Source organism: Mya arenaria, chromosome 5, assembly GCF_026914265.1.
Source record: "Mya arenaria isolate MELC-2E11 chromosome 5, ASM2691426v1".
In the NCBI taxonomy this organism is placed as follows: Eukaryota; Metazoa; Mollusca; class Bivalvia; order Myida; family Myidae; genus Mya; species Mya arenaria.
The window spans coordinates 79384391-79506286 of NC_069126.1; the positions used below are offsets into that span (position 1 = coordinate 79384391).

Genomic DNA, 121896 nt, shown 5'->3' on the forward strand with positions numbered 1-121896 from the left:
TTTCAATTTAACGTTTAAAATTGATTTCAAGTGGTTGATCTTTCCCACGTCCTTGTGACGTCATTTGACAAAATGAATCCGGTTACAGTCAGGTCGTTCCATTTACAGAATGTGTAAGAAAAGATTACTGAAAGCTTTTCTTATATATTGTTTTAACAATTCTTAAATGAAATAATGAACTATTGGTTTAAATATCCTTTGGACTCCACACACTTTGGGCACCCCAATTGCGCTCATTTATCTTGATAATGACATCAACCCCGCATTTCATTCCTTAAATAATACTAGACACAATATGTAGGCATATCAACACTATTATATACTGGACCCAACATATAGGTCTATGAACTCGTTTACATAAAATACAGTACACTCAATGAATTAGACCCACTTTCCTCCCTCACTTCGAGGGATAAAGTTGATGATTGCAGATTTCCTCCTAGGGTAAAACTGTTGCCCTCATTAAATCCCCCCGAGTTCTGAGTGGCTGGCTTACCGCCGAGTTTTATATGAACGAAAGCATTGAGAATCGACCGATTTTATGATCCTGCGGCGGAACGCCCGAGTCTAATCAGATAAGCAAGAAATCATTCTTGTTTAGAAGCTATTTATTTTTATGCTTTTGCACATTGTAAAGCGTAAAAGATTCTTACATGTACCAACGTTTAATTTGCCGTTGTATCCATAAACACCAATTGAATATTGCCTTGAATAACAAACTTCATTTAAGTATTGCCACTAATTTTATTGCATCATAATGCAGCCAAATATTTACAAAATTCTGAACCATGACCTCTGATATCAAGCGCGTGTTCAATACAGTGTAAAATATAATATTTTTATTATTGGTGGTTAAAAATAGCTGTGACGTTTAATGCAATTTTCCACAGAAAAAGAGGCAAAAAGACTTCAAAACCATGCACTGTGAACTTTTAACGCGTGTTGACCTCCTGATTTTCCGAAAATATGTAACCTAGTCTTTCTTGGATGAAATGTGTTTATCAATGTATTCAGTCATTAGCAAAAACACGTTTATAAGATGCATGTGCAACAAGTGAAATATGACTGCATTGTTGTGGTAAGCTAACTTCATGCAAAACGGGCAGAGGAAAAAAAAAATACTGGAGCCGTCGTAATCGGTTGAAACATTTTTTTTTAGCGTAGATTCTTATCAAGTGTCGCGGAATTAACCCCTCGGAGGAACGCCGTGTTCGTTATTCTTTGGTCGATTGATCACCCACCAAGGGCCTTAAATTCGAACTCTGAGGAACGCCGGACAGTGGATAAAATCATTGTGTTGGCCGCGATAGCTAAAATCCGCGGAGGGAAACGGAAAGTGGGTCTACATCGTTGAGTGTACTGTACTATACTCAATATGTAGGTGTTTGAACAGCATTATATACTGGACCCAACATGTAGGTCTATGAACTTGTTTATATATAACACTAGACCCAATATGTAGGCATATCAACACCATTATATACTGGACCCAACATGTAGGTCTATGAACATGTTTATATATAATACTAGACCCAATATGTAGGCGTATCAACACCATTATATACTGGACCCAACATGTAGGTCTATGAACTTGTTTATATAAAAAACTAGACTCAATATGTAGGTGTATGAACAATTGAACATCATTATATACTTGACCCAACATGTAGGTCTATGAACATGTTTATATTAGGGATGGCAACGAGTACCCGAGTACTCGATCAATCATCCGAGTACCTGAGTACCAAATCACTGCTCGAGTACTCGATTTTTTTGATTTTTTATGAATTTCACCAAATACATGATTTACAGATGTAAGTATCAGAAACGGCGCGTTCCCAAAAAGACAATTTACGATCCCTCTAAAACCGACTGTGTACACAATTGACCCGAATAAATTTATTGACAGTTGTTGTGATAGTTGCAAACTGTCAACAAAGGGCCCAAATTTGCAAATAGCACTGATGTCAATTTGCGAAGTTTTGATAGCGGTACTTTGCCTACACAATTGTATTGTTTACCAATTAGTGAGTTTTCACAAAACAATGGACGTTGACGAGCGAATAAGGAATAAGTAACGACCGTTACGAGCAATGATTCTTGAATGGGCGTATTGTTTGCAATGATTATCACAATTGATTGGTGGATATCTAAAACTAGGAATTATGCATATTTATGAGGTAATCAACAATATTTCAGTATGGAAAAAGATCAGTTTAAATATTATTTCATAGAGTAAACAACTAAACAAATAAATAAATAATTTTCGTTCATTGTTATTCTAAATTGAGTTCATTATTGAGTGAAGTCTCGATCATCTAGACGCTTGAAATGATCCTAGTTTTACTTTCCATTTATATTTTAGTACATATGCATGTATAAAATGCAATGAAAAGGCCAAATTAAAGTCATGAAACAACATTTGTTTTCTTTTTCTTGATTTTTTTCTGTTAAGGTACATAATGACAGTCTTATTTAAAGATAAAAATGACCAATATAACGACAAATGCACAAAGTACATGATACATGTTAAACGAACTTGTCTTTCCCGAAAACCAATAAGGTTTCAATTTATCCGAGTAATCGAGTAACCGAGTACTCAATCGGAAGATTGTCCGAGTACTCGACTACCAATTTTACTACTCGTTGCCATCCCTGGTTTATATATATATAATACTCAGAACCCAATATGTAGGTGTATAAACACCTTTATACACTGGACCCAATATAAAGGTATATGAACATTTTTATATACTGGACCCAATATGTAGGTGTATGAACTCCATTATATGCTGGACCCAATAGGAAGGTTAATGAACACCACCATATACTGTGCAATATTTTACTTGTTCATTAAACGATGCAATGCTGTGTGCGCTAACATTTTTGCGTTTTATTAAAAATGGAGTACATCCATCAATAGACACACAGTTCAATTCGAAATCGAAGACAAATAATTTTCCCCTTGCGAAAAATGCCCATTTTCCCCCCAAAATAATATTTTATTTCAGGCAATGAATTTCTTCAAAAATAAACAAAATCTTGACAAGACTAACCCTTCACAGCATAATGTATGCATATAAAGATGAAAACATGTGTATTTGCTATTATATTTGCTTTTTTGCGATCAGCTTACAATGATAACAGCTATGCAGGCAATTGTACAGCCAACATGCCTTCCAGTATCCCTGCACTTTACCGGTATATAAAAGTGCCAATCTTCACTGAAACACTGACATATTTTTTGTCTAATTTAAAACCAGAACTTTCAAGACCAATTTTTTATCATGTTGCATGACAGTACCAATTTTACCTTAAATACTTTCCAGGAGATGTGGTAAATCATTACACAAGCTCAAAACAGGCAATGTTTCAAATTTCAGGAGCCAAAACTCTAGTTGTTGGTCCAACACAAACACATGCAAAAGCCACTAAACCTAGCCTACATGCATATAGGAATTTTCATAATTAAAATGATTTTGGAACTACGAACAACACAAATTTAATAGGGAGAGATGGATGCAAATCTATTTTTACACAAAATGGAGATAGAAAATAGTGCTAGCTAAAAGTTTGGATATATATGAATAAGAAGGTGGAAAATGAGCAGCTTGACCTACCTCCCTATTCCCATATCAGTTGATTCCAAAGGAAAGATAGCTTATTCCTCATCTTTCGTAGTGACCACCACTGACCCCCATACCTTGCCTGAAAAACATCAAATAACTTTTCAGAGTTTAAGATGAACCCTTATCAGTATTTCTTTTTTAATAAATCTATCTTCATTGACATACAAGAACAACTGAAATGGGACAATAGAAAGTATTGGCCTAGCACTGAATGAAAATGGGGAACGGAACCTAAAATCATGTAGGAACACCTGCTTCTAAAGTGGCTATTATAAAAAAAAATGTTTTAGATCAATATAGGTGCTCATGTTAACAACATACACAGTGTGCGAATTTACCGGTCGCCCGATCGCCATGGCGATGAAAATGGGGACCAGGCTATGAAAAAATTAAATCTGATAGCCTAATTGGCTATGAAAAGCTGACCTTTGTAAATATTAAGTAATCATTTCAATCATACCGTATCCCCGAAGAATGCTTATTTTTATTACGTTCAGTAAATCATTAGGTAAGGTGCATGAAACGTTCGGGTAAGTATTTACACAAACACTGTCTAGAAAATGTGTAAAACGCGGCTCAACAGTGCTTTCAATTGAACCGAGCTCCCGGGTTTTGACGAACAGAAATCGTAAATGACCCAAAATTGACGCATCATAAATTTGTAGTATGCGTCAGTTTTGACCCGGGAGAATTTCAGTGTGAGAGTCGGTATCTTCTGAAAGGAGCCTCAATGCATGATCTAAATGTTTGTTTAATCCGAAAGAGCAATTAACACCCGAAGTGACAAGTGATTATCCATCTGGAATCTCATCGGTAACTGTGTCAATTAGCAGCGCTCAAACTCAATGACGTAATATTAACTCCTCAAATTCACGGATACCTTCAGCTTCTTCGCTAAGTACGATGGTTTTGTAAAACAACAATGCTAAGATATATTTTGTTCATTTATCTTAAGTTGCTTTATTATATTTCGGGTTTATTTTAAAAATACTCATATAAGTTAATGTTAATGTGTAACAGAAAAATAACATTTTTCGTAGCACACATGGTCTAAAAAGCGCAGGAAACAGGTGCATGCTAACTTCCTGTTTATGTTAATGAAAGTGAAAGGAGAACTGCGTAAATCGTTGTCAGTGTTACAGTTAAGTCCTCTTACAAAACAACATTGCATAACAGTTATGCCATTTATGAAAAGTACAATTTGCAATATTGGCAATTTTTAAGGAACGTTGAATCTTTCTGTTTACTTCTGGAAAAAAAGAAAAACCTGAAAGTGAAACTGAAAGTTAAAGTAAGAAAGATGTCGTTGCAACTAAACAAACGCTGGTGCATATTGGAATTTGACAAGTGTTGCTGCTGATGCCAATATGCTTTTTTAAGAAATCATTATGTAATTTATTTACTTAGGTTATGTTTCTTAGTTATTTGTGAGTTAGATTATTTCTTGCTTTTGATATGGTACCATAAAAAGCTTTTGTAGATGCCTTAATAAATAATATTTAAATGCATGTGATTTTGTTTTTCTCATGAAAACATGTTTTGTTTTTTATTTATTGATAATGGTGTGATGTTTGCAAATAAATATGTATTTAAGATAGATTTGTTATGTTAACCTTTAAATTGCATTTATGATTAAGGAACAATCATCCACATGACTGAAGTACCAAATATAGACAGATGGGTTAACTTAAGGCACAGAATTGGTGACTTGGAATGATGTTTAAGTTTCTAAGCTTTAAGATTCCAAGTTTATTAAATATAACTCATGTCACAATTCATGACAAAAAGAGTTTTGATATAATACATATTACACAATAGGAAACATTTGTTTTAGACTCTTGAAATGGTTGAATAAAAACATTTTGAATTGTGCATCAAATGCGCTACTTTACCTACAAATTCTATGAAATTTCCTGAAAGTCAGACATGGAATTTAAAAAAATCCTGATTTTTGGTCTTATTGAAACCCCTGATCCTTACTATATGTCAAAGGAAAGTAAAAGCTACATAGCAACATGTTTTTTTGTTAGTTATTTTTCATGTTAAAATTGTTTGGCTTTTGACATTGGCTATGAAAAAATTCAAAGTCGTAGCCCCACTGTCTATGGTTCTAAAAATTTAGATTCACACACTGCATACATGACGTTTAGTAGGAAGCAAGCCAGTATTTATCTATTTTTGGCAAATGACATTGGGAAAAACTCAAAATCGCTTATGGGGATCAACGTTACCAAGCATGTGCAATATGCAGGGGCCACTTTTTCAAAAAGCAATTGCATATACATTAAGTCTTCAAAATATGTGCTGTAGATCTACATTTGAAGCATTGAAGTAATAGGTGTATAAAAGCCATTACCTTCGCTTCTCCCTGACTCAGACACCTTGGACTGACGAGCTAGGCCCTTTTAGATGTCACTGCTGTTCATGCTTGATGCTGGGTTGCCATCTGGGGAGAATATATGTTTATTTCTGGACACTAACAAGTTAGTCAGGCTGTACACAAAATCCTGTGACTTCAGGTTTGTTTGGGCAATCGCGTCCTGATGGAACTTTAGGCACAGTTGCGTTGACAGTATTGTTGTCATCTAGGAACCAGTCACGTTATTTATTTATGATAACCAGTCTAATAGAAGCTGATGTTGGGAACCAGCTAGCAGGAAACAGACAGACTTTGACTGACCACGACTGAGACCTGACGGACTTATTATTACTTCTTGACGATCACCTTATATCCATCATCATCCGATACGTAGATTCGACGCTAGTGCTCATCTTTATCAGGTATGTTTGTATGGATATTAGTTATTATGTCGGGATCACAATAATGGCGCTGCGACTTAAACTGGTACATTTTACCTGCGTTTAAACTGTTGCCAAAAAGTCTCAATTTTGTGGTTGGCAGCCATCTTGAAAATTTGTGTTTCAAGATTTTCAAATCATTATATTGCAATTATTTCTCAATGACATGTTGAGAATACATTGGATGTATGTTATATTTATGAATTGCAATTGATTTGGACCAACTGTTGATATATTGGTCCGTTATTTCAGGATTTAATATTCTGATACTTTTCACTTTGAAATTTATCGGAACAGGCTTCCGTTGTATTTTCAAATTGTAATATTGCAATAACTGCTCAGTGTAATGTTGAAAATACATTGGATTAATAAATTGTGTATAACATGCAATTGAAATAGACCAATTATTGGCCTTTTTATATCATAATTTATAATTTGATATTTGGAAATTTGCCGGGAGATTTTCCGTTGAATATTTCTATTTCATCTTATTTGTTTGCACTAAAAATTGTTTACTGACATATTTTTGATGCATGTCTTGTAGAATTAGTGCGTATTTCATGCATATTACATTCCGACGTTAACCGGAAGTGACGTTTCGTTGACCGGAAGTGGCTTGTTCATCGCCATAAGTTGGGGAATATTCAGCTCTCCTATACCTGAGGGCGCCAGTTGCTGACTTTTGACGGTGAAGTAAGTTAAAGTTTAAACTAAACATCACATCCAAATTGTTGGATATTGGATGTCTGACAAATAACAAACAATTGTCAGTGAATACTACTCGGTGTCAAATAAAATAACTGTCACTAAATACTACTTGGTGTCAAAAAGGATTCAAGTTGGGACATAATCATTGTCAATAACTACTTATCTGTGTAAACAAACAAACAGGTGTCCAATACAATTATTGTTTAAGTAAATTTCCTGTGTTGGAATAGATATTCTAAATTATTGATAATTCTATATAATTAAAATTTTAAAATATTGAATTACCAATTACTTGGTCATTGCATTGTGCTTGTTATATCTACCAATTATTTGGTAATTATGACCGTTTGAGACGAAACATAACAGTCTAGCAGTACAAGAATATTTTTCAAGGAGAAGTGGACTGTTCCTAAGTTCTTAGGAAACACGTAGGTATTTTGAAATTGTGACATAACTATAATAGATATTTTGAGATCAACTGAATTATATTGTAATTATTAAGAAATTAAAACTATAAAAAGTGTTCAGTTGTACAATCCATTAATTATTTCCAAAATATTGGAACTGGATTAATAAAAAGTTACTGAGGTATTGATCTTCTTCTGGGAATAAAAACTTATTCCAAGAACTTGGATTTGATCCTTAAAATCAGCATCTGATTTAAGTTTGTAAAACCGGTACAAGTTTATAGTTAAAATAAATTCCAATACAATTTGGAGGGGAAAATAAGTAAAATGGCAGAAAGCATAGAAAAAGTTGACTTAAATAATGCGGATTCGGATGAATTGCGTATGTTGCCAGGCATTGGCCCAAAAATAGCATTAAAGATATTAGCAATAAGAGGGGAATGCGGAGTGGTAACAAAAGATGACATTAAGGCAATATCTAGTTTGAGGGTAACCCAAGAATTTTGGGATAAAGTGTATTTTGGAGAGACAGGAAAGGGCTTGTGTAATCAAGCGATAGAGAGTGATGAGGAGGAAGAAGTAGAGGAAAAGGCAGGGGAGGGTGCTTTGCAAGCGCAACGCGTAGCGATGGAGAGAATTACCAATGCTATTGGTACCGCAAATTTACAGGGCCCTCCAGAGCAAAGTAGGGTCATTGAAAAAGATATAACAGATACCTTCCCAAAAGCTCAATTAAATGAACATTCAGGAAATATGGGGGCCACATTACCTCAGACATTTGATCATTATTCCATGGCAAACCAGAACTTGTTACCACCTATGCAACTACCGAACCAATCCCATATGTCAATGCAGCCACCTACTACATACCAATCTCAGCCACCAATGCAAATACCGAACCAATCCCATATGTCAATGCAGCCACCTAATACATACCAATCTCAGCCACCAATGCAAACATCGAATCCCTATCAATCTTATCCACCAATGCAATCAACCCTTCCATATCAAATGGGTGCATTCCCAAACATGCAACCACCTTGGATGTATCAATATCCTATGCACCCATACATGATGCACCCCCAATTGCAACAGGGTGGGGGAATGAACGGCATATTTCGAGCAAATTACTCCTACTCATACTCCAAGTAACTTTCAGGGAAGGGGGTTACCATTTGGAAAAATGGCAAATAAATATCCAAACCCGATTCCGGGTAGGTTCAAAGAGGATAATGGGGGAAGTGTTCCAAAATTTACTCTTGGACGGGAGTTGTCCCAATTTGATGATTTTGGGGGGCTAGGAGCGAAACAAAAAGGGCCCGGTGCCACAAAGACTATTTTCAGGGAGGAGGAGGTAGAGAAAAAATCTCTAGGGCGGGAGTCCCAGTTTGATGATTTGGGTGGGTATGGATTTAGACAAAGGGGACCTAGACCCACAAAAAGAAAGGAAGAAAGTGATAAGGGGTTCCAACATTTGCCCAAGAACATATCCTTTGATGGAAATAGCAGTTGGCAAGCATTTTATACAAAATTCACAAAGTATATGATAAGGGGAAAATGGACAGATGAAGAGAAGTTGGATTATCTCTGTCTGAGTCTCACGGGCAAAGCAAGTGAGTTCTACACTATTCATACCAAGAATGGTGAGTTACCATTTCAGATGATGGTAGAGAAATTATCAAGTAGGTTCGGTTATAAAGAATTAACTGACACAGCTATGGTAACTTTCTCTAGTGCAGAACAGATGGAAGAAGAACCATTATATGATTGGGCAGATAGAGTCCTGACACTGGCGGGTATGGCATTTCGGGAACTTCCCGAACAATACATGACAAAACAGTCCATACTGCTTTTTTGTTTAGGCGCCCAAGATCAAATATCTGGGGAAAGCGTAATAAGGGATAGGCCAGTGACTATTGCACAAGCATTAGACAAAATGAAGTGGGCAATGCACACTCGTAGCCTAATGTATCGAAAACCTAAAACAGTTAAAAAAGTATCAGAAGAGAAAAAAAATAGCGGAAATTTCTCGTACATCCCGAAGCGAAATGCTTGAGAATCGGGTGTCCAGATTGGAAGAAAAAATGGACAAGCTCATAGGTAAGATTGATCAAATTTTAGAGACAAAACAATCTACCAGGCGATCTGATTCAATGTCACCAAACAGAAGTCCAGTGCGATGTTATCATTGCAATCAAAAAGGACATATAAGGCCTGATTGTCCGCAGAAAAGGAGGGAAAGATCTCCCTCACCATCATTCCGCTCGACGTCTACTGGTAAGAAATGTTTTGAATGCGGAAAATCAGGACATTTTCAATCTGATTGTCCTGAAAAGCAACAGGTTAAGGTAAAAACAAAAAATGAAAAGAAAGTAAACTTTGTCGAGAGTGATTTAAACGACAGCGGGTCGGAGTAGAAGGCCAAACTACGACCCATGAGATTCATAGTGGCCAAAAGCCTGTACCAACTATTTTTATTGGACAAGTTCGTTCTGATTCCATGTTCAGAATTCCAATTTCAGTTCAGGGAGTAAACATTGAGGCAGTAATAGATTCTGCTGCTGAGGTCACTTTGCTTTCTGATCATATGTTTAAAAAATTAACTGGTAATATTCCGATTTTGCGGAAGGTCACTATGAACACGGCGGGTAGAGATCTGAAAATGCAGGGAGCAGTTATAGGTCCAGTTAAGATAGGGTTAGGTGATAATGAATTTGATGAAAAAATTTATGTAGCACCAATAGAAGATGATATGTTGCTGAGTTTAGATTTCATGAAAAAACATCAAGTCTTGATAAATATTCCATTGTCCTACATTTTAGTAAGTGGTCAAAAGATCCAAATGAAGGAGCATTTTGAAAAAGAGGTTGCTATAGTTAAAGTAACAGTTAAAAAGAATACTGTCATACCACCACAAACAATCGTCAATGCTAAGTGTAATGTAAAGGGATCTTTAAATACATTTAATATCGAACCAAAAAATCATGAAAGATTACTTATTCCTGAGACCATTTATTCAAATGTCAAACAGGTAAAATTGGCGGTGGTAAATCTTACAGATAGTCATGTGAAATTGAAGAAAAGTTTTCATATAGGTAATGCTGAGGAAGTTCAGGTGCTGCCAAAAATACCTGAAGAAATTTCGGGTCAGCATATATTCCAAGTTAATTTGGATTCAATTAAAGATCTAAGTAAAAAACACTTGCCTGAACATTTGCAGGATTTATTTAATAGATCAAAAGTAGAATTAAAAGAGGGGGAGCAACAACAATTACTCAAATTACGTATTGAGTTTCAAGATGTGTTTGCGCAATCAGAGTATGATCTTGGTAATTTTACGGAAATTGAACAATTCTATTAATACAGGAAATGCACCCGCGGTAAGACAAAAAATGAGGCGAACACCGGTCTCATTTGCTAATGAGGAGGAAGAACATTTAAGGAAAATGGAAAACATAGGGGTTATACAACCCTCAATTTCCGAGTGGTGTTCAGCACCAGTTCTGATTCGGAAAAGAGATGGTAATGTCAGATGGTGCATCGATTATAGGGGCCTGAATGCTGTCACAGTTAAGGATGTCTATCCATTACCGCTGTTGGAAGACTGTATAGACATGCTTGCTGGACAGAAATTCTTTAGTAAACTGGATGCAAATTCGGCTTATTGGCAAATAAGGGTTAAGGAAGAAGATAGGAAAAAGACAGCTTTCATTACCAAATTTGGTACCTATGAATTCTTACGAATGCCATTTGGGTTATGTAATGCGCCATCAACATTTTCTAGAGCGCTGAATCTGGTTCTGCGGGGCCTGAACTGGAAAACACTCTTGTCATTTTTGGATGACATCATGCCAATGGGGGAAACCTTTTCCAAACATTTGGAGGTCTTGCGCGAAGTATTTGTAAGGTTCCATACTTACCAGTTAAAACTGAAACCTAACAAATGTGTACTTTGTCAACCAAAGGTAGAATTTCTGGGTAGGTGGGTTGGACCTGAAGGATTACAGGTAACGGAAGAAAATATCAGGGTTTTACTTGAATGGCCTGATTTAAAGAACACGAAAGATGTGGAAAGATTTCTAGGGTTAGTAAATTATCATCGAATGTTCATAAAGGAATTTGCACACAAAGCAAAACCATTATATGAGCTTACAGGAAAAAATGTATTTTGTTGGGAGAAAAAACATCAAGATGCGTTTGATAATTTGAAAACCGCTTTGACGGTTGCTCCAGTTTTGGGTTTACCCAATCAATCTGACTCATTTGTGTTAGATACTGATGCTAGTTGCCAAGCCATTGGTGGAGTCCTTAACCAAATACAACAGGGGGAAGAACGTGTAATTGCGTTTGCCTCTTTTGCTATGACTAAGGAACAGCAGCGTTATTGTACAACTAGACAAGAACTGTTGGCTGTTATACGAATGACAAGACATTTCAGACACTATCTGTTAGGGCGGAGATTCACTCTAAGAACAGATCATAATAGTCTTACTTGGCTTTTGCGATTCAATAAATCTCAAGGGCAAATTGCCCGTTGGTTAGAGGAATTGAGTTACTATGATATTGAAATTGTTCATAGACCAGGAAACAAAACACGGAAATGCGGATGCATTGTCAAGAATGCCAAGGGAGGAAATGTGTGACAATTACAGGTTAGGATCCAAGCTTGGGGAACTACCCTGTAATGGTTGTCCCTATTGTCAAAAACTAGAAAAGACCTGGGGAACTTTTGTTGAAGAGGTTGATGAAGCTGTACCGTTATCTAAAGTACAAGAGATCAAATTGACCCCAACCAAATTGTGGGATCTGAAAGCTGAAGTTGTTAAACAAGAACAAATAAAAGATAACGATTTCAGTAACGGAAGAAAATATCAGGGTTTTACTTGAATGGCCTGATTTAAAGAACACGAAAGATGTGGAAAGATTTCTAGGGTTAGTAAATTATCATCGAATGTTCATAAAGGAATTTGCACACAAAGCAAAACCATTATATGAGCTTACAGGAAAAAATGTATTTTGTTGGGAGAAAAAACATCAAGATGCGTTTGATAATTTGAAAACCGCTTTGACGGTTGCTCCAGTTTTGGGTTTACCCAATCAATCTGACTCATTTGTGTTAGATACTGATGCTAGTTGCCAAGCCATTGGTGGAGTCCTTAACCAAATACAACAGGGGGGAGAACGTGTAATTGCGTATGCCTCTTTTGCTATGACTAAGGAACAGCAGCGTTATTGTACAACTAGACAAGAACTGTTGGCTGTTATACGAATGACAAGACATTTCAGACACTATCTGTTAGGGCGGAGATTCACTCTAAGAACAGATCATAATAGTCTTACTTGGCTTTTGCGATTCAAAGAATCTCAAGGGCAAATTGCCCGTTGGTTAGAGGAATTGAGTTACTATGATATGGAAATTGTTCATAGACCAGGAAACAAAACACGGAAATGCGGATGCATTGTCAAGAATGCCAAGGGAGGAAATGTGTGACCATTACAGGTTAGGATCCAAGCTTGGGGAACTACCCTGTAATGGTTGTCCCTATTGTCAAAAACTAGAAAAGACCTGGGGAACTTTTGTTGAAGAGGTTGATGAAGCTGTACCGTTCTCTAAAGTACAAGAGATCAAATTGACCCCAACCAAATTGTGGGATCTGAAAGCTGAAGTTGTTAAACAAGAACAAATAAAAGATAACGATTTAAAAGTTCTGAGATTATGGTTGGTGGAAAAATCAGCACCAATAGAGGGTGCTATTTTCTTAATGAACTGCCAATCCAAGTACTTTTGGATTAATCGGGACACATTTATTTTATCTGACGAAATCATATGGCGCGTTAACCCCAAAACTGGGGATAGACAGTTGGTTATCCCAGATACTTTAAAAACTGAAGTAATGCAGCTCAATCATGACATACCATTGGCAGGCCATCAAGGTGAAACTCGAACCCTAGAGAAAATTAAATTGAAATATTTCTGGTTTCACTTAAAAATAGATGTACTAGAGTATGTGAAAACTTGTCCAGAATGTAGTCAATGCAAAAAAACAAACACAAAAGCTAAGTGTGAATTAACACGCTTCCACTCAGGAAGCCCAATGGAACGAGTACATGTTGATTTTTTGGGGCCTCTTACAAAAACCAAAGAGGGAAACCAACATGTCTTAATGGTTGTAGACCAATTCACAAAATGGGTAGAATGCGTACCTGTCAAATCACAATCAGCAGAAGACACAGCCAATGCGTTGGTAAATATTTTCAGTAGGTTGGGATTACCTTTGGAGTTTTTCACTGATCGGGGAACAAACTTTGAAAGTCAATTGTTCATTGAGTTATGTAAATTACTCAAAATACACAAAACAAGAACAACTGCCTATAGGCCCTCGGGTAATGGACAGGTGGAACGTTATAACAGAACCTTGATGGATGCTGTGAGATGTTTTGATTCCAATCGACAAAATGACTGGGATCAGTTCTTACCTCAGATTGCGGGAGCACTAAGGGCTTCCATCTGTAGAAGTATAGGATACACTCCCAATAAGATGATGTTTGGAAGAGAAGTGTTTATGCCAGCATATCTGATATATCCATGCCCAGGTGAGGTATACAAATCTGCAGATGGATATGTTTCATCTTTGGCACTCAATTTACAGAATGCTCATAGCATAGCTAGGAAGGTACTGCAGTCTTCCCAAATGACAATGAAAAAAGATTATGATCTCAGGTTAAGCAGCAAAGAATATCAGATTGGGGATGCAATTTATATTCTGAAAAAATCAATGAAAAAAGGCATGTCGAAGAAACTTGAAAAACAATGGGAAGGCCCGGGTCTGGTCATAAAAAGAATTTCACCTTATCTGTATAAGGTGAAGCTGCGGAAAATAGAAACGGTGGTAAATCATGATAGAATGAAATCCTGTAAAGTAACAGAATTGCCAGCTTGGATTTAGGAAGAAAGGGAAATTCTGAAGGACAATTTCCACCGGGGTACAAGGGAAAAAGAGAAGGATGAGAGGCAAGAACTGTATTGTATATGTAGAAAAACAGATGATGGTAGTTTCATGATACAATGCAATGAATGCAAGGAATGGTTTCATGGTAGATGTGTGAATGTGACAGAAATAGATGCCGCTAGCATCAAAGTGTATGAATGTCCGGCTTGTAAAAGGGGGGATTAAGGGTATCATAGGTGGTATAACTGTATTTATTTTTTCAGGATGACAGATTCCGAGTCTTTGGAAGGGAGTCCAAAGAGATCATGGAAGGGACCAGAAAGGATAATTCCAGTTAATTCCGATGATATTTTACGGGAAATGGAAACTCTTTGTTCACGGAAAGTCCAAATGCCATCTGCCAAATTATTGATCTTTCAATTAGGTTTGGTCAAGGACCAAGAAAAGATTAATAGGATTGTTACAGAACAATGCCAAATTGCACAGAGTCGTAGGAATTTTAAGTTCATCCGTGAGGCCAAAAGTTATGCAGATAATATTCTAACGACCGAATGTTTAAAATCATTGGAATCAATTTGGGGAAAGAGTAACCAACCTATTAAAAAGGGAAACTCCTGTTTATCAACAGACACTGGTAATGACGTTTTTTCTAGTAGGGATATTCGCTTTTTGGGAAATACTGTTAAAAGTGAACCGGTGGACGCTTTCAGTGTTGACTCTATTGTTACCCCAGATGAAGTTATCCCAAATCTTTTGGGGGATGAAGATGATATGGCAAATGACTCACTATTGGAGTTAGAACCCAAAGACTTGGGTGGAAATCATACAACTGAATCAATTTCAAATGACTCACTTTTGGATTCAGAACCCAAAGATCTGGGTGGAATACATACAACTGAATCAAATTTAGATTTGGAACCCAATCTGTTGGGCGGTGACGAAAGAGTGGAAACTGAAATTAATACATCTGTTCCCATTTTGGATCTGGAACCCCAATTTTTTGGGTGAAGAGGAGATGGTGGAAACTGAAATTAAAGACTCTATTGACATCTCTTCTAGTCAAATTAATGAGACAATACTACCTGTGAAATTAGAATCCACTATATTGGATGAAGCTATGGAGGTTGACATGAATAACAATATAAACTCAAACTCAAATGTAATAGTAATCTCAGATGATGAAACCAGTCAAGATCCACAACTTCTAAGAGATAGGACATTAAGACAGAGAGGACCCAATACTTCAGTTCCAAACAAAGGGTCAAAGGTGCGTATCAATGACCAATCGTGTCCACTGTCTTGTGTGGCTTTCAGAAATCTTCGTCAACACGTTGAATATCAAAACCTTCCAAAACAATTTCATCAAAAGAACATGAACAATTCCCAAATGCATAATTTTAGGCTTGAAAGTTTGTTTTGGCTCGCGGAGAAAATTGTTAGCAAACGTAGTATTGTCAAACTTTATCATTATTGTCAAAAAACAATTTGGATTTCTAGGAATGTTCCTATTACAGATGAAGTGAAGGAGTGGTTGGAATTATGGAAAGAACCTGAAAATTGGGATTGTCCCAAACATTTCCAGTTTAACCCAATTAATTCTTGGGCACTGGTTGGACATTGGAGGATCCTTTTAGAACTTATCCAAACTCTGTCAGTTGAAGATAGGCATCATTTTCGTAGAAACATGCCCGACACTCTGGAAGTTACTCTAACTGAAGGAAAAAGAACAGTGCATTCTACAAACACAGACGACGCTGCAGTCCAACTTTCTAATCGTTCGTCTACAGTACAACCAATTTCTATAAACACTTCAACGGCACCGGTTCAACAAGTCAGTTCAGTGCCAACAAATTCTGAAGCCATGGACAACAATTTTTCTGTTCAACAAGAGATTCCAGTGCCAACCAAACCTAAAGCCATGGATAGTCATTTTCATTTAGATCGCTCACTGTTCAAACTAAATTAAAACAAGTTCAGCTCTACCCAAGATTTGATAAATGTGTCTGTGGGTTCAATTCCAAGAAATGAAGTGGAAGTAGTAGGTGGAATAGCCAATTTTTGCGATCCCAAACACTTTTTGGGAGATTATACACATCTTGGGCATGGTTTTTCAGCCTCTGTAGGAATACATCCACGGAACGTTTCATCCATTGACAGTTTACCGTCAATTCTTTGTAAGTTAGATCAACAATTAAAACTTGCCAATGTTGTGGCTTTGGGTGAAGTAGGATTGGATCATACGGAACCAGAGGAGAAGTGGGAGAACCAAGAGAAGGTGTTGGTAGAAGTTTTAAGTTTGGTCTCAATCCGGACTCCCGTGATTCTACATATAAGAGATCAAAGGGACAAAGAACCTGGAGAATTATACCGAAGATGTTTGAATCTCATCAAAACTAGTGGGAACACTGCCAGAAATCAACCTTTTCATTTACACTGCTTTACTGGTACAACTGAGACCATGAGAAGTTGGCTGTCGGAATTTCCCAATACTTATTTTGGGTTTACTGGAATGGTCTGGTTCTTTGACAATTATCAGCAAGCAGCACTGCAAAAAGGACCACAGAATCGGTTATTAATTGAAACGGATTCTCCATATCTGAAAATGTCAAAAGCTGCTAGTATGAACAATCCCAAATTCATTGGGGATGTAGCTGCTGAAATAGCCAAATGTCGGAACTCGACCGTAAAAGACATATGTAGCATGACTATGGAAAATACCAGATGTTTATACAAATTATAAACGACAAGGAGATTGGAAGACAGATAATAAGCCATAACTCAGATTCGTTAAATAACATTCAATTTCTTTGTACTATAACCCAATGGTTGGGTCAAACGTTTACATTTTATTTGCATATAGCTCCATAAGTGTATGGGCAGTTATGCATGGTAATTAGTAATCAATTTTATGTGATAACCCAATGGCTGGGTAATTTTCAAGTGAGTAATACTCAGTTGACATTCATTTATATATATATATATATATATATATATATATATATATATATAGTTTTAAAACCTCTAAAATATTGGGGCCCTGTTTATATTTACACCCGAATTATTGGGTCCACGGTGTATTTATTGGGGCATACCTCAATATTGGGTCAAAGACCCAACATATAAGGACCCAACATAATTGTTTGTTTTAAATGTATCTGCAGGGTCAAATACGTGATTGCAACCTGTATTCCTAAACACATTTATTGGGTCGCAATTTCACTGTTGGGTCGCCAAATATACACGCACCGTGTTTCGTGTATATTTGTATATTATATTATATATTTTGACCCAATATTGCAATATATTGGGACATCACAATAAAGTGGAAAAGCTATCGTTATTGGTATATGTTATACTTATTTTTTTCCATACACAGTAACAACAAACCTTAACGTAGCAATATAACACCTTAACCGTTTAGTTGATGTACTATTATATAGATGATGACATCATTTTCTATAAATAATTCAATTTTTTTTTTTTGCTTGTGAATAGCTTTGAAAATATGATGTAAAATGGAGAATTTGCTCCTTAGGAGCAAAGTTTCCATGTTTCATCGTGTTTTTAAATATCACATTCTACATTCTCTAGATGCGTTAGAATGTGTCTCTATCAGTTATTGGGTAGATGTGAACATTAACATGTAACTCAAAATAATTTAATTCATAGAATAACTCCTATGTCAGCCAGTATAGATCCCAGGAAAAAAAATCAGGCATTCTAGTGCAAGAAAACTTTCTAAATATTACTTTCTATGAAGTTTAATGCTCCTTCCCTAAAAATCTGTTTCTTAAATGCTAAATAATGGTTTATTTTTTTATTTCTTTCCTGTACATCATCGTATAACTTCATAAGCATACAACTTGAATCCAAATGAGACGCCGAGTAATTGGACGTCCCATTCGGATCCAAGCTGGTTGACATTCTGATATGAGTTAACAATCAACATACAATAGGGGAGTGGGTACACTGACGAGCAATGAAAATGCAACAAGTATTTTTGAGTGTAACTACAAAACGTGCATTTTCGTAGACAACAGACCAAGACATATTTCATATTCGTTACCTATGCTACTCCCTGAAATGGGTTTTGTTTTCTGAAATCAACCATGACTGACTACGGCCGGACTTCTGGCGTATTCAACGTCCGCGACGCGCACGCTTTCTTAGCGACGTTTTTAAAATTCGTTTTTACTTTTATTGCACGTGTGCGTTGATTTACTTTATGAAAATCACCTGAAATAGCAAATCTCTAAGAAATAGGCAATGACACGATAAAACAATCGAAAAGTCAGTCTTCAAATTGAACGGTATAACGTCACGGGCTCCGTTTCAGACTGTCCATGACAAGGTACACAGCGTGCAACGCCGTCAAGACAGAATGTCTACCAACGTTAACGTAATCGATTCCTTGCAGCCCAATCGACGACAGAAGACTTGGTCAGGACACGGTGGTAAACCAAAACATTGGAAACTGTGTCAAGAAGACTTAGGGACTACGGTGGAAGTTGTCATCGGCTTTGCAAATTGTCGTGTTGCGCCGTAGCCATCGTATTGAAGTTACAGTCAGCTTGACACAGGCGTGGTAACTGTGTTGCTCTGGGTACCACATCTTGCACACCCGTCTCTCAGGCAATGCCTTGTTTAAATTTTCTTTTTCTGCAGGCATTAAATCTTAACACTTTGCTAGATGAAATGACGACCTTAAGAGATGTGTATATGTTTGCATTCAAAAGATATTGAAGCATATATTCTTTGTTGCGTTTTCATTGCTCGTCAGTGTATAATCCGAAAGCAGACGAAGACAACCAAAAATAACACATAGGCAAAGCAAGTTTGTCGTCACTAAGTATTATCTAACAACTGTCAACAAGTGTGTATGTGTTTAAATTTTCCAAACACTGCTGTCTGGTTGTGAAAGATGTTTGTAAAGCACTGACAAATCCTGACGAGTCCTGACTAGCAATTGTGTATAATTAATCAGAGCTTAAGATAAGGTGTGTATTGCATGTTCTAAAATATCCATTTCTCAATCTATTCCTATGTTTGACCACTTATTAGAATCGCAACCGGATGTTTGGATTCCTAGAACAGGGGGAATGTCTAATATATGGGCATCGCAGATACGGCCACAGTACCACTTCCGGGTTTAATCAGCGTGTTTCCTGGTAGTATCGTGTCAGTGTTACGAAAGCTTTCCATTTTATTAAATCATATTTTAAAGTATTTCAAAACTGGATAAAAATATCTCGAGAACATTTCAAGGATACACCCACTCTTATCCAGAAGCAGTTTTAGCCACTTGTGCCTATTTTATAACAACATGCTGTCGCATTTATAATTCCACAAAGATGTAACGCCCTCGCATTTTTGAAGGAGTAACATTTTTGTGGACTTAAGGTGACGATGTGACATGATGTGAAAATTTCATTAGCACCTTTCTCAACCATTTACCTGTTTATCACGTGTTTTCACGCCCTTGCAAACAGAGTAGACCCAGATCAGGCAGCTCCTAAAGATCTGGGTCTGCTCTGCTTGTTTCACTCAGGGGTGACAAAATTCCAGAATTCCGGATTTTGGGCAAGTGTCCAAAAAAAATAAAAAAAATGTTTTGGACACTTGCCCACTCATTCTCAATATGTTTCTAAAACACATTAAGAATTAGTGGGCAAGTGTCAAAAACAAATTATGTTTTTTTCTCAGCTCAAATACAGTTTTCACATAAGCTTGAGTCGGATATTGTTTATGAAATTTGGACCAGGTCTCTTATTCTTGCATGCTCAGACTTTACCCTTCCTCCACACAAGCACAGTGCACCTATTGAAACCTTTGAAACTTAAAGTGGTTGAAAATTTAAATGAAATTAGAGTATGTGCTCCTATAGAGCAAAATGCTCCATTTCCCATGATATTTTTAAAGGTATTCAGACCATCATTTTTTTCAAGTTCATTTTGTGCTCTTTTTTTTTAACTTCATTTTCTATAAATTTGTAAACAATACAAATTTATAGAAAATGAAGTGATGATCTAAAATTAATGTATGAAGTAAATAGGACTGCAACGGTTCACCGAAGTTCGGTTATTTTCGATTCTTTTTTCTCGGTTCGATTTTCGGTTTGGCGCCGCAAAATTTCGGTTCGGTGCGTCAATTTACGGCCATGACGGCCCATTAGACTATACCGCTTATTTGGACCAATCAGCTTGCCGATAATATTCTGCCTACCGTTGTTAGGTAAAAATGTCTGAATTGTGCGATCCACTGGCTGCTTTAAAATCGGCACTTTGGAAGCATTTCGGCTTCTTCAAGAAGGCTTGCAGCATAACTTGATAGTTGATACAGTTGACAGATGTATATATTAGTCTTATTAGATGAATATTGGCAAGTAAATGAGTTGTTTTAAAGTGTTTCTATAATTATCTTGTGTTCCCTATTTCCGAACCGAATAATCGATAACCGAGAGGGTAATAATCGAAACTGAACCGAACCGAGAAGTACCTGTATTGTTGCAGGCCTAGGAGTAAAGTGTTAAGACTTTGGAATAGTCTTGTGTGAATGGAGAAAACGTTCGAACAGAAGCTGATAATCATTATCAGCTTCTACCAAAATGGTTATTTCATTCATTTGATTGAAAAGTCCCAACTGTGAACTGAATACATAACACTTGTAAACAATGTAGTTTGAACTTCAGACCAAGGCTTGTAAGACAATTAACTCTCAAACCAGGACTGGTGGGACATTTTAATCTTAGACCTGGACTAATGAGGCAGCAGGCAGTGCAGTGCTGACCAGATGGAAACAGTTGACCCAACAATGTTATATATATTACTTGCAAAACCCTTAGAATTGTTGGGTCATAAATTTTCTCGCAAAACCTGGTGAAAGTGATGATATATAGTAGACAAAATTGGCTAGGGGCCCAAAAAGAGTCCCTTTAAGCCAAAACAAAAGTGACAGTTAATATGGTTCCGAATTAACCAACAATGTTGCCTAGATGCCCCTTAAGGTTACCTTTAGAGCTAAGAAAGCTACAAGCTGTAATGGAGATCAGTGATCCAACAACATATTATACATGAATACCTGTTGGGTCATAAATTGTTTTCATACAAGTCCTGTTCCCATAGAGACCATGACCATTGAGACAGTTTACTCACAGGCCAAGACTAGTGAGACAGTTTAATCTCAGACCAAGACTAGTGAAGTATCAGGCAGTGCTAACCAAATGGAATTGACACAACAATGTAATATATACTACTTACAAAACCCTAAGAACTGTTGGGTCATTAATTTTTTTGCAAAACCTGATGAAAATGATCATATATAGTAGACAAAATTGGATAGGAACTCTTTTGAATCCCTTTAAGCCAAAACAAAAGTGACAGTTTTGGTCAGACCTCGGGCCAAAAACTTGCTCAGGATGTTTTTCTTGATGATGTCTTGATCGAGTTCAGTCATGGATGGGGCAAGGTCAAAAAATAGGTCAGTAGGTCAAATCTTCGAAAAATCCTGTTTACCCTGTAGGAGCCCCATTTTTTGCCCAATCTTCCTGAAATTCAGTCAGAATATTTGTTTGATGATATCTCAATCGAGTTTGACCATGGGTTGGGCCAGGTCAAAAAGTAGGTCAGTAGGTCAAATCTTTGAAAAATCCTATTTAGGCTTTAAGGGCCACATTTTTACCCAATCTTCCTGAAACTAGCTCAGGATTATTTCTTGATAATATCTTGATCAAGTTCAATCAAGGGTGGGGCCAGGTCATAAAGTAGGTCAGTAAGTTAAATCTTAAAAAATCACAAACCTTCACCTTTGACATTAGTGCGTAAATGGGCACTCCCAACCCCTATTGCATGCACAATTGTGAAAAAGTGCCTTCATGCTAGACCCAGTCCTTTTGGGGCATGTGTCATGTGACTGTGACAGCTCTTGTTAATCATTTCTTTTTATATGCCCAAAGAAACTTTGGTTGTATTTTGTTATGGCGCATCTTCCGCTTGTCCATCCCTCTGTCTGTTTGTCTGTCAGCCATTCTTGTCCGCTCAATAACTTTAATACTATTCAGCTTAGGGCAACCATGGATTAAAAATTTATGACCCAACAATTCTTAGGGTTTTGCAAGTTATATATATATTACATTGTTGGGTTAATTTTTTTATGACCCAACAATTATTCAGAGTTCTCATTGAATATATAAAAAAATGTATAATACATTGTCTTTTTGTCTGTTAGCCATTCTTGTCCGCTCAATAACTTTAATACTATTCAGCTTAGGGCAACCATGGATTAAAAAATTATGACCCAACAATTCTTGGAGTTTTGCAAGTTATATATATATTACATTGTTGGGTCAATTGTTTTATGACCCAACAATTATTCAGAGTTCTCATGGAATATATAAAAAAATGTATAATACATTGTTGGGTCACCAATCTCAAATACTACCAGTAGCTATCTTTAATTTGAAGGTTATGTTATCGGGCACCAAGGCAACACTTAATTAGGGACCAAATCAATGTCAATGTCACAGTTATCTGATATATAGAATGCCTGTGCACTCAAACATTTCTGCTCAATACCGTAACTTGAATAACTCGATCAATAGGTCATCGCCACCGTGATCTTTAATCTAGTCAGTACCATTAATTGAAACGCATTCAGCTAAGGACTACCTTATGTGGTGTTATAGATGATCATGGTCTGTAGTTGATGCTTATTTTTATACCCCCAGAAACCAAGTTCGAGAAGGGGTATATAGGAGTTGGCATTGTCGTTGTTGTCGTCATTGTCATGGTTGGTGTAGGCATGAAAAACTTTAACCTTGGCTATAACTTCTTTGTTCTTGAAGCTACTGCAATGAAACTTCACACAGCTGTTTACAATCACAAGGGCTTTAATCTGACCAAGAGCCATAACTCTGTGATGCTTTGTTGTCAGAATTATGTTTATGGTCTTGGGAAATAATAGACGAGAGTTGACCTCCATGCACGGGACTTATAGTTTTGAATTGTCTCTTCAAGACGATTATTGAGTAATAGCCCATAATAACAAAACCTTGTTGTGTCAGGAGCTGGGGCAGAAGTACTGATGGTTCTAGGGTTTTTGTGTCACCTGCTGTAGGCAGAAGGTGACACTAAACGATCACTTCTCTGGCGTCTGTCTTAGTCCGTCTGTCCAGCCGTCTGTCCGTCCATCTGTCTGTCCGTCACACTTTTCATGTCACGCGTTTTAGCTCACCTGAGCAAAGCTCAGGATGAGCTACTGTGATCGCTCGAGGCATCCAATAAATCGACTATTATTCTTTTGATATAATTAGAAATAATATAAATGATAATATAAATATAAGAAATGAACGCCTACTCGCTACATTTCAACGGGTATATGAATACAACAGGTCGCATGCATAGTTAATGTAAACCCCTTCGGGGTTTACGAACTCTGCACGCGACCTGTTGTATTCATATACCCGAGAACAGACGCGAGAAGGCGTTCATTTCTTAATTGAAATTAAGTTTTAAATTTTATTCATAATTACACCTGTAATAGCCTATAGGACTTATTCTTTTTGGCTGAAATCTGTTAAGGTTTTGGGGTTAGTGTTGTAATGCACTGTTGCTCCATGAAATAATATTTGCCCTAGGAAGCTTATATGTGACGTCGTTTGAAAAAATGGGACCAATTGCGGGACAAAAAATGCAAACTTAGATCAGACGCCGCTCATTCTGCGCGACGTCTGATCAAAGTCTGCACTTTTTGTCACCCATAGACGTGTAGAGAAAACATTTTCTCTCTCTGTGTGTGAAGATTAAACTAAAAAATAACGACACATGTGTGAAAACAGCTGATATATAATGTCACCATGTTTTCCGCAATTGGTCCCATTTTCTCAGACGACGTCACATATTTGAAATGGAAGTGCCCTGTATGCTGAACATAGATTCTGCATAGATACTGTTTCAAACAATTGATAATTTTAGTCAAATTTCACAGGATTTGAACTGAGTCATTTTTAGTTTAAATCTGATTGATAGTTGAAATATTTGCTGTAGGGAGCTTATATTTGAAATGGAGATGCAATGGAAGGCTGAATATAGATACTTCATAATTAAAGATGATGAAAATATGTTTTATCCAAATTTTAACCCTTTACCTGTTTAATGTTCATGTAAAAAAAACTCTGCCTACTATGCATATATTATTAGATCATTTTCATAGTTTGTGAATTATACTTGTAATTTGTAGAACAATATCCAGACTACAATATTTTATGTTGCAAACAGAGCAGTGTAGTGGACATGATATTTATTATCATATGTTAATATAATAAACACCATGTCCACTACAGACCATAGTTATCTCCCCTTGATGTGTTAAAGTAGGCAAAATAAGCCCTGTCCGGGATTCTTCTTTGTTATTATTCAACAAATCTTTATCAAACTTTCAGAAATTAATGGCCATGTTGTAAACTTTCGCCTCTGTGAATTTGGTACGGGTCACATGACCCTGACCAGAGTTATCTCCCCTTGATGTGTTAAAGTAGGCAAAATTAGCTTTGTCCGGCCTAACTCCAGGGCAAAAAACCTAGACATGGAGGGGATGTACTTATTTCAAACAGTTAGCTCTAGGCGAGCTTTGCTCTTTGTTACTTTTTGTTGTATAAATGGTACAACATGTATTTTTATGCCCCCTCTCTTAAAAAGGGAGGGGGGCATATAGATTTGCCTTTGTCCGTCCGTCTGTCTGTCTGTCTGTCTGTCTGTCATTCCGTCTGTCTGTACGTTCCGAAAAGTTTGTGTCGCGTGTATCTCAAAAACCGTTAGTAGTTCAGACTTGAAACTTCATGGATGTAATACTCTGGGTGGGAACTTGCGCACCTGGGTATTTTCATCCGGCCAAAATTGATATTTACGGAGTTATGGGCCTTGATTTTGTGAAAAAATGGCATTTTTAGTTTGTGTCATCTGTAACTCTAAAAGCCTTTGTAGTGCAGACTTGAACTTCATGGATGTATTACTCAGGGTGTGAACTTGTGCACCTGGGTATTTTCATCCGGCCAAAATTTATATTTACGGAGTTTTGGGCCTTGATTTAGTGAAAAAACGGCATTTTTAGTTTGTGTCATCCGTAACTCTAAAAGTATTTGTAGTACAGACTTGAAATTTCATGGATGTATTATTCAGGGTATGAACTTGTGCACCTGGGTATTTATCCGGCCAAAATTTATATTTACGGAGTTATGGGCCTTGATTTAGTGAAAAAGCGGCATTTTTAGTTTGTGTCGTCCATAACTCTAAAAGCGTTTGTAGTAGTGACTTAAAACTGCATGGATGTATTATTTAGGGTGTCAATTTGTGCACCTGAGTATTTTTAGCCAGCTAAAATGTATTTTTACGGAGTTATGGGCCTTGATTTAGTGAAAAATCTGCATTTTTGACAAAGCACTAGTGGGGGCATCTGTGTCCTATGGACACGTTTTCTAGTTCATAAAAGAGTTCTTTAAGAATAAAAGTTAAAATGAAATTTTAGCTTTGTCTGATTTATTCCCAAATCATTTGAATTTTATGTATTATTAACTTGGAGGTGTGTTTCTTGAGGCTAGGAAATCCAGTCCCTACCTAGGTTTACAGACCGCTTAAAACTAGCACCTAGGTTTGGAAAGGTTGGGGAATAATCTTTCGTAGGCAAGCAAGGTCATTTTGCTAAAAGCTAGATCGTTTCTTTTTAAGCAAGATTAAAATCTACCTCTGACTTCCTCTTACTTTGAGAGTCTAGCTGAAGGAAACGCACACCTGATGACTTTAAAAAGTAGGACCCATGCAAACATTTTTGGACTGATTTTTCAACGAAAAAAATCGTCTATTAAAATAGTGATGTCCGGGCGGGCGGGCGTCCGCACAGGACCACCTTTTGGTAAAAGTGCTATAATTATTTTATCCTTCAATGGATTGCTTCCATATTTGGACAGTTGCTTCATTGGATAGTCCCTTTCATGTGACATTGACCTTGACCTACTTTTTGCCCCGGAAAATCCGTCCATAATGCGTTTCTCGATTTTATTTTTTTAGCTCACCTGAGCACAGCTCGGGGTGAGCTTTTGTGAACGAGCGTGGTCAACAATTTGCTAATAACCTAATAACCACTTTATAGGCCAGAATTTAGAACCTTGTGTCGCCAAACTTGCTCATAATGTTTTCTATTGATAATATCTCGACCGGAAGCTTTTTTTTCTTCACTATTAGATCTATTTAGACAAATAATTGATATTTTGTTCCATGTTTAGGTCAATTATTTTAGGGTGACATGGCTTACGAGCAGGTGCAAATAAACAAACTAGCTATAGCTTAGGTGGCCGAACTTACGTACTTCAAGGGGCTAGCTCACGTAAGAAGACTTTAAAAATTCCAATCATAGTCACACGGCCTGTAAACGTGGGCGCCACCTCTTTTTATGCCCCCAGAATCTGTGATTCGGGGGCATATAGGTTTTGCCCTGTCTGTCTGTTTGTCTGTCTGTGTCACGAAAACTTAACCTTGGCTATAACTTTTCAACCATTGGTCATAGAGCTTTCATACTTGGCATGTGTCTTCCTTGTGACAAGAGCTTTCCAGCTGTGCAAGATTTGTAACTCTGTCTGCAATATTTAAGGAGTTATGCCCCTTTAACCGAAAACTTAACCTTGGCTATAACTTTTCAACCATTGATCATAGAGCTTTAATACTTGGCATGTGTCTTCCTTGTGACGAGCTTTCCAGCTGTGCAAGGTTTGTAACTCTGTTTGCAATTTTGATGGAGTTATGCTCCTTTGAAATTTTGAGTTTTTTTACAAAAGTGCCGCCTGGGGGGCATTCGTGTTTCACAAACACATTTTTCTTGTTTTTAGATGCATTGAAAATGCCCCTATGCAACTTCACAGATACCAAGACATATTTCCACAATTTCCTAGATTGAAGCAGTTTGGATTAAGCAGACGATAATTTTATCGGCGGGTTCAGGGTTAAACTATCGTAAGCAAAATTATGTGTGGCCGCAGCCTCTTAATATAGCGACAAAAACATTTGACGTCATCTGCGAAAAGGACCTTATTGCGGAACAAACCATGACGTACGTCATAAAGCAGCTGCTTTCACACGTTTATGTTGATATTTATAGTTTATACTGCACACAGAGTGATAAAATGTTTTTCTACTAGACTATACAGTCCTATGTGACAAAAAGTGCAGGCTTTGATCAGCCGCCGGGCAGAACGAGGCGTCTGGTCAAATCTTGCACATTGTGTCCCTCCATAAGGTCCTTTTCCCACACAACGTCATTTTTCAGCCGTTTTAGATCTGCAGTCCTGTGCTTTTCAGCTTATTGTAGAGCTAAGCCATTAAAATGTTTAGTGTCCTGAAAAAAAATGAAACTGCGTAGACGGTCAGTGTGACACGTGCTCGCTTAGCCCATTCAGCCCTAGCGACGAGTTTCAGCGTCCTTTGCAAAAACGTGTAAACCAGATCAGAGGGCTCCTGATGGAGCCCTCTGATCAGGGTTTCACTTTTTGTAAAAAAATTAGATTTATTAATATTTTTTTCTCAAAAAAATCCCCCAAAATCTCAGACTGAATTTGTCTTTATAGATCGCATGGAAAAGTCCATTTTAAGGCTAATGCTCAAGGAACTATCTGCACTTTTGTTTTAACGCACTTATGCCTAAAGTCGACAAAAGTAGACATAGGCAAATGGTGTAGACCCAGATAAGCGGACTATGTTTGCTCAACCTGAAATTTCCAAAAAAATCAAAAATCTTAACACTTTGGAAAGTTTGTCCTTATTGTATCAAAATAGACTGTTCCGTGGAATAAATTGGAAAATCCCACTATTAATTCAGGCATGAATAGTAGTGATGTACTGATTAATCAGAAAGTCAACGAATCGTTGACGAGTAGCCCTCTGACTTGACGATGACGGCCGCAAATATTCGTTGACGAAATTTGCCCAAACCCGAAAATGCTTCATTAGTACTGTAGAAGGCATGCGTCTTTGCCTTCGAAAAAATACTGCACTTTTATCACTAGTTTTTAATTGAAAGAAAGTATTTTTCTATAAGTTCTCTATATCCTCCTATATACCCCCAACTTTTGTGTCGGGGGATAACAATACTGTATCAAGCATCAAAGAGTATTATAGTAGTCATTTAACCTTTACAACATTAGTTCTAATGAAGTTTTGCAACTTTTCTCACAAACATTAATACTGTCCCTTTTAGTTGACTTTAGTCGATTAATCGTCAACTTTGACCACTGATTAATCGACGAACTTTTTGGGGGCTGATTACAATCACTAATGAATAGGTTAAGTGATTACCGAATTATTTTTTTAAAATGGTTCTTTCATATTTTACCTCATTCTAACTGCAAGTTCACGATTATACTAGCAAATGTTACTACCGCTGTTATGATATACCACTATACCGGTATATCGAGGGGTTGCTGCCAGAAGCACATAGCTCCTTCTGGCAGTAATCCCTCGATATCATTCGATGTAATTTACACAGGTTCTTAAGACCTCCAAACTGTGTGCAAGAATAGCGGTCCATTCAAGACCTAGGGACTGTTACAGAGGGACTTCGAAATTTCCTTAACATTGAGTTAATGTTTCGTTAATGTTTGCTGGTAAATAATGGTTACAGTAGTGAACTTGATTAAATTGACAACTCTTCCGGTTCCGGTTTGGTATTACTGATTGAATTATGGGATGTGTCAATTCTTATGCAAAATAGTTTGGATGCTGGGACTCTCACAGCTGGCGGTGTCTCACAAAGTTTCCATCTGTAGGTATTTGCAACGCTCAAATACATGTATAATGGCCACAAAATGTTTGAAAACGCTGGATTTTCTTAGTTTGTTAAAGCTTTTAATGGCATCATTGATTAAAAGGTTAAATACTGTGGTACACGTATTAAGGTTAGGTGTTGATAATAATGACAAAAAGTTATGTTTATTGTTTAGCGATTTATTAACACAACGAGCTTCATTAATACTAACCCTATCCAATACAGTAACAATTATTAACGTATAAAACATGATAAAAAGTATACATAATTCGAATTATCTGCACTGATTAACCCAATCATCCAAATTGGTAGAGCTGTTACGAGTATCCGAGTACTCGGATATCCGTGAATCAGGCCTAAAAATCGTGTACGGATATTCGTCATTGCCGAGATCGGTGGATCGCAATCTTTTGCACATTATATAAGTTATACAAAGTATAACGTTTTTGTTCATTATCTTGCCATTTTAAACTGTTCATTTCTGAACAGAAAGTAAAGAATCAATCTATAGGTAGCAACGAACCTTTGTCATTATATAAGATTCGATGATATTCTTGTATGAATTTTCAAAACACAAAAACATGTTTTGAAATTAAATCTTAAATCAGAATGACAATGAACAAGAAATTAATTATAATTTTATGGATATAAAATAATAAATAAATAAATCGGGCTTATTGGTTGACAGGACTGATACACACACGCTTTGTAAAATAAATAATTTGCCAGCATTAACGTTTGACTTAAATGATTCGTATGTGAGCTATTCACTAGGAGAAAGAAACTACTGAGTAAGAACAGTCATAAGGGTATTGCTAGTATTTGCTATCTTTCCATTGCTGTGTTGTTATTATTATGTCTCCCCTTCTCTGAAAGGGGGAGACATATTGTATTTGTAGTTATTCTTATTCTTATTATTCTTAGTCTTCTGGGAATTTTTTTGTCCGAGGCAGAACTCGGAAACTACTTGAAGGAATTGATTGAAACTTGGAACATAGCTAGATGGCGATGTGAAGTTGTGCCCCTTGCAAGAGTTATAACTCTAGACCATTTTTTTGCAGAGTTATCTCCCCTTTTTCAATTTTTTAATGGTGTACTTTGTCCAGAGCAGAACTCAGAAGCTACTTGAAGGAATTGATGGAAACTTGGAATATAAATAGATGGCGATCTGCAGTTGTGCATCCTGCAAGAGTTATAACTCTAGGCCACTTTGTTGCAAAGTTATCTCCCCTTGTTCAATAGTTAAATAGTGTAAACTTTGTCCAGAGCATACTATGACAACTACTGGATGGAATTTTATAAAACTTCATACAATTGTAAAGCTCAATGAGAGGAAATGCATTATTCAGGGGCCATAACTCTTAATTACATAATCACAGAGTTATGTCCCTTTGTTACTTTTTCTTATCTAGTTCTTCTTCTTATTCTTCTGGGAATTTTTTGTCCGGAGCAGAACTCGGAAACTACTTGAAGGAATTGATTGAAACTTGGAACATAGATAGATGGCGATGTGAAGTTGTGCACCTTGCAAGAGTTATAACTCTAGGCCATTTTGTTGCAGAGTTATCTCCCCTTTTTCAATATTTTTATAGTGTACTTTGTCCAGAGCATAACTGAGAAACTACTTTAAGGAATTGATTGAAACTTGCAACATAGATGACGATGTAAAGTTGTGCATCCTGCAAGAGTTATAACTCTAAGCCAATTTGTTGCAGAGTTATCTCCCCTTGTTCAATAGTTAAATAGTGTAAACTTTGTCCAGAGCATACTATGACAATTACTGGATGGAATTTTATAAAACTTCATAGAATGGTAAAGCTCAATGAGAGGAAATGCATTATGCAGGGGCCATAACTCTACTTTACCTAATTACACAGTTATTTCCCTTTGCTACTTTTTCTTATTTGGAGCATACCATGAAAAGTATTGGATGTAATTTGATAAAACTTCATAGAATGATAAAGTTCAATGAGAGGGATTGCTTTGTACAGGAACCATTACTCTAATTTACTTCATGACAAAGTTGTCTCCCATTCTTTAGGTCAAACATATGCTAGGGGAGACATCTGTTTTCGACGCTATGCTCGAAAACAACACCCATCTAGTTTTCAAACTGAATTTCGATGAACAGATGATGAAAGCTATAACACAAATATCAAAATAGATATTATTTTACAACACAAATTTAAAGAAAATGATTTTCGTAAGGTGTTTATGTGGTCGTTAATTAATGCTGATGATTCGTGGTTCGATCTGTGAATCGTCATCTCTGACTCGTGGATCGAATCGGATCGCCACTTGACCGGCGATCCACAGCCCTACAAATTGGACAATCATTATGTAATAATTAAAATTGATAATAGAACTATCACTAAAATATTTTGATGCTCTTTTCTGACAATATTGTCAATATTGTCAAACATTCTATTTTATCTAGAAGTCGGAGGCAAAATTACCTATTTATATTTCAAAGTGATATAAACCTTCAAAGCAAATAAATAGGATCCTGATGAAACAACTACAGATGCTGTCTCGACGGGGTCCAAACTATTTACATATCAAATTGGTTACAGGGTTGATTGTTCATACTTCTTTATATCCAGAAGTTCTTTTTACAATATTCAGTTAAAAAAAACTAATGTCTTGCTGTCAGTTTTTGATTGCCTCCAACTGTCCCCACTTTCAGGAAACGACTTAAGCCTCTTGGTGGGCCAATTTGGAAATTGGTTCCTGGTCCAATTTTGTTAACAGATCTGATCATCATGTCTACTAGAAGTAAGACATGTTATATCTAAATCCATACATTTTGAAATTTTAAATTCATTCAGCCCTAGTGTCAAAGATAAGCGTGGAATCATACCGATTCGACCCAATAGCTTAATGCATTTTATATATTATATATAACATATTGGGTCTAAAGCCCCAGTAAAATGATGGGTCTGACCCAAGAAGTTGGTGACACTAAAAAGGTACCTATGTCTCAAGATTTTCTGATGTATATTGATATACATAGCATTCCAACAGTCAATCTATACTGTATATAGGACAGTGACGCCTGTATCACTATTATATCTAGTAGGTCCCAATAAATATGGATAGGATTATAGTCCCAATAAGTTGGCGAGTTTAAGTATATATATATATATATATATATATATATATATATATATATATATATATATATATATATATATGTAGATATTTGTAAATATCAAACATTTCAGTTAACGGGGTATCATCCAATGGTTGGGTGTTTTAAGTGATCTTTTTAATGAGAATTTGGGAAGTTTTCACAAATAATAATTTCCCAATTGGTTGGGTATATTTTAGCTTTGTCAAATTGACATAAGGCTTATTTACTATTTTCATATATCTAGACAGATAATGAAACATCTGAAAAAAATAGAAGGGGGAGGTGTGTTGTGATCTGGGAACCAGTCACGTTATTTATTTATGATAACCAGTCTAATAGAAGCTGATGTGGGGAACCATCTAGCAGGAACCACGACTGAGACCTGACGGACTTATTATTACTTCTTGACGATCACCTTATATCCATCATCATCCGATACGTAGATTCGACGCTAGTGCTCATCTTTATCAGGTATGTTTGTATGGATATTAGTTATTATGTCGGGATCTCAATAGTATCTTGTCAATGGGAGATCGGGGCATTCCTGTAGACACACAAATCACTCGGGCTGTTCTTCTGAGACAGATCTGTTAACAGACAGAAACGTGTGTTAAACACACATAACACACTGTTAATGTATCTTTGTATTATTATACAAACAACAATTGTGCTTCAAAATTTATCAGATTTATCAGAATTTGCTCCTTGTATACATATGTTGTGAATTGCATATGGGTTAAAAATTGAATTATAACCCAGTTGATTGATAATTTAGCCAGTTCACGTCCTATGAAAGGAAAAAAGTAATATTTTAAAAATTTCTTGATTTGCAGGAGACATAAAAGCTTGTTCTTTGAACTGTTAAAAGTCCCATTTTTTATGTAAACTAATATTGAAGCGATGATTTTGTTTATTAAAATGGCATGTTAAATATAATAAAATACTAATTGCAATTGTTATGCCGCAGACAAGAAGTGCTTTCTGACATTATCAACAGTTAAAAGTTAGTATATATAAAAAGCCGCATCAAAGTCTTTGACAATATTTGTTTTGGCGACTCTGCACGTCCATATTCCACTTGTTGTTTTCCTAGCCAAAAATGACAGATCCCTGCACTAAGTTCGTAATAGGTAGACCGTAGTAAAAAATGTCAATGCTTTGTTGACAGATCAAATTGAATTTTGTTTCATGAAACACTAAGTGAAATAAGAAAAGGTATTGGAAAAATAGTTTATTTTATTTGTAATTTATATGTTTTTATTTAACAATGCAGTGTTAAATTTTGTGGAGTTACAATTGAAAAATAACATTTTGTCCCTGACACACGGCAAAAGTAATCGTTTATGACACTGCAGATAAAGTAAGGGCTTGTAAACTTGCTGGATCTGTGGCGAATAAAATCATAAACATTGATGAACTTCTAAATCCCTAGAGGAAAATGATTGAAAATTTAAATTTTCAAAGATAAATCATTTATAAAAATATAAATTAAATATAAATAAAAGGAATCAGCTGTATAATGATTATCACAAAAAGAACTGGTAATCACTAAACTTATTATACGTGGAGAAGGTTTATTACTTTGAGACAACTTTATTTCTTCCTGGCATCCTTTAGATTTTCTTTAAGCTACAGCAAAATTATGCCATGAAGTAAGAAATACAATCTTATTAATTTCACTATATTATTTAAAAAATAATTCTTGGATTTAAAAAAAAATATATTCGCTCTTTCTCAATTTTCATCAAGCCAAGGAGATTTGAATCAGGATTTTTAAACCTTTGGGACATATGTTTTACCAAAACACTAAAACGATATATCATGAACAGTATTTGAAAATGTTTCCATACATTCGTCAAGAGACATTTTACAGGATAACCATTTGATATTTATTTCATTAAATAACTGGAAATTATGTAAATTCCATAAAATATGTTCCTCTGTTCTGTATTCCAAATCACTTTATTTTTATGCACATAGCTTTAATTATCAAACATAGTATTATGAGTATTTATACTTAACATCATCGAGCATTAAAAGGTGTGTTTCAAATGCTTTTAGTTATAAGGCATTATATAACTTTTAATAAATTAATAAACATCATTAACAATGATGGAATTTCAATTATCAAAGGTGTTTTCGCCGTTTACATTAATACTCTAACACATAAACAACTCTAAATAATACAAAACATAGGTGTGAATAACATAATACCAATCAGCATTTAATAGGCAAGCACGCTTCCTTTTAAAAATAGTCTGAAAATGAGTAGGCCAATTTGAATCACGCCGAAAATGTAATTGGGCCAAGTTGACCCGACACTGTTCAAGTAAACAGTGCATAATTGAAGTTTAATGTTAAAATGTTTAGAATTCTCTTTTTTTCAACTGGTGAATAAATAATATATTGCTATTCATGCTGTAAGACTAAGACAAAATGACATAATGTCATTAAATTTAACTTACTGTTCTACTTCCGAAAACTGTTGCATCCGAATATAGGTTATGTTCACACATGTCAAAATAACTCTTGCACATCAAAACTTTCATAATAATAATTGCATGCATTAGATTCTTTTATTAATAATTGAGATACAACATGATCGAAAATATCATTTATGTCCAAGAAACGTTATGTACTTACCAATTTTTGTTTCGTCTTCGTCTTGTTTTGATGTACCTGCGCATTCACTCGGTCGGCCATATTTAGAAGGAAAACGAAATTCAACTGGAGCATGCGCATAAGGTACTAGACGCATGCGCAGTATTCCACCATATATATATACAGATGAGATGGATATATAACATTTACGGGAAATATATATTCGCAACATTTTCGGACCCAATAATCATGTTTTAAGAGTCACGTTTAACTGAATCAGTAATATAAAAGGAATGGATAGAACCACACAATGTTATTGGGTCTAGCCACTATTGGGCCCCTGTCCCAATTATCTACATTTGTCCCAATAATCTACATGGCGACCCAAGAATTCGAGTCTCATACGCACAAAAGACCCGGTAATTCGGCAAGTTTAAAACTATATATATATATATATATATATATATATATATATATATATATATATATATATATATATATATTTATATATATATTTATATATATATATATATATATATATATATATATGAATGACATTGGTATCCTTTGATTGTGCTGTTTCTTTTGATTTATAACCTGGTGACGTCACATCCGTTGATATGAGGTCATTATTTTGTAATATGTTCATGAAATGTATTGATACAGAAATTGATGAAAGTTTTATGAAATCAATATTTTTAAAAATGGGACGTAGATTAAAGTATATCGTCGGATCAAAATTATTCGAGTTTTGTGCTGTTTTACGACGCTTGATATGTGTATATTATCAACCATAGATCAGGGAAAATATTTCGAGCCAGGGGACCATGACAACATAGCTGACACCAATTACTTGTCGATGGACTCCAGTTGAAATTACTCTGTGAACGTCATTAAAAACCTTTTAGTTTGTGTCCAGTAACTTTGTTATAAGTCGTACACATACGTACTTATTGTTAATATTCTTTTGTATTCGCATTCACTCATTTGAGCTAACCCCTAGTTTAAAATTTGACTTTAGTCGACGTGTAAATACTACGCTTTGCAATGAACATCCTGTTTGTAAGAGTATCCTCAATTTTCAATGTGTTATCGGTTTTAAGATCACCATTTAAGGATAGAAATTCAATACTTGAAATCTTTAAAAGCTGATATACATCATGCTACAATTGTATAGTATGATGAAATCTTAAGGAAGGAATAGTTTGCTACCATTATTTTTTCAAAATAATAAAAACTTAATTTTGTTGACTCTTTGGTGAACTCTATTCGGATTATAATAGATAATAAATACATGTAAACAACGTACGCATATTTACCGCATATATCAATTACGTTTATGAAATAAGTTACGAATACAAAAAAATATGGATCCAACAGAATTATGCATACTGTAAATCAGGGTGGTATGATTGTAACTTAAATCAAGTACCCTTTGCATTGCAACACGGACACCACTCAGGCAAACATATAAGTATACTTGGACGGCACATAATCTGGAAGGGTGTGAACATTTAAATTCAATTAAATACTTATGCAATATTTAATAATCTGCGTCAGACTAATAAAACTTCTAGAAGTTACCCAGGAAAGGTAGCGTACAAAAATCATATCTCTTATGCACTTCTCTAATTTTAAAAGTAAGGTTTTATTATATTTCCATATACCAGTGATATGAAAGATGAAAAAAACCATGTGCATTTATCTTTTATTAAAAATTAGGTCTAAAATCTTATGTAGCGATTTTAAAATGTTAGTCTTTAGTTTGACATTATGGACTATCTCAAAACATTCTTTTTTTATGAATTTTAACTGAAAATCCGAACGTATAGTTATGTGTTGGATACTGTCAATGACTCACCTCATCTATAACTATAAGTTGCATGTGTATAATTGTTCTGAGAACGATATCTTTATTCAAATCGGTCGTCTAGAACTTTTACTAACTCTTTGAGCCGACCCCTTCACTCTTAAATTGTCAACTTTATTCATTTCCTTATACGTATTTGACCAAATCAACAAATTTTCCTCAATGCATTGAGGAAAGTTTCAAGTATACAAAAGGCCATTAAGGAAATGTTCACATGTATGAACAAGGAAGAAATAAAACGCACTAAATTGACATTCAGGTAATGTATCTGGTTAAAGACTTCCAACGTCTGGGGTATGAAACAAAAAAAGCTGGATCTTTAAGCCATATTGTTGAACTATCACTAGGAAAGAATCTGCACTCAAAATTAGACGAAATTATTTTGTCGTATACTTTTGCCTTTGATCTAAAGTTTTGGCCAGTGTTGACGTTTATCATTCTTGGAGGGTATTTGACAAAAAATCTAATAGATGGTTTATGACTATCTCAAGGGTAATAAGTATATTTTGCCACAAGGAAAATGCACAATTATCAAGAAAATCTATATCATTTAAGTTATGTATGATATGTATCAGAGTGGAAGCAACTTGAAAGAGGTCGCTCTACTGTTCTCTAAAATGTAGCTAAATGTGTATAATAATATTAAGTAGGGATGGCAACGAGTAGTAAAATTAATACTCGAGTACTCGGACGATCGTTCGATCGAGTACTCGGGTACTCGATTACTCGGAAAAATTGAATATGTGTTCGCAAAGACAAGATTGTGTATACATGTATCGTTAATGACGTATATTGTGCGTTGGTCGTATTATTGGTCATTTTCACCTTTAAAGTAAACTTTCATTACGTATTTTAACAAAAAATGATATAAAAAGAAAACAAATGTTGTTTCAGGCTTTTAATTTGTCTTATTCGTTTCATTTTATACAAGTATGCACTGCAGAAATGAACAACAATCAGAATTACAATGAACGAAAATTAATAGCATACATAAAAATAGTGAACGAAATTCAATACGAAGTTCAGTTGTTCAGTTGTCTACAATGTTTTGTGTAATTGTTGTTTACCTCATTAATATTCTTGATTTAAAATATCAACCAATCAATTGTGATAATCATTGCAAAAATAGCTAAAATACGCCCATTAAGAAATCAATTCTCGATACTCTTTCGCTCGTTAGCGTCCATTGTTTGGTGAAAGGTCTCTAATTGGTATACAACAGAATTGTGTAGGTGAAAGTACCGCTATCAGAACTTCGCTAATTGACATCAGTGCTAATTTGAAATAGGGGTCCTTTATTGACAGTTTGCAACTATCACAACAACTGTCAACTAATTGATTAAGGTTAATTGTGTACACAGCGGGGATTAGAGGGACCGTTAATTGTCCTCTTGGTAACTAACCAGATCTGATATTTTGTCTGTAAATCGTGTATATGGTGATTTTTATAGATTTTTTTATTTTTTTTCCGGGTACTCGAGTAGTGATTTGGTACTCGAGTACTCGGACGTTCGATCGAGTACTCGGGTACTCGTTGCCATCCCTAATATTAAGGAATACGTAACACCAACATTATAAGTTCACTGATCACGAAGTTCATGTTAGGGACTACTTCATATTATTGCGGAAATGTATATCAAGTACCTTAATGTTATCTTTCAAAACTGTGGGATGGAAATAGCACAAAACTTATAATAAAATTTAAGTGGAAGTAAATAAATGTTGATTAATAAGCCAGGTACTAGTGAAATTTAATACGACAATGTCGTTTACGTCAGAACAATCCCTCTAAATTTCGGAAAGTAGTCTGCTCCAAAACAGCTTTACTACAACTATAAAAAAGGTCATAGTAAAAGGGCACATCTAACACTCGTAGTATTGAGATCAAAATTTAATATAACAACAATAGGAGTGTGTTGTTTTATTTCTGGTTTTCGTGGTGGATTAAAATATTTACTTCCCACTTGACCTCAATTGTTGTCATGTCATGGACCTGATTTAAGATAGTATTGTTATTGCATACTTGAGATAGGAAGGGCTTTGCATACGTCCTGTTTGTAAGCGATTCCTTAACGTTCAATATGTTATCATTTTTAAGATCTATATACAAGGATGCATCAACTTAAATACTGAAGAATCATTAACATTGATGGTTATATATTTCTTGATAGCATCTTATAGTGGGCGGAATGCTTCATGAACTGTTTCAATTAATATCAACAGTACAGTGCCATAAGAATAACATTTTGTTGACGTGTTTGGTGCGCACTTTTCAGATTCAAATCTTAGTATATATCCGTAAACAGCGTATTAATATGTAAAGATATATATCAATCAATTTGAAAAAAAGAACTCTTTTTAAAGTAAATATATTACTTACATTTTAAGCCAATGAAATTGCAGATAGGCAGTCATGAAGTTCTAGGCTTAATCATTAAGAATTTCAACGTTCGCTGGGGTTTAAAGGTCCACCTACTGTCACTCATCCGATACACAACCCATGCATCAGACTTTGCGTTGACAATGTTTAAGCCAATGTGTGTGTATTGAATGTCAGTTAGATCACCTGAACGTAATCTTAATGATTAAGAAGGGCTTGTTCGCGACTCTCACTCCGCCCATTCTTAATCATTAAGATTTTAGTTCAGGTCGACGTACTATTTCATAAATCAGTACCCAATATTATTATATAGTAAATCAGGGCGGTATATTTTTAATAATTTCCTGTTGTTTGGTTTCATGGACTTATTAATAGCACCGGTTACTGCAGATGGTGCACTAAGCTAGGTTTGCATGATTACAAAATGTCCTACTATGGCCACCACATACGCGTACCTAATGATATGTTTTGGTGGAACATGATATATGAGCAAAAACATTACTATAAAGATCAAACAACTGTTTTCACTACACAGTTTAGATAAGTTGACGGACTTATTACAGCTTATTCCAACAGCCTCCTTTCAAATATGTATTACTCGGAAAAGGATATGTACAAATAGCCTTTCTCTAAGGCACTCCTCCAATTAAAATAACGAATAGTTTCTTATTATTTGGATTTCCAAATACCAGTATAGTGATAAATTTAAAGTAGATATACATAGTTTAAAGTGACACTCTTATTCAAAATCAATACATACACAAGCATAACACAAATTAAACTTGAGTGATAAACCTTTTACTACTTACTAAATAATGCATTTAGGGAAAATATTAATTATTGATAACAAGATTGTAACCGTGTATTTAATGGCAGAAAACGAAAATTATTAAATGATTGGTGAATGCTAAAATATTTACTGTGATCTTCTATAGTCTCATAAGTAGAAATACCGTGTTCTATGCACATTTCTTTCAGATTAAACTCGGTCTCTTTCATAAGAACCATTGTTTTCGACATTTATTCATCCTTTTTGGAATATTAAAACAATTTTTTATTGTGTTAAATCTTACGTGGGAATAAGAGTGCACCTTTAAATAAACCTTTAAAGCGAATTTGAAATAAGGTTCTCTAGATTGACAACATGGACTATCTTGAAACCTTATTTTTCAAGGAACCCAAATTTAACACCCCGAGATACAAGTCATTGGTGGATGCTGTCAATGCTCCACGACATATACATTGATGCTTTGTAAGTGAGTAATCTACATTTTTCAGGTTTACCAAAGAAAATTGTAAAATAATAGTGCAGAAATATTGTACATGGATAAAGCAGGAAACACTTGAAATGAAAGACATGCATTTAAATTAAGGTTATGGTACAGGTAGCCGTCAACCATTGAGGTGAAAACCTACAAAACTGGATCTATGTTTTCCGGCAACCGTTTAAAGTTCCCTTTTGTTTAAGTGATGTCAGCCTTTTTTGTACGTATATCCTTGACCCCCCAAAAAATGCATTTATCGCAATTAATAAATGCAAAAAAAGTAATTTCTGTTTAATATACATTTAACGTGCATAACATCATTATGAAATTTGTATATCAAGTGACTTTCTGAATACCAAAAATTCTATGATGCTTTATATTCAAATAGTTCCCCTTTTATCCATCAGAAAACATTCATTTTATCATTTTTTTACGCTATGATATCGAAATTGCACAGAAAATACAGTTCAAGTATAAACACGTGTGTTGGTTTTATTGGGGTGCGAACCCACGCCGGTAAAATCATGGAAAAAAAATAAAAATATTTTTTGACATGTAAATCATACATTGATAAAATCACGTGATAATGTCAATTAACCAATTATAAAAAAAAGCCGTTTACGCTTAAATGACAAGTGTAGTCTTCAAAGAAGATATTTTAGCTAAAAGAAACATTTGCTGAAGGGTTTCAGCGTTTGTTATCTTAGTTTTGTCACACCTTATGATTTGCAACACTTTATTTTGTCATACACAACAATGTTCATTTTGCAAAAACATGAGCGAGAACCAAACTGTGATTTTGTTTCACTAAACAACAGTGGTAATTTTTCATCCGAAAAAACTTGCACGTATTTTTTTTTTAAAAAACAGTAAGTTAATTTATTTATGTTAAAATTAAATTTAAAACGTTTAGTATTTGTCTAGCTATTGCTCATGTCTATTTTGGCATCTGCCCAGGTACTGTTTGCAAAGCGTTAGACTCCGCCCACTTATCTATCTAATGTGCATAAAGTGAGTCAGTGGTCAAGTTTAGGACTTTGTTGATATTTCCCAAACATTAATTTCATCTAAAGCATTGTGTGTACCTCGGAAATTAATCGGATATTATATGAGACTTTATTAAAGTTATATGCTCACTTTTATTTTTTTTCTATTTATTTAATCCTAAGTGGCACTGGGGCTTTAAGGTTTGAATACCCCGAGCCATATCGGGAAACTTTGATGATTGGTGAATATGTGAACAAAAAAGCAATGATGATGATGATCATTGTATAATTTTAGTTTAAAATATATTTATAATAACTTTTATTGGCACAATTTTGCACGAGAGTTTGGTCTTGTGTAAAGGGAGAAACCGGACAATGCGGAAAATTTTCACTTGTCCGGCTTGGTGACCACAGATTTTACTCGCATACGTCCGCGGTGGTAATCGAACCCGAGACTCATTGGCGATGTGATGTTCACGAGCGTTTACAGTTATAATGCCTTATATGTAACATATTGCATGATAATATAAATTTAATAGCACCTTATGCCACCTGGATGTGGCTTGTAGTGTGGTTTCATTCACTATCGAATAAACACTAAGATACAATGTACATGTGTTACAGTAGAAGAAAAAGTCGTTGTTTTTACCCACAATGAATACACATTTTGAATGTGCGAATAAACATACACTCACGTGTGTATATGTAAATGTATGAAATAGTTGTAAATATAACGGTAAGATAGGTCAATCCATGCTTCTTAAACTTTGTTGCAACGTAACTATCAAGTACAGTCGTACCCCGTTGGCTCAAACTCGCTTAGATCGAATTCCTCGATGGCTCAAACTAGATGTAAAGAACAAATTTCTTTATACCAAAGGTAAACAATCCCGCTTGGCTTTTCGCCGGTCCCTGGGAGTCCGAGCCAACGGGGTTCGACAGTAGTTCTTTTCCAAGCAAAGTCGTTAGCCTCGGTGCCGCTTTCTACGTAGTGTCAAGTACCATTTAGTATAAACTTAGCCCCACTTTCAAAGAAGACGGAAAGAATAATTGGGGGGGGGGGGGGTATTTTCAAAACATATACAGATGAAAATGGTACGTCTTTTAACATATGACAAAGCTTTATATGTATTTCCAAATGTTTGTTATAATTCTAGGTTACTAAAATATCTTTATATTTCACATCTTACCTAATTCCTGTTTTAAGTAAATAAACGAAGTTTTTGTGTTAAGTACCATTGAGCTGCCATTTAATAGTCAGTATAATTGTATCTTCAAGATTTAGAGTTCTACTCCGTTCAAACGAAAGCAACAATTAAGAACGTTCATTTATGTTGAGACCGATTTCTTCTACCTGCTAAATATTCAAATCATATTAGTAGTTTTTAGCTTTCCTATGCGATTTTGACTGTTTAAATAATTACAATTGCATTGAGTTTATTATGACCTAAGACATGAACATATAACAAATTTGCATTATGTCCCTGACGAACTGTTATATCATTGGAAACGATTTGCCCGTCCAACATACGTGAACTTACACTTTTCAAATAGTGGAATACTTCTAGTAGTATGAGTGAAAAGCAAATAGTTTATCAAATGTGTTTAATCTCTATTTCGCACAGAACGGGGTAAAATTCGGTAACTTTGTCACAATATACATACTGCTTCTACGTTTTAGGTTATCTTTAATATATTTCTAAAATACACTGGAATTTGAAAACTGACAAATTTGCTGTTTAGTGTATGTTTGCAATAAACATAATAAATTATAATGTTGTGTCCGCAATTTGTTTTCTCACACTCTAGAGGCAAACATTTTAGTCTGATGCCTCACATACTTGGTCAGGGAAAATGTCTTGATGAAATCTAGGTAAGTGTATATATTGGTCATCTCCGGTAAAATAACACTAGGTCACTGATCAAGATTTAGTAAAGCATTTTTACACAAGAGGGGTCACAAATTCAGACCAATGGTGATGAAAACAATGACCAGAATGATTGTCTTAAAGAAATATCGCACACATTTGAATTCGGATAATCTTGGATAAAAACACTAGGTCAGTTCTTAGAATATGTTTGCAAATAAGAGGAATCACTCGTCGACCCATGCTTCTTAAATGGTCAAAATAATGGTATTGATGAAATTTCACTCTTCCTAGGACATGGTTTATCGCGGGTCAAAAACCAGATCTCTCTATCAGTACTTATAACTACTTTGTTTGTCCATTATAGGATGCCATACCATCCAATCTTCATGAAGTTTTATAAGAATCGGGTCCCATACTCATCCCGTAACTCCTTATTATGTATTTTTATCTTCCAGTTAACCGGATAGACATTTCTAGCACACCGGATAGGCATTTCCGGTGAATTCAGCCGTGCTGGAAAACTCCATCTGGCATTCCCCCATGCCAGATGAGTCACGCGCTGTGACGTAATAATTTCAATTTCTTTTATAATACACTTTATGTAATCATAATTATGAGATTTAAATAGATAAGTTATATTAACATTAACTTTACAAAAATATACTTTATAAAACAAAACAAAATAACCCTTAAAAGACGTGATACTGAAGGAACTTCTTGACGTATGCAGTGAATACAAATTACTGCGCGTTATGACGTCAGTAAACATCATCGCACACGCTTTTTGGTGATACATACAAAAATGCGCTTTTTTATGTAATTTCTCCTTTAAAAAAATGTTATTTATGTATGCTAGAAAAATATCTATCATGTGTGTCCGTTCCGGATAGAAAATCCGACCCTCGGGCACGCTGCGTGGCCGGTAACTCGGCAAGCCTCGTTTTATTGTGAACTGTTTGGCTACTGGGCTTATATAGTTTCCATTGTAATATTTTTTTAAATATGTCATTTAAATAAAACTTGAAACTTTCACTGATTAACAGTGTCATATGAGAACCAAAATTATCTTGCAGGAGTAATCGTCCTTTAAGTATAATGACGTGTATATGGCTCAGGCATGCCTTACATGTGGTGCAGTAGTTAGTTGTCTTAACTTCCCTTGCATTGATGTGTTTGTGGTGTTCGATTCCTTTTGAGTGGAGCGCTGGTATATTTCACTTCTCTTACATAGTGGAGCAGGAAGACCTGCTAGTCGCGGGTTAGACGAATTCAATTTCAATGACTGTGGAGCTTGAGTAGCGGTCACATTTCATACAGCGATGCGTCTTTCCTTACAGAATTGCAATACAGTTGGTGTCGGCACACATCGGAATGCTTCCGGCTTGTTGTACCCCTTTAAGTAGTTCTTAAAATGTTTCTCCCCGTTCAGGTAGCATTTGATTATATGAACATTGCATTCGTTTATGTATTTTCAAGTTTATAGGTATATGTATTATTTATTCCATATCTGAAGACAATTTTGTGGTGGATGGAATCAAAGATGACCACAGAGATGCAGTTATGACTGTGTCACATGGCCATTGTAGATAATGACTGTACAGAAAAGATGATAGTAGAAAAACGAAACTTGCTATGGTTGTCTGGTTTTCCCTTTTAAGTGGCGCGTAAGTAGCAATTTCTTTTATAGCAGAAGCGTTTTAAACGGCTCATGTTTCCTTGTTACAGTGGAGCGTTAGTTTCCTTTGGACCCCTTTTAGGCGTCACGTAAGTAGCCTACGCTTTTCTTCCAGAGTGGTGTTAGAGCCCGTTCAGCCGTGCTTTAATAGTATTTGGATCCCGACCTGTTGTGTGTTAGTGGACTAACCTCCCGTTCAAGAGAACGTTTGACGTCTTTGGATGGGTTACAGTTGTGCGTTAAATGCCGCGTTAGAGGCAACCATTACCTTGACGCGTTAAATGCCTTCATAACAATGGCTCGCTACATACTTTGATTTCGTTCCAGTGATTTGTAAGTGGTTTCCGGTTCCATAACGTTTGTGGACATCGCTTCCCTCGACGATGCATCAGCTAGACTATAACATGATCAAATGAGCCATGTTCTTGACAAGAGGAAGATAAAGTTGAACTTCAAGATTAGAAAAGGTTAATGTTTTATAAAATAAGTGAGATATTTTACTTAAATTACTGTCTGGATAACATATTATATTAGTAAATCAATATTTTATTTATGAATGCTTCTAGTCGGTTCGAGGCAGTGCCTTTTTATGTTAAATATAAACTTTGTTTTTTTTGGTTTTAATACACTTATTAAGATAGATAAACAAATAATAAAGTAACACTTTAGAAGTTTGTTATTTCAACATATTTCATTAAAGGTACTATTCGATTTCATGTGAATCTAGCTTCACAGTACTGGGAAATGAATATTTTAATGTGTATGTTGACAAATTAAAATGCGTTTGTTGTACTTTGTATTCTTTGTTAAAGTTCTGACTTTAATGTCTACTACAATAAATGAATGAAAACAATTTAGTTGACACGCCAAACAACATTTAAAAACTCTAGTGTGCATTTTCCTTTGTCTCTAAAGGTACATGAAAATAGCTATTTCTTACAGAAAGATATATGAAATACATTAAGGAAAACACATAGCCTTTCTGTTTGACGAAATGTTTGTCAGTTTTATACATATATATCTAAATCATTTATACTAATTATAATCATTTAAATATATATTCTTTGAATGACATTATTGTAGTTATTTCCTTTTGTCCTAAAAGATATGTTGGTGATAGTGGATCCTTTACTATCTGCGGCAGTGGCAGATTATATGTTTTCGTTATGCGCACGAGAAGTCAATTTTTCTCAGACTAATCTAAACTCAAAACTCTGGCGTCTGGCGAAATTATCGAATGCTGTATTATAACTTTAAAATGAAATTGTATTTATGTTTGATCAATATAATAATTTAAAATCTGAAAGGAAGATAAATGCCAACACTGTATGGAAAATCATGGAAGTGGGCGGCGTTTTCTCTAGGGGCATAAATTTGAGGCGAATCAAAGAAGCGACAAATTTGTATTTCCTTCAATTTGTATATTGTGCATAAATGTCCACTTTAAGAAAAGTGTTTTAAAGAATTGAATAATAGTTATTCGACTTGCTACAATCTCATTTTTAAATTGAATTAAGAAATACAAGACATGATAGTGTAGAATGTCAATAGCTCATACAGAACATATTTGGATATACCGTTTGTGGAATGTTCATGATTGCAGTAATAGTGTTTATGTAAACAAAGAATGGAGTTAATGGAAAAATGAATTAGCAACACAATGTTGTTTGTTTTTTCCGACTTGAAGGAAGTGGTCACGGTGGAAGTACCTTCACTGATAAGAACAGTAAATGTTCAAAACAACACATGTACAAGAATACTATTAAAGCGCACTTAAAACCGAAAATGATATCATCAAGTCCGCATTTCTCATTTACATAATAACGATATATTAGTAGCCATGACAGTTATATTTATGATTGTAACGCTGGGTTTTGAACTCTACAAACACTGAGTACTAGTGAAGTTACCAATACAAGATACATGATAAAAGAATCTTTATTTAAAGTCAGGTTGATTATAACAAAAAAATATGTTCAGTGAGTTATTTCCCGACATGAATACAAGTCATACATAAAATAACAATACAAAAAAAAACAATGAATTGGTGACCTGGAAATAAAAAAGAGCTTTTAGTTTAAAATGTGTAACACATGGAAAACAAGTATTAACACAGCAAAAATTAAGATTGATTAGAGAACTGTTTACAATGATAACATCAATTAGTTTTCTCGGTTGTACGGCCAGTCTACATGCACGGTTCCGCTAGTTGAAATACCTCTGTACAATGGTTAGTTCTTACAGAAATATAAACTAAGGATGATAATAATAATATACATTTTATACAGAAAAGTTAAAAGCAGCAGTTAAGTACATTGGAATTACAGCAAGGTATTGTAATGTGTTGTTAAATTTTTTACTATAGATTGCTAGAAAAAGTTTTGCTAACTTATTCTGTGATTTAGAGTACCTAATAGATTTTGCTGACAATATCGAAAACAGTAATGTACAAAGAAATGGTCGCTCATATGAATGGGTCAATCCCTACCTACGGGCAACCATCCAAATCTTTGCCAGACCAATGTCTTTACAGCACTTACCACAGTACAAAAATATTAATAAAATATACCAGCTCGTAACAAGTTATTAGAAACTCCCTATAGAATATTTGCACATTGAGCATAAAAAAGTTTTGAGAGCACCTTATTTCCTTTGGAAGGCTGTTCCACGCCTGAGTGGCCTCAAAGCGGAAAGAGTTCTTCCCATAAGCAGTTGTTCTTACTGATGGCAAATCTACACGGCTTTCAAATCAGAGATTATTGTTTTTGTCTTAAAAGTCAAAAGGTTTTGAACATGGTTTTGGTGAAGTACCGTACAGACATTTTTAAGTTTTAATAGCGTTAATTTAATCTGCTCAAATGTAACACTATGAAAAAGAATTTCATACCTTGGGGATTGTATATTGAAAACAGTTTGTACTTTTCTGTATTGAATGTTTTCTTATTTTCTGTTTTTGTCTTGCTACAAAAATGCTGAAAAACAGGAGAGTAGTTGAAGGTGAATCTGATAAAAGATTTAAAGAAAATAAGCTTAATATATATTGTCAGAAAATATGATAAGTCTTTCAATGATATGCAGTTGATTAGCTGCTTTTTTCCACATTTTAACAATTTGGGCAACACAATGAACTATCTACCTTATAGCCTAAATGGTTAATTTTCTCTTCTCAAACAAAAGTGGGATTAAGCAAAGTGTATTGCCTTATTTCTTTAACTGACTTTAAGCCAACTGAAATGGTTTCAGATTTGTCATGGTTAGCCTGCATTTGATTTTTTCTATTTTTACAAAAATATGTTCGGCAAATCATTCGCTGGATGATTGAATGTAGTAAAGAATAACAATCATTGAATTCCTCACTCGCGCAGAAAAAATAAATTGTAATAAGTCAAATCATCACAACGTCTAACTGTGTTAGACTTGCAATTATCCACATGAAGCACTTTTGGTCCCTGGATTCTACAGCACAGAATCGTTGTAAACGGGATCTTCTGCAAACACATGGAGAGGACTAGAAAAACAACGATGTAAAATTGCTACCCATATAAATTGTTACAATTTTATGGTGTATATTTTATCAGGTCTTGCACCCCCAAACAATGATAATATTAAGTTTAACTAACGTGTAATTAGATACAGATAATTGAGTGTCGTCACTAAACCTGTTTCAACATTATTATAATCCTTATATAGATTTTATGTTTAAGCATATCTTGCTCGTTTTACAACCATTAATAGAATAATCAAATCTGCTGGAATGCACCACCTATTGTCGTAATATATACATTACGTATACCTTGCTTGGCATTTCTGAAGTACATGTGCGACTGTGATTTAGACGTATCCAACGGCGTGTACACCTGGGAATTATCGGGTCTGAAAAAAAAACGAAAACTGCAGTCCACAATTACGATCGATATGTGTTCATGCTTAGAGTTAACCAAAGTCAAATAAAGTGTGTAATAGAATTTACAAAGACATTTACAATTACCAAGGTACCAGGCACACATACAATTTACAAATTGATCTGTTCAAAAGTTTAGTTCAGTTCAAAGTTTATTGTACGAAAGGCCTCCGGCCCATACACATACACAAGAGCATACATGTATAATTCAAACGTGAAAGATAGTAACAATGACATGTAATGATTTGCAACTTAGAATAGTTTCTTTCTTAAAATGCATAATATATAAACATTGCTGCATTACGCATGATCAAAGCATTTGTACTAGATATTAAAGTAAAATATGTGTCTATGGTAGGGTGTTCTCGAACGTATTATGCAATATAAACATTCCTGAAAACATTATATAAAGGACATATCAACAAAATTGGAATTCATCTTCAAAATGACATTCCCAGTATGGGCAAGTGCGTTCTTGTCTGTGCATCCGATAATGTCTACCAGTCTCAATAGAAATATTATGTACAGAAAATCTGTTTGACGCAAAACATTTACGAAATGTAGCTACATCTTAAATATAAAAATATGGTTCAATTGTTAAAGTTGTTTTATATTGAAAAAATAATGATAACTTTCTACTTGCTATAAATCTGGCTCTCAATATTTGTAAATACTGATCGTATAACCAATAAATGTACATGCATTAAAACAACTTTAAATACATATTGGCGTTACCATTTGTAGCCAAAGCCGTTACTATTTGATTTTTCTTTAACAGTAGTCACCTAATTACAAAAGCCAATACTATCATAATTTAAAAGTATATTATAACATACTTTAGGGTAACTAGTATTTGGCATATTTAGAAGACGAGTCCAGTATATAATACAACGTTTAGATGAACATAAATATATACATAGGGAAACGTCCCAAGTCACATACAACCTAATCATTACAAGCATTTTGTTGAAAATTCAAGAAAATCTTGCATCCCAACACAGGTACATTAACAATGCAAACCATTTTTTCAGTCCCCATAATTCTGAGCCATATAACATATAGGCACACTTTTTACATCAAATATTTTTAAAAATATATGGTACATAACTATAATTCTGAAATGAATTTAAAACATGCAACAGTACTAGTTTTTCCTTAATTGACATATGTTTGCCATTTTATACAGAGATAATGTACTTGAGAAATGATGACCAATACATTCAAAACCGTTTACAACATCAAGTTTACTATTTGCAGAAGACTAATGTTCATACCTTAATAATTGCCAACCCTTCTATAATACTAAAACTTTCGTTTTACCGATATTAATAACCTGTAAATAGTTCTATAAAATATTTAACTGTATTTGTATGCCTACAATGGTGTCAGATACACATGCAATATCATCTACAAACATAATTAAAGATAATTCAGTACCATCAGGAAAAAGCAGTAAACCTCTTACATCGTTGTTTTAAGAAAAGAGTTGCAATTCATTTATTACAATGACAAAAAAAAATGTACTTGAACTAAAACCTTGATGTCATTGGTAACTGGACAATCAAAAATATTGGAGACTCCTGTTTTAGTCTTAACAACAACTTTTACAGAAGCATAATTGTACAATACAAACACCCTGAGATATTGTTTTTACGTAAAAGATCAGGTATCTTTTAGCTGTTATTCACTATATTAGCAGAAACATGTACGATGGCATTCAATAACTAAATGCAAGTCATGAACGATATCACGTTTTTAAAGCGCTTGGTGTGATATTTAGGAAACTGTAGGTTGCTTTTATGGGTTTTCACTCATATGCGTTGAATGGCAAACACCTTAGTTCGTAAACAGTATCTACATTAGGTTCCATACTCATCACTTATATTATATGTATACCTGATATATTCTCGTTATTACCTCTGAAAGTTTCAATGCATTATGTTCATGCTTTTATCTTACCCATTGTCTCCTTTTTCTGAAATTTAATTCAAGAGTGAGCAATTTAAATCGCCATACTTGTATATTAGTGTATATACTCTATTTCATTGCAAATATGTTTTATTGACATAAATGTTACATATCGTTACATACACGTGAACAACAATGAAATCCAGCAATATTATATGGTCAAACATAGAATATGTTAAGATGCCCTTACGCTACATTACGAGCAATGTGGTACTTGTACAATTCCTGTTTAAGACAGACCCCATCTTATGGAATGCATTTATCAAAAATTGAGATTATATTAATTTACCAAATAAAATTGTAATACTAACTAAGAGCATCATAAACCGATGTACCTGTTTTCATTGACAATTCCTCGTAAGTCTGGGCTGCATTACACCTGGGGCCGTCTGTACCAGATCTATAAAATGACAAATATACTTGTGACCAATCTATTTGAATTCATGGCAATTATGTTATGTTAATTTGATTATGGAACACAGTTACACAGATTTACCAGTCTTTAAGTTATTGCATTAAAAGAGTTCCCTCTTTGAGATTAACTCGTATTTTTATTACGTATTGAGTGTTCAGTATTTATTCAATGGTGACTATTTACCAATCAAAAAGTCGACTAATGTATTAATTTCATGTTCTTAACTTACCCATTATCTCCTTTTTCTGAAAATCATTTTGATTCTTAGCAATTAAAATCGTCATTCATATATATATATATATATATATATCAGTGTACAAATATAATTACATATATGCAAACTATGCGTCAATGTGCAATTTTGAATACCATGTCAAATCTTATCATGTTAAGAAAATGTATTGCTGGCAAAAAAGAGACATTTAGTAAACATATATACACATGAACACCAATAAAATACAAAAATAATTTAACGATCAACGCCTAGTGATAAAAACACAACATATATGGGACATGCTTGTGACGCCGAGTTACAAAGGGTGTTGTTTCTATTACATTCTCTATTCAGACAGTTTTCCTCCTATGTGATTGCAATAATCAAAGATAGAATGATACTAAATTACCAAATTAAGCCGTTTTACTAACTTAAAGCATCGTAAACCGACGTATCTGTTCTCTTTGATAATTCCTCGTAAGTATTGGCTGCTTTACATCCGGGGCTGTCTGTTCTACATATATGCAATGATACAAACACACGTGACCACTCTATCTTCATGAATGTCAATAAAACTACGTAAACTACTACGTAAATGTCATTAAATAAATGATTGCATAGTTAATCAGACTTTGAGGTCATGTTTTATTCAATAAATCGTTTCCATTTTTGTTGTGACCTTCAGATGGATACAAGTTGATTTTCATAACTTTTCGATTGGTCAATATTATCCAATATTTAGTATTTACCAATCAAATCATTTATATGTGAAAACTAGGCAAAGGATTACATGTAGATACTTAAATAAGGTTTGATACAATTGACTACTGAACATTCGACTTCATACTCATCACAGATATCATTAGTAGGCCTGATGTATGCACAAAATTACGTTAAACTTTGACAGTTTAAATTCGATTATTCTCATAGTTTTATCTTACCCATTGTCTTCATTATCTGAAATTTTAATTCGATTGTAAGCATTTAAAACCATCATACATTTATATCAGTGTATAAAAAAGATAATTGAAAATTTAAAATACATTATAATGTGCATTTTTAAATATCATTTCATTTTTAACATTGTTCAGAATAAATTTTGATACCAGAAATGTGATATATAGTTATTTACACATGAACAACAATGACATACCCCGATATTATAACGATTAACGTCTACAGATTAAAAAATTCAATATGTGATACACGCTTCTTGCGCTACGTTATGAACGATGTGGTTACTGTTACAGTTTCTGCTCAAGGCAGAGCCCATCTTTGTGATTGAATTAATCAAAGAATGAAATAGTATTAAATCAACTAATTAACTTGTATAACTTACCGAGAGCGTCGTAAACTGATCTATATGTTGCCATGGATAGTTGCTCGTATGTTTGGGCTCCCTTAAATCCGCGGTTGTCTTTACCAGATCTTTTGAATGACAATGACACTTATGCCAACATTTTTATTCAAGGTAATTATGCTTTGAAAATTTAATTGAGGGAAATAGTTACTATGATTTTCCAGTTTGAGGTCTCAGTTTATGGAACAAATTAAAATGAATGTGTATCTAATTTAAGTATAACTGCCTGTTGATAAAGATTACGTTTTTTTTATTGCGTTCGATTTGGTATAAGCATTAGCCTGTAAAAGTTCATCTAAATGGAGAACTGTAATTACTTCCATTCAAAATTAAAAAACACGAATATAAGAACTATGGCGTAAACCTTTTTGAAAAAACAACATTTAATTAACAAGACATGCAATACATTTGTCATAGTGTATTGATTGTTAATGAAATACTGACTAGTGAATATATATATTTCAAGTAGTTGTATCCACTAAGACTGTTATTAATGAATTCAGGACTGTGTGCGTTAAATAACGTGCCTGTACAAATGAACCTGGAAAGTTTGTAAAACTTAACCTGTCTATTTAATTAGTTATCTGTGTTTTGAACCACATTATTTCAATGACAGTGTATATTTAAAGATACATAAAGAAGGACAATTCTGTCAATAAAAAATATTTCCACACATTCAAAAACGTTTCAAACATTAAAATGATTGATACTCAATTCTAAATGTTGAATAAGTTAAACTTTCTCTACATGTTTTAATAGTTTTCTTTGTACACAAAATACCCGTGTTCACCATTTTGGACACCCCGGCATTTATCTACTTCATATGGTGACATTTAACTTTCCAAGCATAAATTAAGATAGTTTACACGTCAAATTATGTTTTGCAAATACTTTCTTTGCTCCATAGTTGTATATTCCAGAAATTAAACGGATAATTCACAAAAAAAACGAACATCTTGAAAATAATCTAGTATTTGGTTTAATAGTTCCTCTATAGCCTTTCATTTATACAGTTTTTTTAACACCTTATTAAGAAGTTTGCCAACTATTGCAATATAATTGTTGTGCTTAGTACAGAGAAGGAACAACAACTCATATACAAAAAAACATGAAACTCCATTTGCTGTATTTTTGGGGATGTCGTTCTATGCCAAAATTAGAAAAAGACTCCTTATAGAAATGCTTCATAAACATTGACCTGAACTTAGCCACTTGGTTGCTCACTATACATCGGCATCTGAAGCTAAGGATGCAACATAAAATACCCGACATCACGAGCAGACAGAACTCACACAAAAGACATGCCTCGATAGAGTACAGTAGCTGTACATTGTAATAAAATATAAAGGCAATCCATTTATTAAAGTGACTGAGAGACCGTTTTACACTGGATACCATACGTACTGCCCATCCTAGTGCTGCGCAAATGGTTGCTTATCATTATGATAATTTTAAACTCAACTCAATGAGTCCCTGAGTCAATCAAGAAGAACAAGACAGATTTATTTCGGCAAAAACCATAGCAAAAAGCTGCTGATTCAACGAAATTAAATCTCAAAGGACGAATTGGCGTAGCTTCTTGAGAGATTACAGCTGAGACTGAGCTATTTAACCTTTCTGGTCGATACATTTGTGAAAATGTGTCCAAATTAAACAGTTTTAGTCACATTGCAATCACGAAGAGCCAGACATGAGAATATTCTTGCATTCAAAACAGGCTGCAGCAGATGGTTACAAAATCGTTGTGATTAAAGCCAGCGACACAGAAGTCCATTTCATTGCGGTCAGTGTTCTGCCACTTCTGCAGCTTTTTGGTGTAGAAAAGCTGATGGTCGATTTTAGGCAAGGACAAAACTTAAGGACAATTCCCTTACATGGTAATCTACATTCCGTGGTTAAGGGAAAAAGAGTGCGTGGCAAACATGGAATGTATGCCCTGAGTTTTCTACTTTTTTTTATATAAAACTCAGTCAGTACCTCAATTGACATTTGAAGAAGAAGATCATGACATTCTTGATCTGTCACATGGAAATCGAAAGCCCTGCTGACTGGATTTGAAAACAGCAAGATGATGTTGAAAATCGTTGGGGCAGCACTTCCGCCAATTACTCAGAGTTGCCAACAGCTAACGAAGGGTGGCTGAACAACTGAATGTCGTGGCAACGGCAATTGCTATCTATTAAGTCTACATTGTACAGCTCTGTGTAAATATAATTGTGCATGCTTGAATCGATTCAATGAAAGGACTTGTTCTTTAATTTGAAAGACAAAAAAGTGAAAATAAAAGCAAGAAAAACAAAACGCATGAAAAAACGGCCGGCATTTTTTCCGTCGCTAACGATATTTTACGGATCAGTAGACCCATAGGAGTCTCCATGCCTTTTTTGGGGATTGAACCACAATGAAAACGAGTTTTGTTAACCGGATAAGTAGTTCACTGTCAATCACATGTTAAACAAGCTATATACATGCTTAAGAAAAATGGTTAGGAAGCTTGTTCACTGTCAATACATGTTGAGGAAGAACAGTTAGCTAGGTAAATCACTGACAATACATGCTGAAGAAAAACATTTAGGAAAGGAGTTCACTGTCAATACATGTTCAGGAAGAAAAGTTAGCAAGGAAAATCGCTGACAAAACATGCTGAAGAAGAACAGGTAGGAAAGTAGTTCACTGATAATACATGTTGAGGAAGAACATTAAGCAAGGCAAATCACTGGCAATATATGCTGAATTAGAACAGTTAGGAAAGTTGTTCACTGTCAATACATGCTGAGGAAGAACAGTAAGCAAGGTGAATCACTGAAAGTACATGCTGACGAAAACATGTAGGAAAATAGTTCACTGTCAATACATGATGAAAAAGTACAGTTAGCAAATTGAATGAATGGCTTTACAAGCTGAAGAAAAACAGTTCGGAAAGTAGTTCACTGTCAAAACATATTGAGGTAGATCAGTTAGCAAAAAAGGCATGGTAAGACATAATGAAGAAAACCAGTTAAGAAAGCAGTTTACTGTTTTAATACATGTTAGAGAAAAACAAAAAGCAAAGAAATGTATTGTCAATGCAAGCTGAAGAGGAAATCTCATTAATGTGTCTTAGGCAAAATATTTCTTCACGAAATAGCAACCACTTACATGGATTGTCCAGCTGGATTATCTGCAATAAAGTATTCCGTTGAAAGACAATAACAAACTTTAAAATAGTGTTTCATTTTTAATACATACAGCATATACTCAATAGATATGAAGTCGCAGCACTGGATATAGAGGATTATGTCTGTGGAATAAACAGAGACAATTATGTCAGAGGTACCAAGTTATTAAGTAATATTTGTTCTAAACAGCCAAAAGAAAACAAGAGGTTATTCATTCGAAAATGTTATCTAATCGTCTTTCCCATGTTGTCGGACAATACAAATCTCAGTACCGGGTATGACCTCTGTGTTTGGAGATGACTTCCTGTATCCGAAATCGCGTTGTTCGACAACGTAGTTTATATACCCAACCAAGAATACAATTCCAATCTTTTGTCGCCGTATCCTACTCATCCCACATGTGCTCTTTAGGGTTGAGATCCAGAGACAATGATGGTCAGGCTAAGAAAGGATTTCCATGCGTGTAAAGGAAGTGTATTGTAACTCCTGCCCTATAAGGGGGCACGTTTTCCTTATTGAAACGTCTACCCATTACGTGCTTTTAACATGGGCAATACAATGGGTGTAAGAATTATAGACCGGTTGGCGTCAAAATTCCCATCTCAAATAACTAGCACTGACTTAATAACTAGCACAGTTAATAGCCACCCCCCCCCCAAAGAAAAAAAACAAAAAAAAAACGTTACGTTCATTACGCCTATGGTTTTGCCTTATCCGTCGGTGCTGAGCGTTTGAAACAGGTACTTTAACCTGCCTACGAAACATTATTACTGTGGTACACTGAATTGATCGACAAGCCGTTCAGACGACTAAATTTGCCGTTCACGTTGCAGCCGAAAACGATTTTGGAGATGCCGTTGACGGATATAGAACGTATTGACGTGCCGTCGTTTGACGCCTTGAACCTGATCGAGGACGGACAGAAACGGATTCGGTAGCGTTGAATCGTTTAACATGGCGAGACATAGTCAAACGGTTGAGTTCAAATGTCTAGCAACAACAGTTGGCGGTAATCCACTTTGAAAAGCCCCAATTTTCTGCTTCTAATTTCATTTTTTTAATTTTGGCATTTCGAGCATGGACAGTATTCAATATCCTCAATGATTTTATCACTTGCATTGCGATTACACATGCAATGATACAAAACCGACAAAACATGGTAAACGTGCATGGAGCACACGTTGAAATGTACCGGGCTGTCCTATTACGACTTAACGGTCGATTGCGCTCGATAATTATAGTCATGATTTGTGTATGACATAGATATTTGTATGTGTGTTAAATATCAAAGTTGTACCTTTTTGTAAACTTTTGGACTTGAGACATAATCCGTATTCTGTTTATTTGGTTTTTAGCATCACTTGTTTGATATTTTTTGTTGTGTTGAAGTTGGTGTTGTTGGACTTTATTATTTAAGATGGTTGAATTTTAATATTACATTTTGTAAAACTGTTCATAAATAATTTGATTCTGTTAAGTGCGTTGCTGGATTCTCCTTCCCTGTTATGTATAGTGGCGGTAACAGTACAAAACATACGTGTTCTTTTGACAAATTAAGGTGTATATTTCTAATTTTGGTGTCAGGGTACGTTCAAAAATGAAATTGCTTTCTACTTGACAAATTGAGCTGGTTAACTACCATCTCGTGACAATATTTACATGAAGGATATAACATCCAATCCTTAAATGTACTGCCTTTCGGCAATTGCTTATATTTTCTGATTGACACAACATCTTCGGATATGTTAAAATCGCGAATCATCGCATAACAACATACATGTAAATTATTTATATCGGTATTGTTTGTATTGTGTCGGCAGGGCCTGACAAATATAATCAACATGTTAAAGAGTGTTAATTTATGATATGTCAAATGTATTGTTGCCTTTAGTGTTTCTAATTCAAGTTTCCGGCTACAGGAGGTCGTTCTATATACAGAATGGGTTAGAAAGAATTACTTAAGGTACACACACTTAATCATGCCCAACTGCGTCCAGACCCCGATAGTGACATCACTCCCGCTATTCATTCCTTATAAGAATATGATTGAATCGAAATTGAAAGAAATGTGCCAACACAGAATAGAACAGTACACATTGTAATTATTTTGGTTTTATTTCCACCAAGATAAATTTAAACAAATGTGTGATACTTGTCGCCACTTTGTGACATCTTATTACAAATTATGACGCGTAAAAGTGTTGCGTATGGGTAGCGATTACAATAGTCACATACAATCAAACTAAACGAGATGGTCAAGGGTTCATTTTCGGAAAATGAATGAGCGTTTTACACAAACTGACTAGGAGTGATATTTTCAAAACAAAGGTCAAGTCAATAAAACAAAGGAACTCCAGAAGTAAACAAACCGAAACCTACAATGTAGACAAATATCAATATTTGAAGATCTTGAATACCGAGAACGTTGAACTTTTCCTAAAACCGTGGAATGAAATATAATTAACGGGCCATAATGGCGTATCGGTCGAATCCTTCTCAAATTCCTTGTGTCATGTTCTAAAACATGTTCAATTTAAACAGTCTCTTGATACATATATAAAACAACAATACAATGAATTATATATGTAATACCAATTCACATACAGCTCTATAGTTCTATGATGTTTGATTGTGATTGGATAGAGTGTCCAGATGGAGCCATGTAGCCAATAGACATATTGAAGTTTGGTGGACAAACGGACAATAAAAAAATAATAAAAATGATCCATAATAAGATATTCAAGCTTAAATTTGAACAAAATGTGCAAATATATCATCAATAATGGTTAAAACAGCTTACCCGTGTTCAACACAGATGAAACATAACAACATGCTTATAATTTATTATATACATTTCGGTAGTTTTCAAATTTGTACATAAAATGAAGAAAATAAATAGAAGACAATATATCGACATGGTCTGTAATTATGCTTAATAAATGTATCTTGACTTTTATTCTTACCACTGCTTCATATAATTCTTTCTTTACTGTTGTCAAATAGCTAACAATCGGAATGCTATTTCCTAATCCATCTTTGCCGACTTTATATCTTAACTTCCGTTACATTTTAAAAAGGAAGTAACTGTAACTCTCAGATAAGGTACCAGTAGTTTCCGTTGTGTAAATGTTAAATGCGTAAAATTAATTACATAAGTTCTTACCATCATTTTTCTTTTGTTGACTAGAAAGTTGGCTCGTTCTGAAAAATAATTAGCATACTTTGTAAAAATAACATTTTGCATTGTTTTGCTGGAAAATTGTTTTAAGACATTCAAAAAAAAATGATTTAAACTATCCATACCAACACATTTAGATAAGATATGTCCTTACCTCTTTGTTAATTTGTCTCTGTTTTTGGTGTAACCTACAACGTAAAGAGAGATTTCATTTCATCGACAGAACAATTTATAGAACTGAAATACATGAGCAAGATGGTTTATGCAGGGCTAGGTTATTATCAAGAATAAACATAGTCTTGTTAGATTATTTTCGGACTACGAGTGTTTAAACCATTGTTGATTTCAATTAATTGGTGTAACGTTGTGTCCCTTACTGCGCTTTTTACGGTTTACAGAGCATGATGTATTAACACAATACATTAAATAGCAGTAATTATTAGAAAGCTGTATTATCTTGCTGCCATAAAACTAGACTTGGTATATATGGTATTTGATGCGCTTACTTTATAGAGTTATAATCTTAATTCTTTCATCAATATTACTTTCATTGTTCTCCTCTACTACATATGCAGCAAGAATCAAAAGTATAATATTTATTATCGTTTACCTGATGTTCTAAACTTTTTCAAAATGAGGATCACTCCAATGGCAACTAAAACTACTGCAATTCCACCACCGATGGATCCTCCAATTAAAGCAACCTGAGAATCTGCGTGTTTGCCTTAAATATTTTGATAATCCGAGATTTAAAATAATAATTCAACGCATAAAAGTATACTTGTAATAAATTTGCAAACAAGATATTTGGATAATAGACGTCCTTGTATGTGTTTGAATAATTCAGTATATTCCTTGCACCATTTATGTAGAGCGCGTAGCTTAACATTATTGCAATTGAATACTTTATCTTTTAATATAACCAGACGTACTATATTTTCCCAACAACCATAATGTAGAACATTTAATAAAACATTAGTTTTAAAAAGCCTAGTATGTTATATTGTTGTTAGGTTCGTTTCTTCTCGGCCAGTTCGGAGTATATCGGGCAACTTGCGCTCAAGGACAAGCTTCCGCCATGCATTATGGTCAATTTGTAGAGATTTGAATAGAGGAACCTACCAGGTATATGCTTCAATGTCATGAACGTGTCGTTTATTGTTGGAGAAAAACCTTTTTCGTTGGAGGCGTAAATTGAAACAATATATTCTGTTTCGGGTTCTAAATTTCTTAACGTGTAATTCATCTGTACGTCACGTTTGTATTCTATAGATTTTTTTATCCACCCTGATTGATCGCCCTTCTTCGTATAAGTGATGTAAAACATTTGTGGCGAGCCGTTGTCAGACGAAGGAGTCCAGGTCAAAACAGCACTCGTTTCATATATTTCCTCTTGGATTACATGGAAGTCAGAAGGCGAGTCCGGTTTTCCTGTCAATAAAATGAGGTCAATGAGCAAACAGACGTAACTCTTTGTATTTAAAGTGTCTTTAACCTGTAAAACGAGAACTTTCTGTATTGTTTACGTGATAATGGGATTGTCAGAAAATTTATTGGACGATTTCTGTCACCTTTTTCGGCCCAATTTTATCAAGCCACATCTTACATTTACAATCTTATTGTTGGGTCGAGTTACATATCTATTTCCAAAACAATTTGTAAAACTTTCAGATACATATCTAAATATCATACTTTTTTTTCATCTTTCACGAGTAAAGCTCGTTACCAAGTAAAGCAATTGGTTTTTTAAATAATATCGACAACGAAAGGAGTTTCTTATAAGATTCCTTGGTATATTCAACAAAATATATGACGAATTTAGGATTAGTTAAGTACCTATAGGTTTAAGATGCAACCACTCGATAAATCGTGATCCAATGCCGTTATACACAGAAAATTGGTACATTCCGTAATCCTCTATTTTAACGTCCCTTATTGTTAAAGAGCTTGAAAGGCCTTCAGTCGTAACATCAAATTTAAGCTTTCCATCCAACGAGGAGTTACAAGAATCCTCGCTTTCGTTGATGCACCCTTTCCACACAAACTTTGAAGGTTTTGGTACTGGGTAGGCAGCTATTGTATACGACATTGTCACATTTTCATTTGGACGGGCGGTGTAATTCAGTTTCGCATCAACTCCTGGGGGTTGCCTTGCTGAGCCTGCAATAATCAGTATGTATAAATCAGTTGTTAATGCATATGCTAAAATTCAAGCTTATCCCACTATATTTATTTTGTTTTGGCTTCACGAGGTATGTTCTCAAATTAATAGGACGCTGAACCGGAGTACGACCGCACTCGAAAATAATGTAATTGTTTAATTCAAAGTACATTGAATTTACTTGTGTTTATCTAAGGTATCATGTGCCTAGTAGATAGCTTTATTAGTTTAAAAAACATTACTGTGAATATGTATATCATGGTGGTTCGGTTATGTCAGTTAAGCGGAGTTACTACAATAAATTACGATAAACATATATATTTTCTGTGAATTCGATATATCAGTTCAGCTCAATGATATTTTAACATTTTATGGACGTTTAACTTGTGATTATATGACCTTTTTAGATATTGGCCCAAGACGGGTTAAACAAATATACTGTTCATATTTGAACTCAGCGAGCAAACACGGTTGAATGCAGGTGAAATTAATGCGTGCGCGGTAACGTGTCTTTGGTCTAAATAACAATAGTCATTTAGATATTATAATACCGTGCAGCAAAACACATACGAAAACCAACACATTTCTTAGTTCTATTCGTTGAAAATAAACATAGGCGTTACGGACGGAGGTTTTTACCACAGTATTTAGTTTTTTTTACAGCTGAGCTTGTATATAAACATTTGTTTATAATTTAAGGTTCTAGAGGTTTTTCTTTAGTCCAGACAAATTTTCTTAACAATCCAAACGTACGGAATACTCTCAAGAGTTCATTATTGAAGGAATATATGTGCGGAAGGTTTGTGGGGTCTTTATGTGGCCAATGGAAGACACTGCTACGAAGAGTTACCACCTTCGTACGAAGATATCTGACATGACAAGCACCAATATGTCAAAAAAGCTGATATTTATTTATTAAGTTACACACTCACAGTACATTCCAACACCCTCACTCTAAAATATAAATAGTTTGATATGTCTTTTTCACGGCCACTAAAAGTCAGCTCCACCACTTTCCGGTGGTGCAAAGAAGATGAGATGTCGACACTACCATGTTGCAGCTATGTGTACTTCAACACACGTGAATTCGAGTTTTATTATATTTGATAGTTTTATTAAACGGCAATATTTCAAACATCGGAGAACAGCGGTGGATCCAGGACTTTCTAAATGGGGGGGGGGGGGGGGCACAACTAATTATAAACATATCAAACTTTTTTTGAATGCATTATTTTAATCATATAATGACATGGAATTATCATTTGTCTTCACTGTCAATAATGTTTGGCAGATAAATTAAATTAAAAATATTATTTACTGAGATATACCTTTCAAAAAACAACAAAGATATCCAGCCGTTTTGGGGAATCGAGCCAGGGTCGACGGATTAACAGGCTTAGTCGTTAACCACTCGTCCACCTGAGACGCACATATTTATGCTTTAAAATTAGTGCTATATAAACCTACACTACAGTATATTGATTGCACTCAACGATACTGTAGGTACTTCGGTTGTCATTGTTATAAGTAAAAACAAATTGACAACAAATTCCAAAAAGGGTTTCAAATAAAATATTATGTCTTAATTTACAAAGGCTCAAGCATAATTTCGAGAACTATACGATGATAAAGGCCGAAATGGAGTGTCAAAGCGGCAACGTTTTGAATTCAAACTTTTGTTAAATGCACGTCATGCACACACATATCTTGTTGGCACTCAATGACATTATTAAAAGCAATGACGAACATATAATGTGCACATGTTAACAGTTTAAAACAACTTATATTTCTGGTATATGATATATTCTGAAAACAGAAAACTTACGCGTATAACTGCAGCCATATTTGTCTACTTTTGATCAGCTGTCTGTGTAAAATGCGGCGCCGATTCAGGTTGTTTATTTGATAAAATGCTTATATAAAATTTAAATTGTGACAAAACAACTTATTTGTACAGTTAAATCAATAAAGATGTGCCCCCAAAAAACATTACTTGCCGGCCCGCTTGGGGGACACGGGCCCTATGTGCTCCCCCCCCCCGGTAGATCCGCCACTGGGAGAATGTGGTACGTTTAACATTAATTTTACTGCAGGCTGACTTTTTTCATTTCAATAGTGTGCGAACTGTGGTGCCAGTAGCTTTTCTCCCGAGTCGGACCAGTGCATATTTTGAGATCTGCTAGCATTTTAAGCACACTTCATTGCTTACACACACTGTAAGAACATTCTAGTGCGTGCAAATATATCTGTTATGTTTAGTACTAACGCCGGTAACACAACAAAACTAATATGCACTTCTTAAAATGGAAACATGCACGCAATAATAAAAGTGAATTCGCTGTTGCTCTTGTGGTGGCACTGTCGAGTAGTGGTGGCGCTGTCGAGTACGATTTGCGCCCGAAGTAACAGAAAGGTTTTTATACAAAAAGAATACGTTTTTCGACAAGTTAGTTTGTACAACAAATACATTTAAATGCCAAATACATAAAACGTCGCTAAACAAGGCGCACATTTTCAATCATTTATAACATTTATAACATCAAGTCTCCTATACCTATATTTAAAAAATGTTATTGGGTAATATGATTTATCTTTGCTCTATTTATATGAATAACAACAACAACCTGTATTGCAATGGCGGTTAAATCGCAACAGTAAGTAGTTGGTACACCATGATGTCGGTTTTGCATGCATGAAAGGTAAAATAAAATATTGATTGGGATTTGGGGTGACCTCTGTGGATTAAAAAGGTTGGTGGGGTTTGGGTCATAGTTTTTTTCTGTTTTTTTTTCAGATTAATAAGATTTTATGAACAATTTTAGTTCAATGTAATATTTTACAGACGGAAATATTGTTCTGGCTATATTCAGTCTAAAATTGAATTCCTTGGGAATTTCAATGTTGACCTATCTATTTATGGGCAGAACAATATTGATGTATTTTTACCCAGCTATTAAGGGGTAGGTCAATATTGACAAATCGACTTCTGATTCATCTGAACCCCATTTCTATTTATGACGGATCAATATGGCGTTTTATTATGTCTACGAAATATGCTTTCTGTTCAATCATATTATATATCTTCTTGTCCAATTGGCCACTTATGGCACTGTTGAAAAGAATCTAACTAACTATCTTGAAAAATACAACGATAAAACTACTTACATTTGACAAACAAACCGACCGAAGCGTTTTCCGCCGTGCCATACTGGTTGTATCCAGAGCAAGTATAAACTCCCATGTCAGAACATTTAGCCGTCATTTCATGTATAAGCTGGTGTACTCCGGGTCTTTCTAATATTGTCTTACCATCCTTAACAATGAACATTATCGAGGCGGGGTCACTTTCTAGCAAACATTGCAGATTGTTTGTTGAATGTTCCTCAATTTCTACTAATGTGTTCGAAACGTTGTTGAGTAGAAACTTTAAATTCTCTGCTCCATCTGAAACACAACATTTAAAGTTCAATTTTGTGTTGACTTAAGCAATCTTAATAACCATATAACAATTATATCAATTTTGTAGATAGAAAATATGCACGTTGACCCAAAATTATGTTGGCGTCATTTCAATGGGAATATCAAAAAACTATACTGTAAACAGAATTAGAAAACAAACTTGTTGGCCATGAAACAAATAGGTCTTATTACGTCCGACTTTAGTTGAAATAGAACCAGAAACACAATCTGTGTAAACTTTAACTCTAGTGCTATAAAAGTAATCAGCGAGAAATACCCTTTAAACTTATACCAAAAGTGAATGAGTTTACTAGACATTAAGAAGTAATGCCGATGACAAACTTTGTTGTACAGCAGACACCTTAACATCTAAATATTGTACTTTCTTCTTTGCAATGTTGTCTGTGTGCGTACTTTTCAAACGGTCGTATAACATAATACCTCAAGCGCGAAATGAATTACAACACACGACAGTTTTTCCCTTGTAAAACGATTTTAACAAACCCACATGTGAGTGCAAAGCTGTGTTTTGTCTTACAATTTTGATCTTGTTGGTAGTGATATATTGTATTGTTAGTTTCTATGGGAGATTTTGTTCAGAATTGAAATTCATTTGAACGACATCTATTTAAATATATATTTTATTTTGAAATAGTTATACGTTTACTTTCAAGATTTCGTGATATAAAAATCAAAATATACAATCATAAATACACAGCTGTAACTGAGATACAGTGATAGCTAGGCGTACATTGCAGCAATACTGACTAATAAACTTGTTGTAAAGAGATGGCATACCTTTATAAAAAAAATAGTTTTACGCAATAAATGATGACATCAAATGCTTTATCAAGTTGTTAATATTCGAGGGTTGTTTATAAATTTCCGGATTAGAAACAAACTAGTTCTATTATCATACACAATGTAAACTTTTTCAGGCTAACGATAATGTTATTAAAATCACATTCAAATATATTTTGTTTATTTTAAAAAGCACCTTAGGTTGCACTTAGACAACGTCTCTTACCTGCGTATATTTCTGCTCCACAGTTTTGTTCGTGTGGTTCATATTTAGATTGTACATTCATCAATAGCTATTTTTGATTTTGTACATTCATCAATAGCTATTTTTGATTTGTACATCTTTCTTGTTAAAGGCAGTTTCACATTGCTCATATAAAAACTACCCATTATGTTGTGAACAAATATGCACATTCATGTCACTTGAGTAAGATGACTGTACACATACATTTCGTTGAAAGGACATTGCTGCGTCAACTTCTTGCTTTATGACGCTGCTGTGTTACCGTTTTTTTTAATCCCATGACATTTTGGTCAGATTTATGATCACATTAAACTTGTATGTAAGGTTTGTAAGATGTTCAGATTAGTTTTTTTTATATAATAAGTTAAATTACCTTATTTGAGGTACTTTATTATGTGTTTTGCGAAATGTTAAAATTGACTCAGATGTATGGAAAAAAAATATGCCCATATGAGATTTCTAAATCAATCAGATTGTCATAAGATGTACATGTGTACACTTTTTAATGTTTATACATTGGTTTTGTATAAAGCATGCGTTATGACTTAAAATAAGCAGATTGGCCGTTGATAAGTTGGAAAAGATTTAAACATACTATGTATTTGCCTGTCAGTAAAAACAGAACTTTTAAGTAACTTTTAGTCCGCTATATCTGATCAAAACAGTCGATATTCAAATATCCCTCATAAAAATATGTTCAAAGATATACCACACATAAACTCGCCAGAAGTTCATTAACATATTTACAATTATACGGTCACGTCTGTGAACATAAAGGTACACAACTGAATTAAAAGCACACTTACAACATCGGTGATGTAAAATCCATGTATTATATAAGATACTGGTAGGAAAGTATACATCCACAGAAAGTCGATTTCATTCGATCTTTATAGCAATATAAAAGGTTATTTTTGACTTCCCTTGCAGATGAGTTGTTGCAGGTAGTGCTGATATCCATAAACTAGTAGCACATGATTATATAGGAGGTAAGTCAGAATGCATACTTACACATGACGTCTAGATAAAATGTTGCAGTATCGTATTTCCGAGTAGTCCTTGTTGCTAACGTCGGAAGGAGAACACTGGACACGTTGCACGTGTAACTAGTCTCGTCACTGCGTTGCACGACTGAAATAGTCAAGTTCTGTGCATTCTGTTTAGTCCAGGGTGCGATGGTTTCGGCTCTTGTCCACTCGAAGAATACAGCGGTTGGATTTCCCGGCTCATACAAACATGGATATTCAAACTTTTCCCCTCGAATTACGCTGACGTCTTTTAAAGTTCTCATTTTTGGGCCATCTAATGAAACACACAAAACAATTTATAATCAACAATCCCAAGTACCAAAGGTGGCGATGTTCTTTTTATATCTTAATAAAAAATTCAGTATTTAATGGAACAAATAATTTAGGACAGTTTTTTAACTACAAATGTAGAATAAATATTTATGGGTATTTTTGTTGTTGTTTTTAAAAAATAATAAAAAAGTATCATTGTTCTACCCGGATATAGAACGTTTTTACTACAAACAGATTCTTATGTCATGCTATAGTCTTTTGTCTGGACGGTAACAAACAGAAAAAATCACAGCACAAAGAATCATTGTATGTATGTATGTATTTCTTTAGACCTTGCGGTCAAGGATAACCCGTGAAAGTGCAAGCACTTATTTCCAACGGGGTCCTTTGTTTTTGCTGAAGGGACAGCACGCTGAAGAGACAGTGGTGGGATACAAGGAAGTCCGGGTGCGATACCCTAGCTCTTTTTCGAAGAGACCCCTTCGTTCTTTTACGTGCTCGGTGTAAAGCACCGATACACGGGGTACAACTTTCCTGGGTTAAACCAGTACTGAGTACACCACTTTTCCAAGCACTACCCTTTAAATGCCAAGCGCCAGGCAAGGGAGCTACTTGTACCAATTTTTAACGTCTTTTGGTATGACGCGGCCAGGGATCGAACCCACGACCTCCCGCTCCGTAGGCGGACGCTTAACCACTAGGCCACGGAGACGGTAAATTGCGGGCCATTAACTCATACCAAAGCCAATCCAGGGGCAGTCTAAGACATAAGTTTAATTTTGATTATGGAGGCGGAAATATAAAGATATACCGAGTTTATTTCACATATTTGCCCTGTAATTCCAATATAATTCTTTAATGTGACATTTACACTAATACTTCTATCCTTTTTTATTTATTTTTTGCCTTCCACTTTTCATTATTCCATGCTACCAACATAGTCTTTCAATTAACCTACAACAATGACGAACTCAATCAATAAGACGCTAACTGTCATTGAAAATCGGTTTTATTGCTATTTAAACTATTCTATTTATTGATGTATACACTGAATTCATTCATTGAAACACAAGGTTTAATTGTAATATGGACAGTAAGCTGACTTAAAGATACGGAAAATGGAAATCAAACACACTTTTTATGACTAATAACAAGTATACCAATCGCATATGAACTGAACAATTCTAGACTGTTAAATAGAACCACTTATGTATATTACTTTCCTTCGATAAACCTCCAAATCGCTTATACTTAATTGGCACAAAGATAAAGTTTTATCGGAATATATAATTTATCATTAACTATTGACTTAGACAACATACCTTAATTTAAAATACACTGAATGCCCCCGAAAAGAATAAATAAATAAGGGGGATACCAATAATTATGATTAATTTATAACAACTTACATAGAACATTAATCTTCTTTGTTCCAGAAGTGAACCACTGTTCCCTGTTTCTTGCACGACAATATACGCCCAGGTCCTGGTCATCTCTCTGGACCTGTAGAGTGAGGGTTCCGTGCGTTACTATCAGATGCCCGTCCGGTGTTGAAGAAGTATTTGTACCCGAGGTTATTTGTGTGTCGTTTCCATTAGTAGAGGTTGTGTTGTCTTTGTACCAGACGACAGTGGCAACAGGGTTTCCAGGTGAAGTCTCACACAGGAATGTTCCTGTTGTGTTTACTATGACGGACACGGGGTTGACGATAGGAGAGGAAATTACTGTCGACGTTATGTCAACTGAAACAAAGCATGCAACACGTGTTACGGTCACTATGCATTAACCAAGAAACAGATGTCATAAATCAAAGTAATTGCAACATTCTTGAATTAAACCGCACATCACATATGGATCTAGTAGTGTTTAGAACATTTTTCAAATGACTTATATTATAACGCATGTTCAGCAGGAACGGTATTATGACGTCGTATCTGCAATTCCTAACGATTAACAGTGGTACTGGTTTGCAAAGACATTGCCTGGAAATAATCTAAAATACTGATAAGTAAACGAGATAGTTTCAACTACATGTAAAATATTGAAAACACTTTTAGTTTAAATTGTTTAATTTGATGGTGCACATTTCTCCATTTGCCTTCAAAATTAGTTCATGTTTCTTTTTCATTATATTTTAATTTTCCTTTATCAGCCCATGGAATGTATCCACCAAGCTTATTATTTTGACCAAGGCTGCCGTGGTCAGTATTTATAAGCACGTCTGTGATGAGGATCTAAAGCAAGCCATAGAGACATAAATGACGCCTACCTACCGCTGGTATCAAAATTCTTAACATGTCTTTGAGAACAGATCTTTAGTAAAAAAAAGTTACTTTTGTACGTTCATATGTATTTGTCGTTCAGAACATTTGAATTCATATAGTATTATAGAAATATCAAGTTGAATGATTCATTTTTCATTTTTGCAAATCAATCTGCATTTTATCAAAAACATGCAGTCATGTTTTACAATCATGTACTTGATACTATAGGAGGACCATTTAATCAGGCAATATCGATCCACTATATATTTATTTTATATTTCTCGATTTAGGGTTCAGTTTTGGATAAAATTATTATCACGATGTTTAAAGGAATGCAACAATGCATGCTGTCAAATACTTAATATGTACACCTCAACTTTTATTCCTTCAATGAACTGCCTTTTGGCAATTGCGTTTATCATCCTATAAACGCAACATCTACGGATATGTTCGGATCGCAATTCATCGCATAACAATACACATATAAATTGTTCATCTTGTTATTGTTTGTATTGTGTCAGCAGGTCCCGTAAAATATAAATCAACATTTGAGAAAGTGTAAATGTATTATTGCCGTAAATGCTTCAATTTTACATTTAAAAGTGATTTCAAGTGGTTGATCTTTTCCCGCGTTATTGTGACGTCATTTGATAAAATTTTCCGGTTGCTGTCAGATCGTTCTATTTACAGAATAGGTAAGAAAGGTTTACTGAAAGGTTTCCTTAAATGAAATGAAATACTCTTTTAACAATTCTTGAATGAAATAATTAAATATTGGAGTAAATATAAGTAATAAATTGCGGGATTGATGTCATTATCGGGGATATGAACGCAATTGGGCTTGTGAAAGTACGCGTGGAGTCCTACGGACTCCACAAACTCCTAACACTTTCTCTATTATTCCATAACAATAAATAGTGAAATAGAGGCCACTAAGCCTATAAATGTTGAAGTAGACTAGATTGAAAGGCCGCCAAACTGAATAACTTCAAGCAAACGCATTTATTTATTGCGTTCGGAAATCGGCAAATATATCTAGAATTATTCAAATTGTTATTTTAATTACATCTACAGATTTTTATCTTTTGTAGAGATGGGGTTTTAAGTGCTTGGAAAGTAAATAGCAAATTTCTGTCAGCTTTATCTATACTCAGTCTAGGGAAATTGCCCATCAGTCTTATCATGTTGAGAAAAGGCTTTATCATTCCATAGAATCATCAGGAAATTGAACCAATCAATGAATTACCACTTAGCAGACCATCCTATCTGGGTTATTCAGTGTACAATGGATAATTAAACACAACTCGCATACAGTGACTTAATGATACTTTTAAAGGGATGCTAATTTAAACTCTGAATAATTATATTTCAATATTTTATAAAACTAATTATGCAACTGAAAACATTTTTATTTATCCTTATTCTCTCTATATGCAAGGCTTTTTTAAACTTATGTATTACCTATTCTCTAAAAATGAAACTAGTTACTGTATTGTTACATTTGACAAAACAAACGACGACATTATTTTTATTCCCATTCGAATACAGTAAGGGCCGATATCCTAAATTAGCGAAATCAATTTTAAAAAGGTTTACAATTTGTAAACAATCATTTCTTTCGGATGCAAAACAACAAAGTATTTTTATTTGATTTTTTATTGGTGTATGAAATTTAGATAGAGATAGTCAGATATCTCATTTTCATTCGAGGATTCAACATTAACCGTCTTAGAAATGACCATTGATATAACGATCTATCATTTAGTGACGTAGATGTAAATTCGTTCATACACAAGAAAGTATTCGTTGGAAAATTCTTCAAAACTCAAGAGATACACAATAGTAATATTCATAAAAAAGTATAAAAAAAAAATTGATATTTTCACATTCACACGATAAGAGTGGCATATTTTCCAATGCATTTTCGTGGATGTAATCTCATAATCGCAAGCATTTATATCATATAACATAATAAAACAAATTTACATGGCATCAACAATACGGTTTCTGTTTCGGTTATCATAAAAGCCTTTTACAGACAGACGTGTTATTTATCTTAATATGAATGTAAAGCTGGCATGATGAATGACGTTGAATTTTGAGCTTGCTAGACATACCTATTGCGACATTCGAAAAATGGATGGCGTGCTTGATCGACAAATGGCAAATGTTATCACGCACATATAGGTAGCCCTAGCTCAACAATTTATTGCTCAGTTGGCTGAGCAATCGACTATTTACATAAGGAAATATGTGTTCGGCTTGTTTGACAATTAACATTTGACGTATCTTATTGGTCACTCCAACCAATTGACTTCCGTTGGATATTGTCTCTTGGTCTAACTGACCGTAACAGAACGACAATACTTTAAAGCTTACGCAGTAAAGTGATAAATATCAATATGTACAGTAGGAACTTGTTAAATAACTCCACTGCATAAAAATGTTAAGGTTATTCAAAGGTCAAAGGTTAAAAATTAATGTATAAAAATTAGATTTTCGCAGGGTTTTAACGTTTATAAATAAAGCAAAACAAAATATATAAAAACAAAACAATTTAATTTGGAATAAAACATCGTTATAAATATTTCGGCCATTCGCTTTATAAAATGATTGAAATGTGTTAATATAATATTTATGTCGGATTTTGAACTATTTTGTTTTTAAGCTTTTCTATTTAGTCTAAATTTCGTATCAACATGGAGTGCTTAACTTTTAAAAATACATGAATTCAATTATTAATTAACGAGCTCCTATGCTTTTTTTTAAGCTGTATGACGCAGGCCTACACTCTTTAGTACTGCATATCGAAAAAAAAGCTTTCGTCAGTTATACTTTTTGACATGACATGTTAACAATATTAATGCGCCGGGGTTACAAATGGGACGTATGGTGTTAATTGGTTTAAAATAGTGCGAATGAAAAGACCATATATTTAAATACATTCATAAGAATTCAACGAAAAAGGTTATTTTGAAAGCAAGCCGAAGACCCTGAAATAAACATTGGTGATGATCCGAGGAGAGTAGGTTATTATACATAATTACGCTGAAAATGGAAATGTGTTGACTAACAGACCATTCCCTACATTACTCACTTCAAATAGTCAAAACGTCCTCAGCCAATATCGGGATTCATTTGATTAACTTAACACCAATAAACTTGCGAGATGAAGGCCCATTTATCCTAGTACATATTGATGTATCAGTTAATGTTATGATCTAGCTTATTGTATTAAAATTCACCAAGGGCATCAATTTATATTACCTGCCCTTTGGGTAAGGACAGGCACTTGTTACAGTTTTAAAATATTTTTGATTCGATTTGTATTGCCTGTAAATATAATTGTATATAAAGTATAATCAGGCACCTACAGCCTTTCAACGTTTTAAGCGCTTTCATTATAACAGGTAAGCAAACATGGCCACATACAGTTCTAGGGTTTCTGACAGACTTAGTTTATCTTTTTTTGGTGTGGACACAAATCTTTTAGGTTAGTTAAACGAAATTACTACACTTAGACCAATTATAACAGTTAGGAGGCATGATCCCATAAAGTTTTAAGGTGTTCTGACATATAGTTTTGGTTGTGGACACACATATTTTATGTTCGTTTTTCGAAACTAATACAATTATTAGTGATATTCCAGCAGATAATACATGATTAAGATCAATGCTAGCATTTAGTAAAAAATATTCATTTTTCTCATCTGCTGTATCCGCGTCCGTAAAAATACCCTTAGGAAAAAACACCACCATTTTTCCAAGTGAGCGCAGATATCCCCATGTGCTTTGTTGGAATGATAAGGCAGTACATGCTCGTCCTAAGGGAGTAATGATTGTTATTAAGGAGTCCTTAGTATTTTTATCAAGTCATTGAGTGTCTTTGTGTAGTGATGAGATGTATTTCGGCATATGTGTGGTGTCCTTGGTTTGTCCTGGAATGTCCTAGGGAGGTCATAGGGTGTCGTTGTGCAGACATGAAGTGTCTTTGGTTATTCTGTAGAGTACTTGGGTAGTAATGGAGTGTGCTTGTGTAGTACTCTGTTGTATTCGGTTGTCGTACAGTGCCAATGTTGTCTGGGGTAGTCTTTGGATGTTTTAAGTATTCATGGGGTTTCATTCTGTTGTCTTTATGCATCCTAGGATAGTCATGTAATGCAACCTTGTAGTCCTGGAAAATCCTTGGGCAGTCCTAAAGTGGCATTGGGGCGTCCGTGAATGTAATTTATTAGTCCATTGGTGACCTTAGGTAGTGCTATTGTGTCAACTGATAACTGAAATGTCACTGAGTAGTCCTTGTGTGTTGTTATGTAGTTGAAATGATGCTCTTGTTTAGTTATTGGGTGTCGATGGGTAGTTATTAAGATTTCTTGTATGTCATTGGGTAGTCATAGAGTAGCGTTTGGTAATATTTGGGTGTATTCAAGTAGTGCTGGGTTATCATTGGGTAGTTGTGTGTTGTCCAAAGGTAGATCTAGGGTGTCCTTAGACAGTCCTGGTGTGCTCTTTTGTAGTTCTTATGTCAACATTTGTAGTTATAGGGTGTCCTTGGGTAGCTTTGGCGATGCTTTTGACAAGTACTAGAGTGCTCTTGGGAGTCCTTGGGTGTCCTTGGGTAGTGCTTGGGTGTCCTTGGGTGCAATTGGGTGTCCTTGGGTATTCCTTATGTGTCATTGAATGTAATGAGTTGTCCTCGGGTAGTCCTTGGGTAGTCATTGGGTGTCTTTGATAGTCTTTGGGTGTCTTTGAGAGTCTTTGGGTGTCCTTGGGTAATCCCTGGGTGTCCTTCGGTGTCCCTGGGTAGTCGTTGGGTGTCGTTGGGTAAGCCTTGGGTGTTCTTAGTAGTCATGGGGTGTCCTTGGGTGGTCCTTGTGTGTCCTTAGGTTGTCATGGGGTGTCCTTTGGTAGACATTGGGTGTCCTTGTGAAGTTCTTATGTGTCCTTGGGTGTCCTTGTGTAGTCTTTGGGTATCCATGGGTGTCCTTGGGTAGTAATTGGGTGTCCTTCTGTAGTCCTTTGGTAGTCCTTCTATAGTCCTTGGATGTCCTTGGGGGTCATTGGGTGTCCTATGGTAGTCTTTTGGTGTCCTTAGGTAGTCCTTGGGTAGTTCTTTGGTGTCCTTGGGTAGTCGTTGGGTGTCCTTGGGAATCCTTGGGTAGTCCTTATGTGTCCTTGGGTGTCCTTTGGTAGTCCTTGTGTGTCCTTGGGTGTCCTTAGTAGTCATGGGGTGTTCTTTTGTAGTCATTGGGTAGTCCTTGGGTGTCCTTAGGAGTCCTTGAGTGTCCTTGGGTAGTTCTTGGGTGTACTTGGGTAGTCGTTGGGTGTCCTTGAGGGTCCTTGTGTAGTCCTTATGTGTCCTTTGGTAGTCCTTGGGTGTCCTTGAATAGTCCTTGTGTAGTCCTTGGGTGTCATTGGGTAGTCCTTGGGTGTCCTTAGTAGTCATAGGGTACCCTTGTGTAGTCCTTGGGTAGTCCTTGGGTGTCGTTGGGAGTCCTTGAGTGTCTTTGGGTAGTCCTTGGGTTTCCTTTGCGTGTCCTTGTGTAGTCCTCGGGAAGTCCTTGGATTGTCCTGCGGTGTCCTTGGGTGTCCATTGGTAGTCATGGGGTGTCCTTGGATAGTCCTTGAGTAGTCTTTGGGTAGTCAAGGGGTGTCCTTGTGTAGTAATTGGTGTCCTTGGGTAGTCGTGGGGTGTCATTTAGAGTCCTTGGGTAGTCCTTATGTGTCATTATGTGTCCTTTGGGAGTCCTTGGGTAGCCTTGAATAGTCCTTGTTTAGTCCTTCGGTGTCCTTGGGTAGTAGTTGGGTGTTCTTGGGTGTCCTTGAAAGTCCTTGGGTAGTCCTTATGTGTACTTGGGTGTCATTGGGTAGTCCTTGGGTGTCTTTGGGTAGTCCTTTGGTAGTCATCGGGTGTACTTGGGTAGTCCTTGGGTATCCTTGAGTGTCCTTGGGTAGTCCTTGGGTGTCCTTGGGTATCCTTGGGTAGACCTTTGGTGTCCTTGTGATGTCATGTGGTAGTCCTTGGATGTCATTGGGTAGTCCTTGCGTGTCCTTGTGTGTCCTTGGGAAGTCATGGGGTGTCCTTGGGTAGTCTTTGGGTGTCCTTTGATAGTCATTTGTGTCCTTGGGTAGTCCTTTGGTGTCCTTGGGTGTCCTTTTGTGTCCTTGGGTTTCCCTGAGTTGTCCTTGGGTAGTCCTTGGGTGTCGTTTTGTGTCCTTAAGTAGTCAAGGGGTGTCCTGGGGAAGTCCTTGGGTGTTCTTGGGTAGTTCCTGGGTGTCCTTGGGTAGTCCTTGAGTGTTCTTGGGTAGCCCTTGTGTGTCCTTGGGTGTCCTTGGTAGTTCTTGCGTGTCCTTGGGTAGTCCTTGCGTGTCCTTGGGAAGTCATGGGGTGTCCTTGGATGTCCTTGGATCGTCATTGGTGTCCTTGGGTAGTCTTTGGGTAGTCCTTGGGTAATTCTTGTGTGTTTTGGGGTAGCCCTTTGTAGTCCTTGTGTGTCCTTAGGTAGTCATGGCGTAGTCCTTGAGTGTCTTTGAGAAGTCCTTTCGTGACCTTTGGTGTCCTTGGGAAGTCATGGTGTGTCCTTGATTAGTCCTTTGGTGTCCTTGGATAGTCACGGGGTGGCACTGAGTATTCCTTGTGTATTCATGTGTAGCTTGATGGTGTTCTTTGGTGGTTCTGGAATTACATTGGGTAGGTTTGTGATGTAGAAGTGTTGTCAAGGAATAGTTGGATGTCTTTGCAGTTTTGTAGTATCATTGGGTGTTATTTGGTTGTCATTAAGTGTCTTTGGGAAGTCATAGGGCAGATATAATCAAGAGCTGTCTTTTGGTAGTTTTGGAGTGTTATCCGATAGTTGTAAGATGTCCTTTAGTTGTTTTGAATTGTCCATTTGTAACACCTAGAGATATTTGCTTTTAACGGTATTTTCCATTATGAAATTTACCGTTGTTGCATGCAAAACAACTATCATCAGGGGTTAGACATGAGTCATTAAATTTGGGTTCTAACGCGATATTAATATGAACGATATTTATTTGTAAACACGGATTAAAACGAAAAATTGTTAATGCTGAACGCTTGTTTCGATAAGTTATTTTTACTTATAATTTGATTGATTATTTTTATAATTACTATTGGATGGCCATATTAAATAAAAATAAATCAACAGAGTTAATCCGTTAATAGATAGAATTACATTTGGAAGAAGAATTCAGTGTGAGAATTATGGCTTGCATAGATTTTAAGAAGGAAGTGATTTAAAAATCCTACAGATATTGATTTACTATCTAGTGACAAGAATTTTTAGAAGCAATGGTTATGGACAACCAACAAGGAATTACTGTGTATGTTGGGGTAATGAAGAAAAAATGGGAAAAGGCATTCATAACTTCATATCATAGACTATTCCGTATGACTAATTAAAGTTATGAAAGTCATTTCTTCATTCTTGACATGATCCATTTGTTGGGATTTTTTGAATTTATGATATCATCATGGTTATAATGTAACGATAAAGTTAACTTCGGCTTAGTCATCCAAGGTCGAACCACCTTTTTGTGTACGCAATTTACATATAAAAATATATCAAGTATGCTTCACTGCTAATTTCTGGCTATAAATTTCTAAAACTTTTCTCTCAAAACAAATCTGTACTTAACCATGCCATAAAACATTTAATGGAATTATTGCTTTATTGTTATCTAAAATATTGAGTCAACTTATTATCTTATGAAACGCCAACTTCTAAAAACCTGACATTGTTTGCCTTATTTATGTTTAGTTTACATTTTGGAATATGGTTAGAAACATTTCTGTACACACATGTACACGTATATTACTTGTAGTTCTATCATGTGCAGACATGTTTGACGAACGAATCACGCTAAGCAAATTTCTGACAAAATGCATTAACTTTAATTCAGCGAAGTAATCAGTTCGTATGTCGTTCTTCGACACAAAAAGAAATGAAAATATGAAAAGATACTTCATGTTATTCCAGATGCATCCTCACAAATATTGCGTCTATTTGGATTTATAGACGCCTATTACTAAAAGTCGTGTCTAAAAATATATTAATTCATCTCTCATATTACTATTACAGCCCACTCAATATCCCAAGGAATGACTTTTGTCAATTTTCAACAAATGTCTATAGGTGTTAAATAAATGCTGGTAGAGTTGATAGTAATGTGTTCGCATTTTTTCAACTGTAATAAAGCTCAGCCATTATCGAAATCAATTTTCGAGCCGATTGGATAAGTTTTAACAAAGTTAAAATTGTTCAAGTGTCAAGGTATGCCGGCTTAATGGCATACACCAAATCAGCAAATATATTCGCCTAAACAAAGCTTTGAAACAAATTTGTTGCAACAAAACATATAATATCAATGTAGTTCGTCTTTTATGTTGAAATAAGGAGTTTTATCAGAAAATGATTATTGTTTTTATTGTGAATATTTTTTCTCAACGCATTCATATACCAGTATCGTATCTAACCTTTTGTCGTATAGAGTGTAACTTTTTGTTGGAAAAGTAAATTCGAAATACCTGTCCAATTTCTTGTAGTTTTATGTTGTTGATAAATTAATTTCTCACCTGTCAAATCAATAGTCAGATCATTAGTATGCTCAAACGCCGCCGATGCTTGAAGGCCGTACGTAAATCTACACCTCCACATGTCGTCCCTCATTTCCGCCTGCACACTTATAAGTATACACGTGTACTTAGATATGCTTACACAGTCACACTTCATGTTGGCAGGAACTGGGTACTTCGGATTAAAGCTACACATTCCTCCTAAATTCATTTTCATTGAAACTGAAGGTGCCGTTTGGTAGGCGCTATTGCCGCGTGGTTTTTTGGACCAGTCTACAAAAATAATATCAGTTCTTGACGATGAACAAGTCAGCTTCAAGTTTTCACCCTGAAGCACCGATGCCCCGTCAGTTCTCGTTCCATTACCCGAGATGGTAAAAGCAGTGATATCTGTAAATAGGTATAAGAAACATCGTGATTTTTTTTGGATTTTTTTTTAGTACAAGCATTTTTAACAGACAGTTATAATTATTTGTTCATAGTTTGTATGTATCTTATAATAAGCATCTAACACAGAATTGAAAGACACATATACATATATAAATAAAAACAATTAGCACGACGAAATTTATTAAAAGCTGTTTTACACGTTAACATAGAACTATTATCAAACAGAGTGTCCTAAATACCTAATAACAATGTTTGGAAAGGAAATAAATAGTTATTTATGATACCGGTCTACCAGACAAACGCGTATATCATTTATAGTATCCGAAAAAAATATAAAAGCCATGCACATTATAATTAAAGAATAAATAAATTTCACAGTAACAAGAATATAGAAATTGCTATATACGTCTCTTTTGATATTTTTCTTACACATTACGAGTTGTATGTGTTGTTTGGCTCTGCATTTTTATAAACCGAATAAACGTTAATTTTTGCTACGCATCCGTTATCATATGTTATAAACTTCAGATGTTCTTTCGAAATAAAACATCTTGTTTTAAGACAGTTCTTATAATTGTGAATAACTTCAAAACAATCGCTATATACTTATATTGTATATACATATTTATTCATAACCGGGATAATTACTGTTTGTACATTAGTTGACGTTTTCATCTAACAGGAACATGCATAACAAACTACAACATGTAATAATTTATTTTTACTATAGCAAGTTGTCATTGGAATTTTAAATAACCCTGGATAACAGTGAAGCAAGAAAAGCTGAATTTTGTCGAACAACGTTCAAATCCGTTCTAATGAGTTACTGTTTGTTGCACTTTGTTATTTATTAAAGTTATATATTAAAACAAATATAAACAACATCAAATCGTAATATAATATTTACTTCCACTATGACTACTTACGACTTAATATTAACATTCGCACTTGATTTTCTGTACGATATAATTAACCTGCATTCATTTTGCATGAACCGGTCGACCTTTCGTGATCTCTGTAGGTGGCGTTTCACAAGAAAGACATCAGTCACGCATTTGTTAAGAACGATTTTAACAATCTTGATAATATTCTTGGTAAACGTGAAAATTATTACCACCAAATCAATTATTACCACAAAGAAAATAAGGTAATGAAAAGGGGGAAATACAATATGAACGCTCGACCGCGACTTTGCGAATATTCCATGGATTCGCAAATTCGCCTTCGAGACTTCATATTGCATGAAGGCACGAAAAATAAGAATGAATACTTAACTACTTACTACTACTACTACTACTACTACTACTACGACTACGACTACGACTACGACTACGACTACTACGACTACTACGACTACAACGACTACAACGACTACAACTACTACTTCTACTACTACTACTACTACTACTACTACTACTACTACTACTACTACTACTACTACTACTACTACTACTACTACTACTACTACTACTACGACTACTACTACTACTACTACTACTACTACTACTACTACTACTACTACTACTACTACTACTACTACTACTACTACTACTTCTACTACTACTACTACTACTACTACTACTACTACTACTACTACTACTACTACTACTACTACTACTACTACTACTACTACTACTACTACTACTACTACTACTACTACTTCTACTACTACAACTACTACTTCTACTACTACTACTACTACTACTACTACTACTACTACTACTACTACTACTACTACTACTACTACTACTACTACTACTACTACTACTACTACTACTACTTCTACTACTACAACTACTACTTCTACTACTACTACTACTACTACTACTACTACTACTACTACTACTACTACTACTACTACTACTACTACTACTACTACTACTACTACAACTACTACTTCTACTACTACAACTACTACTTCTACTACTACTACTACTACTACTACTACTACTACTACTACTACTACTACTACTACTACTACTACTACTACTGCTCAAGCTACCGCCAACACAACCGCCCCCCCCACCTACTACTACAACAACTACTACTACAACACGCTGATTGATAAATCGATTTATGTAACCCAAAACTGGCCCATTCTGCCATAACAATCATCCCTAAAATATATAATAATACCCCAGAAAGACCACATGAATCAGAATGGAAGAATGAGTTATTTTTTTTATCATAGTTCTATTAAAAATTACTGAAATAGAATATTGAGCCCTTTTTCGTCGGTGTTATATATGTATTTTGGTGGATGAGTGAAATAGAGGAATGAGCCCTATATGGAGCTATTTTAGGAGTAAAATAGATATACCATTTCACTAAGCCCTCTTAGATATATTTAACCACAAAAAGGGTATATCCTTAAAACGCCTAAAAGGTATTAATCTTCTGTATCACTGTTCTCTCACTGATTTATCTTACACCTGAAAGGACACATTCTTTTATTTCACTCATCCCTCATAGACCTTTAAAAATCCACAAGAAGGGCTCATTCCTCCATTTCACTCATTCCTCATATATCTGTATAATCCCAAAAAGGTCTACGTAGCCCCCTAAAAAATGCTAACTCTTTCACTCATCCAACGGTGCCAAAATAAATGCACGGCAAATTTGGATGAAAACGCTGACATCAAAAACGTTTAAAGGCTATATGCGCGACAAGCGTGAGGTCCTTCATAGATATATGTAACCTCAAAAAGGGCTCATTCTTTCCTTTCACTCTTCTCTCATATATCTGTGTGACACTAAAAAGGTCCAACTCATTCGTCATATATCTATGTAACCCTTAAAAGGGCACCTACCTCCATTTCACTCTTCCTTCATATGTCTATGTAACACTAAAAAGGGCACCTGTCTCCATTTCACTCTTCCTTCATATGTCTATGTAGCACTAAAAAGGGCACCTATCTCCATTTCACTCTTCCTTCATATGTCTATGTAACAATTAAAAGGGCACCTATCTCCATTTCACTCTTCCTTCATATATCTACGTAACCCATAAAAGGGCACATATCTCCATTTCACTCTTCCTTCATATGTCTATGTAACCCTTAAAAGGGCACATATCTCCATTTCACTCTTCCTTCATATGTCTATGTAACACTAAAAAGGGCACCTATCTCCATTTCACTCTTCCTTCATATATCTATGTAACAATTAAAAGGGCACCTATCTCCATTTCACTCTTCCTTCATATATCTATTTAACCCTTAAAAGGGCACATATCTCCATTTCACTCTTCCTTCATATGTCTATGTAACACTTAAAAGGGCACCTATCTCCATTTCACTCTTCCTTCATATGTCTATGTAACACTAAAAAGGGCACATATCTCCATTTCACTCTTCCTTCATATGTCTATGTAACACTAAAAAGGGCACATATCTCCATTTCACTCTCCCTTCATATATCTATGTAACAATTAAAAGGGCACCTATCTCCATTTCACTCTTCCTTCATATATCTATGTAACCCTTAAAAGGGCACATATCTCCATTTCACTCTTCCTTCATATGTCTATGTAACAATTAAAAGGGCACCTATCTCCATTTCACTCTTCCTTCATATGTCTTTGTAACCCTTAAAAGGGCACCTATCTCCATTTCACTCTTCCTTCATATATCTATGTAACACTAAAAAGGGCTCAGCCCTGCTTTCCACTCCCTTCATATAGCTATGTAACCCTTAAAAGGGCACATATCTCCATTTCACTCTTCCTTCATATGTCTATGTAACCCTTAAAAGGGCACCTATCTCCATTTCACTCTTCCTTCATATGTCTATGTAACACTAAAAAGGGCACCTATCTCCATTTCACTCTTCCTTCATATATCTATGTAACACTAAAAAGGGCTCAGCCCTGCTTTCCACTCATTTGTCATATAGCTATGTAACCCTTAAAAGGGCACCTATCTCCATTTCACTCATCCCTAATTTATCTATGTTACCCCTTAAATTCCTGACTTCTCCATATCATTCATTTCAAATTTCGACGAAATATCTGTTAACACTTGATAAATGCCAGGGTTATTCAAAATTGAAAAATAAAATATAAAAAATGACAACCTTCCACACTCCATATATATCTGCGTATTTTTTACACAAAGATACATCCTGAAAAAATCATTTCAAAATATTTAATGTCTCGGCTTATTTCATAACTAATGATTTGGGAACATAGCATAATATAGTCAATTGTATTATTTCTAATTTTTAAATACCATTTTTAACAACTCTGTTGTAAATAACCCACAGGTTTTCTATAATGCTAAAAAGCAAAAAAGCTGAGCTGCCAACTATCTTCAGTTAGTGTCCAAGACAATTGATGATAAAACAGTAGTCGCATATATTGATAAGCAGATATAGTAGAACAATCGTTTCATCCTTTTCGAGTTCGACATCCATACCTGTATTTTAACGAAAGTAATATATATAATCTCAAATTGTTCAAATTTAGCAGAATTTTCTGCATTGTAAGCTACGTCATATGCACACGTTCGGCATATACGAGTAACATCTAGTTTTGCATTGTTTATGAGGGTCGTGGAGCTACACGATTTTCCCTTAAAATGTCAGTGTGAACATTTGTATTTCCTCTTCATTTTGCTAACAATTAACACAATATGTTGATTTCAGTATGTATACGTTAATGCTCATGGCAACCTTTATCTCCATGACAAATACCAGCGAAGGTGTAGCATTTAATTTTGACCCCGTTGACACCTAAGCGTTTTTTTTTCAACGTTAAAAAATAGACCCTGGCAAGATTAAAACATTAATTCTTCTTGATGAAAACATTCGTTAAAAACTGATCAGTATAACAGTATGATCAGTGATGGGAGTTATAATTTAACGGTTAATAACCTTTACAATAAACTTCATAGATCGACTGTCTGTTGCAGAAAAACACCCATGTGCCACGGAAGTATATTTATAATTCCGTTAACTTACTGGCTGTCTTCTTTACAGGCAATGCCGAGCCTAAGCTCGAACCTACGGGAATTTAAGTTAAGTGACATATTGCGAGCAAAGAGCTTAGTTCGATAAATAAGATTTTTTTGCATCAAAGTGTGATGGATTTGCCTTCGCTAAGTGTTGGTCATCTGTCGAACTGGTGCAAAATTTTCTTAGCACTCTTAACACCTTTTTGGTAAAAACAAACTACATTTTTCTGAAAATGATATCTAAATAAATTACGATCATTCAATTCTTGTCTTTATACTACATACGCATTTTCTCCTTATTTAATCAATTTCTTGAACAGAATACTTTAAATATATGATAAAAATACGAACAATAAACACCAACCGAATTACAAAGTAGGACCTATTGAAAATAATTAAGCGGTGGTTTCTACTGGGGATTGTATGAATCCTTGGTTTCCTGTAAGCACCGCTCATATATTTACATAGGTGAAATAACAATGATGACAACCAAAAATAATTATAAAAAGAAAGTACTTTTACCTAAATTTGAATGAAAATATAAAACCATCCACGACATAATCACACATCGTAATAAAAAAGATGTCTTCATCGTTATTGATCAATGTAAACAATGTAACTGCGTGTATCATCAAGAGAGTTAACCGAAGGCACCCGGAAGTTTAAAGGGATGCATATCGTATTATTGTGATTTAAAACAGTACTTTTTCCTTATTTCGAAGTAGATCAATGTTTTTGGCTTTATGTATTAGTACATTAAATTTGCCACAACAAAGTTGATCTTTGGAATTAATTTGTCGATTTAATCGCTATTTGTACGTAATGCTAAATCTACTTTAAACATATATTATTAAACGATACAAACTGTCATTTCGAATGATTTTTATAGGTCAAAAATGTAATATTGAGAAAAACGTTTGCTTTAGTGATGTCTGAATGCACTTCTTTTAGCATGTAATCAGTATGAAACGAACAAATGAAACTTGTTTAAAATATGTAAAATTTTGAAAATGTATTATTTAGTACTGTCTCGAGAGACGCCATTGAAAGCAGTGCCTTATTTCATATTATAAATTGGTTAATATCACTTAAAAGACATAATTCCTTTAACATGGCTTTTTTGTCACCATGAGAAAATTGAGGGCACATGCAATAACCTTGTCATACAGTCAAAGGTCGAGATCACACTCATACAGGCAACGGTCAAGATCACACTTGAGAGCCATTGGTCAAAGTTCAGCGTATATCAGTATAGCCTGTATTGGAACTTATCCATAATAGTAATAGCAGTGGACTTGACTGGCTAGTTTTTAAGGTTTTTGGTGTATTGATTATCGAAAAATCAGATGACAATAATCCTTACGTTAGGTGCCTTTAAACATCAAATAAACCAAAAGCTCACACCGCTGGGGGCCGTATTACAGAAGCTGCTTAACTTTATCCTTAATTCATACAAAAGATACTTAAATGGACTAAAACAATCCTATTTTTAAAGAAATATTTTAAGTGATACATTACAAAAACTTTTTATCTTAAAATATTCCTTAAATGCGCCGATGTTTCTTGCTTGTCCGAACCTTCCTTAGAAGTTGAGGAAATTACAAGACGGAGAAACGCAGGTCCCTTTTTGTCGAAAGCTATCGTTGGCAGACAATAAATATACAATCGGAGGTTTACCAAATTTATTTAGATACCGATAATTCCTTTAACATGGCTTTTTTGTCACCATGAGAAAATTGAGGGCACATGCAATAACCTTGTCATACAGTCAAAGGTCGAGATCACACTCATACAGGCAACGGTCAAGATCACACTTGAGAGCCATTGGTCAAAGTTCAGCGTATATCAGTATAGCCTGTATTGGAACTTATCCATAATAGTAATAGCAGTGGACTTGACTGGCTAGTTTTTAAGGTTTTTGGTGTATACTGTATCAAGTCCTTATCATAGACCCTAGCTGGCGGGTGTACATTATTGATTATCGAAAAATCAGATGAAAATAATCCTTACGTTAGGTGCCTTTAAACATCAAATAAACCAAAAGCTCACACCGCTGGGGGCCGTATTACAGAAGCTGCTTAACTTTATCCTTAATTCATACAAAAGATACTTAAATGGACTAAAACAATCCTTTTTTTTAAAGAAATATTTTAAGTGATACATTACAAAAACTTTTTATCTTAAAATATTCCTTAAATGCGCCGATGTTTCTTGCTTGTCCGAACCTTCCTTAGAAGTTGAGGAAATTACAAGACGGAGAAACGCAGGTCCCTTTTTGTCGAAAGCTATCGTTGGCAGACAATAAATATACAATCGGAGGTTTACCAAATTTATTTAGATACCGATAATTCCTTTAACATGGCTTTTTTGTCACCATGAGAAAATTGAGGGCACATGCAATAACCTTGTCATACAGTCAAAGGTCGAGATCACACTCATACAGGCAACGGTCAAGATCACACTTGAGAGCCATTGGTCAAAGTTCAGCGTATATCAGTATAGCCTGTATTGGAACTTATCCATAATAGTAATAGCAGTGGACTTGACTGGCTAGTTTTTAAGGTTTTTGGTGTATACTGTATCAAGTCCTTATCATAGACCCTAGCTGGCGGGTGTACATTATTGATTATCGAAAAATCAGATGAAAATAATCCTTACGTTAGGTGCCTTTAAACATCAAATAAACCAAAAGCTCACACCGCTGGGGGCCGTATTACAGAAGCTGCTTAACTTTATCCTTAATTCATACAAAAGATACTTAAATGGACTAAAACAATCCTATTTTTAAAGAAATATTTTAAGTGATACATTACAAAAACTTTTTATCTTAAAATATTCCTTAAATGCGCCGATGTTTCTTGCTTGTCCGAACCTTCCTTAGAAGTTGAGGAAATTACAAGACGGAGAAACGCAGGTCCCTTTTTGTCGAAAGCTATCGTTGGCAGACAATAAATATACAATCGGAGGTTTACCAAATTTATTTAGATACCGATAATACCGTATTAAAGGTTTCCATTGTGACTCGAATCGCGAATAACGTCAGCGGAAGTAAAACGGTATGACTAAAGTGCGAAAAGCCGCAAAAAGCCAGGCTTTTCGCAAAAGGCCGTGGATTTTTTGCGTAAAAAACCCGGACTTTTATAGGGCTTTTTGCCTATGAAGGTCTAACCAAAGGTCACGAAAGACATCGACGTTTTCGATTCAAATGTCATTGTTCATACATTTTATGAAACTGTACTAATTTTATGAAGAATGCGAGATATTAGAGAAGATTGGTTTGAATTATAACGTAGATACGAATTTACCACAAATGATATCCATATCAAGTTATTTATGTACATGTTGCAACAAAATAAACAGCTAAAATCAAGGCTGTCCTGTGTTATGGCATGACCATAAGTGGGAAGGGGGAAGTGGGGAAGTGTGTGATTGTGGGGGGGGGGGGAGAAGTATGTTAGCTAGCGTTACTACCGCCTATGCAGTACAGACATAAGTGTTAATTTTGAATAAATCAAACAGAGATCCAAATATCTCTCAATCAGCAGAGCCCATTTAATGCTCTCCCAATGTGGACACACTCATGAGGAACGTTTATATATATACCTTAAATTATACGGATAACATAACCGATGTCAAAATGGTAAAATATCCGTGCTCAGTGCGTTCTAAGAAATGTAAGGATTACAGCATCCTGTGTGAGATAAGAATATTTTAAATTGTATGTTCTGCCTTATTAAAGGCCCTCATCACATTTCTGTCAAAAAGTATCAATTACCGTTTAGACATTTCAGTGGGCAATCGTTAGATTAACATTTAGCAGATACTCGTATTATTGAATCGATTTAAGTCAGACATTCGACGAAACTTACAAGTGTGAAAAGTTTAATTTTGAAATATTTTAGGAACGAGTGAACGTTACCATTACGGAACGGGTAAACCTTATGGTAACGGAACTAAATTGGTATATCATGCAGTCAAAAACTAAGCCAGATAGTAAGGTAGTTATAACGCAATTGTTTAAATGTCATCAACTTGATAGGAGATTTGCACATCTTTGAATGTTGAATACATTGGTAATTCTATTCATCCTCACCTTCTTTGACTCATATATCTGTGTTCTAGGTGCATACGTATATGTATGTATATATAATTTTATATGTGGTTTCCAAGACGGCGATGTACATTGTACAATCTTAATAAATGATTAGCTGTGTTCCTTTTATAATATACATTGAAATGCTATAATAAACACAAATCAACTTAATTTATAAAGTAGTTGCCATTTCTTAATTATATATTATAATTGACAAGACACGACATACGTTTTACGAAAGGCCATTAACACTCGATCAGTCTACTTGAAATGTGTTACCAAAAGATGTCTGAAATGTCACACTGTGCAAAGTTTTCGTAAAAAGGAATTAAAATGATCGGATATGTAAATTTTGTTTAACATTCATCCGAGTACTTCTTTCCTGCTACATGCGCGGGAAATACCATTGTTTTGTCAGTTTGATGGCTCATCATCACAGCAGGTGAAACAGGTAGCTTTTTTGTTATTTTTACCAGCAGATGCCATATATCTGTCTCATATCATTCGATTTACTTAATAATTAAGAACCATTTACATAAGGAATGAATTGCGGGGTTGATGTCATTATCGGAGTATGAACGCAATTGGGCTGGTCAAAGTGTGTGGAGTCCGAAGGAGCCCAATTGCGTTCATATCCCCGCAATTTATTCCTTATATTTACACCAATAGCTCATTATTTCATTCAAGAATTGTAAAAACAACACCTTCATTTCATTTAAGAAAACCTTTCACTTATCCTTTCTCACTAATTCTGTAAATAGAACGACCCAACTGTAACCGGGAACATTGTTTCAAATGACGTCACAATAACGCGGGAAACGGTCAACCACTTGAAATCACTTTTAAATGTAAAAAAAGGAAACACTTATGGCAACAATACATTTATAATATAATAAATTAACACTTTCCAAAATGTTGATTTATATTTTACGGGACCTGCTGACACAATACAAACAATAACAAGATCAATAGTTTTCATTTACAGTATATCGTTATGCGATGAATTGCGATCCGAACACACTGTATCCAAAGATGTTGCATTTATCGATTGATAAACGCAATTGACGTAAGGCAGTTCATTTAAGGAATGGAAGTTGAGGTGTAAATATATGTTTTTAAAGTATGTTTATAACTTTAAAAAGCCAACTACAATTTTGATAAATAGAAGAAGGATTTATCAGAAACAGGAAGCTTAGCAAAACTAATAATCAACGTCGAAGAAATGACAAAAACTGGCGATTTCGTGCAGAGCGTAAATTACTTCAGTTTTGGATAGCATTGAAAAACTATATTTTACATATTATTTAACACGCACTTCCGGTAAACAACTTTAGAAGTACATTTTTGATATTTCATATCTGATTTTTTTACGAAAAAAACGGCTTTTCGCGAAAAGCCCAATTTTTGTGACTTTTCAAGATATCGCCCTCCTATTACTTCATTTCTATCACTTCACATTGAAAACTTTTTGATGTATACAATAAAATTTCCATTCCTGGAAATCAACTTGAACGTACATGTATGATATTTCATATCTGACTTTTCACGAAAAACCAAGCTTTTCTTAAAAAAACTTCGTTTTTGTCACATTTAAATTGAAAAATATTTAATTCATTTTATAAAACTAACATTTCTGGTATTCAACTTGAAGATTACATGCATGTGAGTCATACCTGGCTTTAACAAAAAGCCTGACTTTTGTGGCTTTTCGCGAAAAACCCGGCGTTTTGCTGCTTTTCGCGAATAGCCCGGCTTTTTGCACTATAGTCATACAGTACCGGTTTACTTCCGCGGACCTGCTTCGAGGCCATCAGAATTATTAATGTCGTTCATCTTTGTCGTGATATTTATTTTTACTTTTATGTTATAAAAGGAATGGCAATATTACTTTATTATAGTATATTCTATACTTTTTTAGGAGTCTATCATGAATTATTTTAATGCAACGTTTATAAATACGTTGAAACTGTTGTCTATCACAGATTATTTAGATTATTTAGCTTGACGAATAGGCTATTGAGCAAACAGATTATAGACTTAAAAGTATCACGATTATGAAACTGTTGTCCGCATCTCTATAATATGTACCTTTTAATACGAAGTTGTTAGTGTTTATCAAAAAATTATTTTAATTGATATTTATGTATGTCATACAAAAATAACCCTTTCATTTCTTTTATAGACATTTGAAGGTACATATTAACAAAATCAATTGATATATTTTAATTTTTGCATCAGATATGTTCTTTGATAATATAAAGAAAAGGACATTGATCAAACAAGTGTAAGTGAGAAATCAATTGCCAATCAATAATTTTTGCTCACAGTCTGCAGTCTATCACAGATCAATGAGCAATTGCAATGACCAACAGTTAACACAAACGGTTCCGTGGGAGGGGGGATGCCACACCCGGTACATGCCCCATTACTAAAGTCGTCAAAGTTTGCATTCTATTTCAAAGGAGTGGAAATTAGTAAACACCTTTTAAATGCCATCATGTGCAGGCGACGTGAACTCATAAAAACAACAAATTCAAACAGCGCAACTTCCTTTAATTATGTCCTCTTGATGTTTCTTCATCCGTAAATAAACAACAGTTTCCTCGTCTTCCAACAATTTCCAAAACTGGTGAAAATGTATCCATCATCCGTGTGATATATGTTGAAAACAAGAAAAGCATACATGCCATAAAACTGAGAAAATTCTCCAGTCTTGTAGCAGAACGCAATCCTTGAATATGTGCAAGATATGCCATGAAGTCAATATCACCACTACTTGAAGGCCACCGATGTTCACTTGTATGTCTTTCTAATTTCTTAACAAATTGCTTACGTCTAGCGGACCCTTGGGGGGAGGGGAACGCCCCTTAGGTATGTCATCTCTTGGGGAGCGGAGTACGCCCCTTAGGTATGCCCTCTCTTGGGGAGCAGAGTACGCCCCTTAGGTATGCCCTCTCTAACGTCTAATCCTGAATCCTCCCTATGCTTTTAAGATAAACTTTCATAACCAGTATCTTATTACCTTATTATTATAATAAAATTCATTAAACTTATCTTGAAGCCATGTGATGGCAGATAAACAATGGTTAAAGTTAAATGAACCGTAATGTTCATTTCTATTTTTTTTATTGATACGATTAATCCCAGTATGAAAGATTCATTTTATATTAGAAAATATATATGTTTAGGAAAGACAATTAAGAAAACCATGTTTTATGATAGACAATATTTTTTTATGTAAATGATACATAAGAAAAAATATTCTTATTGTCTATCATGAAATATATTTCTTATTCTTATTGTCTATCATGAAAAATATTTCTTACTGTCTATCATGAATTATTTTTATAATTGCCTATCATGAAATATTTTTAACCGTCTATCAGATAGATTTAATGATAGACAATAAGAATTTTTTTTTAATATTTCTTATTGTCTATCATAAATATTTTTCTTACTGTCTATCATAAATTTTAATAAATATATTTTATGATAGACAATACGAACATTTTTTATACATAGTTACAGTAAAGCAAAAATCATGATAGACTGTAAGAAACTTACTACTTGTGTTTTCCTGTAATTATAGGACAAATAAGAAAAATATAAATAATTCTTGTTATTGTCTATCATAAAAGTACTAGTTGTCGTTTCAATTCCATGTGTGCAAATCGCATCCAGAGCCTCCAATAAACTTTTTTGCATGGTCGCCGCCATGTTGTATCACCTTAAACGACCAATTTACGGTAGTCGAGCTACTTTACATTATATTAATAATTGTGATGCCCAATAAGAGGTCGTATAATAATCTGAGGTAGACAATAGCATCGACGGTTTCAAGTCAAGCTTTAGGGGGAAACCTACAACATTTGCGCTTCTCATGTACCGCTACACAGAATTAAAAGACAAAATCAAGCTAGAAAATATACAGAAGGAATTTGAGTACAACCTAAAGTACATTGGTCTGTGTAGGACACGCGAAAAGGTAAATTCCGAACAATTTAGTTTAGATAAAGAACCTCAGACAGCAAACAGCTCACACAATTGATGCTACATCCGGAGGAGACATCCTGGTGTTTACGGACGGCTCTTCACTGGGTAACACAGGCCCTATCGGCGCGGTTGCTGCCATCTTTCTTGAAGGCTACTAGTCTAAAATAATACTTAGACGTGTTATACAGGATTCTTCCAATCCCTAACGTCTAAACGGGTTTGTGCAAAACCGGGGGTGTTTGAATAATATTGAAGCTGTATAAAGTGAAGTATTTTATGGTTGAAATTGATCATAAAGGTTTATATTCATATTTTACCATCTAAGTGAAAAGTTATTTTGCACACAACAAGCATTTATTGCATTAAAACACATTGTTTACCTTTCCAATAAAACGAAAGTTGACTGACACAGACAACCAATCGTAATAACTCGGCCACCGACGACAAGCTCCGAGATAGACCTCGTAAATACAATCGTAACAACTCGGCCATGGCCAAAATGTTCCGATTGTTTAAATATTGTGCCCTGAAGCCTTGCAGGTGCCCTTCATGTATATATCGTTGTGTTTTGACAGAATGAAATGAAGAAAACCCGTCAAACTCATAATTATTCGTAGGATATTTATTTTTTGTGAACGGAACTAATATAAAATAACATTATCTGGTAATATTTCTTGTTTTTATGATATTTAATAGACGCAATATACTTTAACCCGGAATCCTGATCGGAACAACTACCCACTTTTGATACTAAACAATTTGTACATGAAGGATTTGCCATATCAAAAATCGAAAAAAAATCCGTCAACGTACAATTATTTGGACTAGAAGACTACCAGACAAATCCAGTTTTGTTGAATAAGGGCGTGCCAAAACATAGCAATAACTTTTCTGGCGAAATGGCGGGTATAGAACTTGCACTGGACTTCCTAACAACTACAACACCACAAAACAAAAACATTCACATATTCACAGACTGCCAGGGAGCAACATTAACAGCATTTTTAAGAGGGATCCCCAAAAATTGAAACTGTTATTAACATAAAAGTTTAGAAAACAATGGTAAAACAATACACATGCACTGGATACCTGGCCATAAAAACATAGAGGGAAATGAGCTGGCTGACAAGCAGGCAAAAGAAGGGGCTATGAAGGCAGCAGAATTTGATGAAGCAGGATTCGATGACGAAAAGAAAGATGCCAGTGAAGACATACAAATGATGAAAAGAAAGCCATTAATGAAAAATGGTAATAGCAAAATACCCCGGGGTCAGAAACTGCGTTGGTGAAAAGAAAATAAAAAGCTTCAGCCAAATTAACCAAGTACTTAGCGGTTAAAAGATCACTGGTCAAAACAGACACCGGACCAAACTGAATCAAAGCGCTGAAAGCGCTGCAAGACTGTCGGTGATGTAACTGACGCAAGCAAACACTACCGCAAAGTTCTTTCAAATGAAACGTGATCAAATGATTTATACAAATGATGAACACTCTTTAAGGAAGATGAAGAAGGATAAATGTGATTACAATAAGCACAAATAAATTGGCCCTACTTAATCATGTATCCAATGGCCTACAAGGTTCTTAATTCAAGTTTCCTAAGTTTTAAAGTTATACGTTCAGCGGTAATTAGAAAAATACGTGAGCATAAATAAAATTAAAATTTTATGATATACTAGTTCATATCATATTCATTTGATGTTACATTTCAATTTTTTATAAAGAAAACTCGCATTTGTTGATATTTTGGAGATCAAAGATATCAACTTTCGAATTACCCGCCACAGTTCGTAGCCGTTCGTAGCCAGCTTCGGAATCGATCATTTGCATAATACATGAATGAAGCGCCCGTATGTAAACAACCGATACTGGCGATAGCGACTTTCATTCAGCTACCAACATGATCAAAAGAAATGTTTCTACCAGTTACTCTTGAGGTTAGAGCGTTATTCTATTTTACTTCTAACCGACTTTTTAATGAGGTAATGAACGAACTTGCATTTTATTGTTTATATTTTCTAAATTCTACCATAAATCAAAAGGCATGTCTACAGTAACTGAAGTGGGTGGGGTAAAATTAAGTTAATATTCAATCGCGCCTAATTTATCATAGATATCGTACAGTATTATGTTTGGAGCAACGCATACTTGTAAGTAAACGTGCATTTGATTTCTGGACCATTAATTCATGATTGATTGACTTATTTCTATTGTAAAAAAGATGAAACTAAAAGTAAATCACGTAGTGATCTGCATGGGTGTCAGGTAGATAATTTACTGTACAGTATAGATAAAATTCTTATTTTTGTATTTTCAGTCACCTCCAAGCATTCCCTTATTATTTTTATATTTTCAGTCACCTCCAAGCATTCCCTTATCCCAAATTGATATTAAAAGAGAATGTTGATGAGCCTGATCCGTCGATTCAAATACCATAACACAGCCAACCCCAAAAAAAAACAAAAGCGTAAGTTTATAACACGTACATCATCTTAGAAATCCATTTTAAATGTGTATTTGAATGTACTTGAATGATGCAGAGAATTAAGAATCCAAAACTAGATCACTCTATAATTTGACACTTCACATAAGTGAAACCACAAGTTGATCAAGTAATAATTAATATGTTTGGGGGGGGGGGGGGGGGGGGAGGACACAATTATGTTTGGTGGGTACTCCTTTCCATATTGTTTTTTATATTGTATATTTTAAAGCTGAATTCTCACTAATTGACCGTTTTGACTTCTTATATATCATTTGTCTTTAATTGCCATTATACTTCCCAAATGTTCTTCAAGTTTCCAAAACATGTCAGTATTTGCAATTGAAATGTGAACATGTAAGAATTATGCAACAGTCAATTGTAACTACGCCCCCAATCCCCCCAGGTCCGGCGAAATGGGCCGTGTTTTACCTCCAATGTGAACCTGGGTGAATGCGGTGGTTTTGTCTAGTGCTTAAATAGCGGGGAATGAGCCTTACCTTTGATCCCCGTGGGTGCAGTTGCATTTGGTGGGGATTTTACCAGCAGTTCAGGGATATTTTCTGGACCTAAAGTCAAAGTCCCTGCTTTCCGCACCGGTGGGGGGGGGCATGGTTACAACTAACTGGTTTGTTGTTTTGGAATAAATGTAAACAAGTTGATCAATAATGAGAGTCAGCTTCAGGGCTTTTTCTATAGTACCCACAGCTCCGACTATCAGACCATGATTCCCAAAGCAAAATATACAATATTTTTTCCCAATCTTCAGAAAAAAATCCTAGTCAAACAAAGGCAAAAAAAACAAACGTTTTTATGGAAGTCTTTTTACCTGTACTGGCTCATTCAGCATCCTAATTAACCATGTGTTATGTAATCTAAAGTTTTGGAAATATATGAAATCAGAAATTATTGATATTCATCACATTCAGAGATCGATCAGTATGAAATATTTTGTTTACCTGATTTATTGCTAAAGATATTTATACCCCAAGTATTGATATTTCAGGCATTTAAGGTCTTTTGAACGGGAAAATAAACTTATTTATAAAAAATTCTCTATTCGCAGGAGACTGAAAGTCTTGTTTTTTTAACTGTAAAATTTCCCTATTTAGGAATATTCGCGACTCAAAATTCCCAAAATGTCTAGTGCCTTTTGCCAAACAAAGCGCTGCGCTATTTTAAAGGTACAATTTTACTTGTAATATTATTTATTATCTTTAGAAACAAGTGAGCAAGCTGACAAAGCTGCAACTTCAGGGAGCAATTATAAGGGTCATCAAGATGGAGCCAGGATTCATGATGCTCGTATTAGAGGTGCTGGACCAGAGTCTGAGTAAGGGAGTAGAACTCCAAGCTGGTTTGAGTGTGCTTCAACTGCCGGGACATTTCAATGCAGAGTTAAAAAGTTTGTTGTCGCCGGGAGGCCAGTCTTTCTCAAACTGCTGTAAGAACCTTATAGAAACTAAAATTCAGTATAGATCTAAGACATGAGTGTACCTAAATGTTAAATGAAGTTGATATTTATGAACAATATTATAACATTTCTTGTGAATTTAAAAGCTGGTTTTACATTATTTAATACTGCTAATGAGTTCTTGAAAATTTGTACTGAAAAATGGATACTTGACAACTCATTTGCATGTTTGTACTTCATAGGAAGTCTAGTGTTGTATTTTTCTAAAAAATATGGTTTTAAACATCTTAACATGCATGTAGTCACACACAGGCAGACCAAGTTGAATTGTTGGCATGTATGAAATATGGGCAGTGTTATTTTATAAACGTTTAAAAGCTATTTTATATGCTGGCAAAGTTTGTATCTACTAAGTTATTAAAAGTACTCCTGTTTAGGTGAGTGCTGAGAACTTTCTTGAACATTCGTACTGAAGTAAGTATGACTTAATAGTAGCACATCACTGGATATTTCTTATTTTTAATCTTAGTATCTGTGAATTATGCTACTGACTTTTGATAAACCTTCCCTCTTTCAGGACTCTGATCTCCTTGTTTTGAATGAAGAAGTTCTAACCCTTGCCCATTTGATGAGGCAGGATTTCTTGTGTTCATTGATGAGGAGGACCAGGTGCAACCCAACCGCTACTAGGCGACTTACCGGTATATTGTGTTCTGACACAGAGTTATTTTTGGGCTGGTGACAAGAGGGCTATTCCCTTATGTTGTGTGGAGAGTCCAGGAAACCTTCCCGATTCCCTAAGAATACCCCTACCCCTATACTGGACGACCAGTTGGTAAAATCCCCGCACCCCAAGGACCCTAGGTAAGGTCCATTCCCCACAAATTTTTGCGAACATAAAACCACCCCAGTATGCGGTACTGCGGGGCCACCTGGAAGGTAAAAGCACGCCCCATTTCCCCAGTATACCCCCGGACCTGGGGGGGGGGGGGGCGTGGTTACAACTGACTGGTGCATTATAGCAATGAAAAAAGTCGATCATGCTGCCTCTGACAGCTCTTGTTTGTTTTCGAAATTATTTTGGATTTTGAATAGGAACTTTCACTAACATTTTGGCGAATAAGTACATCCGTTCTCCAAGGAAATGGGGTATGTGCACCCGCCCGAAAGTGTGTCGAAAGATAGCCCTACTGACTGTTAATAAATAAACTATCAATGTTTTTCAAACATCAGGTAAAATGTTAAAGATAAAACACAAACCTATCGTGATGTTTCGTTTCCACGCCCTCCATTTTCCCACTCCATTTGAAGCTTTGAATGCTATCCTTTTCTTTCAAGCAATGCCTAAATAAACCATCGACGTCAATATCTTTCCTACATTTTTCATTTACCGTCGCTTTCTGATCGATTTTGGCAATCTCTGTCTGCCTCTGTTTCTCTTTTCTTTTTCATCTGTCCATCTTTGTTTTGATTTGCTGACCTCATTGATTATTCATAACTGTCACGTGCTTGTGCTCCGTTTACTTTCGTAGGCTTTCGGAACTGCTCGGAATAACTCCGAGTAGGCCATAGCGGATTTTTTGGTAACCACCAAAAAATAAATATGGTCTGAAAATCGTGTTAATATCAGGCCATCGGAGTGGAATCTAGAGACGAAATTTCGCACAACGCTAAAATAAGGATGCCTTTTCACGACAGTTGTGTTATTTTTGTGTTTTATAACCAAAATTCTCGCTGAACGTACAACTTTAACCGCTTTAAATTAGTTAAATGCATATTCCTTAAATGTTAAAATTGCTTCAATTTATGACGTCGCTTTTAACAGTTTCAGTAAGCAATTACATTCCTTCATTTCATTAGTGTCTGTTGAAGCCAATGTCTTTAAAATGCAAATACAATACAAACTATACCCAAGATTCAAGGGACAAAATATAAATGTAACTTTAAAATGATGCTCTTTCAAGCCTAAAAATGCCTCCCAGAATTTCTATCAACAGAGTCCACATATCTACAAAATTAATTTTGTGCTTGAGTTACTTTCTTTGATATAAAAGTGAAAACAAATCTGCATGGTGCTGTGGCATCATACCATGTAAAAAAAACAATATCTTTAAAATTTGTTTCTAGTTTGTTTTTATTATAAAAGTGTTAATAAATCTGCATGGTGCTGAAGAAAAAAAACTAATGTCTTAAATTTTAAACCTGCAGCATTAATTAGCGCCATGCTGTCAAGAATGTCTGGACAATTGAATGAAATATGCATGGACCGAAATGACAGCTGGTTTTTCATTGACAAAAGATGCCTAAGAGGCAGTTTTAAGATTATGCTATTCAAAGTATGAGGGTAGTTGGTAAAGTTTTCAATCATATTCAGATGATGGCTGATATTTGTTGATAATCATGTATCCTCTTAGCAGCAGGGAATAAGTAAATGACATAGTTTTAATGACCAATATTGGAGTTGTGACCTTGACCTCCAAATTCAAAGGGGTCATCTGCTGGTCACCCCAAACCTAAATTTCAAGTTTGAAGGCCATGGGTGCAGACTTTGTCGAGTTGTCACACAGGCAAGCTTTTTGCGTTCAATGTCTCTTTGACAAATAAATAGGGCTCACCTACTGGTCAGGCCAAACCCCAAAGTCAAGTTGTTGAAGGGCCATGGGTGCAGGCTTTGTCCAGTCATTATTAGTACACTACAACCTTTAAGCATTCAAGGTCACTGTGACCTTGTCTTTTGACCCAATGACCCCTTAAATCAATAGGATCATCTAATAGTCAGGCTAAGCCTCCATGTTGAGTTTCAGGGCCATAGGTGCAGGCATTGTCAACTTATCAGTCAGACATTCTTTGACACCTTCCTGTTCAAGGTCACTGTGACCTTTGACCATATTACCCCTAAAATCAAAATGCGTCATCTACTGGTTAAACCAAACTTTCATGTCAAGTTTGACAATAGGTCTAGGAATTGTAGAGTTATCACCCGGAAAAGCATTGGTCTACTGTCAGACAGACGGACGTAGCAGCCAACATGTGCAAAGCAATATACTCCTCTTCTTTGAAGGGGACATAATAAATTGAAATTTATTAAATATTTTTGTTTATTATGTTAATTAACTTACACTTCATACAACAAGTTCCATTTTGATATTTTCGAATGCTCATTTATACATGTACATGGGTTTTGATCTGACTATGAACATGAAACTACATAGTGATGTTCCCTCCAATCAGTTCTAAATTTAAATGACCATGAGGAAAAAAAGCATGTTTTCACTGCACCATAAATAAAGATGTCAAACAAAATAAATGTCAAGTTATTCAAGATTAATTTAACACTGTTCTTTTGATGATTTCCGTGCATTCCTGACTGCAGGTTTTTCCCATTTTTCCACACAGTTATTTCATATTGGCCTTACAAGGTCAGATCTTGAGTTGGGTCTTCATTGCTGGACACTATCTCTTTATTTCCACAGAAAACACACTGGTGCAAGTTTCACTGCAACAACTGCAAAAAAAGTTGTATTATATTCTAACTGAACTCTGCATCAATATTCAATTATATTTTATTGGATTTAGGAAATGTCTTTGTTTTAAAGGGTTCATATAAATTAATGCATTTTTTTCAATTTAATCCATTATCATGCTGGACTCTTTGACATTGATGGTTAAAACAAAGAAGGCATATGATTTGTGTACAGATTAAACATTATTAATTATAAATATGTTCTTTAATAAATAGACAAGTGGCAACAATTCCCCCAGTTAAAAAGTTTACATTTGCATATCTGCAGATTAATCAATTGCATTTCTTTTGCTTTGATCATTTAAGTCAAATGAGTTAGACATGATAACGCATTAAAATAAGAAATATATTTTTGGGCATCAAATTATAGTGTGTGCCTTCAATCTAGAAATAAATTTCTTCTCAACATATGCTAAATTATAAAAAAATATATAAACCAAGATTTTGATTATGACATACCTGCATAGTTAGTGGTCTCCATAACTGCTCAGAAATGCTCCCTATGACAAACTAAGTGCTGGTGTATGGCTGGGGAATAGTGCTGCTCCAACCAATAGCACAATTCTTCCTACAGGTGGACCAGCTCCTTAATATGGTTTCTGTCATGGCAATGATAACAGTATGTAACATGCCCTTTTCTATTTTCCAGAGAATTAATCTTCCAATCTAAATTACAAATTTAATAACAAATTTATACATATGCAAGTGTAATGTTGTTAAAAACAAACCATTTAGGTGCAACAAAACTATAAGATTTTAGGTGAGAATTGAGCCAAATCAAAACATTTAGTCATTTAAAGCTGCACTCTTACAGATTTACTGTTTTTACAACTTTTGTATTTTTTGTCTTGGAATGACCTATTTTTTGCGTAAATATCTGCAAACCAGTAATATAAGACTACTGACAAAATATTACATTGCAGACTTCCATATTTCAGGTCGATATCTAAGGTTTTATGGCTTAAAGCGTTACTAACGATTTAAGAAAAATGCATAAAACATTTTGAACTTATTAATAAATATAAACATTTTCTGACTAATTTATTGTCAGCAATCTTATATGAATGGTTAACATGCATTTTCACATAAATTGGCCCATTCCAAGACAAAAAATAAATAAAGTAGTCAAAATGTTCAATCTGTGAGAGTGCTACACTCTCAGTCACAGATCGAATTTTTTGACAACTTCTTTTACTTTTTGGCTTGGAATAAGCTAATGAAAAGCAGTATGAAAACTGATGATATAAGACTGCTGACAAAAGATATGATCATGTTTTTTTTATATTTACATTTGTGACTAATTGTTTTATGGTTAAAAGCATTACTAACGCTTTACTAATAATGAGATTTTTGGCATAGAACATCATCTTGTGATCGTATTAAAATAAGAAATCAGCGTTCCAATATTTTCAGTTGTCTTTTTTGACTGAATTAATATAAGAAAGCAGCGATCTACTTTTTCCAGTTGTCTGTTATGACCAGTGTTTAGAAATTCGCATAAAATAATTCATTACAAGATCAAGAAATAAAAAAGAGTTAGTAAAACAGTCAATCTGTGAGAGTGCAGCTTAAACATTTAAAGCGATATGCATTATCAGCCAAATGCAGACCTATTCATATCCTGGCTACACAACCAGTACATTCATCAGCTTTACTGATTCGAACCAGGCACATTTATATTGGTAGACTAGCATTTTACCAATCTGTGCTGGCCAGTAAAGTTCTCATTTAAAAATTAGAATTCAAAATGTATATACCTTAGTTCATTTTTTGCCAACTCTGTTTCAACTGAACTTCCTAAATGAATGAGAAGTTTCAAAAAATAATTACAATATCTCAGCAAATACCTGCATTTATGTGTTTCTTGTGCAATCTTTCAGCTTTGGTAGGCTCACGTTTCATTTTGTCCATCTCAATACTAATAATCTTCTAGTCTGATGTATTGCCATCCGATTTTTAAGTCAGGTCAGGCAGCCATTTCAGCTTTGTTCCAGTTGATTGTATCAGATGATGTTAACAATACTAGCCTTGTATCCAGGCACTTCTCAATCTGAAAGTTTACAAAAGAACATGGCCTGTAATATTTAATAAAAAATCATAATCATCAACCCCTGGATGATGGGTTCTAAAGTAAACCTGTGAGAAAAGATGCTACTGGTATGGTGCTTGAACCCACGACCATGTGAACACTTGCATGGAGATCTGTCAAACTGAGCTAACCGGGTAACTGATTTTTAGGCAGTTCCCAGCTTGGCTCTACAATTGACAGGTGCATTATACATTATAAAGAAAATAAATCAAACACTTGAAGCACTAGTCCAAATAATAGTAACTTGACTGATCTTTTTACAAATTATGAAATGGCATATCCTTTACATACACTTTTTGTTGCACCAAAAGTGGGTAACTATTCCGATTGGGATTCCGGTCAGATAATTATCTAAAATATGAGTTAAGTACACAAAAAATAAAATGCGACGAATTATTATGAGTTTGATGAGTGTTTTCATTCATTTCATACTGTCAAAACATAATGATATAAACTGTTATACATGAAGAGCACCTGCAAGGCTGCGGTACATAGATTTCCAACAATCGGAGCCTTTTGGCCATGGTCAAGTTGTTAAAATTATATATACAAAAGGTGACTGGTCTATCTCGAAGTTAACCTGAGATGGTCCAGTTGCTATGCTAGGTAAAATGGTTGTGTTTAAATGCATTAAATGCTTGTTTTGTGAAAAAAAAATCTTTGCACTTACATGGTTATAACTAAAATACGAATATAAACCTTTAATATCTATTTCAAACATATAATACTTATCTAACTACGATTTCAATATCTTTCAACCCCCCCCCACCTGTTTTGCACAAACCCGATTAGACGTAAGGGATTGTATGAATCCCATATAACACGTCTATTTTTTAGAATATTGAAGCACATATGTTCTTTTTTGATGGTTGAGACGTTTTAGGTTAAGCAACAATTAAAAAATGCAAAATAATTTTAGTGAATAATCAACTCTGAATTGAAAGTAACGTGAATATGTTGTAATGAAGGATTTGCCATATTTATATAATGTAAATATATGTATAATTTTTTTTTGAATCGTAAAAAGAGTCCGTCAATGTACAAATATTTAGACTAAGAGATGTGGATCAGCTAGATGTACCTTCTAGTCCAAATAATTGTACGTTGACAGATTTTTTAACGATTTTTGACACAACAAATCCTTCACGTACAAATTGTTTTGTACGACAAGTGGGTAGTTATTCCGATCGGGATTCCGGGGTTAATGCATATTGCGTCTATAACATTTCATAAAAACAAGAAATATTACCAGATAATGTTATTTTATATAAATTCTGTAACCAAAAAGTAATATCCAGCAAATAATTATGAGTTTTATGGTTTTTTCTTCATTTCATTCTGCCAAAACATAACAATATATACATGAAGGGCACCTGCAAGGCTCCAGTTCACAATTTTACAACAATCGGAACATTTCGGCCATCAATTGTAACAACTCGCCATCTTCTGTAAGCTTCGAGATAGTCAATTCCTGTTGGATACTGGCCTAGGTGTTCCCATTGTTCGGCCATGGCCGAGTTGTTACGATTGTATTATTACGATTGTATTATCTCGAAGCTTGTCGGAGGTGGCCGAGTTATTACGATTGGGTCAAGTTGTTCCGCTTGGCATAATTGTTGTCTGTGTCAGTCAACTTTCCTTTCAATGGAAAGGTAAAAACTGTGTTTTAATGCATTAAATGTTGTGTTTTTTTGCAAAATAGCTTTGCACTTCCATGGTAAAATATGAATACTGGTATAAATGCAATTATCTATTTCAACCATAAAATACTTCATTTAATACAATTTCAATATTTTTCAAACACTCCCGCTTTTTGCACAAACCCGTTTAGACGTTAAGGATTGGAAGAATCCCGTATAACACGTCTATTATTTCAGACTAATGTACATGTACCTTCGTGTCCGAAATCGATCACTTCCTGGCAGCTCATTTCTGGATTGTCTCCATCTAAATTTAACGTTTTTAGACGCATACATTGATGCCATTTTTTTCGATTGATGTTGAAGCAATAACACTAAATACAGGTCGGTTGTTTTGTAGAGGAACGTGTTCGAAGTTTCATTTCCGCATAATCGCCGCCATATTGTGTATGACTTTAAATACTACACCCTATAGTATAGCCTATAGTGCAAAATAACAATAGGCATAACGTTGACACACTGTGATAATCCAAATAACTTACTCAAACAAATACAATAGTTTGATTGCTGCTGAAAATAAATCATTTGAAACATAAAAGCTATTTAACAAAATATTACATGATATTAACTCTTTAACCGCGTATGATTTATTTCTTAATAGCTTTCATTCATATTTTTTTTTTTACAATTATGACATCAAAGAGTAAAACATTTTATTAAATAATTGTACTGAGATTTGTTAAAGAAAAAAAACTATTTTTGGGGCCAATTTGGTGTATAGTCCCTTTAACAATAGTTAACATTTATTTGTACAGGAAAGTAGACATTTTATCTGGTGGACGAGGCCGAATTGCCGGGGAAAGGAAGTGACAGTGTCATGAGCATGGCCCACCACTACTTTCAGCACTATGGTGTCGGTGAAAAACATGCTGAGGTATTTAGTGCTTCACCCATTTAAATTATCTATAGAATATTTAATGGATTAAAGGTTCTAACAGCCTATGCAAACTTCATCCTTATTGCTGAGAAGAGATTATGAGAGTTAATAGTGAATATAAAAGATGATGAAACTTAACATATATATTACACCATGAAACACATTCTTACTCCGAATTTTGTTTCCATTTCACATTCGATGATTGATAACGATTGGATATTTGGATTCAACCATGGCTTATGAAATGTGTCCCTCATTATAACATTGCTTTCTCCATATACTGCATATAGCTTAAAAAAGAAAAAAAAAGAATGTATTATATTTTCCAGGTTTATTTCGATAATGCTTTCCGCCAAAACAAGAACAATGCTGTGCCTTGGTATGCCATGTGACGTGGGATGACAGGTAAGTTTTCTAATCTGTTAATAATTGTTTGTATGATTTTTTAGGAAAAATGCACTGTCTTTTGAAATCAATCACATCATTGATATCTGCGATTGGTGCTTTAATTTTAAAGGATGCAGAACTGGATGAAGTTGAAGTGTAGTGGGCAGTAATTTGATATGAGGAATATGTTATCTAAATAAACATATATGTTAACACTCCATTTTTGTAAGATTTATATGTCTTGAAAACTTTATCATACCCTAGTCTAAATCATTTGCTTAGTTATATTTTTGTGAATATAGATAAGTTTTATTTACACTAAACAGATCTTCCAACAATTTTCAGGGCTGCATGAGAGTGTAAAGCTAAACACTATGTTGGCTGGGCACACCAAATGTGTTCATGCAATCACTTCGGCAATTGGAAGGTCAAGTGGCGATGCTGTAATGCCGAGAATCTTCAAGAAATTGCCCACACTGATTTCACCTCTTCAAAGTCCAGCCACAACATCCCACAGTTGGTTTATGACCCTCAGCAGCCAGTCACAGTTCACAGTTGGAAATCATTCCTAGATACATATGTCAAAACTCTAAAGAGTATTACCAAATACCACCATTTCTATGTATAAAAACATAAACCAGGAGTTGTAGTATGCAAAGAGTTTGTAGATTCCTCAGAAATTGAAGTTATTCTTTTGAGGATGAGTCTAGAATGTGGTGTTTTGCCTGAAATAAAGCACGCACCGTGCCTAGATGCTGCACGTCAATGGTACCTTCAAGATTCTATTGGTCCATTCTTTAGATCTGAGTCATCAAGATCTGCAGTATGCCCTAAACCAACTCTGTGTAAAGTCAAAGTTTACTCATTTGTTGTTGAAATGTTGATTGTAAATCAAATGTTTGTGGCAAATATGAAAGAAATGAGTAAAAAATGGAATTATCACATGTAACCATAGCAACAGACTGTTGTTTTATGTAGTTCTTTTATGTCATTTTGTACATATAATGAGCAATGTGTACTCGTTGTTTCTATGAATTATGTCTCCCCCTCTCTGGGGGAGACATATTGTTTTTGCCCTGTCCGTCAGTCCGGTAGTCCGTCAGTCCGTCCGTACGTCACACTTCGTTTCCGATCGATAACTGGAAAACCGCATGACCTAGGATCACCAAACTTGGTAGGGAGGTTGGTCGTGAGGTGTAGAGGATCCCTATTGTTTTTGGGGTCACTAGGTCAAAGGTCAAGGTCGCGGCGACCCCCAATATAAAAAACATTTCTGCTCAAAATCTTGAGAACGGTTTGACCTAGGTTCACCAAACTTGGTAGGGAGGTTGGTCATGAGGTGTAGACGATCCCTATTGTTTTTGGGGTCACTAGGTCAAAGGTCAAGGTCGCGGCGACCCCCAATGTAAAAAACATTTCCGCTCAATATCTTGAGAATGGTTTGACCTAGGTTCACCAAACTTGGTAGGGAGGTTGATCATGAGGTTTAGAAAACTCCTATATTTTGGGGGGTCACAAGGTCAAAGGTCAACGTCGCTGTGACCTCTAATGTAAAAAAATATTTCCGTGCAATATCAGGAGAATGCTTTGATCTAGGTTCACCAAACTTTGAAGTGAGGTTGGTCATGATGTCTAGTTGGTATGCTGGTAGGTCATGACTAGTAGATGACTCCTATTGATTTTGTGATCTGTAGGTCATAGGTCAAGGTCGCAGTAAACTTGAGGTGAAAACACAGTTTCCGCTCAATAACTAAAGATCCTTTGGGTCCAGGAACTTCATACTTGGTATACTATTTGTTCATGGCTAGTAATTGACCCCTATTGATTTTGAGATCAAAAGGTCAAAGGTGAAGGTCGCCATGACCTTGAGGTGAAGAAACGGTTACTAAAGTAACTAAAGAAGGCTTGCACCCAGGAACTTCATACTTGGTATGCAAGTTGGTCATGTAGATGACCCCTATTGATTTTGTGATCAGTTGGTCAAAGGTCAAGGTCACGATGACTTTGAGCTGAAAAATGGTTTCTGATCAAATAATTGAATAACAATTGCGCCCATGCACTTCATACAATACAAACTTCATTTACATTTTCCAAGATTAATCAACAACACTTTCTTCTCTTCACTATTTGATACGGGTGAATAAACCAAACTTCACTGTTGGTTCGTCTTCCGTCCAGAATTACAAATTTTATGTCCATCATTTATTTTTTCTCAGCTACGACCACACAATAGGGGAGACAAGCGCTTTTTCAAAAAAGCAATCTCTAGTTAGTTTATGTGTTAGCTATAACAGACAGTTAAGTTTCGGCATGGTAACTGCATTTAAAATAAAAACATTTTTAGTGGACATTGTTTTCAAACTGGCTTACCAATGTGTAACAGAATGATCCATATCTTTTGATTTCTTTGTACAAAAATGACTTGAAACCTTAGTTTTTATACCTTAGATACTTGGTATCATCTACATGCCAATAACTTACAACGCATTGTATATTGAAAACACATTATTTGTGGCAGATTTTAAAAATGATTGGAAATAGCATTTTCATTAGTAACCATAGCAACCGATTTTTGCTTTGACCTTTGTGGCCAATTTTTATGTCATTATGGACATTAGCAATGTGTACTTGCTATTTTAATTTTGAAGTTTATGTAACACTAGTAAAGATAAGTTCCATATTTAAACAGGTATTTTGACATATATATATATTGTTCAAAACTCTCGTTAAGGATTTAACGTTAACTATAATCGTTAAATGTTACGCTGTCAACGTTAAAATTAATGTTAACTTTAACGTTGACAAAAATGAGTTGTTCAAACTTAACACTTACGCTGACGGCGATAAAGTAGGCGCTAACTTAACGACACTTCTAACATTGGTCTGGACCAACGTTAGAGTCAACGTTAAATAGTCTGTCAACGTTAAAAATGGCTGACACAGTTGGTGCTTTTCTCAACAACAGAAGAAAAGAGAGTATTAAATTATTTCTTTCGATCCACATGAAAGTGTTGACTTAGAAATGCGATGCTGCTACTGTTTTGATATCAATGAATTAATTGTACAGCTGCTTGCCGAAGACTTTCAACGTAAGACTTAACGGTCAGAGCGGTGTCAGCACGGGAGCGAGCAAGTGTGGTTCTGAGGTGGTGAATTGATTAGATATGTCGACCATACTGTCCCTGACATTTGATACTATCCTCTGACTGGTCACTGCAAGTTAAATCACCAACCACCTGTCGCACTAGTCCAAATAATTGTACGTTGACGGATTTTTTTAGATATTTGATATGGCAAATCCGTCACGTACAAATTGTTAAGTATCAAAAGTGGGTAGTTGTTCCGATCAGGATTCAGGGTTAAAGCATATAGCGTCTATAAAATATCATAAAAAACAAGAAATATTACCAGATAATGTTATTTTATATTAGTTCCGTACGCACACAAAAAAATATCCAACTTATAATTATGAGTTTGACGGCTTTTCTTCATTTCATTCTGTGAAAACATAACAATATATACATGAAGGGCACCTGCAAGGCTTCAGGGCACAGTTTTAAATCGCTCGGAACATTTCGGCCATGGCCGAGTTGTTACGATTGTATAACGAGGTCTATCTCGAAGCTTTGTCGGAGGAGGCCGAGTTCTTACGATTGTATCGAGTTGTTCCCCTTCGCATAATTGTTATCTGTGTCAGTCAACTTTCGTTTTATTTGAAAGGTAAACAACTTGTTTTAATGCATTAAATGCTTGTTTAGTGCAAAATAACATTTCACTTACATGGTAAAATATGAATTTAACTCTTTATGATCAATTTCAACCATAAAATACTTCACTTAAAACAATTTCAATATTTTTAAAACACCCCCGTTTTTTGCACATTCCCGTTTAGACGTTAGGGATTGGAAGAATCCCGTATAACACGTCTATTATTTTAGACTACTGTCGCACATTTGATACAATAAGCGCAGTGTTTTTAGGTACCTGTTACTATGTTACTTACACATTTATTTACAGTACCAAACTGAATCAGTAATTGTAAACAGGCTATGAAATGATTATGGTTACCAAATAATTGCAGAATATTTACCTGCATAAATGACCCTGAGGTGAAATATCTCCATGATGACAGATTGGGCTTCCACAAATGCACTGTCAATGTGACAAGTGTGGTAGACCACTCACTTTCCTATTTCCATAGAGGAAGCCACTACAAGAACAGTTTTAAATCCAATTTATCTAATTAAAAAATATTTTCTTCCACTGTTTACATCATCCGAACGCTTGAAATTACGACACAGATAAGTCGGTAAATTAGAAACGGTCGGACGCTTCACCCCACTAATAAATCGCCCCTTTTATGGATCAACTGTTTCACTTCAATTAACAGGTTAACAGTTTATCTTATCAAAATACAAATAAGCATGAATATTGCATTAGAATCACCAGTTTTGAACAACATAATTGTGAAAATGCAACATGAAAGTATTGCAAAATTATATTTGAGGAGGTTCCAGTTAAAACTCCCCATACCTGTTTAATAAAGCCTAATATTTTCCATTTCTGTTGTGATCCCCATTTTTATATCATGTTCTGCTTATATATGTAAAGCATGTTTTTGCTCCAATGTTGACATATTTTACAAATTAAGTTTTTTAAGCTTCCCTCTGTGGTATAAATATTGCACATGGGTGCACAAGTTTGGTCTTAAAGCACTGTATATCCCCTGTTTGGTCTATTTAATCGAACACCATTTAAGTGTTTATACTTATCACGCAGATTAAATTAAAGCATTAATCCACTTTACATTTGATAAGTCAATGCAAAGTTAACTAGATTCTTATACTAGTACTATAAAAAAAATCAATAATAGGACGGTATTAAAAAAGCTGAACTGATATCCTAGTTAAGGGCAAGTAGTTCAGTCAACATGAATATTTAGTGTAATGTAACCTCAAATCATTTTTTCCCCATTTTTTTTCGTTGTGGTTAAAACATGGCCTTGACATTCATGAAAAAAACAACAACGGATTTTTAGAAGCAGTTGTAGAATTTTGGTAATATATATAGATATACCAGTGTATATATATCATGTTATATATGCCTTTACGTATAACGGTTGGTTTACAAAACAAAACGCATCCTTAATTTTTATATCATTATTCATTTAATATTGACTAAAAAATAGCAAAGTGATGAAATGAATAATGAAATACACCACTGCCTGTGACTTAGTTATACAAGTTTAACATTTTAAGTGGATTTACCCTTCAAGTGGACGGGGTAAGTTTAATTGTAATTTCGCCGCATCAGACCACAGAAATTGTAAAGGATTATGGAAATACAAACAGGAAGTGAGCTTAACGCTGGTGTTAACGCCAACACGTAAGCGTTACATCAGTGTTAGCTAACGCTTACGCCTATAGATTTTTGAACAACAGGATAACGCTGATGTCGTTAGTTAACGTTAACGCTAACGGTTAACGCTAACATGTCAGCATATGCGTAAGTAATTTAACGAGAGTTTTGAACAACCGGGCCTTAAAATTAGAACAGTTTTGTTCACATTGTTTTTTATCCCTGTGTTTCATAATGTTTCATATGTTTTTTAACTTTTGTGAAATTTGACGAGAAACTTTAGGTTTAATTTCTGTAAATACTTAGTATCATAAAGATGTCAATAACTTATAAATATATATTTTTTATGCAGACTTTCAAAAATGATTGGTAATAGCATTTTCATAAATAACCATAGCAACTGAATTTTGTTTTGACCTTTGTTGTAAGTTTCTTTATCATTACGGACATTATCGATGTATACTTGTTATTATTTTATTTTGTAGTTTATGTGATACTAGTAAAGATAGTTTTATATTTTAATATTTTGACTTGTATACTTCATTCAAAATAAGAACAGATTTAGGCCAGAGTTTTTTATCTTTAGATTTACGGGAGATTTTTCAAAAAGTTGGGTAAGGAGGAGGAAATAAAAATAAAAATAAAATGCATAAAATGTCCCAAAGGAGAAATAAATAAAAATAAAACGGATTTTTCTCCGATTTTTTTTATTTTTTTAAATCTTCTTATATCATGAAGACAAAACACACCTTACTTGTGTCAGCTATTTCAAAGGCTGAAAAAGGGTGATAGATCACCATAAAGTTTCAAAAGCATAATTAAAAGATCCTTTTAATGACTGAAAATATTGACCTTAACACTGTGAGTTCAATTGATCATTGAAATTAATTGTATATATTTGTTCGAATGCGCCTATGCATATTAGGTGCATATAGTATCAACCCATGGATTTTATGAAACATGTCAGTGCAATAAAGAAGTTTAAATGGCCAATTCTAACCTTTTGCCCACAATATAAGCATATCCTTTCCATTGTGAAGTAATCAAACATTGAACACAGTTTCAGACACGGTATAATAAGGAGGTCAAATGTGTTTTTCTGTCTTTAACGAAATAGCACCGTGACAATTTACCGTGATGTGGTTTTTATATAGAAAATATAACCAAAAAAAGTAGAAGCCCTGATGGAAATTCCTTTTCACTTCAAAGTTTGACAGGGCTTACGGATACACAGACAGTCAAAATCTACATTTATGTACTTCACCAAAGAAAATTCAGGAGAATTAAGATAAATTTTACAAGTGTTGTGTTTCAAAAAAACAGGTCTAAGAACTGATTTTAGAATCAGTCCTGAAAAATATCCTTCTAATTCCAGCTATGCCCGTTAGCAATAAGCAACGGATAAATTTGACTTCTTGCACTGACTGCCAGATACATCTTATGTTCAGATTTTTTCTGTTTTATCGGAAACACACACTATGTTATTATTACATCATTTTCAGTATTCTATAACGATTTAAATTCTAAATCATTATTAAACTAATTAACAACTACGAATATCACGATACCTTGTGTTTTTCTCTTCAAATATGTATCTCTCCATCTTCTGTAAGCTTCGAGATAGTCAATTCCTGTTGGATACTGGCCTAGGTGTTCCCATTGTTCGGCCATGGCCGAGTTGTTACGATTGTATTATTACGATTGTATTATCTCGAAGCTTGTCGGAGGTGGCCGAGTTATTACGATTGGGTCAAGTTGTTCCGCTTGGCATAATTGTTGTCTGTGTCAGTCAACTTTCCTTTCAATGGAAAGGTAAAAACTGTGTTTTAATGCATTAAATGTTGTGTTTTTTTGCAAAATAGCTTTGCACTTCCATGGTAAAATATGAATACTGGTATAAATGCAATTATCTATTTCAACCATAAAATACTTCATTTAATACAATTTCAATATTTTTCAAACACTCCCGCTTTTTGCACAAACCCGTTTAGACGTTAAGGATTGGAAGAATCCCGTATAACACGTCTATTATTTCAGACTAATGTACATGTACCTTCGTGTCCGAAATCGATCACTTCCTGGCAGCTCATTTCTGGATTGTCTCCATCTAAATTTAACGTTTTTAGACGCATACATTGATGCCATTTTTTTCGATTGATGTTGAAGCAATAACACTAAATACAGGTCGGTTGTTTTGTAGAGGAACGTGTTCGAAGTTTCATTTCCGCATAATCGCCGCCATATTGTGTATGACTTTAAATACTACACCCTATAGTATAGCCTATAGTGCAAAATAACAATAGGCATAACGTTGACACACTGTGATAATCCAAATAACTTACTCAAACAAATACAATAGTTTGATTGCTGCTGAAAATAAATCATTTGAAACATAAAAGCTATTTAACAAAATATTACATGATATTAACTCTTTAACCGCGTATGATTTATTTCTTAATAGCTTTCATTCATATTTTTTTTTTTACAATTATGACATCAAAGAGTAAAACATTTTATTAAATAATTGTACTGAGATTTGTTAAAGAAAAAAAACTATTTTTGGGGCCAATTTGGTGTATAGTCCCTTTAACAATAGTTAACATTTATTTGTACAGGAAAGTAGACATTTTATCTGGTGGACGAGGCCGAATTGCCGGGGAAAGGAAGTGACAGTGTCATGAGCATGGCCCACCACTACTTTCAGCACTATGGTGTCGGTGAAAAACATGCTGAGGTATTTAGTGCTTCACCCATTTAAATTATCTATAGAATATTTAATGGATTAAAGGTTCTAACAGCCTATGCAAACTTCATCCTTATTGCTGAGAAGAGATTATGAGAGTTAATAGTGAATATAAAAGATGATGAAACTTAACATATATATTACACCATGAAACACATTCTTACTCCGAATTTTGTTTCCATTTCACATTCGATGATTGATAACGATTGGATATTTGGATTCAACCATGGCTTATGAAATGTGTCCCTCATTATAACATTGCTTTCTCCATATACTGCATATAGCTTAAAAAAGAAAAAAAAAAGAATGTATTATATTTTCCAGGTTTATTTCGATAATGCTTTCCGCCAAAACAAGAACAATGCTGTGCCTTGGTATGCCATGTGACGTGGGATGACAGGTAAGTTTTCTAATCTGTTAATAATTGTTTGTATGATTTTTTAGGAAAAATGCACTGTCTTTTGAAATCAATCACATCATTGATATCTGCGATTGGTGCTTTAATTTTAAAGGATGCAGAACTGGATGAAGTTGAAGTGTAGTGGGCAGTAATTTGATATGAGGAATATGTTATCTAAATAAACATATATGTTAACACTCCATTTTTGTAAGATTTATATGTCTTGAAAACTTTATCATACCCTAGTCTAAATCATTTGCTTAGTTATATTTTTGTGAATATAGATAAGTTTTATTTACACTAAACAGATCTTCCAACAATTTTCAGGGCTGCATGAGAGTGTAAAGCTAAACACTATGTTGGCTGGGCACACCAAATGTGTTCATGCAATCACTTCGGCAATTGGAAGGTCAAGTGGCGATGCTGTAATGCCGAGAATCTTCAAGAAATTGCCCACACTGATTTCACCTCTTCAAAGTCCAGCCACAACATCCCACAGTTGGTTTATGACCCTCAGCAGCCAGTCACAGTTCACAGTTGGAAATCATTCCTAGATACATATGTCAAAACTCTAAAGAGTATTACCAAATACCACCATTTCTATGTATAAAAACATAAACCAGGAGTTGTAGTATGCAAAGAGTTTGTAGATTCCTCAGAAATTGAAGTTATTCTTTTGAGGATGAGTCTAGAATGTGGTGTTTTGCCTGAAATAAAGCACGCACCGTGCCTAGATGCTGCACGTCAATGGTACCTTCAAGATTCTATTGGTCCATTCTTTAGATCTGAGTCATCAAGATCTGCAGTATGCCCTAAACCAACTCTGTGTAAAGTCAAAGTTTACTCATTTGTTGTTGAAATGTTGATTGTAAATCAAATGTTTGTGGCAAATATGAAAGAAATGAGTAAAAAATGGAATTATCACATGTAACCATAGCAACAGACTGTTGTTTTATGTAGTTCTTTTATGTCATTTTGTACATATAATGAGCAATGTGTACTCGTTGTTTCTATGAATTATGTCTCCCCCTCTCTGGGGGAGACATATTGTTTTTGCCCTGTCCGTCAGTCCGGTAGTCCGTCAGTCCGTCCGTACGTCACACTTCGTTTCCGATCGATAACTGGAAAACCGCATGACCTAGGATCACCAAACTTGGTAGGGAGGTTGGTCGTGAGGTGTAGAGGATCCCTATTGTTTTTGGGGTCACTAGGTCAAAGGTCAAGGTCGCGGCGACCCCCAATATAAAAAACATTTCTGCTCAAAATCTTGAGAACGGTTTGACCTAGGTTCACCAAACTTGGTAGGGAGGTTGGTCATGAGGTGTAGACGATCCCTATTGTTTTTGGGGTCACTAGGTCAAAGGTCAAGGTCGCGGCGACCCCCAATGTAAAAAACATTTCCGCTCAATATCTTGAGAATGGTTTGACCTAGGTTCACCAAACTTGGTAGGGAGGTTGATCATGAGGTTTAGAAAACTCCTATATTTTGGGGGGTCACAAGGTCAAAGGTCAACGTCGCTGTGACCTCTAATGTAAAAAAATATTTCCGTGCAATATCAGGAGAATGCTTTGATCTAGGTTCACCAAACTTTGAAGTGAGGTTGGTCATGATGTCTAGTTGGTATGCTGGTAGGTCATGACTAGTAGATGACTCCTATTGATTTTGTGATCTGTAGGTCATAGGTCAAGGTCGCAGTAAACTTGAGGTGAAAACACAGTTTCCGCTCAATAACTAAAGATCCTTTGGGTCCAGGAACTTCATACTTGGTATACTATTTGTTCATGGCTAGTAATTGACCCCTATTGATTTTGAGATCAAAAGGTCAAAGGTGAAGGTCGCCATGACCTTGAGGTGAAGAAACGGTTACTAAAGTAACTAAAGAAGGCTTGCACCCAGGAACTTCATACTTGGTATGCAAGTTGGTCATGTAGATGACCCCTATTGATTTTGTGATCAGTTGGTCAAAGGTCAAGGTCACGATGACTTTGAGCTGAAAAATGGTTTCTGATCAAATAATTGAATAACAATTGCGCCCATGCACTTCATACAATACAAACTTCATTTACATTTTCCAAGATTAATCAACAACACTTTCTTCTCTTCACTATTTGATACGGGTGAATAAACCAAACTTCACTGTTGGTTCGTCTTCCGTCCAGAATTACAAATTTTATGTCCATCATTTATTTTTTCTCAGCTACGACCACACAATAGGGGAGACAAGCGCTTTTTCAAAAAAGCAATCTCTAGTTAGTTTATGTGTTAGCTATAACAGACAGTTAAGTTTCGGCATGGTAACTGCATTTAAAATAAAAACATTTTTAGTGGACATTGTTTTCAAACTGGCTTACCAATGTGTAACAGAATGATCCATATCTTTTGATTTCTTTGTACAAAAATGACTTGAAACCTTAGTTTTTATACCTTAGATACTTGGTATCATCTACATGCCAATAACTTACAACGCATTGTATATTGAAAACACATTATTTGTGGCAGATTTTAAAAATGATTGGAAATAGCATTTTCATTAGTAACCATAGCAACCGATTTTTGCTTTGACCTTTGTGGCCAATTTTTATGTCATTATGGACATTAGCAATGTGTACTTGCTATTTTAATTTTGAAGTTTATGTAACACTAGTAAAGATAAGTTCCATATTTAAACAGGTATTTTGACATATATATATATTGTTCAAAACTCTCGTTAAGGATTTAACGTTAACTATAATCGTTAAATGTTACGCTGTCAACGTTAAAATTAATGTTAACTTTAACGTTGACAAAAATGAGTTGTTCAAACTTAACACTTACGCTGACGGCGATAAAGTAGGCGCTAACTTAACGACACTTCTAACATTGGTCTGGACCAACGTTAGAGTCAACGTTAAATAGTCTGTCAACGTTAAAAATGGCTGACACAGTTGGTGCTTTTCTCAACAACAGAAGAAAAGAGAGTATTAAATTATTTCTTTCGATCCACATGAAAGTGTTGACTTAGAAATGCGATGCTGCTACTGTTTTGATATCAATGAATTAATTGTACAGCTGCTTGCCGAAGACTTTCAACGTAAGACTTAACGGTCAGAGCGGTGTCAGCACGGGAGCGAGCAAGTGTGGTTCTGAGGTGGTGAATTGATTAGATATGTCGACCATACTGTCCCTGACATTTGATACTATCCTCTGACTGGTCACTGCAAGTTAAATCACCAACCACCTGTCGCACTAGTCCAAATAATTGTACGTTGACGGATTTTTTTAGATATTTGATATGGCAAATCCGTCACGTACAAATTGTTAAGTATCAAAAGTGGGTAGTTGTTCCGATCAGGATTCAGGGTTAAAGCATATAGCGTCTATAAAATATCATAAAAAACAAGAAATATTACCAGATAATGTTATTTTATATTAGTTCCGTACGCACACAAAAAAATATCCAACTTATAATTATGAGTTTGACGGCTTTTCTTCATTTCATTCTGTGAAAACATAACAATATATACATGAAGGGCACCTGCAAGGCTTCAGGGCACAGTTTTAAATCGCTCGGAACATTTCGGCCATGGCCGAGTTGTTACGATTGTATAACGAGGTCTATCTCGAAGCTTTGTCGGAGGAGGCCGAGTTCTTACGATTGTATCGAGTTGTTCCCCTTCGCATAATTGTTATCTGTGTCAGTCAACTTTCGTTTTATTTGAAAGGTAAACAACTTGTTTTAATGCATTAAATGCTTGTTTAGTGCAAAATAACATTTCACTTACATGGTAAAATATGAATTTAACTCTTTATGATCAATTTCAACCATAAAATACTTCACTTAAAACAATTTCAATATTTTTAAAACACCCCCGTTTTTTGCACATTCCCGTTTAGACGTTAGGGATTGGAAGAATCCCGTATAACACGTCTATTATTTTAGACTACTGTCGCACATTTGATACAATAAGCGCAGTGTTTTTAGGTACCTGTTACTATGTTACTTACACATTTATTTACAGTACCAAACTGAATCAGTAATTGTAAACAGGCTATGAAATGATTATGGTTACCAAATAATTGCAGAATATTTACCTGCATAAATGACCCTGAGGTGAAATATCTCCATGATGACAGATTGGGCTTCCACAAATGCACTGTCAATGTGACAAGTGTGGTAGACCACTCACTTTCCTATTTCCATAGAGGAAGCCACTACAAGAACAGTTTTAAATCCAATTTATCTAATTAAAAAATATTTTCTTCCACTGTTTACATCATCCGAACGCTTGAAATTACGACACAGATAAGTCGGTAAATTAGAAACGGTCGGACGCTTCACCCCACTAATAAATCGCCCCTTTTATGGATCAACTGTTTCACTTCAATTAACAGGTTAACAGTTTATCTTATCAAAATACAAATAAGCATGAATATTGCATTAGAATCACCAGTTTTGAACAACATAATTGTGAAAATGCAACATGAAAGTATTGCAAAATTATATTTGAGGAGGTTCCAGTTAAAACTCCCCATACCTGTTTAATAAAGCCTAATATTTTCCATTTCTGTTGTGATCCCCATTTTTATATCATGTTCTGCTTATATATGTAAAGCATGTTTTTGCTCCAATGTTGACATATTTTACAAATTAAGTTTTTTAAGCTTCCCTCTGTGGTATAAATATTGCACATGGGTGCACAAGTTTGGTCTTAAAGCACTGTATATCCCCTGTTTGGTCTATTTAATCGAACACCATTTAAGTGTTTATACTTATCACGCAGATTAAATTAAAGCATTAATCCACTTTACATTTGATAAGTCAATGCAAAGTTAACTAGATTCTTATACTAGTACTATAAAAAAAATCAATAATAGGACGGTATTAAAAAAGCTGAACTGATATCCTAGTTAAGGGCAAGTAGTTCAGTCAACATGAATATTTAGTGTAATGTAACCTCAAATCATTTTTTCCCCATTTTTTTTCGTTGTGGTTAAAACATGGCCTTGACATTCATGAAAAAAACAACAACGGATTTTTAGAAGCAGTTGTAGAATTTTGGTAATATATATAGATATACCAGTGTATATATATCATGTTATATATGCCTTTACGTATAACGGTTGGTTTACAAAACAAAACGCATCCTTAATTTTTATATCATTATTCATTTAATATTGACTAAAAAATAGCAAAGTGATGAAATGAATAATGAAATACACCACTGCCTGTGACTTAGTTATACAAGTTTAACATTTTAAGTGGATTTACCCTTCAAGTGGACGGGGTAAGTTTAATTGTAATTTCGCCGCATCAGACCACAGAAATTGTAAAGGATTATGGAAATACAAACAGGAAGTGAGCTTAACGCTGGTGTTAACGCCAACACGTAAGCGTTACATCAGTGTTAGCTAACGCTTACGCCTATAGATTTTTGAACAACAGGATAACGCTGATGTCGTTAGTTAACGTTAACGCTAACGGTTAACGCTAACATGTCAGCATATGCGTAAGTAATTTAACGAGAGTTTTGAACAACCGGGCCTTAAAATTAGAACAGTTTTGTTCACATTGTTTTTTATCCCTGTGTTTCATAATGTTTCATATGTTTTTTAACTTTTGTGAAATTTGACGAGAAACTTTAGGTTTAATTTCTGTAAATACTTAGTATCATAAAGATGTCAATAACTTATAAATATATATTTTTTATGCAGACTTTCAAAAATGATTGGTAATAGCATTTTCATAAATAACCATAGCAACTGAATTTTGTTTTGACCTTTGTTGTAAGTTTCTTTATCATTACGGACATTATCGATGTATACTTGTTATTATTTTATTTTGTAGTTTATGTGATACTAGTAAAGATAGTTTTATATTTTAATATTTTGACTTGTATACTTCATTCAAAATAAGAACAGATTTAGGCCAGAGTTTTTTATCTTTAGATTTACGGGAGATTTTTCAAAAAGTTGGGTAAGGAGGAGGAAATAAAAATAAAAATAAAATGCATAAAATGTCCCAAAGGAGAAATAAATAAAAATAAAACGGATTTTTCTCCGATTTTTTTTATTTTTTTAAATCTTCTTATATCATGAAGACAAAACACACCTTACTTGTGTCAGCTATTTCAAAGGCTGAAAAAGGGTGATAGATCACCATAAAGTTTCAAAAGCATAATTAAAAGATCCTTTTAATGACTGAAAATATTGACCTTAACACTGTGAGTTCAATTGATCATTGAAATTAATTGTATATATTTGTTCGAATGCGCCTATGCATATTAGGTGCATATAGTATCAACCCATGGATTTTATGAAACATGTCAGTGCAATAAAGAAGTTTAAATGGCCAATTCTAACCTTTTGCCCACAATATAAGCATATCCTTTCCATTGTGAAGTAATCAAACATTGAACACAGTTTCAGACACGGTATAATAAGGAGGTCAAATGTGTTTTTCTGTCTTTAACGAAATAGCACCGTGACAATTTACCGTGATGTGGTTTTTATATAGAAAATATAACCAAAAAAAGTAGAAGCCCTGATGGAAATTCCTTTTCACTTCAAAGTTTGACAGGGCTTACGGATACACAGACAGTCAAAATCTACATTTATGTACTTCACCAAAGAAAATTCAGGAGAATTAAGATAAATTTTACAAGTGTTGTGTTTCAAAAAAACAGGTCTAAGAACTGATTTTAGAATCAGTCCTGAAAAATATCCTTCTAATTCCAGCTATGCCCGTTAGCAATAAGCAACGGATAAATTTGACTTCTTGCACTGACTGCCAGATACATCTTATGTTCAGATTTTTTCTGTTTTATCGGAAACACACACTATGTTATTATTACATCATTTTCAGTATTCTATAACGATTTAAATTCTAAATCATTATTAAACTAATTAACAACTACGAATATCACGATACCTTGTGTTTTTCTCTTCAAATATGTGATCGTGAAGCAGTGTGCTCAATGCTCCCCAGAGTCAAATTCAGAAAAATTATCCATTTTGACTATGATGAACACGATATCATTTTTCAGTTTGTGTTTGTCAGAAGCTATACATTTTTCGCTGTAATCCAATTCATCCTTGTATATATATAAACGACGTGCGCCAACGACTTTTAATAGAAAATACAACCCACGAATTTCTGTCTCCTTATTTTGACCGGAAGTTTTGCAATCATTCCACGAAACGCGAACAACATACTGAATCTACAAAAAAATCACAAAAAACACGCTCTAAATTCACCACGGTTTGATTTAAATAATGAAACATAAACATCGGAACGTTTTTGTAGTAAAACATTTCTATATAGCTGTAGAAACTGAGAAATAAGGGGTATGACAAAAAGTACTTTCACTTTTGACAGGACGTTGTTATGGTAACGGGTACCTGTTATGTTTCCCGCGTATTTCCGACTGGTTTACATGGTTTGTGCAGTAAAAAGACCGATAATAAATGACAATTGGTACACCAGTTGGTTCTGAGATATGGGTTATAGAACACTAATTTTATTGTTTTCTTAACATTGGATCAACGTTCGTCGGAAAAAATAAAAATAAAACTACGAAAATGAATTTTATTTTTATTTGGGTTTTGCAATATTTAGGTACGGCGCTCCCGTAAATCTAAAGATATAAAAACTCTGGCCTTAGCGAACATTTCGTTCAAATTGTGTTAAAGCCCTCTGTTACAAAATGTTCCATATCCATTGTTTTGTTTTTTAATATTTGACTTACAACTTCAGATTTTATTTCTGCAATTGCTTGGTATCATAAAAATGTCAATAACTTAAAACACAACTTAATGAAAAACATTATTTTTTGAGAAACATTTAGAAAATGAGTGAAAATGGCATTATCAATAGTTACCATAGCAACCAAATGCAGTTTTTGAACTTTTCGTTAACTTTTGTAATCAAACTATTAGTGCTTATTGTTTCTATGCTAAAACTTATATCTTAGCTGTAAATAGTCCTTGACATGATACTTATCTGACATTGATATTTCATTCTAAATAAACACATTAGACCATACATTTTGTTCATTTCGATTTCTACACCCGTGTTACGAAAAGTACCATATTTTTAAGGTTTTGTGAATTTTGACTTGAAACTTTGGATTTTTGTTCTAGAAATACTTGGCATCATAAAGGTTACAATATCTCAAAATGTCATTTTTGGGCCAGAATGATCATATTCCCATTCCCATCCACAAATATGTTCTTTGCCGGGGTTTGCCGGGTCAGTCTTGAATGCCGGGATAAAAGGGCGAAGGCAAATACAGCTGACCGAGGACAAATAACTGGGCCAATATGAAATCACCTAATTAATAAGTATTTTATTAATTAACTTATACTATTTTGGTTAAAAACATTCTTATAACTTACCTTTAGTTCACATTGAAGCCGTATTTATCCCTTATACAATCATGGTGTCTGCTTTTCTAGACTTTGCTGCTTTTGACATGCATCCTTAAAGTGACATTGCACATGTTAAAGATAAAATATATATCGGCACGCCCCCTAGTGCTCTCACAGTCATGTCATTATCGCTTTAATCGATTGTGATAAATGCAATTATCTTCTAGTAATTGGAATGTGTATTGGGCATTGATATTATATTTACAGTGGAAGAAAGATATGAAAACATAATCATTTTATGGTTAATCTTAGTTGGGAGTGAGAGTGCATCTTTAAACATTTAATCGCATCAGTGCTTTAAATAGCAAAACCCGTTTAATGCACGAGGAAATCGTAGGGTGGCGCAAATTTGCGCGTATGCCTCTACAAGAAAAAAGGGTAGCGGTTGGATTGATTAGGGCGGATACCGCCTACGTATATAAAGTTTTGTTTATATGTTTTACATTTACAATTACAAGTTTGAAATATTTGTTTTGAAATATTAAAATTTATTTTAAACAAATTAAGTTTTAACTGTCATACTTTCTGACATAGTGTTTTATGATAAACATACCACTTTAATACCGTCAAAGCTGCACTCACGCAGATTGATTGTTCTGACAATTCTTCTGTCTTCGAATGAGCCATTTTTGCATAAACGTCTTAAAACCAATGATACAAGACTGCTGACGAAAGATCGGATCGCAGATTTTCATATTACCGTTTTATGGCTTAAAGTTACTAACACTTTAAGAAAAATGATATTTTTGGCAGTTTTCCAAACAATTGAGATATGTTATATTGTGAGTTATTTTATAGGACTGCATTGAATGCATAAATGCTAAAATCAGCTGATTCTCAGACAAAAACTAAAAAAAGGTATCAAAACTGTTGAGAGATTGCTTTAACATGCTGTTTAACTTTTCCAAAGTGGTACAGCTTTATACATAACAGTATATACATATAACTGTATTTGCAAAAGACAAATTCATGTAGACGTCTCCGAGGTCTTT

The 121896-nt window shown here is 34.8% G+C and overlaps 1 protein-coding gene and 3 long non-coding RNA genes across 4 annotated transcripts; 3 read left to right on the plus strand and 1 right to left on the minus strand.

The window, feature by feature from the left end:
• Positions 1-47149: 47149 nt before the first annotated feature.
• LOC128235315 (titin-like) lies at positions 47150-84022 on the minus strand. Its single transcript, XM_052950130.1, has 19 exons — positions 83961-84022; positions 78097-78486; positions 68646-68978; positions 66947-67237; positions 64597-64875; positions 61107-61430; positions 60393-60701; positions 59881-59994; positions 59425-59458; positions 59256-59293; positions 56073-56094; positions 52914-53002; positions 52516-52531; positions 52006-52088; positions 51590-51605; positions 51281-51345; positions 50937-50952; positions 48870-48949; positions 47150-48564 (listed from the first exon to the last, which is right to left on the minus strand). Exons 1-19 carry the CDS (start codon positions 83995-83997, stop codon positions 48533-48535), a joined length of 2568 nt encoding a protein of 855 aa, XP_052806090.1. The 5' UTR covers positions 83998-84022; the 3' UTR covers positions 47150-48532.
• Positions 84023-93250: 9228 nt separating this feature from the next.
• On the plus strand, positions 93251-95504 carry LOC128235247 (uncharacterized). Its single transcript, XR_008261165.1, has 3 exons — positions 93251-93461; positions 93881-93991; positions 95228-95504. It is a non-coding gene; the product is annotated as an uncharacterized LOC128235247 (long non-coding RNA).
• Positions 95505-103497: 7993 nt separating this feature from the next.
• LOC128235249 (uncharacterized) lies at positions 103498-106469 on the plus strand. Its single transcript, XR_008261167.1, has 3 exons — positions 103498-103606; positions 103939-104014; positions 104342-106469. It is a non-coding gene; the product is annotated as an uncharacterized LOC128235249 (long non-coding RNA).
• A 523-nt stretch (positions 106470-106992) lies between these two features.
• LOC128235248 (uncharacterized) lies at positions 106993-114943 on the plus strand. The gene is made up of 4 exons (XR_008261166.1): positions 106993-109053; positions 111970-112088; positions 112422-112497; positions 112825-114943. It is a non-coding gene; the product is annotated as an uncharacterized LOC128235248 (long non-coding RNA).
• The last annotated feature ends 6953 nt before the right edge of the window (positions 114944-121896 follow it).

Excerpts from the sequence above, each read along its gene's own strand:
- LOC128235315 (XM_052950130.1), bottom strand. The coding sequence starts at position 83,997 with ATGTCGTGGATGGTTTTATATTTTCATTCAAATTTAG. Across the intron at positions 64,876-66,946 it reads ATTTTATCTAGACGTCATGT|ATGGAGCAGAGAATTTAAAG; the intron begins GTAAGTATGCAT and ends GTTGTGTTTCAG. Across the intron at positions 56,095-59,255 it reads TCAACAAAAGAAAAATGATG|ATAATCCAGCTGGACAATCC; the intron begins GTAAGAACTTAT and ends ACTTTATTGCAG.